At 41.7% G+C, this 136,971-nt stretch overlaps 6 protein-coding genes across 8 annotated transcripts; 4 read left to right on the forward strand and 2 right to left on the reverse strand.

Annotated features, from left to right (window-relative positions):
• Positions 1 to 4,381: 4,381 nt before the first annotated feature.
• LOC311288171 (cadherin-1-like) lies at positions 4,382 to 22,017 on the reverse strand. Its single transcript, XM_084405424.1, has 10 exons — positions 21,862 to 22,017; positions 20,459 to 20,573; positions 18,493 to 18,743; positions 9,027 to 9,170; positions 8,740 to 8,895; positions 7,165 to 7,309; positions 6,892 to 7,064; positions 6,700 to 6,809; positions 4,955 to 5,097; positions 4,382 to 4,881 (listed from the first exon to the last, which is right to left on the reverse strand). The coding sequence occupies exons 1-10, from the start codon at positions 21,901 to 21,903 to the stop codon at positions 4,763 to 4,765; spliced, it is 1,398 nt and encodes a 465-aa protein (XP_084261550.1). The 5' UTR covers positions 21,904 to 22,017; the 3' UTR covers positions 4,382 to 4,762.
• A 6,733-nt stretch (positions 22,018 to 28,750) lies between these two features.
• LOC311288165 (cadherin-1-like) lies at positions 28,751 to 44,766 on the forward strand. Of its 2 annotated transcripts, none has more exons than XM_084405413.1 (13): positions 28,751 to 28,817; positions 29,403 to 29,517; positions 34,456 to 34,706; positions 40,349 to 40,489; positions 40,621 to 40,776; positions 42,343 to 42,490; positions 42,587 to 42,759; positions 42,830 to 42,958; positions 43,048 to 43,233; positions 43,315 to 43,559; positions 43,956 to 44,101; positions 44,173 to 44,397; positions 44,513 to 44,766. In XM_084405413.1, the coding sequence occupies exons 1-13, from the start codon at positions 28,776 to 28,778 to the stop codon at positions 44,749 to 44,751; spliced, it is 2,196 nt and encodes a 731-aa protein (XP_084261539.1). In that variant the 5' UTR covers positions 28,751 to 28,775; the 3' UTR covers positions 44,752 to 44,766. The 2 variants fall into 2 exon arrangements, with proteins under 2 accessions (XP_084261539.1, XP_084261540.1); XM_084405414.1 differs by having other exon boundaries at positions 44,516 to 44,766.
• A 12,690-nt stretch (positions 44,767 to 57,456) lies between these two features.
• Positions 57,457 to 71,073, forward strand: LOC311288167 (cadherin-1-like). The gene is made up of 13 exons (XM_084405418.1): positions 57,457 to 57,579; positions 57,871 to 57,985; positions 59,805 to 60,055; positions 60,579 to 60,719; positions 60,852 to 61,007; positions 61,349 to 61,493; positions 61,600 to 61,772; positions 61,843 to 61,971; positions 62,059 to 62,244; positions 62,326 to 62,570; positions 63,059 to 63,204; positions 70,082 to 70,306; positions 70,422 to 71,073. The coding sequence occupies exons 1-13, from the start codon at positions 57,538 to 57,540 to the stop codon at positions 70,658 to 70,660; spliced, it is 2,193 nt and encodes a 730-aa protein (XP_084261544.1). The 5' UTR covers positions 57,457 to 57,537; the 3' UTR covers positions 70,661 to 71,073.
• An 18,473-nt stretch (positions 71,074 to 89,546) lies between these two features.
• LOC311288168 (paraneoplastic antigen Ma3 homolog) lies at positions 89,547 to 93,174 on the reverse strand. 2 transcript variants are annotated; one of them, XM_084405420.1, is made up of 3 exons: positions 93,132 to 93,174; positions 92,990 to 93,056; positions 89,547 to 92,591 (listed from the first exon to the last, which is right to left on the reverse strand). In XM_084405420.1, exon 3 carries the CDS (start codon positions 91,881 to 91,883, stop codon positions 90,222 to 90,224), a length of 1,662 nt encoding a protein of 553 aa, XP_084261546.1. In that variant the 5' UTR covers positions 91,884 to 92,591; positions 92,990 to 93,056; positions 93,132 to 93,174; the 3' UTR covers positions 89,547 to 90,221. The 2 variants fall into 2 exon arrangements, with proteins under 2 accessions (XP_084261546.1, XP_084261545.1); XM_084405419.1 differs by having other exon boundaries at positions 92,990 to 93,153.
• Positions 93,175 to 100,336: 7,162 nt separating this feature from the next.
• On the forward strand, positions 100,337 to 108,764 carry LOC311288164 (cadherin-1-like). Its single transcript, XM_084405412.1, has 13 exons — positions 100,337 to 100,393; positions 100,681 to 100,795; positions 103,057 to 103,313; positions 105,282 to 105,422; positions 105,517 to 105,672; positions 105,983 to 106,130; positions 106,236 to 106,408; positions 106,479 to 106,607; positions 106,695 to 106,880; positions 106,960 to 107,204; positions 107,698 to 107,843; positions 107,915 to 108,139; positions 108,255 to 108,764. The coding sequence occupies exons 1-13, from the start codon at positions 100,352 to 100,354 to the stop codon at positions 108,491 to 108,493; spliced, it is 2,202 nt and encodes a 733-aa protein (XP_084261538.1). The 5' UTR covers positions 100,337 to 100,351; the 3' UTR covers positions 108,494 to 108,764.
• A 3,194-nt stretch (positions 108,765 to 111,958) lies between these two features.
• LOC311287485 (cadherin-1-like) lies at positions 111,959 to 128,489 on the forward strand (the record flags this gene model as incomplete). Its single annotated transcript, XM_084404355.1, has 14 exons — positions 111,959 to 112,039; positions 115,038 to 115,152; positions 118,922 to 119,172; positions 119,427 to 119,567; positions 119,696 to 119,851; positions 120,206 to 120,350; positions 120,463 to 120,635; positions 120,718 to 120,846; positions 120,955 to 121,140; positions 121,219 to 121,463; positions 121,863 to 122,008; positions 122,080 to 122,304; positions 122,420 to 122,563; positions 128,368 to 128,489. 14 exons carry the CDS (start codon positions 111,959 to 111,961, stop codon positions 128,487 to 128,489), a joined length of 2,259 nt encoding a protein of 752 aa, XP_084260481.1.
• Between the last annotated feature and the right edge of the window lie 8,482 nt (positions 128,490 to 136,971).

A 136,971-nucleotide genomic window follows, 5' to 3' on the forward strand; every position in this document is an offset into this window, starting at 1 on the left:
AACTTACTCCGAAATTGTGTCCTCGGCGGAATTCGCTCTTCAATATGCTGCCGTTCGTCTTCTGTTACAATCTTCCTCTGAGGAAACAACCCGGCGCTGTCCAGAATCATCTGAAGGGCGTCTTTATTACCGGAGAAGCGTGCCATACTCAAAACGCGATGAACTATCAGTAAGTCTGATAGAAACTGTGTTTTTATGGCATTGATCGGGGGGCGTATGCGATGCATACTAGATCACCTAAACTATTTACATGTGAATCGCGCCGGGGGCGGGGCGGCCGCAGCTCATTTAGAGATAATGAAGGGAGAAGGAAAAACGGTAACTCTCCTTGCTTTCAAGCGGATTACATGAGTTGAAAACATTTGTGTTTTATATAAATTACTTCATTTAAAAGAAGAGATTTCAAGCTTCATAAAGACATAACTCACATGCCTGTGTGAGAAGTATTCGCTGAGTTATGATTCATTTTCGGACGCGTTTCAGAATGGACTACACGGACAGAGAGAAGGCAGAACCTAGCTTCGTGTTTATTTTTCTTTATTTGGCAAAAAGCACCACACTTTGTTTTTATTGTGAGTATACACAAAAATAATACACATTTAACAGAATCGATTGATGTATGAAACTCCTATGGAAAATCAAAGTCAACAGAGTATTTCTGAGTTTCTTTTACACTGATAAAAAAAAGCGAGCTGGTATCGCCGGCGATACCGCCGACCTCAGGGGGTTAAGAATGCTAACGTTAGCTTGAAACCTGTAAACTTAACACAAATGTAATATAAAATATCGTTCACATGTAACTTAGTATAATGAGACTCTTACCTCAGCCGGTGATCGGTTGGCATGATGTCCGCTGTGACGAACAAGGCTCACTGAAAAGGGCGTTATTTCCGAAGAATCCAAACGGACTGACTAAAGCTCCTGCTCACGGCTGTTCTTGATGAATACGATTGCTTTGAACCACTGTTGATCTCACAATCCACTTCACGAGAGTAGACTGAATTCAAATCTCCCGCTTGCCCAAACTCGACGGATCAGCTAACGTTAACCGTTGTGGGCGGGAGTAAACAGCGGAAATGAATTTGAATCTGCGTCATCGCGCGCGCGCACTCAAACCATGACTCAAACACACACACACACACACACACACACACACACACACACACACAAAGCCCTGAATGTGAAGCAACAGAGATTTGGAAAAATATTTATAAAATATACATGAAATTATGGGAGAATAAGACTGTTTATTATTATACTTTACTATACTAGATTATTATACTGAGAATAATAATGATCAAAATGAGTATAAAATAAAATGTGAAATAAAAAATAATTCAGGCCTACTGTAGTCTATGTAGGGTACTGTTTGTACAAATCACAGTCTATGGTACAAATACTTTTATTTAACCTTAAAAAAACCTCACTTTAACCCCCACATGCTTAATAATCTGTCTGTAAGGAAAACATATTGAATAGATGCTGATTTCCGCAGTTATACCTTCTTTTCTTTGTTTTCTAATTTCACAGAAAAAATCTGTAAAATATTACTTAATTTCTGTAAAATTACACAGAACTCTGTAAAAATACAGACAAGTTCCTTTTAAAAAACATAAAATTGCTGTAAAACTAAAATACAAGCAATTACCTGTAAATTTAACAATGGACCTTTAAATTACAGCAAATGCCTTTTATTTTACAGATATTTGCTGTATAATGACAAAACGGTAAAATTCTGTAAAAAAATACAGACAATTACCTGTAAAATTACACTTTTTTTTTACAGTGTAACATAATGATATCTTTGCAAATCATTAGCTATAATGATTCATTAAAACAAGCAACTGGAAGTTGAAATGCATGACTTCAACTCATTGGGTATTTCTGAATATTCAGATTGTCAATAATCCAGCTGTTCACTGTTTGTTCATGTTAGTTCACAGACACAGTACATTAACTAATGTTAACAAATACAACCTTTGATTTTAATAACCTATTAGTAAATGTTGAAATTAATATTAACTAATACTGAATGCTGTAGAAGGACCACACGAGGGGTCTGATGGCGAGAGATTTACAGTGCAAAAGCTCCAATCCCTGAGCCTCATATGACCATTACCGGAAGCCCGTTTATAAAGTTATAAATATGGATATTTTTCATTTTTGGGTGAACTAACCCTTTACATAGACATTTTGATTTGAACAGACATATAACAGACATTTTACAGTAATCTTGGTATATTGGTAAATGGGACTTGATTTAATAAAATATAATCATGCTCATGTATTTTGAACTCTGTTTTCTCCCTAAGAGAAGAATGAAAAAGATCTGCGCTGTGAGTATATCGGGCCCATAACACCGTTTCAACACAGATTTTTACTCTCATTGGCGCTTTGAACCCTGGCTAACAAGGCTGATCTTTTGCACCGCAAGCTTGTGCAGTGCTGTCAGAAGCATTCTGTGCATGATGAAATAAATGTATTAGAAACCTTGACATTTTGCATTTCATTTATTGTATAAATCACATATATCACATCACTGAGTAGTTTCCTGCGGTTTCCTGCATTATGTCCAGAAATTGCTTGTTTTTTTGTTGTTTTGTTTTTGTTTTTTTGCAAGAAGGACTTGCTGTATTAAAATAACTTGAACTGCTGTTGAAACCAGACGGTTGAAAAGAGGAATTTTAACAGTAAAACGATCGCTCAGATACAATGGTGGAGAGAATAAAAAAAAAAAACCCTGATTTATGTGGTTTTCTCAGTGTTTTAATTCTAGACAAACGGGAGCGAATAGGAAGTAGAAGTGGTTGAGGCTAAAAAGGAAGAAAAGAGGAAGTCGACACTTTTTCATGGAGAAATACTGATTTTATGTAAAACTCAGTTAAAACAAATGGTTACTTTAACATAATGGGAATTTCCTAAACTGGATTTTGAAATTAAACGCTAACCAGATTAGCAAGATTCAATTGTATTTGCTCTGTAAGGTTACCAAACCGTACAGTTAGTCCACATCATCAGTGGTGTGACGCAGTTTCTCAGCCTCAGTTATTGAGTACAGGCTCATAAGCAGTTGTTCTGTTGTTTAGAGAGAGAGATGCTTCACCACTGAGTTCCTGTGGCCTGTGGTGGTAGAAATTAGAATAACACACACAGAAATATGGATTTTATTATTTAAATCAGGGGTATTTTAACTACAGTTTCAAGAGGACCGATCTCTATATTTCCAGGTCCATACAACACTTTTTTGGAACAGTTTTACATTTCCATCGAACCAGCCGGAGTACTTGTAAGAAACATATTTGGCTGATAACAGAATATATCCTAAATTGTAACATTAAAACAAGCATTTTCTGTAAAGCTGCTTTGAAACATGTATTGTGAAAAGTGCTAAAAAAAAATTAACTTGAATTTTAAATATGTTGCTCTTGGTTTTGTTGTTTGGTGTTTTGCTATCCGTGCTTTTAAACCTCTGCTTGCATTTGCAGTTTTTTTTGCAGATGTTGTGTAATTTCACAATACACACACACACACACACACACTTTGAATATTGGTGTTATCATCTTGTTGTATTACAAATTTATTAAATGTTTAATTTAGGTTTCCACTACAATAGTATATAAACTGAGAAAGTGATTATTGAGTTTACAGCAAGAGACTCCTGCCAGACCTGTTTTTCCTTTGTAAGTTAAATGAGTCAGATCACGGAGACTCTAACCCAGGGATAGGCAACTCCGGTCCTGGAGGGCCACTGTCCTGCAGAGTTTAGCTTCAGCCCTGATAAAAACTCACCTGCCTGTATCTATCTAGTAATCCTGAAAACACTGATTGCCTTGTTCAGGTGTGTTTAATTAGGGTTGGAGCTAAACTCTGCAGGACAGTGGCCCTCCAGGACCGGAGTTGCCTATCCCTGCTCTAACCTTTTGTCTTTAATGGCTTTGGAGCCAGAGCCACAGTCCAGACTTTGAATCGTTAGGCTGATTGGATTAGCACATATGCGTTTGAATCGTTAGGCTGATTGGATTGGACTGGTAGCGCTCTCAGAGTAGTGTGTGTTCCTACTTCATTTGCATGCTTTGTTCAGAGTCTCCGCCTCTATGTAATCCCTCCCCCTTGGAATGTATATAACTACAATGCATACTGTATTAGATTTAGATTGTTAGACTGCAGCCACGCTCAATAAAGAAGAACTTCTGTTTGAACGCGATCCCAACATCTCCTGGTCTTTGCTTCGATGAAGGAATAAAAGTTCCCAACAATCTGTAATAAATTGCTTATACTCTATAAAAAATATATATTTTTAGTATTAAACAAATCACTGATTAAACATTGAGATCTACTGGATTAATTGATAGTCAAATGTATTCAAATGAACAACAACAGATGCAAAATAGAAAGTTTAATGTTCATAACATTATGAAAGGCAATTACTTTATAAGAAAAGTAAAGATTAAACATTAAAAGAAAGAAAAAGTTGTGATTTTGAATCTTGTAATAAATCAACAGAACAGATTCTGAAATGTTTGGAAAACAGTACATTTATGATGATCTTTTGTGAGATTAGAATTAAAAAGTTTTTAAAATAGCCAAATCAATTACTTGTGAATTTAAAAGTTACAATAAACCATCTCATTTATATAACAATGATTACAGCAATGTTAAGATGACGTTGATGTAATCAATGTAACATTTTAATGTGAAAAAAAGATTTAAATGATTAATGAACTATTAAGATGTAATGCCATGTTCACACATTTAGCCTTGTTTACTTCTTCACATCAGGACTGGGCAAAGGGTCGACAGATGAATTTTTGCAGACAGACTGAATACCCAAATCCTCCAAGTCAATGACCAGGGTTCCTGTGCCAGTTGCTGGAGGTTTACCTGCACACAAGCAGACATTAAAAAAGGGCTATGACAGCAATAATTATTCTCTTAAAAAAGAAACAACACTTACCATCATCCACGGTCAAAATGATAGCTGTGTATTTGCCATCTTTGACAAAGGGAGATTCTCTATCCGTAGGCCTCTTGACTTTAATCATTACAGTGTCTTGATCTACACTCAGCCAGCCGGCAGGATCACTGCCAACTTTATACCTGGAAGGAACCAAAACATACAGGTTAAAACTAGAAATGTTCAGCAAGAACATCTTAATGTTAGTTTAACAAAGTCTTATCTGGTAGTTTAAAATCATTTGCTGTTCAAAGGATATATAGGCATGCCGTAATTTGAATTCTGGGTAGAAAAGATTTGACATTGGAAGGTGTTACGTATTCCCTGGCTTTGTGGTTCGTGTGTTATGTGAAATTGGACTTTGGACTTTGCACCATGACCTCGAGCCAAATTCATAATTCGTCGTTACACAACATCCTTATGTATCGCTTTCTGCCAGGATTTTACATGCTTTTCTCAACTCAGTGAAGTGACGTCGGTGTCCGGGTTAGCGGTAGCATGAACCGTCAGGCAAGTGTTATTTAAATAAACTCCTGATGTACTTACAAACTTGCCGATGCCTCGTTTTATATGAGTACAGAACCTATTTGTACTACTGTATAAGTTTGGTGCCATTCTGGGCATTATTAGTGGGTTAATTTACCAGATCCATCATAGGATCCATTAGCGCCTGCACTAAACCATCCGGCTGATGTCTCTAAATAAGCTCTAACTTTAATAATGTTCGACCTTCTGGGGGGTGTTTGGCTCAAGGTCATGGTGCAAAGGACCCTAGGTTGATTTTACTCCGAACCATCCCTTTAATGAGCGTGTGCTAATGAGCTTGTGCTTAATAAGCGTGTGCTAATGAGCTTGTGCTTAATGAGCGTGTGCTAATGAGCGTGTGCTAATGAGTTGAAGATTTGCTATTATGTTTATTTTGTTATTAAACTCTTTGCATTTAGATCCAGCTCTCTGTTTGGTCAGCGTTAAAGAAGGAATATAGGCAGGGTGGCCAATGGCCGATGACTTGAGAATTGACCGTCCATAAATACTTTTTTTACTGGCTGTGAACAGGCCAAAACAGGCAGTTATGACACTAAAATATTAGATACCAGTGAAAAGTCTCTATTCAAATTTTGATACCACAGTTAAAACTACTAAACTAAATAATATAAATTTAAAATATTATTAAAGACAGGTAAACAGTCAAATTGCAAGCAATAGAACAAAGATACAAATGAAATAAACTGTGTTTTTCTTATAGGTCTAACAGTAGTAAGGTAAAGAGTAAAAAATCGAATGTAAAATAACACTGCATAGTCTTCTCTGTATAAATTAAATATAGATTCATCCATATTAAAGTTACAAAACTTATTTAGTCAAGAGCAGTGAGTGATTCTTTTTTTTCATTTGTTGATCATTTGTTTGATTAACATTATCAGGATTATTAGTGCACGGATCCAATATACTGATACTGACACACATGCATTTTCTTTCTTAACTTTTTACATTCACCTAAGACATAACCACTAAGACATTCACCTAAGACATGGACACTCGCAGAGACAGGCATTTTTTGACATAACGTTGTGGGAATTTGTCAGTTCAAGCGCAAGATGTGAAAGACAGATCAAATTAGTATTTGACAAGTTCATCAATGCAGATCTATAGGATTTTTATTGTTCGCTTTAAGATCTGGAAATCTCTAAAGAAAGTAGTCAGAATTTTCAAATGGGATGATGAAATTTTCTAATATTTCTTACATTATCTTCTCTGATTTTCCAGTCACAATAATAACAGCTGTGCCAGTGGTTGAATAACCGCCTCCATTCATGTCAGTAGCCGTAATTAACACAGTATATCTGGAATATGTCTGAAAAGAAAGATGTTTTCTGGTGAGTTTGTTTACATGAAATTATTCTTCACCAGTGTGAGATCTATACATCATTTCTCACCTCTTTGTCCAAGCCTAAAGCATTCACACGAATTCCTCCAGTAACAGAGTTGATTGTAAACAGGTCTGGTTTTGGCAATTCTGGATCTTGCTTGACGATTGAGTAACTGACAATACCATTGTTAGTATTTGGATCATCTGCATCAGTGGCTGTGACTGTCATAAACTCATGACCTTCAGTGAGAGAAGAAGAAAGACTGATTCTGTGAAACTGAAGAGGCATTTGGGGAAAAACTGCTAAACATTTCATTGAGAAACTGCATCATACACCTACCTATATCAGCAGCTTCAGGAACACTTCCATTGAATGGATTTTGTGTAAAAACAGGCTTATTATCATTTTGGTCCAGCACATTTACAATAATTTCCATTGGCTTTTCTACAAAATTCCCATCAACTGCAATCGCATGAGCTACAAGCTAAAGACAGGAGAAGAGATACAGGCATGTTAAAGGTGCATTGTGTAATATTTATGAGGATCTGTTGACAGAAATGCATTATAATATATATAAATAACTATGTTTTGAGTGGTCTATAAAGATCTTACAAAATTAACCGTTATGTTTTTATCACCTTAGAATGAGCCATTTCTATCTACATACACTGCGGAACCCCTTACACCAGGAGTCACCAACCCGTCGATCGCGATCGACAAGTCGATCTTGGAAGCATTTTAAGTCGATCGCGAAGAGTTTTCAAAATCAGAGGAAAAAAAATATATATTTTTTTTATTCATTATTATTTATTAATTTAAAATGCACCATGTGTGAGCCTATTGTGTGTAGTAAATGGTGTCTAGGGGAGGGAAAGGGGTATATCTGTCCAATCAAATAGCCTATAGTTTACATATAATGTCTGTAAAACAACCGCTGACTTAAGCCTTGTTTATACTTTCGCCTGGCACCGCAGCGCGAGCCTCCGCTGACTGCGCGCGCACCTCCCCAAACAGACGAGGCATTTATACTTGACGCAACTGTTTTAGACTGAAAACCAGACCATACAACTGATTTAGACGCGCAAACTGGGTGCCGGTGTGATGAGATGTACTAATATCCGTCTGCTCGGGCAGATTTGGCTGAAAGTCGTGCATCTTCGGATGCGGAGGCGCGCGCGCTGTTACAATGACATCATTTTTTGCCGCGCGCGCACCTCCGCAAATGTTGAATTATAGTTGACAGTTTGTATAGTTATATACTATTTGTATAGTTAAATAAATATTTTGCTAGTGACTAACAGGCAACAAAGAATGTCAAAGTAGAACTACATTGTGGCCTTGTTTTTTCATAATTTTATGCAAGTGGTAGATCTTGGTTTACATTTGGACTTTGGATGTGATCTTAGGCTTGAAAAGGTTGGTGACCACTGCCTTACACGTTAAGTCGCCATTTTGCGCCACCATATTTCTACAGTAGAAAACTTAAACGGACAAACTTCTCTACAGAGCGTCTTTCGTCACTCTTTTGTTTTTGTTTCTTCGTTGGTGTTTTTAGAGGCGAACAATTCACAACCGAACCGCTAGATGCTGCTAAAATCTACACACTGCACCTTTAAGAGACAAATATCTGAGGTTGTTTGAAAACACAAATAAATTAGAGTTGTAGTTTTTTATTTTCATGTCTGTTAGCTTTGTTTGATACGTCAATATGCAAGTGTAGTTATGACTTAAATTTTAGTAGGCATACTAATTACAATAAATGTACTGTATCTTCAAACATGAAAAGTAAATTGTGTGTCAAGCTATTTCACAAGGCCTTTTTTCAGATTCTTTATACTTTTTTATCTTAGCTTTCAAAGAACTAAGAACGAGCAGACAATCCAATGCTGAAATGCACTAAAAAAATCAACTTACTCTGTATGAAGCTTTTTTTTCTCTGTCGAGTGTCCGAGTCACATACAGATTCCCTGATGATCTGTCTATAGTAAAAGTCCCCTTAGGCTCCAGATCCGCTCCTTCACCTGTGAGCTTGTATTCCATCTGAGCTTCCTTAGAATAGTCAGACATTATCTGAATACAGAAAGCAATAAGATACAATAACAGAACATGTTAATAAGAGACAATAACAAAAGTTGTCAATAACAGACACATCTCTTTCTCGTTCATCTAATTTTATCATTTCCTTCATGACTTTCTCTCACCTTGACAAGTTTCTCTGGGAAAGGACCTCTGCCTTCCTCAAGTATATTGAATGGAGGAATAACCCAACCTCCTCTCTTTGCTCTCTTCAGACCCGTTGAAGACTTTGGAAACATCAGAACCAGATCATCAGCGGGAGATTCCATCTGAAAATGTTAGTAAAAGACAATGTGCAACAAAACATTTTTTGTTTACAATTAAACACAGCACACAATCCATCAAATATCTGGATAATTGCACCTTTAGAATCAGAAAGAACTTTATTGCCAAGTATGCTTACAACACAAGGAATGTGTCTTCATGACAGAAGCTTCCAGTGCACAGACAGAAAGACACAGATAACAAAAATAATATATATAAAAATTAGTGCTGTTAGAGATAACGCATGTGATTAATTTCAAAACCCTTAACACGTAAAAATAATTTAACACAAGTAACGAAAATAACTTACGTGAAGTACGTCATTAATGTAATTTTCGTCACACAGTTAGATCACACTGAGCATCTACAAGTGTCTGTAACCCTGGTAGGAGGAAATTTCCCCAATCCTGCATCTCTGTTTGCAATCAGATCATTTTAAACTGTTAAACTCTGTGAAAGTTTTCAGTGATCCAGTGATCAAATTCATTCAAACGATCAGTCCAAAACAGCGCTAATGTAAAGAAGGCCAGGCTGATTACATCAGAGATATCAGAGAGAATAGAGACTCACATTGTGTTTTTAGTGTATTCTAGTGTGAGCTTTGCTTTAAACCACGAGCTCTGTCATATTCTGTGATTGTTTCTGAAGAGCAGTTTTGGTGACGTACAGGAGTCGTACAGTAAGTGTGTGAGAGTCTGTTATATTAATGCACAAACAACAAACTGTGTGTGTGTGCTCTCGATCACCGATCGCATGCTGCATTTCTGTACAGACACATTTCAGTTTACACACACACTCAGGATAATGTTTGCTGTGTTTAGTAATTGTACGTTTATGCAGTCAGGTCAAGGTGGTTGATTTAGGAGTTTTTTTTTCCTCCATGTGGTCCTGTTCAGTATCGCAGTTTGGCTCATTTAAAATGTAAAAAAGCTCTCTGTTGTTGCTCTGTACACTTATAATACACTGCAGAATCTGAAAAGTTTTTTGTTTTTTCTGTAATGTTTTTTTGTTTTTTGTTCATGGGTGCTTTGGTGTGCATAATTTTATTATAGGCCTATAATAGTAATTATATGGAATCCTTATCATTTGGTTATTTGGTGTCCCTTTGGAGTCTCTGAGGGTCTTGAGGCTTGCAGAAAATAGTTTTGTGAGAATCACCCTTCAATCTGATTGTTTACTTTGCTGGATTTAGCAAATTATGATAAAATTAATGTTAAACAAGATAAATGGCATATGCTTCATTTCACGATAAGTGTGATTCATTTGATTAAAAATACAAAATAGACAATATGTGTACAGGTGTTATGTACAAATGCAAGAGAATGTGAATAAAAGGTATGATATGCTAAATAAATCTAAGTATAAATAGTGTTGTGTATTTGCACATGTTTATTGCCCAGTGGAGGCATTTAACTGTTCATGAACTGTTCACTGCCTGAGAAAACAACTTTTCTTGATTCTGGCTGTTCTGGTGCTCATTGGTCTGTAGCGCCGGCCAGACGGAAACAGTTCAAAGAGGAATTGGGGTAGATGTGAGGAATCCAGAGTGATTTTGCCAGCCCTTTTACTCACTCTGGATAAGTACAGTCCTTGGAGAGTGGGAAGGGGTGTACCGATGATTCTCTCGGCAGTCCGGACATTCCTCTGTAGTCTTCTGAGGTCTGATTTGGTAGCTGAGCTGAAGCAGACAGTAATAGAAGTGCAGAGGACAGACTCTATGGGCCCTATCATACACCCCGCTAGTTTCAGCCCGACGCAGTTTTCATTTTCTCCTCCTGCTCCACGTTGTTTAAATATCAAATGCATTTGTGCTCATCTATTCTCCCATGGGCTGCTGGTCTGAGAACGAGTGTGTGTTCAGGTGCATTGTTGGCGTGTTGCTATTTTGAGGAACTTAAATAGACTGTGCCATTGACCAACTGAAACCTGGTCTAAAGTCAATGGCGCAGTATTTTTTTGTTATTTCAAGAGCGCATTAGTTACATGAGCCTCTTACATGTAACACGAGACAACGCGCTTACACTCTGCTTATTACAAACACACTGTCACAAATACAGCCTCTGTGGTTCCCTCCAATCACCACCAGCGGGAACGTGGGATTGATCACCTTCACAGGTGTCACTCATTATCATGACTATTTTAACCAGCTTCTCCTACTTCTCCTCGCGAAGTCTTGTTTTGCCGTGCTGACATTTCTGAGCGTTTTCTCCATATTCTGTCTTGTTGATTATTTACCTGGACTGTTTATCGTCTCTGACCCATTTCTGCCTGCCTACCGACCTAGTGCTTTGTTTATCTGGATTACCCCTCTGTCTGCCTGCTGCCTGTCCTGATTACTTCTGTTCTACGACTACGAGTTACGATCTGTCTACGTTGTTGCATCTACTGTTGTTTGACCCACGCCTGTTTGACTATTCTTTTGGAGTATCTAATAAAGCTGCACATGGATTCCAATCAGCCTGAGTCTCCGTTACAGAAGACTTCGCCACACACAGATCCAGCGGCTTTCCAGCAACTCTCCACAGAGCTAAGTGCTCAAGCCTCTGTCTTGGCAGTACACCAACAACAGCTCGTTCGTCTCACCTCGCTCACGGAGGATCTGGGCAAAACGCTTCAAGCCATCCACCCGTTACTAGCTGAACGCAGTGTCCCTCCGCCCAGCCAGCCACCATCAGCCGCCGTTTCCACGCCACCGATCACCGCTGCCAGTCCACGCTTGGCGTTTCCCGAGAAGTTTGACGGCTCGCCCACCAAGTGTAAGGGTTTTTTACTCCAATGCAATATGTTTGTTAAACAACAACCATTGCTATATCCCACTGAGGACAGTCGCATAGCTTTTGTTTGCTCCTTGCTCACGGGAAAGGCTTTAGATTGGGCGACCGCAGTTTGGAGTGAGGATTATGCTACGTTTCCCTCCTTCACTAATTTTCTGCAACGCTTCAGGGAAGTGTTCGAACATCCGACAGGCGGTAAGGAGGTTGGTGAACAGTTATTAGCACTTCGTCAAGGAACGAGCTCTGTCGCTGAATATGCTTTAACGTTTCGGACATTTGCTGCTCAGACTGGCTGGCAAGAATCTCCTCTTAAACTGCTGTTTCGTAAGGGATTGAATACCGATTTGCAATCCGAACTGGCATGTCGGGATGAGGATAAAACTCTTGATCAATTCATTGAGCTGGCCATACGGGTGGATAATGTGGTGAGAGTTCGACGTCCCTTCCGTCAGTTTAATCCCACTGTTGCACAAACATCTGAGACCGAACCCATGCAGATCGGAGTTACACGAGTTACACATCTCAGCACGGAGGAGAGAGAGAGACGCATACAGCAAAATTTGTGTCTCTATTGCGGTCTTCCAGGCCACATGAGATCCAACTGTCCCACTCGACCCTCACGCAGATCCACTATGGTGAGTAAATCTGCCATTCAATCTACCAGTTTTAAAATACCTGTGTCAGTTGAAATTAGTGGTCTAACTATCCATACTGATGCACTCATAGACTCAGGAGCTGCTGGTAATTTTATGGACATGTCGTTCGCTAAAACTCATCATATTCCTCTTGTTCCCTGTGAATCTCATGTGGCAGTGGCAGCATTAGATGGACGTCCGTTGGGTTCCGGTCAGATACAATTCATCACACAGGCTATCTCACTCACCATCGGAGTCCTGCACACAGAAACCATACGCTTCTTCATTTTCCAGTCTCCACGCAATCCGATCATCCTGGGTCTCCCCTGGCTAGAATCACACAACCCCAGTATCTCCTGGACGGACAAACAAATTAAGCAGTGGTCAGATTTCTGCCATCAACATTGCCTGCCTCCATCACTTCAATCCACATCTCTGAAGGAACCACAATCTACACAACTTCCAGAGGTATACCGAGATTTGGCTGAAGCCTTCAGTCAGTCCAAAGCCACTCACCTACCACCTCATCGGTCCAGTGACTGTGCTATAGACCTGCTGCCAGGTACAGTTCCACCCAAGGGAAGGGTGTTTCCACTATCTCAACCCGAATCAGAGGCTATGCAGGCATATATTGATGAGGAATTAATCAAGGGGTTCATTCGTCCCTCTACTTCACCAGCATCCGCAGGATTCTTCTTCGTCAAGAAGAAGGATGGGGGTCTCCGTCCGTGCATCGACTACAGAGGTCTCAATGACATTACTGTCAAGTTCCGCTATCCGTTACCGCTGGTTCCAGCCGCTCTCGAGCAGCTCTGTAAGGCTAAAATCTTCACTAAACTTGATCTGCGCAGCGCTTATAATCTAATTCGCATCCGGGAGGATGATGAGTGGAAGACCGCCTTCTCCACGACGACTGGGCACTATGAATACCGGGTAATGCCCTTCGGCCTGGCCAACAGTCCCTCTGTCTTTCAGGCGTTTATCAACGACGTGTTCCGGGACATGCTGAACCGTTATCTCATAGTCTATATTGCCGATATCCTCATTTATTCTGACTCCCTGGAGGACCATCTGAACCACCTTCGTGCTGTATTGCAACGTCTGATCTCCCATCAGCTATACGCCAAAGCAGAGAAGTGTGAGTTTCATCAATCCACAATATCATTTCTGGGCTACATCATCAGTGCAGGCGGGATAGCTATGGATGATAAGAAGGTTCAGTCAGTCCTTAATTGGCCCCAACCAAGAACGCTTAAAGAGATGCAACGCTTCCTAGGATTTGCCAACTTTTACCGAAGGTTCATCCGAAATTTCAGTTCAGTTGCAGCCCCATTAACTTCCATGACCAAGAGGGGACAACAACGTCTATCTTGGACTCCTGAGGCCATCAAAGCTTTCCAAAACCTTAAGGAGAGATTTACCTCAGCCCCCATTCTACATCATCCGGACCCGGACCGTGAATTCGTTGTGGAGGTGGATGCGTCCAACACGGGTCTTGGCGCTGTCCTCTCCCAGCGTCATGGTGAGCCGCCCAAATTATATCCATGTGCTTTCTACTCACGTAAACTCAATGCAGCCGAGCAAAACTACGATGTAGGAAACCGTGAACTTCTGGCCATGAAGGCTGCTTTCGAAGAATGGCGTCATTGGCTAGAGGGCTCCAAATTTCCCTTTTCCGTACTCACCGATCATCGAAATCTCGAATACCTCAAATCTGCCAAAAGACTCAATTACAGACAGGCACGATGGGCTTTGTTTTTCACCCGCTTCAATTTCACCGTCACCTATCGACCTGGCTCACGCAACACCAAGGCGGATGCATTATCACGTTTACACGAACCTTCCACATCTCCGACTACCAAGGAATCCATCATTCCCACTTCCATAATTCTCGCACCAGTTCTATGGGACATCATGACCGAGATCTCGGAGGCCCACACCAGGGAACCACCACCAGCTGAATGCCCACCAGATCGCACCTATGTTCCGCAGGCATTCCGCAGTCTGAACCAAGAACTGATCCGCTTCCTTCGATCATACTGCCACCGCAACCAGTCTGATTGGAGCCGCTACCTGTTGTGGGCCGAGTACGCTCAAAACTCCCTTCGCAAGCCTGCCACTAACCTCACCCCATTCCAATGCGTGCTGGGATACCAACCACCACTCTTCCCGTGGTCCGGCGAGCCCTCCAACCTACCTGCAGTCAATGCATGGATCCAACGTAGCGAAGCAACCTGGGACGCAGCTCATGTCCATCTTCAAAGAGCTGTTCATCGAACCAAGGAACAAGCGGACCGCCATCGACGTCCCAATCCGGTCTACCAACCCGGCCAGTGGGTCTGGTTATCCACCCGTGACCTCCGCCTCAGACAATCTTGCAAGAAGCTCAGTCCCAGGTTCGTAGGTCCCTTTCAAATCACTAAACAAATCACACCAGTTTCATTCCGTCTATCTTTGCCTTCTGAATACCGTATCTCACCCACTTTTCATGTCTCTCTGCTCAAGCCCGCTGGTGGACCGAGAGGAGCGGAGATCCAGGAGGAGGCTGGTGACCAGAGGGCTCCCCCCATCATCAGCGACGGCGAGGAGGTTTATCGTGTCAGAGAGATCCTGGACTCTCGTCGCCGGGGTAGAATTCTGCAATACCTCGTGGATTGGGAGGGGTATGGTCCCGAGGAACGCTCCTGGGTCGACACCGTCGACATTCTGGACCCCTCACTCACCACTGACTTTCATAATGCTCATCCTGATCGACCTGGCCCAAGGCCCAGAGGTAGACCCAGGCGACGGTTACCTCCTCGTGTCAGGAGTCATTCGCAAGGGGGGGGGGCTCTGTCACAAATACAGCCTCTGTGGTTCCCTCCGATCACCACCAGCGGGAACCATCTCCCGAGTATTAACTCTTTTCGAACTCCATTTCCCATAATTCACGTGCTTGGGATTGATCACCTTCACAGGTGTCACTCATTATCATGACTATTTTAACCAGCTTCTCCTACTTCTCCTCGCGAAGTCTTGTTTTGCCGTGCTGACATTTCTGAGCGTTTTCTCCGTATTCTGTCTTGTTGATTATTTACCTGGACTGTTTATCGTCTCTGACCCATTTCTGCCTGCCTACCGACCTAGTGCTTTGTTTATCTGGATTACCCCTCTGTCTGCCTGCTGCCTGTCCTGATTATTATTTCTGTTCTACGACTACGAGTTACGATCTGTCTACGTTGTTGCATCTACTGTTGTTTGACCCACGCCTGTTTGACTATTCTTTTGGAGTATCTAATAAAGCTGCACATGGATTCCAATCAGCCTGAGTCTCCGTTACTCACACTCTGCTTATTACACACACAGGGATGCGCAGCAGCACATAAACATGCCAAATTATTATTGCGTACATAAAGATATGGAGCACGAGCAGATCCGTTTCCTCGCTAGAGAAGCGCTAAGTTTTTCCACTTGCAAACTTGTTCCACTTGTTTTTCCACTTTCCGCCATGTAAATAGCGAATCCGCCATGCTGGCTTTTAAAGGGAATGGGAGATGATACTCTGATTGGTTTATTGCACGTAAAGCCCAAAACACACCCATTACTCATTAAGAGAATAGAGACAACCCTTTTGGATCATGTGCCGGGCGCACCGACCATTTGTCCCGTCGTTAATTTAGCAAAAGTGGATTCAGACACGCCGTAAGTGCACTAGAGCTGCGTGCTTTAGACCATGTGATTAGATAGGTAAAATAGGGTCCAACGACTGCAGAGTAGACCTGCAGAATCAGGTTGAACTTCCTCAGGTCATCCGCAAACATCAGGAGCTTGACTGAAGGGTCTTTGGTGCTGCAGTCGTTAGTGTACAGGGAGAAGAGCAGAGGGGAGAGCACACACCCCTGGGGGGTGCCAGTACTGATTGCACAGGTGTTGGACAGGAATTTTCCCAGTCTCACTAGCTAGCTGTCAGAAAGCTGGTGATTCATTGACAGATGGAGCTAGGAACAGAGTACTGGGTTAGTTTGGTCTGGAGGATATCTGGGAGGATAGTGTTGATGGTGATGGTGAAGTCCGCAAATAGGATCCTCACATAACATCTTGACAGTCCCCAGTCTGTTGTGGGATGTAGTGCAGTCCCATGTTGAATGCATCATCCACAGACCCGTTTGCTCAATAAGAGAAAAACTGAAGGGGGTCCAGCAAAGGTCCTGTGATGTCCTTCAGGCAGGCCAACACCAGTCTTTAAAATGAATTCATGGCTGCAGACGTTAAACGTAGTCATTCAGTCCTGTGATTTTGGAATTTATTTGGGATGGGGATGATTGTGGGACAATTGAAGCCAGTGATCTGGTGAAGATCTTTGTAAAGATAGGGGCCAGCTGGTCAGCACAGGATTTTAGACAGGCTAGTGAAACACCTGTTCATCATATAAAGCAATTGTGTCGCTTCAGAAAATGTGGACTAATCTCTTCATGAACTTTTTGAAGCGATATATTGGTAGTTGCATGGACTGTCAATGGAGGGACAGAAAGCTCTCAGATTTAATTTAAAATATCTTCTCGTGTTTCGAATATGAACGAAAGTCTTACAGGTTTGGAACGACATGAGGGTGAGTAACTGACATTTCACATTCTTTTTTTGGGGGGGGGGGGGTGAACTAACCACTTACAAGTTGTCAGATTTTATCAAGACAATTTTCTTTCCACTTTCTATAACCAGAAAGAAGAAGAGGAGTGAAAGGGTGTATGGTATGGTATTGTCTTCAACGAGCACAAGAGGGCCCACATCACTCCTCTGTTCATCTCTCTGCACTGGCTACCACTCGCTGCTCGCATCAAGTTCAAGGCATTGACGCTTGCTTACAGATCTATCACAGGCTCAGCTCCTCCTACTTTCACTCACTCCTACGAGTCTACATTACATCCCTACCAGAAGCCTACGATTGATCAATGAGCGACGTCTCGTGGTTCCATCACAGAGAGCCACAAAATCACTTTCCAGAACATTCTCATTCACAGTTCCATGCTGGTGGAATGCTCTCCCCACCCTCATCCGGAATGCAGAATCCCTGACAACTTTCAAAAGACAGCTGAAAACCTATCTCTTAACCTCATAAAAAAAAAAAAAATAAAAAAAAAAAATTCTCTCCTTTTTCCTTCTTCCTTTAAATCCTCGCTTATCGGGCTTATGCTACTCTGAACAATGCCTGAACTTCGTATTTTGAGCACTTCTTGCATTGTTTCTTGCCTCTTCACGATGACTTGCTTAATTTAGTCCTAATTTGTAAGTCGCTTTGGACAAAAGCGTCTGCTAAATGACTAAATGTAAATGTAAATGTAAATGTATGGTGGTGTAAGGGTAGTGATGCAAAACAGAGGAAGAGATAGAAGAGGCCAATAACAGGCACATTTTTGATTAAATAAAGGCCACTATAATGGACCATGTTCTCAATCATGACCTTACTGTAATGTTGGGTGTACTCTTTGTGCGTTTTGGCCGTTCGTTTGCACGACAACGGTATTTTGGGTGCCTGAAAACGCAAAAGTTTGGAAAAAAGTTTCAAAGTGCACGTTATTGAAAACGGTCTCCTTGTAAACAACAAAAGCGCAAATCTCTGAAGACGATGACGTCATGCCACATGCGTATTACGGGTTCAGTCTAGAGTGTTTTATCGCCATATAATGGCCTGGCAGCAGAATACAGGGTTTTTAATCGTTTTAGCGGATCCATGTGAATGGGGAAAGGAAAACTTCTCTGTTTTAAACACATCGCTGTCATTTAAACATACCCTTATTTACACAAGATAACAAAGGGCTAAGGAGGAACAGGTGTGAGTAATAAATCACTATGGCAACAAACAAAGCAGCAATGTAAACAAAAGCAAACAGGACAGGCTTGTACTGTACTGACAGCAGTTTCTGGAAGGAACTTGTTTGTACCTGTGGAGAGGAGATGTTCATGACCGTGTCCATGTGATGGTCCTTATGATGATGATGGACACACTCAACTCTGACAGATACCGTGTGCTTCTTGCCACTGGAGTCCCAAGCGTCCACAGAAAACACCTTGTGGCCTTCATGAAGAGTCACTTGTCTCTTCAGCGTTACAGTCCCATCCGCGTTCACATCAAACCGCCTGTCAGAGGACTGAAAGATTGTTCTTGTTCTTCCATCGCATGCTTTAAAAATGACTGTCAGAAAAAGAGATTCAATTGGCTCAATAAAGCATCTTGTCAAGTATGTAAACCTGGAGTGGGGAACAAGACGCTGTGTCAGTAGCAGATGCTATGGGAACACCCTCCAGGTGTGATGATGATCTGAAATAGTATTGTCAAAAGCATAGTGTTGCTGGAAATTCTAACAAAACACAGGCGGATAGTTAAATTCCTGAATAAGAAAAATCTGAGGAGTGATCGCGTGTCCTTTTGAGGCATGACTCAGCGGGAGGGAGTCCTTTATAGCATCAACTACTGATGCAGCATCAAGTGAATCTATGAACATTTATTTATTGCATACATCATTAATCAACACTTATTTGTGAGATACAACACTTAAACTTGAGTGAGACCCTTAATGTTAACTCTGATGAAAGCAAATTTAGTGGATGTACAGTATAAAATGTGACTGAATGTTGCAGATTACAGTTAAACCAGTTTAATTAGAAGAACTAGTTCATTTAGATATCTGATTGCATTGGGTAAGGCATTAATTTGCCAAATACTAAAAATATGTAAACAAAAACTCAAAGGGCCCTATTTTAACGATCTGAAACGCAAGTGTCAAAGCGCAAAGCGCAAGTAACTTTGTGGGCGGGTCTCGGTGCTGTTGCTATTTTCCCGGCGGGATAAATGACTCTTGCGCCTGGCGCAAATCTAAAAGGGGTTGGTCTGAAGTAGCTTCATTATTCATAGGTGTGGTTTGGGCGTAACGTGAAATAAACCAATCAGAGCGACATCTCACATTCCCTTTAAGAGCAGGCGCGCTTTTTCTAAGCGGATTCCTATTATAACGGCGGATTTGCCAGGCGCGCGCCAGGAGCGGTTCACAGCCGAGGAGACCGACGTCCTTGTCACGGCCGTAAAACACAGAGAAGTGACATTGGGGATGGAGAAACAAACACACCCAAATTAGCTTCGGTTAAACAGGCGTATGATAATTTGGGCGTATGATTAAATGTGTAAGCTAGATTTATGCCTATTTTATTTTCACATCTTCATGGACACAACAATGATTTCCCTCGTGTATTAATATGAATAAATGAATGAAATCTTTATTTCGAACAATTAAAAAATAAATTAAACCAAAGACAGCAACACATTAAATATCCATCAATAAAAATAAAACAAAATCAAGAAAAACAAACCCTTTTTTTTTTTTTTTTGGCATAATAATCACACTGTTCGAAAAGGGATACGTAGAAGCCCTAGGCTTATCAAGACCTACAAGACCTAATATTTTTCCTAGTAATAATGTATGATTTGCAAAAATGAAAACGGCTGCTTCTGTGTAGATGAGAGCATCAAATTGTAATGCGCGTTGTGCACATGCTACATTGATTATGGCCAAGCATGCGCCCTTAAAATAGCATGAATAACATGCGCAACGCGCCACTGACTTTAGACTAGGTTTTTCCTGGTCACTGGCGGAATTGTTTTCTAAACCTGCAAAATAGCATGAGGGAACGTTTGCGCCGGAACACGCCTCCTCTTTGCGCTGAACCGCCCCGGGGAGCGCAAGTGTATTTGCTAGTTAACTGACGTGCGTCTGTGGAGGGAAAAGTCCGCTTTGCGCGGGTTCAAAATAGGAATGATACATGCGTCAGTGTACAAAGTCAATTGCGCTGGGTGCAAGATAGGGCCCAAAGTTCAGTTGCTTCAAGGTTTTATTTAAAGAGAACACAGCTTACCTCTTCCTAGTCTTTTTCCTTGGTGAAGGTCATCTCTGTGCACTTTAAAAACCAGCGACTCCGACTCAAAGCCTGGAGAACATGAAGACTCCTCCGCAAATCCACATACAAATACCTATTTTGAAACATATTGAATCCCTTTATGTAATACACTTGATATTTCCCATTTTTCAATTGCTAGCAAGCATCAGTCAATACTGACACCACTTTTTAAAAGTAAATCATTTTTTTATTTTTGTTCTGTTTAAAGCCACAGTCTGCTTTACCAACAGGAATCTTGTCCAATCGGTTCATCTCAAGTCTCCAAATTTTCTGAAACCACTGCACAGATGTCTTAAAAATATGAATAACACCTTTTCACTTTATTGACCTTACTACCTTTGCTAGTGTTTTGAAAGAATGAGTTGATTTGAGACATTTATGACGTATTTTGGTAGTTCCCATGAAGACTCTTCCGCAAATCCACATAAAAATACCTAATTTGAAACAGATTAAATCCCTTTATGCAATACACTTGATATTTCCAGGCTTAGGCCCAGAGAATGTGTAGTTGGGATATTCTAGTTATGGAGGCAATGATTCTTCCCCATTAGCATCCCTGTGGCATTAGCTGTTGTGCCAATTGGTAAGATGTTGAAAAAGTGAACTAACTATTGAGAAATGTGTCCTAGCAACTGTTAAAATTTTAATACTGCAATGTGCAAATACTTCGGTTTCGCTGACTGTGTGAAAAGTTTTGACAGTGTCACTTCACTTTTTACCAATGCATTATTAGCAATCAAAAAAAAAATAAAAAAAAACTGTATTACATGCTGCAGATAAAATCAAATAAGAAAACTAAAATAAATCAATAACATTAAATTAAAAATTGTGTTTCTTTTCACATAGGGGTACCCTTGTCCCAGTGGAACCTAATTTACAGACCAAGTGTGAATAACTACAAGCATATCACCCTGTTTGCACTCAGTTTGCAATTGTAAAGCAAACTTTTTTTTTTACAAAACACTTAATAAACACAATTAGACATAGCATTAGACAGATATAGCATTCAAAACTAACAGGTCTAGTTTTTCATTTGGAAAACACTGACATTAAAAATGCCACACTCTACTGTGTATATAATAAATATTTTTTAATTAGATTTTCATGATTTTAGATGGAAAGCACAAGGGGAAATCGGCATTTTTAAGGCATTTGAAAAGACTTATAAAAAATGTTCAGTTTTAATATTAAAATTAATTCATTTGTTTGTTTTTTTAATTTAATATAAAAACTATACAGAGGCAACAGCAACACATTTGATATTCATTTTTGGTTGTTGATGTAAAAATGTTCAGCGTTTTATTTCTCACTCTCACTCCTGATATATAAATCCTATATAACTCCAGTATATAAAATCCTACCTTGCAAAGGAAAACAACAACTGCCAATCGCACAGTTTTCATTGTCTCTCAAAAGTCCTTCAGGGATTCCTTTCTTGTTGGTTTTTAAGATTGTGCAGCTATTTCATCGCTTGCGTTCCCAAACACGCATGCAGATGGGGAGTTTGTTAACTTTATAGGGGAGTTTTCCTAAGGGTGTGGCATACAGAGTGATGCAATGTGGCAAGAAAAATAATATAACTTGACTGGAACCAATGAGGTGTAAGACTTGATTTTCCTGCTGAGACATAGGCTGAGATTAAACGCACTCCGCAATGAAAGGCACCCTGGAGAGAAGACCTCAAAGAAAGAGCACAGGACATTGTCTTGCCCAAACTCTTCTCCTTCCTTATCTCTGCATCCCCCTTTCCCTGATTCAAGTCACTAAAACTTCACTTAGAAGGTGTTAGAAGTCATAGTCTTCTCAGCCATGTCCAGAGAACAGTTCTGTAGGTTCAAGATTCCTTTGTAAGTATGTAATGCACATCTGTTATCTATTAAGTGGACTCGAGTGTTTGGCTGTAGAGAGAGACCTCTATGCTATTCTATTCTATGCATTGTGTGGAAGCCTTCGGACCGCAAGGCTCAGAAGGAAACTATACCGGATACTGACCATTTATAGATTTGTTATACAACATATATGATGTCATGTATGGTATCATTGGTTAGGATGGTCGAACTCCCCTTAGTCGTTCACTATATATTCCCGACATAGAGTTTTGTGAGTTTGAGCATTGTCTCCCCAGCTGGTTAGTTGTTCATTCATATGCCCGAATAAAGACGAAGGCTAAAGGCACTTTTCGTGTTGGAATTCTTCATTTCTAACAGAAGGTCTAGATACCACATATTATGTAGGCCTATCTTTTGAATCGATTGTTTGTTTTTTTCATTTTTATGTTAGGTATCATTTTAAATGTCTCAGTGCGATTAAAATGGTCTTAATTTCATTGCAGTCATTGGTATTATGAGAAAGATTGAAAAAAATTTTTGGGTGGAGTCTCTTCAAGATATCTGATCATTCTCCCCTCTCCCCCGAAACCAACATGAATAGACCCAAAACAACTCACAATATATTTATATAACAATATAATACAATACAATACAATATTATATACACAATATATTTGTACAAACCTTTTGTTCTGGTCTGTGTATATAAGGGTGAATGGCAGAGCAATTCACTGTCGTGCCGCACTCCACTTTATTCCTATGGGTGACGTCAAGCGACTTTAACGCGCCAACAAAGCATCCTGGGAAGGCGGCACAGCATTTGGAAAAATGCTGCGCGTCAAAAAGCTGGCCGATGCCCATCTTTATGCAAATGATTCCGTTGAACGCGACGCGACTATCCAATAGAAGCAGAGCACATGGAGACTGGGTGAATCATGAGCCGCTGGCTCAAAACAACGGCCATAGCGGTAAACTTGAGGAATGCCCATCAACGTACAAATGGAGGGGAGGTGTCGAGACACCACGCTTCAGTCGTGTCGCAAAAGTGGATCCGTACCGTGACTATCACTGAGAGTTGCAGCTCGCGACTATTAAAAAAAGTACACCTTTTGTTATGAGTAAGAAGAGAGCGGCCACTTAAGGGTAAAATAGTTCAACCCACTCACACTAAATGCGTCTCTATAGCCAGAGGTGGGTAGAGTAGCCAAAAACTGTACTCAAGTAAAAGTACAAGTACTTATAGAAATATTTACTCAAAATAAAAGTAATAATCTTAATAGTTACTTGAGTAAGAGTAAAAAAGTATCCAATGAAAAAACTACTCAAGTAGCGAGTTACTAGTTACTTTGGATCATATAGGCCTATATATATATATATATATATGTGTGTGTGTGAAGACTTCATGATGCAAAAGCCTCTGAGTGCCATCTGAAATTTTCCAAAGAGCATTTTTATCAAGCTCGTATATTTAAGTGCAGTAATTTCACTTTAATGACAATTAATTTAGGTAGGCTACTTTTCATTGCCATTTAAGTGAAATAACTGAACATAAACATACAAGCTTGATACAAATGCTCTTTTAGAAGAAAATTTCAGATGGTACTTAGAGGCTTTTGCCTCTTAAGTTGTCATATATATAAAATGATATTATTTAGATTTTTTATTTATTTAATAAAATGACCGCGGCTGCGGATGCCATATGCCCCAGAAGCCTCTGAAATTGCTTCAGTGGAACTGTTGTCTTCCGCCTGAACGTATTCAGGCAGTTCAGCACCGACTGTGCACGCTCACTGGAGAGACTTGCTGTCATGTTGACCGAGTCCCACTCCACACCGAGATAAGAGATGCTCTGCACAGAGGAGAGCTTGCTCTTCTCCCACTTGACCCGAAGCCCCAGAGGGGTGAGGTGACTGAGCACCAAGTCCCTGTGTTCGCATAACTGATCTCGGGACTGGGCCAGGATGAGCCAGTCGTCGAGAGAGTTGAGGATGTAAATGCCCACCTCCCTGAGTGGTGCAAGGTCAGCTTCCACAACCTTGGTAAAGACACGGGGAGACAAGGACAACCCAAAGGGTAGGACCTTGTACTGATATGCTCGACCTTCGAACGTAAAGCGTAGAAATGGTCTGTGTCGAGACATGAAAGTACGCATCCTTCAGGTCGATCACTGCAAACCAGTCCTGGGGGCGAACGCACATGAAGGATGCATTTCTGCGTGAGCATCTTGAACGGAAGCTTGTGCAGGGCCCGATTCAAGACACGCAGATCAAAAATAGGCCGTAACCCCCTCACTTTACTTGGGTAATATGAAGTACGGACTGTAAAATCATGGTGACTTGGTGACAGTGAAACGCCGGGGCAATATGTGCTTTATGGCCTCCGTCTCCGTCCTCGACAGTGTCGCCGAAGAGGCCGGCCTGGGAGATGGGGGTGTCGAGAAAGCAAACTTTGTCGGCGTCCTTCATCTCAGCCAGGTCTAACCAGAGATGACGCTCCTGGACCACCAGAGTGGACATCGTCTGGCTGAGGGACTGCGGTGTGACTTTCATTGCCGGGCAGATGGCAAGGTCAGTCGCCGTTCCCAGTTCCTGCAACAACCCCGGCTCAGAACTACCCTTCTGACTACCCACAACTACCCCCAGCTGTTTGAGATCTTTTGCCTGATGGACCTGCAGGATGGCCATGGCATGCAGGGTGGAGGCGGCCTGTCAGGTCGGCGGAGTAAACCTTAGGAGCCAGAGCTGCCGTCGTCTTACCCGCCTTGGACGGGAGGCGCGGATGATTCTGCCAGGTGGTGGCACTTTTCAATTTGCACCGCAATTGCACGGTGGAACGTCCACGTAACCCTTGGTGGCCCCACAATCGAGGGTAGTGAGAGTGGAGTAGGAAGAAGAACGGCTTTGGGCAGTAAAAGGTGCCTTCCACTTCTTCTGAACCTCCTCATGCGGGAAGAAAGGCACTGGGGCGGAGTGCGGCTGTGAATCGCGCCGCACCCAGGAACCAATCATCCAACCGCGAGCACTCAGGACACAATGCCCACAGCAGAACAGGAAAGCATGGCCGTCAGCTCTGAATCCGATTCAGAACGAGCTACAACCCCGGAGGGGAGCAGCTCGGCTTCCTCATCCTCTCCAGAGGACAAAAGCCCAATCCCCGATGCAGCAATCGACATCCAATCAAATGAGATACAGGGTGCCTCACAGAGGGACCTGCACCAACATTCGGCAACTCGACGGCACATGGCATGCTAGAGGAGTGGGAGGCTTGTGGAGGCGGACCCGATGAAGACGCTCCCACTGTAACCCTCAGGTCTCCCAGAGTGTGAACCAGAACTGCGGCACTACTACGAGAAGCGGTGGGGGGCTGGGTAGCAGCAGAGGGCACTCGTGCTTTTGTGAAGAAGGAGAGTGGCAACCGCAAGACCAACATGGACATGCCCTCGCAGTGAGTGTATACACCATCCACAAACGCTTTCTCAGCATGCTGTTTGCCCAGACATGTGCGACAACGATCATGGCCGTCAGACGAGGTCAGAAAACGACCAGATCCAGAAACACACGGAGGAAAAGACATCTTGAAAAAGATGCTGATCGCCCGTGCTTCTTTTTTAGGGAAACTGCTCTTGTAGCTGAAGCGCCCAGGGACGAATGCCGCGCTGTCTAATTGCAATAAAAACTGCAATAATGCCACTGGAATGCGCCTTCGAAGGTGAACTCCTAATAGCTATGAAAATTGCTGTTTTGTTCTCTTAATTTTCTTTAGAAAATGTGCACTCTTCTGTGAAGGTGATCTGGAAATGAGCGATCGCTTAAACACCCGCTTGGCTCTGAAGCAAAACATGAATGAAATCAAGCGTAGTGTCAGTTCTGGCAGGTCACGTTAGTCAAGCTTGCATCAGCTGACTCTCAGCTGATCCACGTCTACCTATAGGAATATGACGCCTATCACTGTATACATATATAAGCTCCTTCAGTATTATCAGCAGCTATCACGTTTCTCAGGAGCTAATTACCCTCCTCCCTCCCCAGCTCCTCCTGTCAGTCAGGATTTGGCATTCTGATTCCCCCTGAATCAGACTAAAATTCTCTAATTATGTTGTACATTAAAATGAATTATTAAAATAATAAAAATGTTATATAATTCATATAAAAATTTATACCCATATGTCCGGGTAGGTGTGACTCAGCATGCAAATCTCACTGGCCAATGTTCATTGGCTCATTTTGTTACCACTTTGAGGTGCTTGGGCTCCCAGATGAGACCCCAATACATCAGTATCGACATAACGTCAAACGTGACTGACTGAATGGGAACTAAGAGTCCGTGAAGGTGAAACTAAGACAACACAGACAGACCGGGGTGAATAATAGTAATTTATTTGTGGAAAAAAATCCTGAAATTCCAGGGCTGCAAAGATAAAAAACATTATGCTGTAGGCCATGTACAGTAATCTGAGGATTCTAGTTGTTGCACTTTCTGAAAAGGATGAGGAAACCGACAACCAGTTTTGTCTGTTTATTTCCCGCAGTTTTCTATTTTTTTTCTGTGACAAACTCAGGGACTTTTTTACTTTGAATTTTTTTACTGCGTCCAGCACAGTACGCATTCTTTTTGTCATTGGCTACATGCCTCTCATTCCATCCTGTTTACATAATATTGATGAAAAAATTGAAACAACCATACTACTACTAATAATAATAATAACAGTAATAATGACAATAAAAGATTGCTGGAGATTTCATCTCCCTTTTGCTCTATCAATTGCATTACTTATACGTCTACATTCCATCTCTGTTATCTCAAAACCCACAACAGACAACAAAAGCACAGCTCCAATCATAGTGTCCTCCAGCCTCCAGTTGTTGACTTTGTTGAATGCTGCGCTGTCACTTTCTGCCGGCTCATGTCACTTCAGTTCCTACTGGTGGTGTGAATGAAACCAGTGAAATGGCACTAGGGGGAATTTAGTTCTCAGACGACTGCCCTGGTGTTAATATAACTGAGTTCCTTTAACTATCCAGTGCAAAAGCCCCTGATGTGGACAATAAGGGCCTCGGTTTAATGTCTCATCCAAAGGACGGTGCTTTTTACAGCAGTGTCCCCATCACTATAACTGGGGCGTTAGGACCCTGACAGACCACAGGGTAAACAGCCTCTGCTGACCTCACTAACACCTCTTGTGTGCGTGTGAGACATCATTTGCTATTTGTGAACACAGAGCAGGATCGAGAGCAAGAGATAAGCATGAGGTTTTGAAAGAGTGACTATAGCAGTGTTATATATGTATATCAGTTTGGTTTTGTGTACTAAGAGAAAATGGTTCTTTAAAAAATAGTACCAAGGAGGGAAAAAAGTGGTAATAGAAGAAGACAAGACTAAAACAGGACAGTTTGAGTAGGCTATCAGCTGAAATTGCAAAGTGTTTGGAATGATTGTTCATTTTATTGTAAATATTTTACTGCAACGGTTTTATCTATATTTCAAGAAACTGCAGAAATGCAAAAAATGTGCTGTCATTCTGGTAGTGTGTTAACATTTGACAAATGTGCTGCACATATATAGGGATTTTTAGGGTTTATGGATTTTAGAAGATGCTGTCATTAAATGAAATGAAAAATGATTCACTGTTTAGTTCTCACAGACTTCTGTATCGCTGACTGTGTGAAGTGTTTTGACTGTGGCTTCGGTTTTGACCGATGTGTGTTAGCAATGGGGAAAAAAGAAGCTGAGAATAACAGTTTGGGCTAAGATTCATATCAAGATGGTAATGCAGACTGTACAAAGAGTTTTGAAAATATGGCAATAGTCAATGATACTTGTTAGCCATAAAAAAATAAAAAAAAATAAAAAAAAAGTCAAGTCACCTTTATTTGTCTAGCACTTTATACAATACAGACCGTTTCTAAGCAGCTTTACAGGAAAATGAAAAAAAAAAAGAGAGTAAATGCTGTTTTGACCAGGATCTTTTAATAACTTTAAATTATGTATAATAGTGTTACAGTTTTACTCTTCTAATATTCTTCTGTTTTCTGCTTTGTTGCCATTAGTACAACACTGTCAAAAGTACTTAAAAATCACTCTGTGGGAACATTTTTCACCAGGTTTCTAGCTAGAAAAGCCCATAAACTGCCCTTGATGTTATAATGTTAACAGATACAGCCTTATTAAGATATTACAGACCTCTTCGGCTCCAGTCATGTTATTAAAATACTGCACTAAATTGTGAAATACTTATATAATGAACTTTATATACACTGACAAATTCAAGTAGTTTACATTTTGAAATTAATAATTTTTTGAATCTGACACCATTCACACACAAACCAGGAAATATACCCACGACCAGCAAACACAATTAACACTCCAACCCCCTGTGAAAACTTAAAAGCCAACTAGGAAGTAGGACCTGAAGGACATTTCAAGACATTTTGTTTCGACTCGAGACAATGAAGATTGGGAGATTGGGAGTTATTATTTTCCTCTGTGAGGTAGGATTTTATAAGACAATTTCCAAAACCTTTGGACGTCTGAGTGATTGTCCTCATCATGTTTGGAGAATATGTATATATATATATTTTTTTATTTCTTGAGAAGCTGATTTTATTTGACATTATAAATGCACTTTCTTTATTATGTTTAATGAAGTTTAGAGCTATTAAAAAGCTAAACTTCTTAACATCCACCAAAAAGCACCAATAATGTGCAACTTTACATTTTACTAATGAAACATCTATAATTCATTTAAATTACATTGGAAAGTTTTTCTAGACATGACGCTTCATCTGTCAACAAAAGTTTATTTGTGAACTCTCCATGTACACTGTGCCTCGTTTACAAAACAAAATAATCCGCACAAACATATAATCCTCCAACACGGTCCGGGTTGTGTCTGACTGACAAAAGAATCCATGTAATTTGAAAGATGTAGTCATTTAATACATTTTGTGGCAAAATAATGGGAAATGATCCACGGTTTAGCCCACATGCTGCTGTTGTGCTGGAAGTGATTAAATCATCCAAATGTAAATTTAAAAATGTGTAAATGTTACAACATTTAATATGTTTCAAATTAGGTCCTTTTGTGTGGATTTGCGGAGGAGTCTTCATGTTCTCCAGGCTTTGAGTCGGAGTCGCTGGTTTTTAAAGTGCACAGAGATGACCTTCACCAAGGAAAAAGACTAGGAAGAGGTAAGCTGTGTTCTCTTTAAATAAAACCTTGAAGCAACTGAACTTTTGGAGTTTTTGTTTAAATATTTTTAGTATTAGGCTAAATAATCTCTCTACACAATGCAATCTTTTTAACTGAGGTTTAACAGTGAAATACAGCAATCGATTTAAATTGTATGCATGCACTGTATCTACTAAATTTGCTTTCATCAGTGTCGAGTGTTGAGAGGTCTCTTGAGTGTAAGCATTGTAGTTCACAGCAATTGTAAATTAAGGATGCATGCTTTTGATGCTTCGTCAGTAGCTGATGCTATGAGAACACCCTCCAAGTGCAATGAATGCTTGAAGCCTGAATAGAATCACACCAATTCATTGACTGATGGTGCTAGCGCCAACAGGACATGCCATCGCTCCTCAGATGTTTCTTATTCAGGAAGTAACACGAGTAAGGACACACGTAAAGAGTGTTAAGTGCTTGGGTGTTCGTCATGCTCAAGCCGCTCTTAACAGCTCTTTAAATTGCTCACATTGCAATGACTTTAAGGGCCTATCTTGCATCCAGCGCAATTGACTTGGTACCAGAGTCCTGCACGAGTTCGGTTACCCGCGGGTACGGAGACGCGGTATTAACATTAAGTGACATGGCATCTGACGCACAGAAGCCAAAGGCACATGTCACTATGCGTATTGGCACATCCGGTGGCACATCCGGTCTTCATTGGCATGTGCCAGTGGATAGTGGCATGTGTCACTGACATTATTGGCATGTGCCAGTGGTGGATAGTGGCATGTGTCACTGACATCGCGACACACTGACACTGACATGACACCTGACTGACACCGAGTCACGGAACATGTCACCGTGTTGCGACACCTCCAGTAGTGACTGACAGATTAATCGAACACCTATAGCCTACTGACGTAATTGTGGCACAAAATCCTAAATAAATAGCCTAATTTTGTGATATTTAAAATATCAATTAAACGAATTAAAGTGCATTAATATTTTTTCAAATGTGTTATTTGTGTCACGTCTGTATTTGATTGGTATGTGCCACTGAATGTTTTGTAATACCATTGCTACTTTATGTTGTTTATCTCGCAAAGTCACAAACTGCTCATTCTAGGAAAGACACGAAATAAATCTCTCACTATGAATAAACGTATTAACAGGCGCGTCCGTTACTGTAAACCTTTATTTTTGCGTGATGCTGCACAGACGCCATAATGTAGCGTGTGCACAGCGCACATACACTTTGCTTCTCTCATCTACACACAGACGCAGCAGTTGCCATTTTTGCAATCCATACATAATTACAAGGAAAAATATTCCACACGAGGGAAATCATTGTGGTGTCCATGAAGATGTGAAAAAATAGGCATAAATCTAGCTTACACATTTACCCAAATTCTCATACGCCTGTTTAACCGAAGCTAATTCGGGTGGGTTTCTCCATCCCCAATGTCACTTCTCTGTGTTTTACGGCCCGAACGTCGGTCTCCTCGGCTGTGAACCGCTCCTGGCGTGCGTCTGGCAAATCCGCCGTTATAATAGCAATCCACCATGGAACAAGCGCGCCTGCTCTTAAAGGGAATGTGAGATGATGCTCTGATTGGTTTATTTCACGTTACGCCCAAACCACACCTATGAGTAATGTAGCTACTTCAGACCAACACATTTTTAGATCCGCCCACAAAGTTACTTGCTTTTCGCGTTTGATACTTGCGTTTCAGGTCGTTAAAATAGAGCCCTAAAAGTGTTTTGTTCGAGACTCACCTTCTTTATGAGTAAACGAGGAAAATCAGCCATCCTTTGCCAGCAGCCATATCACCCTGTAGCCCAAGACTGGTTGCCCACTGAAGCTAAGCAGGGTTGAGTCTGGTCAGTACCTGGGTGGGAGACTCCTGGGAAAAACTAGGTTACTGCTGGAGGAGGTGTTAGTGAGGCCAGCAGGGGGTGCTCACCCTGTGGTCTGTGTGGGTCCTAACTCCCCTGTATACACTATACTGTCAAAGAGCACCATCCTTCGGATGAGACGTTAAACCGAGGTCCTGACTCTCTGTGGTCATTAAAAATCCCAGGATGTCCTTTGGAAAAAGAGTAGGGGGTCAAGTCAAGTCACCTTTATTTATATAGCGCTTTTAACAACACAGATTGTTTCAAAGCAGCTTTACAAAGATAACAGGAAAATAATGCAACAAAGTTTGTTTCCAGAAGAAAATAGCGCCACAGTCCAGCTTAAGTAAGCTCAGTGATGATTCATTTTTGTTGTAAAAATACTACTACTACTAATAATAATAATTTAACCCCGGCATCCTGGCCAAATTTGCCCATTGGCCTCTGTCCATCATGGCCTCCTAATCATCCCCATATATACTGATTGGCTTCATCACTCTGTCTCCTCTCCACCAATAAGCTGTTGTGTTGTGGGCGTTCTGGAGTAATATGGCTGCAGTCGCATCATCCTGTCGCATCATCAGGTGGATGCTGCACATTGGTGGTGGTTGAGGAGATTACACCTTCCATATGTAAAGTGCTTTGAGTAGGTAGCCTACCTAGAAAAGCGCTATATAAATGTAACAGTATAAATTTGTCACACTAGTTCACACTAGTGGGTGTGAGGCGTTACCCAGGATTCTGGGGATCTGATGTTGAGCTTGAGGCTATAGAGACTATAAAGAACGAGAAGATGGATTTCTCCCTTTCTTTCTTGTTTTCGCTGGACAGTGCAGTGTATTTCTCAGTGGAGTTTACACAAGGAACTATGCCAAAGACTGGAAGCTTGCTTGTCTTTTGGTTGGAAATTATGTTCTTTCTACTGATTGGTAAGTCATTTATGGTTGATAATCAGGCGGATGTGGCACTGCATGCTATAGCAGTATTACAGATGTACCAAGCTGATGTCATGAAGGATAAGGATGAAGGGGCTTGCTTGAATCCTGAGACAGTCAATGAGCTCAGATGAGCAAATGACTTGTTGCTCTGATTAACTAAGCTTGTGGCTCATGCCACTGGTCATTATGGCAGGGTTGGTGGTGTCTGAGAGACATTTGTGGTTGAACCTCACAGATACCTGAGAAAGAAATCCTTTCTGCTGGATTCTCCTGTTGCTCAGTTGGGGCTTTAAAGCGACGCAGTGAATGCTGACATCGATAAGTTTTCCGGACGGGCTCAAGAGTTTGCTGTGCCTGTGAGCCAATCCCGCTTCAGCTCTCAGGAGCATCCTTAAGGGGAGCAGAGAATGTGTCTGGACTCCCCCAAGAAGAACTGGGGTGACTGGCCTTACTGGATTGAGCATTCGCACCCTCTAAAGACCATATATCTGAAGATGGTAGCCAAGGCTTCCTGACCTGCATTGTTTTTATAAAACATTTTTTGTATTTTTTTTATAAAGAGGGCAGGTAAACAATACGCCTGGGTCCGGAGTTTTCGCCCCTCGAAAATGAAATGTGTAGACGGACAAAAATGTAGACTTTTGAAAATGAAGGCGTGGCTGCCCACATTCACTCCCTGATTGGGTCTTCTAGATCATTACATATCCTTCCCTGATTCGTTAAGCCCCTACCATATGACCATTACGCTACCAGAAGACAACAACAGACCAGCCTTGACGACAGTGTAGTCATTTGTTACTCTGAGAAAACAATTCCACCTCTCATCTGTCCACACAAAGGCATCCTTGCTTTTCCTCGCCATCATACTCATTGTTGTACCGGCTGGTCTGTGAATAGCAACCAACTGCAGAGTGAACAGCCTATTTCCTTTTTACACTTGTACGCGCAATCTCGCATGCCCAGTGTGCATGAATGGTTATGTGACATGCATATTCGGTCGTGTAGTGTGGACGGAGATCTGAAACACAGTGCGGTTGTGTTGTTGTCCAGGCCTTATCTGAGAATTCATTCTGAAAAGATTTTGCTCTTGTGAAGGTTTTCTTGCAACCAAAGCCAGGTTACATACCTAAGCTTCTTCCACTTAATTTCACAAGTTGTTGTGTTGCAGTCATTTTCTCCTCCGCCCTCTGAGTCACTGGAGAATGAGCTATTACGCAGTGGCGTAAATCTACCAAAATTTCAGTAATCAGTACAGTAGCGCGGGAAGGGGGGTGCTGCAGCCCCCCTCGTCATAGCATCAGCACCCCCTGGTGGGGGGCTGTGGACTAACATAATATTGTACTTAAAAACGTAAAAAAAAAAAAAAAAGGACAGTGTTAACTAACGCTCTTATGCCTAATGTAGTGAGTGTTCAAGCTACGGAGAAAATGAAATAAAGTTTGAATTTGTCATTCTTTGTTCCGATCAGAGCATGTGAGCGGAGATCGAGCGCATTTCTGAATATTCCGCTCCGCTCGCTCATTCCGCTCAGGGTCGCTCACTCAACCCAGAATGGCCTGCTGGTTCGAAAGTATGTGGAATAAGGGCTGCCTCCGACTAAAGTTTTTATTTCTAGTTGACTAGTAGTTGTTCATTTAAGCCATTAGTGGACAAATCACCCCTTTATATTAATTTAATTGCTTAAATAGGCTATATACAGGATAATGAGCGTTTACGTAATATAGCTGCACTCAGGCGCATGACCTTACGCATAAAGCTTACCACAATGAACCGGTAAAAGTATGAATGTGTCAAAAATAGCAAGGAGACATTTAATTGTTTATTAATAAATTGGTGTTTTCTGTGTCGCTGCAAAGATGAAGTTGACGAAGCGGACTCGCCATGAACGCCAGAGAGAAATGCACATTTCATATGGATTACATAATCAGAGAGTAGCCTATTTATTTTCGTTTCACTTAAAAGTAGACATTTCAAGCCTTCTATAATAGATAGCCTATATTTCTCAAATCTGTGAGGCACAAGCTGAGTTTCGGCGCCCTCCATTTCACGTGCAATGCAAGTGATCATGCCGGCGCCTTATTACATTGTCTGCTATATATTTGCTTCTTATTTATTTTCTGACAGTCACTTTTAATGCATGCGATGGAAGAACAAGAACAATCTTCCAGTCCTCTGACAAGTGTTTTGATGTGGACACGGATGGGACTGTAACGCTGAAGAGACAAGTGACTCTTCATGAAGGCCACAAGGTGTTTTCTGTGGACGCTTGGGACTCCAGTAGCAAGAAGCACACGGTATCTGTCAGAGTTGAGCGTGTCCATCATCATCATGAGGACCATCACATGGACACGGTCATGAACATCTCCTCTCCACAGGTACAAACAAGTTCCTACAAGAAACTGCTGTCAGTACAGTACAAGCCTGTCCTGTTTGCTTTTGTTTACATTGCTGCCTTGTTTGTTGCCATAGTGATTCATTACTCACACCTGTTCCTCCTTAGCCCTTTGTTATCTTATGTATATAAGGGTATGTTTAAACGACAACGATATGTTTAAAACGGATACGTTTTCCCTTCCCCATTCACATGGATCCGCTAAAACGATAAAAAACCCTGTATTCTGCTGCCAGGCCATTATATGGCGATAAAACACTCTAGACTGAACACGTAATACGCATGTGGCATGACGTCATCGTCTTCAGAGATTCGTGTTTTTGTTGTTTACATGGAGAACATTTTCAAAAACTTGCACTTTAAAACTTTTTTTTTTTCAAAACGTTTGCGTTTTCAGGCACCCAAAATGACTTTGTCGTGCAAACGAACGGCCAAAACACATAAAGAGTACACCCAGCACTACAGTAAGGCCATGATTGAGAACATGGTCCATTATAGTGGCCTTTATTTAATCGAAAATGTGCCTGTTATTGGCCTCTTCTATCTCTTCCTCTGTTTTGCATCCCTGCCCTTCCACCACCATTCATCCTTTCACTCCTCTTCTTCTTTCTGGTTATAGAAAATGGAAAGAAAATGTGCTTGATAAATTATGACAACTTGTAAATCTTAGTTCAAAAGTTAGTTTTGACTAGACCACTTTGGCAAGTTACTTGGGTTTATTAAACACAATTTATCTTTGGCGGGATGGTTCCTTATGAGGGTTCTTGCTCCATAATTAATGATATACAGAGCTTTAGCATTAACCCCCCATAGAACCATCAGCTTGAGTGATATACAGATGATTAAGACACTTTAGTAATGTCTTTAAAGTAAAACAGTTTTAACATGTAGACGTAGCAGTAAATCCCTGGACGTCTATACTGTAGCTTGGCTATGAGGATGTCTGTCTCTCGGCGATGCTGTCCGTGACAGCTAGGACTTGAAAGCCTTGGTAATCTGAAACAAAGAGACGACAGCCAAAAGGTGCACAGAAATATGCTTGATGCTTATAGTGGGGAGGGCGGGAGGGTTGCGAGCAGTTTGAGCATGCTTACCGAGCTGTAGTATCACGTATATATATCCTCCCGGTCTAATAGGAGAGTGGTAGTGGTTGGAGCGATTTGACGGCTGACCGCGTCAGCTGATCGCAGCCTATGTCTATGTGGCCTGTCTGAACTAACGCAGCGCTCGATTTCACCCAAAAATGAAAGACATTTTTTTTTCAGTTACTCACTCACTCATGTCGTTCCAAACCTGTAAGACTTTCGTTCATATTTGAAACACAAGAGAAGATATTTTACATTAAATCTGAGAGCTTTCTGTACCTCCATTGACAGTCCATGCAACTACCACTATATCGCTTCAAAAAGTTCATGAAGAGATTAGTCCACATTTTCTGAAGCGACACAATTGCTTTATATGATGAACAGGTGTTTCACTAGCCTATCTGAAATCCTGTGCTGACCAAATCCTGTGGCCCATATCTTTACAAAGATCTTCACCAGATCACTGGCTTCAACTGTCCCACAATCATCCCCATCCCAAATAATTTCCAAAATCACAGGACTGATTGACTACAGACCTGTTGTTTTAACGTCTGCGGTCATGAATTCATTTTAAAAACTGGTGTTGGCCCACCTGAAGAACATCACAGGACCCTTGCTGGACCCCCTTCAGTTTTTCTCTTATTGAGCAAACGGGTCTGTGGATGATGCATTCAACATGGGACTGCACTACATCCCACAACATCTTGACATGTTGGGACCAGGGATTTTATGTGAGTTTTGCTAAATTAACGACGGGAAAAATGGTCTGCGCGCCCGGCGTATGATCCAATTCTCTTAATGAGTAATGGGTGTGTTTTGGGCTTTTCGTGCAATAAACCAATCAGAGTCCCGCCATGGCAGATTCGATATTTACATGGCAGAATTTGCAAGCGGAAAAACTGAACGCTTCTCTAGCGAGGAAACGGATCTGCTCGTGCACAAGGTTAAAGCTGTGTTTGTGTGTGTGTGTGTGTGGTTAAAGCCCGCAAGCAGACCATCTACGGGACAAGTCGGATTCCACCATATCTTTATGTACACACTACACAATAATAATATTTTACATTGTAATCATTTTTTGTTTAATATTTGCCATGTTTGTGTGCTGCTGCGTGTCCCTGTGTGTGTAATAAGCAGAGTGTGTGTGTAATAAGCAGAGTGTGGGTGTGTGTGTGTAATAAGCAGAGTGTGTGTGTAATAAGCATAGTGTATCTGTAAGTGAGTTATAGGCTCATATTTCTAATGCGCTCTTTAAATAACAAAAAAATACTGCGCCATTGACTTTAGACCAGGTTTCAGTCGGTCAATGGCTCAGTCTATTTCAGTTCCTCAAAATAGCACCTGGTTCTCAGACCAGCAGCCCATGGGCGAACAGATGGGCACAAATGCATTTGCTCTTTAAACAACGTGGAGCAGGAGAAAAAAAAAAAATTACAGAAAAAAAATACACTTTAAAGATTCCACAGTGTATAATATGTGTAGAGAGCAACAACAAAGAGCTTGTTTTCATTTTAAATGAGCCGAGCTGCGATACCGAACAGGACCAAATGGAGAAGCCAAAAACGCCTAAATCAAACGCCTTGACTTGACTGCATAAACGTACAATTACTAAACACAGCAACGTAGACATGACAAATCAACCATTATCCTGAGTGTGTGTGTAAACTGAAATGTGTCTGTACAGAAATGCAGCATGCGATCAGTGATCGAGAGCAAACATACGCAGTTTGTTGTTTGTGCATTAATATAACAGACTCTCACACACTTACTGTACGACTCCTGTACGTCACCAAAACTGCTCTTCAGAAACAATCACAGAATATGACAGAGCTCGTGTTTTAAAGCAAAGCTCACACTAGAATACACTAAAAACACAATGTGAGTCTCTATTCTCTCTGATATCTCTGATGTAATCAGCCTGGCCTTCTTTACATTAGCGCTGTTTTGGACTGATTGTTTGAATGAATTTGATTACTGGATCACTGAAAACTTTCACAGAGTTTAACAGTTTAAAATGATCTGATTGCAAACAGAGATGCAGGATTGGGGAAATGTCCTCCTGCCAGGGTTACAGACACTTGTAGATGCTCAGTGTGATCTAACTGTGTGATGAAAATTACATTAAATTAGTTTACATTAAATAAACATAAATTAGTTATTTTCATTAACCCCTTAAACCCTGAGGCCATTTTTGGAGTTGTTTTGTCTGAGTGACACACAAAAAAGTAAAGACTCATAACTTCAAAACTATAACAAGGAGAGTCAAAAGGTAGGTATCGTTTGATAGAACTCTTTTCAAATTTTTTGAAAATATAAATTACATTACATTTGGATATTCTCCTGCCGAGAAACTGCTGATAAATACAAAAAAAAAAACATAATTTTTATTATGATTTTGCATATCTCTCTTGTTTGACATGCAATAACTTGGGAAGGAAATATGGTAGCAGATTAATTCTTTTTTGGGGAAGTACCCCTAAATGTGAGCTGCATCTGAATCAAATTTTGTGGTGATCGCATAAAGTACTCAAACATTACAGCATTTGGAACAAAGGTAGCCTTTTTGTTTAGTCCTCGCACATTTGGAAAACAATAAAAAAAATGAGTTTTCTGAGTGACATACACAAAACTACAGACTCATAACTTCAAAACTATAGCAAGGAGAGTCAAAAGGTAGGTATCGTTTGAAAGAACACTTTTCAAATTTTTTGAAAATATAAATTACATTACATTTGGACATTCTGCTGCCGAGAAACTGCTGATAAAAGACAAAAAAAAAATATATTTTTTATAATGATAATGCATATCTTTCTTGTTTGACATGGTATAACTCAGGAAGGAAATAAGGTAGGAGGAAAATTCTTTTTGGGGGAAGTCCCTCTACATATGAGCTGCATCTGGATAAAATTTTGTGTTAAATTATTTTAACGTGTTAAGGGTTTTTAATGGGAAATTAATCACAGGTGTTATCGCTAACAGCACTAATTTATATATATATATATATTATTTGTATTATCTGCACTGTAAAAAAGAATACATTCATTTTATTGATATCTAATCAATAAAACTGAGGCAACAGATTACAAGCAATATTATTAATTAAATGTAACAAATTAGAATTGAGTAATAATTAATCAAATTAATTCCTTAAAAGGTAACCATTTAAAATGAGTAAAATTTACAAAATATCTCTTATTGCCAACATTGAAGACACCTGGTGTTAACAAGCACAATCACTGAAGGAGAAAACCATAATTAAAGTCACCATTGTGGTGATCAGTGTGTGTTTTAGTTGGGCTCTTGACCCTTAAATTATTAACTTTAAGTTTGGTTTGGCTGCTGTACATGAGTTATAACAGCCAGATGAACAAAGAGAAAAGGTGATCTGATGGTGTTGGTTGTGTTTTAACATAATCATTATTTCACAATCATTTGACCTGAATCACTTAACTCATAGAGAGTCCAATATATGAGTTAGGTTAACTTTATTAATTATAGCAGCATAATATTTTTAGCCTTTTCAATGAAATCCAAATGATCAAAAAAAATAAATATATATATATACTTTTTTTTAGGCACACACACATCAAGATTTTGCGTATGAATCTCAGCAATGGTGACAAACAGATCAACCCTGATCATAAGCTCATTATTTATTCATGCAGCAATGCATGATGGGAGCCATGAATGAGTTTTGATTGGTGGGACCCAGAATGCACTGCAACATGCTTTATAAATGTCACCATTGTTGAGATTCACAGGCTGATTATTGATGACTGTGTGTCTCTTTTTTTGTATAAGAGAAACTTTTTAGAAATTATTTGGATTACATTATAAAAGTTAAAAATATTATGCCGTACAAGGCCAGTGTTGCTATAATTAATAGAGTTAATCTAACTAAATTGGACTCTATATGAGTTCAGTGATTCAGGTCAAATAATTGTGAAATAATGATTATGTTAAAACACAACCAACACCATCAGATCACCTTTTCTCTTTGTTCATCTGGCTGTTATAACTCATGTACAGCAGCCAAACCAAACTTAAAGTTAATAATTTAAGGGTCAAGAGCCCAACTAAAACACACACTGATCACCACAATGGTGACTTTAATTATGGTTTTCTCCTTCAGTGATTGTGCTTGTTAACACCAGGTGTCTTCAATGTTGGCAATAAAAGATATTTTGTAAATTTTACTCATTTTAAATGGTTACCTTTTAAGGAATTAATTTGATTAATTATTACTCAATTCTAATTTGTTACATTTATTTAATAATATTGCTTGTAATCTGTTGCCTCAGTTTTATTGATTAGATATCAATAAAATCAATGTATTCTTTTTTACAGTGTGTGTCTTTCTTTCTGTCTGTGCACTGGAAGCTTCTGTCATGAATACAAATTCCTTGTGTTGTAAGCATACTTGGCAATAAAGGTCATTCTGATTCTTAAGGTGCAATTATCCAGATATTTGATGGATTGTGTGCTGTGTTTAACTGTAAACAAACATGTTTTGTTGCTCACTTTCTTTTACTAACATTTTCAGATGGAATCTCCCGCTGATGATCTGGTTCTGACGTTTCCAAAGTCTTCAACGGGTCTGAAGAGAGCAAAGAGAGGTTGGGTTATTCCTCCATTCAATGTACCTGAGGATAGCAGAGGTCCTTTCCCAGAGAAACTGGTCAAGGTGAGAGAAAGTCATGAAGGGAAAGTTAAAATTAGATGGACGAGAAAGAGATTTGTCTGTTATTGACAACTTTTGTTATTGTCTCTTATTAACATGTTCTGTTATTGTATCTTATTGCTTTCTGTATTCAGGTAAAGTCGGACCATTCTAAGGAAGCTCAGATGGCATACAGCATCACAGGTGAAGGAGCGGATCTGGAGCCTAAGGGGACTTTTACTATAGACAGATCATCAGGGAATCTGTGTGTGACTCGGCCACTCGACAGAGAAAAAAAAGCTTCATACAGAGTAAGTTGATTTTTTTGTGCATTTCAGCATTGGATTGTCTGCTCGTTCTTTGTTCTTTGAAAGCTAAGATAAAAAAGTATAAAGAAAAAAGGCCGGTAACACTTTATAATAACTGCACGCTATTAATCATTAGTTAAGCATTAGTAAACAGTTAATTTGTCATTTGTAAACCATTAATAGACATTAATAAGCAGTTTATAAATACAGTTATAAATGCTTAATTCTTGATTTTATAAGCATATCTATAATGTGTTTAATAATTGTATTTTCAAACTTTATTAATGATCAATTTATCATTTCTAAATGAAGTATTGCATTATTTACAAACCGGTTATTTAGGAGTTGTCAGTGGTTCATAAGATCACTTAGAAAGTGTAAGTAAATGATTAATAAACTGTTTAAATACATATTGTTATTCAGACATATAGTAATAGTTACTTAGTGTGTTAATAAATGCTTTATTAACATGTATTTCTACTGTAATTCATGGTTAATTCAGGTAGTTATAAAGCATTTAGTAGAGGTCAGTTCACTATTTTTGTGAGCTCATCTAAAGTGAGGACTAGTTATGTCTTGTAAAGCATTTACAAAGGAGATTTAAAGGCTGATAAATATTTTTATGTTCTGTATCAGTGTGTGTGTGTGTTTCCTTTTTCTGTTTAGAAGATCAGTGAGTCTTTAAATCTCCTTTGTAAATGCTTTACAAGGCATAACTAGTCCACTTTAGATGAGCTCACAAAATAGTGAACTGACCACTATAATGCTATACTTCATTTAGAAATTATAAATTGATCATTAATAAAGTATGAAAGTACAATTATTAAACATATTATATGCTTATAAATCAAGAATAAAGCATTTATAATGCTTATTAATGTCTATTAATGCTTTATAAATGATGAATTAACTGTTTAGTAATGCTTAACTAATGATTAATAAGTGTTACCAAAAGGCCTTGTGAAATAGCTTGACACACAGTTTACTTTTCATGTTTGAAGATACTGTACATTTATTGTAATTAGTATACCTACTAAAATTTAAGTCATAACTACACTTGCATATTGACGTATCAAAGCTAACAGACATGAAAATAAAAAACTACAACTCTAATTTATTTGTGTTTTCAAACAACCTCAGATATTTGTCTCTTAAAGGTGCAGTGTGTAGATTTTACATCTAGCGGTTCGGTTGTGAATTGCAACCAATGGCTCAGCCCACCGCTCACCCTGATGGTGCAAGTTGCCTCTAAAACATCAACGAAGAACAAGCAAAAACAAAAGAGTGACGAAACGCGCTCTGTAGAGAAGTTTGTCCATTTAAGTTTTCTACAGTAGAAATATGGTGGCGCAAAATGGCGACTTAACGTGTAAGGGGTCCCGCAGTGTATGTAGATAGAAATGGCTCATTCTAAGGTGATAAAAACATAACGGTTAATTTTGTAAGATCTTTATAGACCACTCAAAACATAGTTATTTATGTATATTATAATGCATTTCTGTCAACAGATCCTCATAAATATTACACAATGCACCTTTAACATGCCTGTATCTCTTCTCCTGTCTTTAGCTTATAGCTCATGCGATTGCAGTTGATGTGGCTAATGTAGCAGAAGCGCCAATGGAAATTATTGTAAATGTGCTGGACCAAAATGATAATAAGCCTGTTTTTACACAAAATCCATTCAATGGAAGTGTTCCTGAAGCTTCTGATATAGGTAGGTGTATGATGCAGTTTCTCAATGAAATTTTTTTTTTTTTTTAAATGCCTCTTCAGTTTCACCGAATCAGTCTTTCTTCTTCTCTCACTGAAGGTCATGAGTTTATGACAGTCACAGCCACTGATGCAGATGATCCAAATACTAACAATGGTATTGTCAGTTACTCAATCGTCAAGCAAGATCCAGAATTGCCAAAACCAAACCTGTTTACAATCAACCCTGTTACTGGAGGAATTCGTGTGAATGCTTTAGGCTTGGAGAAAGAGGTGAGAAATGATGAATGGATCTCACACTGGTGAAGAATAATTTCATGTAAACAAACATCTTTCTTTTCAGAAATGGTCCAGATATACTGTGTTAATTACGGCTACTGACATGAATGGAGGCGGTTATTCAACCACTGGCACAGCTGTTATTACTGTGACTGACAGCAATGATAACGCACCTCAGTTTGACCAAACCACGGTAATGTATATTAATAAATTCAGAATGTTATAATATAAGTGTTACAACTTTATTTGTACTTATTTACACCATATTTCTCTTTGTTTTAGCACACTGTATCTGTCCCAGAGAATAAAGTAGGGGCTGAAGTGGCCAGACTTGCAGTTACTGATGGAGATGAGCCTGGATCTCCTGCCTGGTCAACCAAATATAAGATTATTAGCGGTGACAAGAGTGGGTTTTTCAATGTCAGTACTGGACCCAGCCAGCTAGAGGGCATCATCACCACTGTAAAGGTACTGTGTGTTGCTCATGTGTTTCCACAGGCAATACATGATCATGTTCCTTTAGTAAAAGATGCTTTCTTTTCCATTCAGCCCCTGGACTTTGAGGAGAACAAGCAATTCATTCTGTCTGTGATTGTTGAGAACGATGATCCATTTGTCGGTTCTTTGGCCACTTCCACTGCCACAGTCACGGTGAATGTAGAAGATGTGAATGAGCCTCCAGAGTTTAATCCAAAGGAGAAGGTTATCTTCAAACGTGAAGATTCACCAGTTGATAGTGAATTGGTTACTTATAAAGCCACTGATCCAGACACTGGAAAATCACAGAAGATAACGTAAGAGATTTTGCGAATAATTTTTCCCACTGAGATATTTTTTCAACCCACCAAATTATCATTATTTCATTTGAAAATTCTGACTGATTTCTGTAGAGATTCAGATCTTGTAGAACAATATAAATCCAATGATGGACTTTTAAGTTTTTTTTTTTTTTTTTTTTTTTTGTCAAACAGCCTCACTAGCACAATAGTAACCACTGAGAACCACCTTAGCAAATGTCTACCTATTAATGCCTATATCCCTTCCAATGTCAAATCTCTCATACGCAGAATTCAAATCATAGCATGCCTGTATATCCTTTGAACTTCAAATGTTTTTAAACCACCAGGCAAGACTAAAGTTGTTCTTGCTGAACATTTCTAGTTTTAACCTGTATGTTTGGTTCCTTCCAGGTATAAAATTGGCAGTGATCCTGCCGGCTGGCTGAGTGTTACTCCAGACACTGGAGTTATTAAAGTCAGGAGCCTCATGGATAGAGAATCTACCCATGTCAAAGATGGCAAATACAGAGCTGTCATTTTGGCCGTGGATAATGATGGTAATTTGTGTTTCCTTTTTTAAGAGGAGAATTATGGCTGGCCTTTTTCTGATGTCTGTGCTTGTGTGCAGGTGATGCTCCAGCAACTGGCACAGGAACCCTGGTAATTGAATTGGAGGATGTAAATGACAACGCTCCTGTCATCAGTGAAAGGAGTATAAGAATGTGCAATCGTGGTTCAGCCCCAGTGCTTCTCTCTATAACGGACAAAGATGGACCTCCTTTCGCTGGTCCCTTTAGAGTTGAGCCCTACGGAGAAACCAGTAAATATTGGTCCACCTCGATGAATGGCACATGTGAGCAATTACTAATGTTTTAAAGAGATATTAATCTTATTTTTCATATGTTACACATTGAAATATCTGTCTGGCTTGGTATACATGTCTAACTATTATAATGTGCCCATTTTAGCAGCCGGTGTCTTTCTGACCCCAAAGTCTGCATTGGAGAAGGGTGACTACAATGTTGTCCTGAAAGTTATTGATCAGGGTGGGATGGATCAGGAAAACACCATTCAAGCAACTGTGTGTGACTGTGAAGGAGAACCAGTGCAATTTAGTGACCGTGACAACGCTTCTTGCCTAGCAAGCAATACATTCTGTCTATTGCTAGCATCGCTCATGTTGTGTTTGTCTTTTACATATTTATAATTCATTAATCATTTATTCATAATTAATTTTTATATTTGCTGACCATTATTTTACATTATATCTCTGTAATCTCTCTTAACGTTGCTGTAATCATTGTTATCTAAAGGATGTTGTACAGCCATATGGTTTATTATATATATATATATATTTTTTTTCACAATTGGTTTTCACATTATAAAAACTTAAACCAGATCATCATAAATGTACAGTTTTTTTAAAACATTTCACAATATTTTCTGTTGATTTATTTCAAGCTCCAAAATGTCAATGTAACTTTTTAACTCTTTTTCATAGGTTTATTCTTTATTTACTTTTCTTATAAAGCAATAACCTTTCATAATGTTATGAACATTAAACTTTCTAATTTACATCAGGTTTTGTTTATTTGAATACATCTATCAATTAATCCAACAGATTGAATGATTAATCATAGAATGTTGAATCAGTGATTTGTTTAGTACATCTATACTGAAAATATAGATTTTATAGAACTGATTTGCAATTTCCGGATTGATAACCAACAGATAACAGATAACCAAATATAATAAATCTTTGTTAGAGTTTAAGCAATTTGGTAATTACACCAATGTTTAAAGTGTGTGTGTGTGTGACTGTGGGTGTGTGTGCATGCGTGCGTGTGTGTGTGTCTGTGTGTGAGTGTGTGTGTGTGTGTGCGTGTGTGTGTGTGTGTGTGTGTGTGTGTGTGTGTGTGTGTGTGCGTGTGTGTGTGTGCGTTTGTGCGTGTGTGTGTGTGTGCGTGTGTGTGTGTGTGTGTGTGCGTGTGTGTGTGTGCGTTTGTGTGTGTGTGTGTTTCACAAAAACTCACAGTAACTTCAAATGTCCTGTAGAAAATCACAGTAACCAATTATGGATTATATAGAGAAGGAAAACACAGTACACTGGCCAATTGCAGCACTTAAACTGACCCAGTTGTAATTTAATTATTTTTTTTTTTACTGTGAATAGAGAATACAGGACACTAATGTATTCTTTAATAAAAACTTAAAAAGATGTCAAAAATCACCAGAAGTTCACAGAGGGTTTTCAACATAGCAATATGTGATGAAACTTCCAATAAAGTTCACCATTCACCATGTCGACAGACACGCCCCCCCCCCCCTTTTGACGAAACTCGAGGCACAACAATTAAACTTGAGGTGAGACCAGATTTAACGAAGACGCTAGCATAGACCAGACCACACATAGCATTTTTGAATTAGCGTACTTCGCGTTATATTTGAATATTTAATAACATTTTGAAAACGCTTCAGTGTTGTAAAGAGATTTGTATTGACCTACCTCTTCCTAGTCTTTTCCCCCTGTGAAGGTGATCTCTGTGCACTTTTAAAACTACTGTTTCCGACACAAACCCAGGTGTACATGTCAAATCCTCCGTATATCCACACGAAAATACCTAGTTACAAAAATAAGATCAACAAATAAAACATTTTACAAAAAACCAAGCCGTTAGTGTCTGAAGGCGCGCGACCGTTTAGGTCCACAACTCGACGCCAGACCAAAAAATAAAATAAAACTTACCTGAAAGAGAAAAAGTATAACTCCTAATCGCACAATCCCCACACAAGCCATTCGACACGCCAAAATCCACACAAAATCCTTCAGCTTTTTATTCTTTCGAGGCTTTTAATTAAAGAGCTGCTGCTTTTTCCAACCTCTCAACAGCAGCAAATTGAGGAAATGGTTTCCAGCAGGTATTTCTGCTCTGATGTCAGCAGCCAGGTGACCTCGCCCATCCGGTAATTACCATGTCCAAATATGTCCAATATATAATATTGAGGCAAACACACAGGTAAAAATAAAAAGACAGCTCGAAAATCCCCGGATTAGTGAACTTCGTGTGAAATATCGAAACGCTGCGCTTCTCAAACATCCTGCATATCATCCCACACAATTAACTCTTTAAAAGACTATTTTGTCGCTCCCGCTCCCGCCGTATGTCGCAACTCGCCCGCCACCTCCTCCTATGGAGTCAGAAGCATCTGAGGTCGCTTCGAGCCATTTATATCCCAGGAGACCTGAACCGTGGAGCCGACGAGCTCTCACGGTTTCAGTCTCTTCCTGGAGAATGGAGACTCCATCCCCAGACAGTTCAGCTGATTTGGGAACAGTTCGGCGACACAGATAGATCTGTATGCCTCCTACGACTCTTCCCATTGCAGCCTGTTTTACTCCCTAACCGAGGGCATGCTCGGTACGGACGCACTGGCGCACAGCTGGCCGCGGGGCCTCCGCAAGTATGTGCTTCCCCCAGTGAGCCTTCTTGCACAGACCCTGTGCAAGATCAGGGAGGACGAGGAGCAGGTAATTTTGGTTGCGCCTCATTGGCCCACCCGGACCTGGTTCTCCGAACTAGTACTCCTCGCGACAGCACCTCCCTGGCCAATTCCTCTGAGGAAGGACCTCCTTTCTGGGGGACCTCCTGAAGTGGAACCTCTTCATCACCTGGTGCTCTTCTCGCCGAGAAGACCCACCATAACTAGTGGCGTGATTAGACTGGGAACCCCATTCGTCATCACGACGTAACTCGAATGTTACGTCTCCCTGCCACTTCCGTTGTACCGCTGGAATGCCTGAGTTTAGTCTCGGCTCCTCAGCGAAGAAACATACCTGCATGTTGCCAGCGTACTTCCTTATATACCCAAAAGTTGGCGCAGAGTTACGCTGTGCAAATTCCACAGACCCATGGCATTTCCTTGCCATTGGCTCGTAATACTCGAAGGTGTGAAGCGAAACCCCATTCGTCATCACAACGTAACGTCTCTGTTCCCTACTCAGGGAACAAGGGCTACATACGTAACCGAGACGCTTTCATATCTCCCTCTGTTTCCAGCCACTGACAAATGACACTCCCAACTTGGGGGGCAAGTGAAGGGGGCAGGATGTCCTTAGACATATGCCAAACCTCCAACCTTATCGGAAAGTATCTTTGCCGAATACACAAACGTGCCGGCATACATAAATTAGTCAAGCACTGCTCTGAGCGCGATATTTGACACAGGTGACAGCAAGAACAGTTCTACCAGAAGGACTCGGGAGAATAAATACTGTGACAATTAGACATTTATTAACAGCCCAGCAAGCAATAAAGTTCTTTGGCGTATACCCCATCCGTAGCTCGCAATCCGAGGGTCCGGACTCTGCATATCCTGCCTGAAGACAAAGGCAGGGGCGCAGCCGACCCCCTGTGAGGTATGGGAAGGGACCATCCTGGTGGTGGTGGTGGGGAGGATGGAGGGAAGGATCCGTCTTGGAGGTGGTGGGGAGGATGGAGGTGAATGGAAGTGTCAGCATCTGCAAACTCAAACGTGTGTAAGTACCAATCTTTTATACCACGAGTATTAGAATTTGATTGGACAGATGAGAAGGTAAAGTGACGTAACAATTGAGTCTTCCCGGCAGAACTTATGTGGTCCCCTGTGGAGAGGGGACCACAACTCACAATGTAGAAATCATATAACACGGTCCCTTACATTCTATCAGTCTAAGTCTGCATTGTATTTCTGCTCTGACGTCAGCAGCCAGGTGACCTCGCCCATCCGGTAATTACCATGTCCAAATATGGGTAACTATTCGAGGCAAACACACAGGTAAAAATAAAAAAACAGCTTGAAAATCCCCGGATTAGTGAACTTCGTGTGAAATATCGAAACGCTGCGCTTCTCAAACATCCTGCATATCATCCCACACAATTAACTCTTTAAAAGACTATTTGTTCAACTGCTCACTCATGTTGCTGAACTGAAGAACTTTTACACTGAAAAATCCCCTTAGACACATCCTCTATCTGCTGATGATGAAATTGATAACGATGATGAAACTACTGGTGGACTGAAAGAACTAGCCTCGATTTACTGAAACTAATAGCCCACATTAATCAAAATATACTATGTTTCTGTTAACAAATACATGAAAATGTAGGTTTTGGAAAGAGAAACTGTTTATAGACCATATAAAATGAAAACTTAATACACCATGTAAGGCAAGGCAAGGCAAGGCATTATTTCCGCAATGAACTTTATTGGAAGTTTCATGTTTATTGGAAGGGGGAGGGGGAGGGGGAGGGGGGGGGGGGGGGGTTGGGGGTTGACTCATGTATATTAAATATGATATAAACTTTGCGAATAATCACAGTGATTTTAAGGAGTTTGTAATTTCACCAGTTATGTTTCCTAAACTAAGCAATTTGGCTACCTTTGCATATGATAGTTACTCTGATTAAAAAAAAACTATTTCAGAGCAAATACTGAACATATATTAAAGCAACAACATGGAACTTTTCCTCTGCGGTCGCCCTACAGGTTGGAAGCGGAATTGTCCATTACCGCTGTCGTAAAATGATTTACAGTTACTGTCAACGCATTCTCATCCCCAAATCGTCACTTTCAAACATTCTTCAATATCCGACGCACAAAGCACCCTTATGAGACACGTCAATATGAGACGCTTCGGTTAAGGGTAGGTTTAGGTCTGTGGTAGGGTTATGCGTCTCATATGGACGCTAAAGGGTGCTTTGTGCGTCAGATATTGAAGAAATTTTGAAAGCGTCAGTATATGACGACTTGGGATGAGAACGGGCTGTTACTGTATATGAAGCATGCAGGTTTTTTTCATATGGGCAATGGTAATAGTATTAATCTTCCTCCTTTCATAATTTATACATGTTTAGTAGACTAAACATTTTAACTCAAACATTTGCGATTTGCATGTCGATTGCAATGCTCAAATTTGAACGAGAATGATAGCGATAGCATCCTAACCATCTAAAACTAGCATGTTAGTGTTTACTAGCTACCAGATTGATAATTCGCTCATCTACTAACGTTAGCTGATTCATGAAGATAAATGGAGGACCAGATAGTTTCCGTAACGTAGCCAGGCAGACACCAGATTAGAAAAACTAAAGATAGTATGCAAGCAATTTACTTACTAGTTCAACAGCATGACGGCCAAGTCTGCATCGGTCTGACGATAAGCTCACGCCAGCGAGCAAACGCTCGACCAATATTGATCCTCGTCCTGCCTTTCAGTTTATCTACTCCGACAAAACCTTGGACTTCTTACGTTTCGCTGCTGCTTCAGCCATGACGAAAACAGACGCGCTGGTTGGCCTGTCGTCACGGCCGAATTTGAGGAAGTGGTGGGGGAAGTGACGTATGCCGTAAAGCAGTCGAATTTTGTAGTTCTTTTTGAGCTCTGGTTACTACCCGCACCCCGAAGTTACATAGTGCCAGTAAAAGCGATACAGACCCCGTCAGGCTCTGGCAGACGTGTCATTCAACCTACTGTAAGTCGATGTACCATCACAAGGGTCTTGGAAATATATTATGAAGGTTGAAAAACTACATGTTGTTACTTTAAGATATAGTAGTGAATATCATTAAAGGTCCCATGACATGAAAATGTCACTTGATGAGGTTTTTTAACATTAATATGAGTTCCCCTAGCCTGCCTATGGTCCCCCAGTGGCTAGACATTTTGATAGGTGTAAACCAAGCCCTGGGTATTTTTGAGAAAATGAAAGCTCAGACGGGCAAATCTTCCCTTTATGCAAGCGTGTCTCGTAGATGGTACTCGCACCGAAGTGATGGTGGTAAGTACCTCAGGGGTTATGTCACCTAGACAATAGACAACTAGCAAGACCTGCTCCTCATCCTCCCTGAAATAGCACAGTGTCTGTGCAAGTAGGCTTGCTGGGGGAAAAGCATATTTGCGAAGGCCCCGGAGCCAGCTGTGTGCCAATGCATCGGTGCTGAGTATTCCCTCGTTTAGGGAGTACAGGTCTACCTGTGCAGCAATGAAAAGACACCAGATCAGTTGGACCATTAGGGGATGGAGTCACCATTCTCGTGGGAGCACAGCTCATGATAGCTCGTCGGCCACATGGTTGAGCAGTCCGTGGAAGCCAGTGCTGAAGCGGTCTTATATGAAGCAAGCCGAGTGGCGTCACAGCTGCTGCGGCTGCTACATGCCCCAGGAGCCTCTGAAAGAATTTCATTGGGACCGCTGTCCTGCCCTTGAACGTTTTCAAACACTCTCGTCCCCCTCTGTCGCCAGACCCCTGGCAGAGCAGACCCCCGTGGAATGCTGGTCCTTCCCTGGCCTGACTGTGCCCCCACACCGGGACGCTATACCTCCCATGTCCGGGCCGGTCATTCCACCTTGCTGCCCCATTGAGGGTACGTCAGTGGTTCGCATGACCCTGCTGGTACAGTTCTTGGGAGCTCGAAAGTTCTTGGGAACCTGTCCTGCTGGGTTGCGAGAACCATCAGGCTCGGCTACGCGATTCAGTTTGCGCAGTCTCCTCCCCGCTTCCGAGGAGTCCGCTACACCATAGTCGGTGGCAATGCCCCTGTCATGCGAGCGGAGGTCGCCACCCCACTGGCGAAGGGTGAGATCGAGACTGTCCCTCCAGCCAAAATGAAGTCCGGCTTCTACAGCCCCTACTTCATTGTACCCAAGAAAACCGGTGGGTTACGGCCAAACCTGGACCTGCGTGACCAGCTTACGAGCAAGCACACGCAGTCACTGCTGACTTGCCTGAGACAGTTCGAAGGCAAGAGTGCGGTTCCACTGAAGTTATTTCAGAGGCTCCTGGGGCATATGGCATCCGCAGCTACACCGCTCGAATTGCTTCATATGAGACCGCTTCAGCTCTGCCTTCGCAATCGAGTCTCGAGGTGGGCATGGCAACAAGGCACGCTATGAGTACCAGTTACTCCGACCTGCCGTCAGACCTTCACCCCGTGGACGAACCTCAGCTTTCTATAGGCCGGAGTGCCGTTAGAACGAGTTTCCAGGCATGTTGTTGTCTCAACAGATGCCTCCACCACGGGTTGGGGTGCCATGTGCAATTGACATGCTGCCGCGGGCTCCTGGACAGGACCCCAGCACCTTTGGCACGTTAATTGCCTCGAGTTGCTGGCGGTACGTTTGGCTCTGCACCGCTTCCGTGCATTGCTCAAGAACCAGCACGTAGTAGTCCGCTCAGACAATACCACGACAGTAACGTACATCAACCGACAAGGTGGTCTACGCTCCCGCCGTATGTCGCATCTCGCCCGCCACCTCCTCCTATGGAGTCAGAAGCATCTGAGGTCGCTTCGAGCCATTTATATCCCAGGAGACCTGAACCGTGGAGCCGACGAGCTCTCACGGTTTCAGTCTCTTCCTGGAGAATGGAGACTCCATCCCCAGACAGTTCAGCTGATTTGGGAACAGTTCGGCGACACAGATAGATCTGTATGCCTCCTACGACTCTTCCCATTGCAGCCTGTTTTACTCCCTAACCGAGGGCACGCTTGGCACAGACGCACTGGCGCACAGCTGGCCGCGGGGCCTCCGCAAGTATGTGCTTCCCCCAGTGAGCCTTCTTGCACAGACCCTGTGCAAGATCAGGGAAGACGAGGAGCAGGTAATTTTGGTTGCGCCTCATTGGCCCACCCGGACCTGGTTCTCCGAACTAGTACTCCTCGCGACAGCACCTCCCTTGCCAATTCCTCTGAGGAAGGACCTCCTTTCTGGAGGACCTCCTGAAGTGGAACCTCTTCATCACCTGGTGCTTTTCTCGCCGAGAAGACCCACCATAACTAGTGGCGTGATTAGACTGGGAACCCCATTCGTCATCACGACGTAACTCGAATGTTACGTCTCCCTGCCACTTCCGTTGTACCGCTGGAATGCCTGAGTTTAGTCTCGGCTCCTCAGCGAAGAAACATATCTGCATGTTGCCAGCGTACTTCCTTATATACCCAAGAGGTGGGGCGGAGTTACGCTATGCAAATTCCACAGACCCATGGCATTTCCTTGCCATTGGCTCGTAATACTCGAAGGTGTGAACCGAAACCCCATTCGTCGTCACAACGTAACGTCTCTGTTCCCTACTCAGGGAACAAGGGCTACATACGTAACCGAGACGCTTTCATATCTCCCTCTGTTTCCAGCCACTGACAAATGACACTCCCAACTTGGGGGGCAAGTGAAGGGGGCAGGATGTCCTTAGACATATGCCAAACCTCCAACCTTATCGGAAAGTATCTTTGCCGAATACACAAACGTGCCGGCATACATAAATTAGTCAAGCACTGCTCTGAGCGCGATATTTGACACAGGTGACAGCAAGAACAGTTCTACCAGAAGGACTCGGGAGAATAAATACTGTGACAATTAGACATTTATTAACAGCCCAGCAAGCAATAAAGTTCTTTGGCGTATACCCCATCCGTAGCTCGCAATCCGAGGGTCCGGACTCTGCATATCCTGCCTGAAGACAAAGGTAGGGGCGCAGCCGACCCCCTGTGAGGTATGGGAAGGGACCACCCTGGTGGTGGTGGGGAGGATGGAGGGAAGGATCCGTCTTGGAGGTGGTGGGGAGGATGGAGGTGAATGGAAGCGTCAGCATCTGCAAACTCAAACGTGTGTAAGTACCAATCTTTTATACCACGAGTATTAGAATTTGATTGGACAGATGAGAAGGTAAAGTGACGTAACAATTGAGTCTTCCCGGCAAAACTTATGCTAAAGCTTTCATTTTACGATTACTGCTACCACAAGCCAACAAAGAAGTGTCAAAATTTTCAAAACCTGTGGAGAGGGGACCACAACTCACAATGTAGAAATCATATAACACGGTCCCTTACATTCTATCAGTCTGCCCATCCTCACATGATAGCCAGGCAGTCAGTAAAATGGAGAGAAAATGATGAGAAATGATAATTTTCTTTCTTTCTACATTGTCTCACCAATCTCTCATGCCCTCTAGAAGTACTGGAGAGAGTTTCAAAAAGAGCTAAAAATAAATGTTATCTTTATTTTTCACAACAAACCATTTCAGACAGCTATATGAAGTGAAAATAAGACAAAGGGGTTGCATGATTTAACTACAATCACTCATCTAGATAAAGACTGCTAGCTACTTTCAGGTATATTGGACAAATATTATCTGTAATCATAGCTGTTGAAACCTCCAGTTTTAAATAATGAAGACAACTGAACAGGAGGAGGTCGCATCATCACAGTGAGCATTCTGAGCACTCCTGTTTTTTTCTCTAACCGCTTTTTATAAACCACCTCAGGTTGGGTAATGTCACCTATCTTGATGTCCTAGAGGTTCAACCACAGATGCCTCTCCATATCCACCATCACTGCCATCGAAACACTGATAGTGGCAGCCGTCTGAAAACCAGGTCTGTGAAACCAATTTAGCGACCGCTTCAGGAGAAAATCCCTAGCCCTGACCTAAATCTGACCATTGTGTGCAAGGCACCTGCAGCCTGACCAGCTGCCACATACGCCTTTACAATCATCTGCGAGGTGGTCTGTAACGGCTTAGATGGCAAAACCGGAGCCTCCAAAGTGTGTGCCTCACTCTGCGAGAGATAGCTAGCCAGCAAATCCCTACTCGCACAATCCCTCCACATTCGTGTAACTCAAATGTGGGACTTTTTTTTTTTGGACAAGATCATGAAGAAACAGAAGGCTCATGTGACTAGAAATCACTTGTCGAGTCTGTTTCTCACGTGACCAGGTTAAGTTTAGCTTGGCCATGGCATGACGATTACACCCAATAATTTCCTGGATGTGGGGCTGACAGAAGGAGAGGGCTCAACTGATTCTCTCTTTGTCCTCTCCAACTACATCCCCTGAGCTAGACGCCGCAAACAACATGCTCTCCTCTGGATCGGAAGAGGGCTCTTCGTGCTGATCTGAGGAACCCAGAATGATGCATTCTAAAAAATGCTGGGTTGTTTTAACCCAATGTTGGGTCAAATATGGACTAACCCAACGTTGGGTTAAAAATGCAATTTAAAAATGGACAAACCCAGCCGTTGGGTAACATTTTTAATGTAACCAATGCAATTTGCCCATTTTTTAATTGCATTTTTGTCCATTTTTGATTTTGTCCAAAATGCAATTTGTCCATTTTTAAACTGCATTTTTTAACCCAACGTTGGGTTAGTCCATATTTGACCCAACATTGGGTTAAAACAACCCAGCATTTTTTAGAGTGTGCCTGAAATTTTTTGTCATTTTTACAGTAAGTAGTAAACTTTGACTTCTCCCTCACATTTGATTAGCATTTTATTTGGTTAAGACATAATTTCTTCACCTCTCTCAGTGTTAAGTGTGCAGAAGCTGTTGTACATGCCTTTGTGTACTTACGCACCATTGAAATTCACTTGATCTTCTTGCTAAAATACTTGCAAGTCTTAAAAAAATCAGTCCTTATGTCCTCAGAGCGCAGTCTTCATTGCATTCCATTTTAACTGTTTAATACCTGGAAATTCTGCTTTGATGCCTGAGATATGTTTGTAAAATAATCAATATTTATTAAAATTGGATGGACAGAAATTCTATATACATTTTCTGCTAATTGTATGGCAATTTTAATTTTATGGTCAATGGTTTACTGGAACTGCTCCACCACTATTTGAATTTATTTTGCTCATGCTGATCTATTTTAGATTACACCACAGAGCATGTGAAAACATAACTGTGGTCGATCGTCCGACATGGTGATTAGCCAGTCTCTTCCTGTCTACAGTTTTGCTTTGGTAATGTTTTCACAAGCAAGTGTTTTTTTTTTTTTTTTACTCTTTAAAGGCTACTAATATCTCAACATTTCACACTGAGAACATCTGTATAGCATAAAACCCAATGGCTATGTTGCATCTTCATAAAACATTTGCTAACACACTGCAACGTCACATTTATAATGAATGAATTGTATATCTCTTAGAATGTGACTTAGGTAATGTATATTTTCCAATGTGACAACTGTATCTGAATTACTGTAACATCTTTAACTCACCAACATGGGTCATTTGAAACATCTTGCATTGTAATGTGCATTGCATGTATTTTTATTGTTTTTCAAAGTTGAACTTTAATTCAGTATACATAATCTTGATGTCATTTTTTGTCAATGTCATAAAAAGTAAAAATTTGTGTGTGTATATATAATTGAACTCTGTTTGCATCATTTAATCGTTATTTTCCTGTTTATCCATTTAAAGCTGCTTTGAAACAATCTGTATTGTATAAAGCGCTATATAAGTACCTTTGTACCTTTGTACCTATTATGTTCCCTGTGAAGTAATTGTTATTTACTTATTACTTAATTGTTATGATTATGTAAAGCACATTGGGCTACCGTTCTGTGTATAAAATGGGCTATATCAATAAACCTGAACCTGAACCTGAACAAGATGTTTTTATCGTTTTGCTACTGATAGAATTACATGGAAAAATTATATCTCTGCTTCCTTTAGAATCATAGTTTAACGTGCGTAACTGCTTGGACAGAAAGTGTAACGAACGTTAGTAAATGTTTCCATTGCATCGTGGTGGATTAAGGGAATTATACTTTCAGTGTTAGTAGTAGTATTTTGTAGAAGACACACCTAAATAAATGTTATGCGCCAAAATTCAGGATTTTATTAAAGGAAATGAAAGAAATGACTTAGGAAAAATCCAGATGCACTGAATGTCCCACCCTGACATCTGCAATTTCTGGGGACGGAAAAATAAAATAAAGTCTCATTACACGATAATGCCAAGGCTTAGTGGGATAAAAGTAACTTTATTATTTCTTACATCTATCTTTAACAAAATAGTGAACTAAAAATAAAAAAATGACAACAACTGGGTATTTATTCAATCTATATTGTTCATTACACCCCTTGTGGACAGAAACTGTGGAATCGCCCCTATATAATCCAAAATGCTGAATAAACATAATCATTTTTTTTATTGTTCATGTAAAAAAAGAAAAGAAAAAAAAGAAAAAAAGAATTGTTGTTGAATGTAACCTCATGTGTCAAGTCAAGTCAAGTCAAGTCAAGTCTCTTGTTTTCCCCCTCGGGGTAGTCTTCGTTTGAGTTTTGTATTTTTTTTATTATTAACAAAAGCCCTTCATTCTTCTGCGACAGTTTTACACTTTACTTTAAAAAATAGTACCAAGGCGAAATAACTACAAACTGCATAGAAGATGGTGGAGTATGAATAACTAAAGAGTTTATGGTTTTTGGAAGATGCAGTCCGTCTTCTGTTTCGCTGACTGTGAGAAGAGTTGTGACTGTGGCTTCAGGTTTGACCGATGCGTGTTAGCAATGGAAAAAAAAAAAAGATGAGAATAACAGTTTGGGCTAATATTTATATCATGATAGTAATGCAGACTGTATAAAGATTTTTGTACGAAGTGACTTTTTTGCAAATAAAAAGATAAAAAATAAACTGCTGTTTTGGCCAGAATGTTTTGTGTAGGCAAATAATGGTAAATAATGTTCAATTGTGTAAAAGTTGTACTTCTCCTACAGTACTTTTAAACTTGTTCTGTACTTTTTATGCACTCTGTGGAAATCCTTGTTGTGTTCCCAAACACTTGTTTCACCAGGTTTCTGAAAAACATGTGAGTCCAGAAACGGTCCTTGAGGTTATTTAAAATGCTAACAGATACAGCTTTCGATATCATAGACCCCCTTAGATCCAGTCAAGTCATAAAAATACTGTCCTAAATTGTGAAATGATGATATACTGTAGTCTTCATTCACTGAAAAATGCAGGTATTTAAAATTTTGAGTTGAATCATTTTATTTTTTTTATTTTCTATCAAATTTACATCACTTCATGCCCCTCCTTTATGCGACCCCGCCCCCCTAAAAAGATAATAAATGTGCAACTCAAGCATTTAAACAGCTTTATCTTAAAGACCAACAAGGAAGTATTACCTAAAGGACCTTTCGAGACATTTAGTTTCGAATTGAGACAATGCAGATTGTGCGATTGGGAGTTCTTATTTTCCTCTGTAAGGTAGGATTTTATTCAGGGCACTTTCCAAAAACTTTGGATCTCTTTAGTGTTTGATTGTGCTCATCATGTTCAGAGAATTGTTTTATTTTTTGAGAATCTGATTTTATTTGACATTTTAAATGTGTGTGTTTTTCAGAGGTTTAATGAAGTTGAGAGCTAGTAGTTGAATGCATTTTGTGCCAAAGCAATGATAAATGATCCGCAGTTTAGCTCACATGGACTGCTGTTGTGCTGGAAATACCTTCAATTTTAAGTGTATATGTGTTACATACAGAGATTGCTTCAATTTAGGTCATTTTGTGTGAATTTGCGGAGGAGTCTTCATGTTCTCCAGGCTTTGAGTCGGAGTTGCTGGTTTTTAAAGTGCACAGAGATGACCTTCACCAAGGAGAAATACTAGGAAGAGGTAGGCTGATCTCTTTATACAAAACACTGAAGCATCTGAAAATAATAGGTGTTTCTGGGTGTTTCTCCTTCATTTCTGCTTCGAGGTCTTGATTGTGGCATTAATTTGAGGTTTAGAATCCATTATTCGGTAACACTTTATAATAACTGCACACTATTAATCATTAATTAAGCATTGGTAAACAGTTAATTCATCATTTATAAAGCATTAATAAACATTAATAAGCAGTATATAAATACAGCTCTAAATGCTTTATTCTTGATTTAAAAGCGTATCTATAATGTGTTTAATAATTGTATTGTCATACTTTATTAATGATCAATTTATCATTTCTAAATGAAGTATAGCATTATTTACAAAGCAGTTATTTAGGAGTTGCCAGCTGATTCATAAGATCCCTTAGAAATTGTAAGTAAATGTAGTAAATTCAGGTAGTTATAAAGCATTTAGTAGAGGTCAGTTAACTATTTTGGTGAGCTCATCTAAAGTGAGGACTATTTATGCCTTGTAAAGCATTTATAAAGGATATTTAAAGACTCAGTTATCTTCTAAACAGAAAAAGGAAACAAACACAACACAGTGATATAGAACATATAAATATTAACATCCTTTAAATCTCCCTTGTAAATGCTTTACAAGGCATAACTAGTCCTCACTTTAGATTAGCTCACAAAAATAGTTAACTAACAACTACTAAATGTTTTATAACTACCTGAATTAACCCTGAATTACAGTAGAAATACATGTTACTAAAGCATTTATTAACACACTAAGTAACTATTACTATATGTCTGAATAATAAGATATATGAATGTACATTTAAATAGTTTATTAATCATTTACTTACAATTTCTAAGTGATCTTATGAACCACTGACAACTCTTAAATAACTGGTGTGTAAATAATGCAATACTTCATTTAGAAATGATAAATTGATCATTAATAAAGTATGAAAATACAATTATTAAACACATTATAGATATGCTTTTAAATCAAGTATAAAGCATTTATAGCTGTATTTATATACTGCTTATTAATGTTTATTAATGCTTTATAAATGATGAATTAACTGTTTTCTAATGATTAATAGTGTGTAGTTATTATAAAGTGTTACCCATTATTCTTTTGTCTTGTATTAATTTAATAAAGAACTCTGTCTCGAATTCTGTCCAAACACACCGCGTCATCTACGTCAGCTGACCTGGTTTCCTGAATTGCCTGAAAAACCTCCTCATGCGAGCGTAAAAACTTGTTTGCGATAAATGGGAGATTTGCGAAATTGACGTGTTTCTATTGGGCGTATTTTCAATTCACAATTTCAATTTGCGCACTTTGAAGAGTAATGGAAACGCGGCTAGTGTTGTGTGCCACAACACCAGGAGATTGCAGAAGTTGTTGTCCAGGGACATTAGCTGTAGCACAATGTTTTTATTGGGATGGGCTCTCTCTCCAGCTTCTCTCAAAGAAAGACTGTATTATAAATTATAATTTATGACATGGTCAATTAGGACGGCTCTGATTTAATATGAAACCCGTCTGTTCCCTATCCTTCTACCTCTCCTTCCTCGTCTTACACCTTGCTCCTCCCTTCCCCTCTGTCAATGTCTTATTATATTTGCTTATCTTGCTCTTTCCACTAATACCATTGCCTTCCACTCTGAACACAGACATGTGTAAAATTGATTGAGATTTTTATTTATTTTATATTTATAAGTAAATAATAAATGAGAAGATTAGCATGTAGCCTTAAAACTCAGGGAACCAGGTTTACATGTGACAAGATGTTTTAATGAGCCAGTTGAATCTCTTTTTCTGACAGTCATTTTTAATGCATGCGATGGAAGAACAAGAACGCTCTTCCAGTCCTCTGACAAGGGTTTTGGTGTGGACACGGATGGGACTGTAACGCTGAAGAGACAAGTGACTCTTCATGAAGGCCACAAGGTGTTTTCTGTGGACGCTTGGGACTCCAGTGGCAAGAAGCACACGGTATCTGTCAGAGTTGAGCGTGTCCATCATCATCATGAGGACCATCACATGGACACGGTCATGAACATCTCCTCTCCACAGGTACAAACAAGTTCCTTCCAGAAACTGCTGTCAGTACAGTACAAGCCTGACCTCTATTGGACACTTCTGTTTTTATGTGTGGTTTATGGAGCTGTAAATGCACAATTCAATTTCTGTACGTTTAGGACTAATTATTGGAGGTCTGTGTTAAACTGATGATGTTTCCAAGCCCTGCTGATGAATGTAATTTGTCTCAGCTCTCTCTGATCAGTCTCATATACAAAATTCAGATGTTTTATTTATGCAGAGCTAAAGCCTAAAACCTAAGATTACCTAAACTTTACACTGTTTTATATTGTACTCCATTTATTATAAGGAAATAATGTTCAGCCAGAGACGAAGTGAAGAGGTCTAGAATAACCTTAAATTGTTTTATTGAAAAGGGACCCAACAATTTTATCCTCCTCATACTGTATATTAATACTGTAACAGACTGAATACAGTCGCTGTAGTAAACATTATTCATTATTTAACTGTAAACAAAAATGTTTTGTTGCTCACTTTCTTTTACTAACATTTTCAGATGGAATCTCCCTCTGATGATCTGGTTCTGATGTTTCCAAAGTCTTCAACGGGTCTGAAGAGAGCAAAGAGAGGTTGGATTATTCCTCCATTCAATGTACCTGAGGATAGCAGAGGTCCTTTCCCAGAGAAACTGCACCAGGTGAGAGAAAGTAATGAAGGGAAAGTTCAAAATTAGATGGACAAGAAAGAGTTTTGTCTGTTATCTACATGTTTTGTTATTGTTTCTTTGTAACATATTCTTTTATTGTATCTTGTTCTTTTCTGTATTTAGATAAGGTCGGACTATTATAAGGAACTTCAGATGGAATACAGCATCACAGGTGAAGGAGCGGATCAGGAGCCTAAGGGGACTTTTACTATAGAAAGATTATCAGGGAATCTGTTTGTGACTCGGACACTCGACAGAGAAAAAAAAGCTTCATACAGAGTAAGTTGATTTTTTTATATTCTCTAACTTTTAAAATCAACTTTTAGTTCTTGGTGTATTTCAGCGTCGGATTTTCGGATCATTCTTAATTCTATGAAACCTGTCATCAGTTAATCAGATAAAACGTTTTCTTTTCATGTGTTTGCTGTGAGCATACATTTTTTTTGTTATGTGTATATTTACTAAAAATAAAGTCTGCACTGCAAAACTGCACTTTTATATTGACTTCTCAAAGCTAACAGACAATAGCCTAAAATATATCACTCTTAATTTATTTGTGTTTTCAAACAACCTCAGATATTTGTCTCTTAACATGCCTGTATCTCTTCTCCTGTCTTTAGCTTGTAGCTCATGCGAATGTAGTTGATGAGAATATTGTAGAGAATCCATTTGAATTTATTGTAAATGTGCAGGATCAAAATGATAATAAGCCTGTTTTTACACAAAATCCATTCAATGGAAATGTTCCTGAAGCTGCTGATATAGGTAGGTGTATGATGAAGTTTCTTAATAAAATGTTTTTTAGCAGTTTTTTTCCCCCAAATGCCTCTTCAGTTTCACCGAATCAGTCTTTCTTCTTCTCTCACTGAAGGTCATGAGTTTATGACAGTCACAGCCACTGATGCAGATGATCCAAATACTAACAATGGTATTGTCACTTACTCAATCGTCAAGCAAGATCCAGAATTGCCAAAACCAAACCTGTTTACAATCAACTCTGTTACTGGAGGAATTCGTGTGAATGCTTTAGGCTTGGACAGAGAGGTGAGAAATGATGAATGGATCTCACATTGGTGAAGAATAATTTCATGTAAACAAACATCTTTCTTTTCAGAAATGGTCCAGATATACTGTGTTAATTACGGCTACTGACATGAATGGAGGCGGTTATTCAACCACTGGTACAGCTGTTATTACTGTGACTGACAGCAATGATAACGCACCTCAGTTTGAGCAAACCACGGTAATATATTTTAATAAATTCAGAATATTATAATATGTGTTACATCTTTATTTGTACTTATATACACCATATTTCTCTTTGTTTTAGCACACTGTATCTGTCCCAGAGAATAAAGTAGGGGCTGAAGTGGCCAGACTTGCAGTTACTGATGGAGATGAACCTGGATCTCCTGCCTGGTCAACCAAATATAAGATTATTAGCGGTGACAAGAGTGGGTTTTTCAGTGTCAGTACTGGACCCAGCCAGCTAGAGGGCATCATCACCACTGTAAAGGTACTGTGTGTTGCTCATGTGTTTCCACAGGCAATTGGTTATCATGTTCCTTTAGTAAAATATGCTTTCTTTTCCATTCAGCCCCTGGACTTTGAGGAGAACAAGCAATTAATTCTGTCTGTGATTGTTGAGAACGATGATCCATTTGTCGGTTCTTTGGCCACTTCCACTGCCACAGTCACGGTGAATGTAGAAGATGTTAATGAGCCTCCGGAGTTTAATCCAGAGGAGAAGGTTATCTTCAAACGTGAAGATTCACCAGTTGATAGTGAATTAGTTACTTATAAAGCCACTGATCCAGACAACGCAAAATCACAGAAGATAACGTAAGAAATATTTTTTCCCTTCCAAGACAATAAAACCATTTTAATTATTCCATTTGAAAATTCTCACTGATTTCTCTAGAGATTTAGATCTTGTAAAACAATAACAATCCCATAGTCTTCCATTGATGGACTTCATTAATTTATTATTTTTTTTTTCTTGTCAAACAGCCTCTTTAGCACTAGTAGCCACTAAGAATCCAGACAGCAAGATAGTGTCTGCCCCGATCCGGCCCTCATCTAGGACATGAGGATTCCACAGATGTGAGCCGGGTCTGTGCCCACACTGTGCTGTCTGAGAACCACCTTAGCAACTGTCTACCTATTAATGCCTATATCCCTTTCAATGTCAAATCTCTCATACGCAGAATTCAAATCATAGCATGCCTGTATATCCTTGGAACTTCAAAAGATTTTAAACCACCAGGCAAGACTAAAGTTGTTCTTCCTGAACATATCTAGTTTTAACCTGTATGTTTGGTTCCTTCCAGGTATAAAATTGGCACTGATCCTGCCGGCTGGCTGAGTGTTACTCCAGACACTGGAGTTATTAAAGTCAGGAGCCTTATGGATAGAGAATCTTCCTTTGTCAAAGATGGCAAATACAGAGCTATCATTTTGGCATTGGATAATGATGGTAATTTGTGTTCTCTTACGAGAGGTTCTCTCGTATTGCGTAAGTTGCTTACGCTACGGGAAAGTCATCTTTTCTCGAGATATGAAGCCAGAAAATTATCCTTAATTTTTGTATTTATTGTCAACGCAAGTGCAGCAGCCAACCACTGAGCCACGCGTGACGTCATGCCCAATTGAGGGCGCGCACGCCCTTACACGTCAGAGCCCACCAGAATGGGCGTGGCTTTAGTGTATATAAGGACGGGTTCGGGTGCTGCTTCCCTGATTTTCATTCTCTTCAGCGAAGCTCTACGCATCCTGAATTCTGAGAAGAAGCCGCCGCCATGGAAACAAGCTACTAGCAAGCAGAGGAAAGCGTCTGAAGAAGCCGGTCGTCTTTGCCGCCTTCAGCCATCCGTGCCTGCCACGCTATCCGGCGACAATATCCTTTTCACTGCTGTGTGTGTTCGCCACCGCGTTTTTGTAAAAATGCCTCACAGTTCCTGTGGCTAGTGCCGAGCCCCGCTCAGCGCTGGAGACCGCCATGTGATCTGCACTCTCTGCCTGGGTAGAGATCACGCAGCTCTCGCTCTCTCTTCGGGAGGCTGCATCCACTGCGAAGAACTTTCAATGTCGACCCTGCGGGCTCGACTTGAAGTGTTTGACACCGAAGCTGTCACTCCGCCCGTCACAGCTGGACCGCACAGGAAGAAGCGCCGCTACCACAGGAGTCTGTAGCGGCAGTCAAGAGCTCACCGGAACCTTGCACGTGAGTCTCTCTCTCTCCTTCTCCGCCCACCCTCCGGGACGCGCAGCTGCCGGCTTCTGCCCTCACTGCCGCCGCCTCAGGGGACGAAGCGGAAGGAGATGCCGCTGGTGACAGCTGCTCTATCCTGGCCTCAGACAGCGAGGAATGGTCCGGTTCACACCATTCTGCCTCCTCTTCGGTCCAGGAATCCAGCCGGACGCGCTCCGGCGTGGAAGCGGAACTTATGCGCCACCTTTCCAAGGCCTCCTCCTCCGCGAGATAGATGAAAAGGGCCTGGACCCGGCCGCCATCACAGATTTGAGAAGCGCGACGGATTTCTCCCTCCGCGCTACTAAGTCTGCGGCCCAGGCGATTGGAAGGTGCATGTCGTCGCTCACCGTCACAGAGAGGCACCTCTGGTTGACGCTCGCCGACATGAGGGAATCTGAGCACGCCACATTTCTCAACGCGCCGCTCTCCCCCACTGGCCTCTTCGGCCCAGCGGTAAACGGGATCGTTGACCGCTTCTCGGAGGTGCAAAAGACCACGCAGGCAATGAACCTTTTTCTGCCTCAACGCTCTAGCTCTGCTGCAGGCCGCTCTCGAGATCAGCCTCCTGCGCGAAGCTCTAACCAGCGTCCAGCACAGCCTCCGTCTTCGCAGCGACGACAGGGCGGCCGCCCTAGATCGCGCTCAGCCAGCCGTCACAGACCGCCTCCCCCGTGGGGACCCCGGCCCAAGATCGCGCTGAAGCCCGAGTACGCAAAGTCCTCCTAGCTGCTGCAGGGAGGAAGAGGCGGTTAAGTCCCGCTGCGGCTGGACCACCGTCAAAACTACCCGTTTTGTCTATCCCCTTAAGCAAGGCTACTGCAGAAGTGTATTTGGCAGCCAACTAGCCGGTAAAATTACCCGCTCGCCTGCACACAAATGCCGTTTTCACGGCTAACCAGAGAAATCTCAATATCTGGAGTGTAATATCTGGTTATCCGGCTCAAGCCGCTGGCATTTTAAGTGTAGAAAATGTGCCCACATCTCAGTGTTCACCCCTACACACATGCACGATAACCCCCGTGTCTCTCACAGAGCCCACTCTCATAAAGCTGACAAATGCCGCTCAAGTACTAAAAGTTGAAGATGTGTCCACGAGCCCGTGCCCACACCTACTCACTGCCCGCTCTGTCACACGGCCAAAATTACCTGTCATGTCACCGGTCATGTTATAAATGTAAGTCCTGTGCCCGCTCACGAGCACTCACACTTACTGACAAACACTTCACCCCCGGCGCTGGTCGTGCGTCCCAGTTTTCCCACAAAATGTTCCCCGTCCAAGAAAACCGGGACGTCGTGTGTAAAACAACCAGCCATTGCTGTCAACGAGCCGCCGTATCCAAGCACCGAGAGCGTGCGCGCCGCGCTCATACTTCTGAGTCAGGTTATCGAGCCCACGAAGTGCGGCAATCAAACCCGGAGGTCATTCTGCCCTTAGCTGTACATGCAGAAGCATGGGAAGCTATTCCAGGTGTGTCAGAATGGGTGCTGAGCACAGTAAAACAGGCCTATTCGCTGCAGTTCGCTCGCCGTCCCCCGCGCTTTCAAGCACGGACCGTGAATTCAGAAGTAGCACACCTACTTCGTGCAGAAGTAATGAAGCTACTGTGCAAAGGGGTCATAGAACCGGTACCTCCTTCTCTTAGCGAGGCAGGCTTTTACAGCCGTTACTTCCGTGTACCCAAGAAGGCCGGAGCTCTAAGACCTATCTTAGACCTGAGATATTTGAACAAAGCTCTTATGAGAAGACCGTTCAAAATGCTCACAACCAGACAGATACTCGTGCAAATTCGCCCGAGGGACTGGTTTATTTCTCTCGATCTGAAAGACGCGTACGTTCAGATACAGATACTGTAACACCCCGTCACAGGCCATTCTTGAGATTAGCCTTCGAGGGTCAAAGTTATCAATACACCGTCCTTCCGTTCGGCCTGTCTTTAGCACCCCGTACATTCACGAAGTGCATGAACGCGGCTCTCGCTCCCCTGAGAAATCGGCGTTTGCGAATTCTGAACTATCTGGACGATTGGCTGATTTTGGCACAGTCAGAGATGGAACTTATATCTCAAAGGACAGTGCTTCTCAGCCATCTGGAAAGCCTGGGCCTCACGGTCAACTGGACCAAGAGCTCATTACTGCCCAGTTAGTCAGTTTCTTTTCTGGGAATAGAACTGGACTCTGTGGCAATGACGGCCCGTTTGTCAACACAGCGTGCGCGCCATGTTCAACACCTAGCCGCGTCTTTCCAGAAGGGCAGCACCGCTCCTCTGAAGAAATTTCAGAGAATGCTGGGCTGTATGGTGTCAGCAGCGCTTCAGCTGGATTTATTGCATATGCGCCCGCTGCAACGCTGGCTGAATGCTCGAGTGCCTCACCGAGCTTGGGCTTCCGGCGGCAGATGAATCAGAGTGACTCAGAGCTGCGTTTCAGCACTAGAGCCCTGGTTAGCGGCCGACTGGTACCAACGAGGAGTGGTGATGGGAGCTGTCTCGTACCGAAAGGTCATCTCGACGGACGCCTCCAACTTAGGTTGGGGCGCTCTCTTCGAGGGCAGACCGGTCTTTGGCCTGTGGTCAGACCAAGAGAAACGCCTTCATATAAACTGTCTGGAGATGATAGCGGTCGAGAACGCGCTGAAGCGCTTCCTCCCATACATACGGGGCCACCACGTTCTAGTCCGATCGGACAACATGTCTGTGGTGTCCAACGTGAACTGCCAGGGCGGTGTCAGATCCAGGAATCTCTGCGATCTAACAAAATGCCTCCTCGTGTGGGCTCAGCACTCACTATGCTCCCTAGAGAGTCTAGAGCATGTGCCGGGCCACCTGAACGATGGCCCAGACAGACTGTCCAGGGACAACATTTCCCCGGGAGAATGGTCCCTGCATCCTCAGACAGTCCAGCTACTATGGCGCCTATTCGGCAGGGCGGAGGTCGACCTTTTCGCGTCAAAAGACAACACTCACTGCCCAAAGTTCTTTTCAAAGAACGAGGACGCGCTGGCCCAAACCAGGCCCAGCCTCCCACTGTATGCTTTCCCTCCGATCTCGCTGTTACCACAGGTAATCAAGAGAATCAGGGAAGCGCGCCACTCGGTGCTCCTCATAGCCCCGCGATGGGAGAATCAGACGTGGTTCCCAGAGCTGATGCGGCTGTCACAGGTAGCCCCATGGCCGATCCCGGCGAGAAGTGATCTCCTGTCTCAGGCCGGCGGCTCAATCTGGCATCCCCACCCAGAGCGCTGGTCTCTGCATGCGTGGATAATCAACGAATACCCGTTGCTTTGCCAGAAGGGGTCGTGAACACGATCACGCAGTCTAGGGGCCCTATTTTAACGATCTGAAACGCAAGTGTCAAAGCGCAAAGCGCAAGTAACTTTGTGGGCGGGTCTCAGCGCTGTTGCTATTTTCCCGGCGGGATAAATGACTCTTGCGCCTGGCGCAAATCTAAAAGGGGTTGGTCTGAAGTAGCTTCATTATTCATAGGTGTGGTTTGGGCGTAACGTGAAATAACCCAATCAGAGCATCATCTCACATTCCCTTTAAGAGCAGACGCGCTTTTTCCTTGGCGTATTGCTATTATAACGGCGGATTTGCCAGGCGCGCGCCAGGAGCGGTTCACAGCCGAGGAGAGCAACGCTCTCGTCACGGCCGTAAAAGAGAGAGAAGTCAAGTCAAGTCAAGTCAAGTATATTTGTATAGCGCTTTTCACAATACAGATTGTATCAAAGCAGCTTCACAGTATTAAATTAAAATAATGCAACAAGGTTTGTTTCTAGTGGAATTTATTGATTGATAAAATCAAATTAAATATCCCCAGAATATCCCCAGTGACATTGGGGATCGAGAAACACACCCAAATTAGCTTCGGTTAAACAGGTATATAATAATGTGGGTAAATGTGTAAGCTAGATGTATGATTTTATAATAAATTATCTATCTATCTATCTATCTATCTATCTATCTATCTATCTATCTATCTATCTATCGTTTGTAATAATATGATTTGCAAAAATGAAAACGGCTGCTTCTGTGTAGATTAGAGAAAGTGTATGCGCGTTGTGCACGCTATACATTATGGTCAAGCATGCGCCCTTAAAATAGCCTAATGAACAACGCGCAACGCGCCACTGACTTTAGACTAGGTTTTTTCTGGCCAGTGGCGCAATTGTTTTATGGAACAGTAAAATAGCACCAGGGATTGTTTGCGCCGGAACACGCCTCCTTTTTTGCGCTGAACCGCCCAGGGAGCGCAAGTTCATTCCCTAGTTTAGCGACGTGCTTCTGTGGAGGGAAAAGCACGCTTTGCGCGGGTGCAAAATAGGAATGAAACATGCGTCGGTGTACAAAGTCAATTGCGCTGGGTGCAAGATAGGGCCCTAGAGCTCCTTCTACGAGAAGGCTATATGCGTCTAAATGGTCTGTGTTCTCCTTATGGTGCACCGACAAGAATCTAGACCCATGTACGTGTGGGGTTTCGTGGGTGCTCTGCTTCCTTCAGGAGCTGTTGGACAAGGGCAGGTCCCCCTCCACGCTCAAAGTGTATGTGGCGGCTATTGCAGCGTTCGCTATGCCAACGCGCGGCCAGTCAATAGGAAGGAACGAGCTCATCATCCGCTTCCTCAGAGGAGCCAGGAGGATGAATCCCCCGCGGCCCTCTTCGGTTCCTATTTGGGATCTTTCTTTGGTCCTAGAGGCCCTGAAGACGCATCCCTTTGAACCATTAGATTCCGTGGATCTGAAATATCTGTCGCTCAAAACCGCGTTTCTGATAGCTCTGTCATCAGTCAAACGCGTGGGAGATTTACACGCGCTGTCTGTCAGCGTCATGTGTCTTGAGTTTGGACCGAATGACTCTAAAGTCATACTCAGACCAAGACATGGCTATGTCCCCAAGGTGATTGGCACTCCCTTCAGAGCGCAGGTTATCTCCCTATCGGCTCTGCCAGCATCCGGTAGCGAGGGCGATGTTAAACTCCTATGCCCTGTCAGGGCGCTGAGAGTTTACATTACGCGCTCCGCCGCCTTCAGGCGCTCGGAGCAGCTCTTTGTTTCGTTTGGTGGGCGCACCAAGGGTCTCGCCGCCTCGAAACATAGCCTGTCCAGATGGATAGTGGACGCTATCGCAGCAGCATACGCGTCTAAACACCTGCAGTGCCCGTTGGGCATCAGGGCTCATTCCACTAGAGGCATGGCCTCGTCGTGGGCTTGGTCCAGCGGGATTTCTATTCATGACATTTGTATGGCAGCAGGCTGGGCCTCCCCCTCTACATTTGTCAGGTTCTATAACCTGGAAGTTCCCGCCTTGCAGGCTAAAGTTTTGTCAGTCTAACGGGATGTATGCTCTGTATGCACGTGACTTAGCTCTCCTGGTTGAACTGCACTATTAGGGTTGATGTTCTATAATAGACTGGCAGCGCCGCTCTGTATTCCCCTACAGTGTGCTTATGTACTTGTGTTGGCCCGCGTTGCTGGCCACCTGATTCCCACTATTTATGTTCCCCGGGCTCCCCTGGGACTCATATAGTGGATGCTCGGCGTGCACGGCGTTGACAAGGGGTTCCCGTAGTGTAAGCAACTTACGCAATACGAGAGAACCTCTCGTAAGAGAACGTACTCATTTACGAGGGAACGAGTATTGCGTAATACTCGTATTCAGTGCGTGCTCGCGCCTCGAGCTGATTTCGCTCAGTCCAGGGAACCAGGGAAGCAGCACCCGAGCCCGTCCTTATATACACTAAAGCCATGCCCATTCTGGGGGGCTCTGACATGTAAGGACGCGCGCGCCCTAAATTGGGCGTGACGTCACGCGGGGCTCAGTGGTTGGCAGCTGCAGTTGCCGCACGGCAGCCAATGAGCGTGCTAGACAGCCGCTTTAGGTCTGCTAGCTGCTGCACTGCGTTGACAATAAATACAAAAATTAAGGATAATTTTCTGGCTTCATATCTCGAGAAAAGATGACTTTCCCGTAGCGTAAGCAACTTACGCAATACTCGTTCCCTCTTCTAGAGAGAACCGAGGTTACATTAGGTAACCGAGTACGTTTTCTTTTTTAAGAGGAGAATTATTGCTGGCCTTTTTCTGATGTCTGTGCTTGTGTGCAGGTGAAGCTCCAGCAACTGGCACAGGAACCCTGGTTATTGAATTGGAGGATGTAAATGACAACGCTCCTGTCATTAGTGAAAGGAATATAAGAATGTGCAATCGTGGTTCAGCCCCAGTGCTTCTCTCTATAACGGACAAAGATGGACCTCCTTTCGCTGGTCCCTTTAGAGTTGAGACCTACGGAGAAACCAGTAAATATTGGTCCACCTCGATGAATGGCACATGTGAGCAATTACTAATGTTTTAAAGAGATATTAATCTTATTTTTCATATGTTACACATTGAAATATCTGGCTGGCTTGGTATACATGTCTGACTATTATAATGTGCCCATTTTAGCAGCCGGTGTCTTTCTGACCCCAAAGTCTGCATTGGAGAAGGGTGACTACAATGTTGTCCTGAAAGTTATTGATCAGGGTGGGATGGATCAGGAAAACACCATTCAAGCAACTGTGTGTGACTGTGAAGGAGAACCAGTGCAATGTAGTGACCGTGACAACACTTCTTGCCTAGCAAGCAATACATTCTGTCTGTTGCTAGCATCGCTCATGTTGTGTTTGTCTTTCACATCTTTATAATTAATCATTTATTCATAAGTAATCATTCTTTTTTTTTTCTTTTTTTTTACATTTGCTGACCATTATTTTACATTTATTATATAATCGTAATATTGCTGTAGGCTAATCATTGTTATCTAAAGGATAATGTACAGCCAGATGGTTTATTATGTATACATTTTTTTATTGTTTTTGTACTATTTTCACAATTGGTTTTCACATTTTAAAAACTTTTTTTGTATTAATCGCACAACAGATTATCATAAATGTACTGTGTTTTTAAACATTTCATAATATTTTCTGTTGACTTATTACAAGATCCAAAATCTCAAAGTAACTTTTTACCTCCGTTTTCATAAGTTTATTCTTTATTTACCTTTCTTATAAAGCAATTACCTTTCGTTATGTAATGAACATTAAACTTTCTAATTTGCATCTGTTGTTGTTCATTTGAATACATTTGACTATCAATTAATGCTACAGATTGTGTGTGTGTGTGTGTGTGTGTGTGTGTGTGTGTGTGTGTGTGTGTGTGTGTGTGTGTGTGTGTGTGCAGCAATGTCCTGTAAAAAATCACAGTAACTTCAAAAAATCACAGTAACCAATTATGGACTATAGAAGGAAAACACAGTACACTGGCAGCTGGGTTGCCAGCCAATTGCAACACTTAAACTGACCCTATTGTAATTCAATTATTATTATTTTTACAGTGAATAGAGAATTCAGGACACTAATGTATTCTTTAATAAAACTTAAAAATATGTAAAAATCACCAGAAGTTTCACAGATGGTTTTCAACACATCTAGGAATATGTGAGGAAACTTTTAATAGAGTTCACCATTGTTACGCGATTCTCCCGTGGCCTCATGGAATATATCGTATATCGTATATCGTATATCGTACATCATATACACACTTCAGAATCTCAATGGAAGAAGAAGATCATCCGGGTAAGGTTATCCGTTGCTTACTCTTTTATGATGTTGAGAGTGACCGACTGAAAGGGAACGTCTCAGTTACGTATATAACCCCCATTGCCTGAAGGAGGGAACGGAGATGTCACGTCAGTGACCAACGAATAGGAATCTCGCTAGCGAGGGCAATCTACTTTGAGTGTAACTAAAACGATAATTGCATCAGATGCGCTGCATTGCGGCACGCGCATATAATGAGCAGCAAGTTCATCACATCTTCAGGTTTTCACTGAGGAGCCGAGCCAGTGACCTGGCTTCCCCAGCAGATGTGGCGACGTGACATCTCCGTTCCCTCCTTGGGAATGGAGCATGTTCTGTGAGGTCTGCTGACTGTTCGACCGAACCCAACTCCATACTGAGAATAGAGATTCTCTGCATGGGGGAGAGTTTGTTCTTTTCCCAGTTGACCTGAAGTCCCAACTGACTGAATTGACTGAGCACCAGGTCCCTGTGTTCCCACAACTGGTCCCGAGACTGTGCAAGGATCAGCCAGTCGTTGAGATACTTGAGAATGCGAATGGCGTGTTCCTCCATGGGAACAAGGGCCGCCTCCACAACTTTCGTGAAGCCATGAGGAGAGAGGGACTACCCGAAGGATAGGACTTTGTATTGATAAGCTCAACCCTCGAACACAAAGCGCAGAAAAGGCCTGTGTCGAGGGAGAATCGAGACATTAAAGTACGCATCCTTCAGGTCAATCGCTGCAAACCATTCTCGGGGACGGATGCTTCCGAAAATGCGTTTCTGCGCTACAATCTTGAATGGTATCCATCGTGATGGGCTGGGGAACGCTAGCCAGGCTCTCAGAGACCATGCAAGCGGGACCAAAAGGACTATAGGTGTACCTGCAATGAGTGAGGCTGGGAAAGAGTGGTGCGGTCACCATCTCTCGAAGAACAATCCCCTCCATCTCCGGGTCGCCCGTCCTAGAGTCTCTTACCCTTGCGCTTCACGGCTGGTTGTGGCCCTGTCTGTGGCCGGCGCCTCTACGCTGCTTAGGTGGAGGCTGCTGCTGCTTGGCGCCGAGCAGTCTGCTTCTGGGAGGCTGAGGACTGCTGGGCAAAGCTCTCAACTGCATCACCGAAGAGGCCGTCTGGAACAAGGAGGAATTAAGAAACCTTTACTTACAAAACTAATACATTTAACCATCCACATAATGGCATTAAATACAAGATAAAAGAGATAATCACATGCTCTACTATGAATGTAATTTATATGTTGACATGCCCTTGTGGACTATCATACATAGGTAAGACCACTAGAGCATTAAAAACTAGAATCTCAGAACATCGTAGTGCGATTAGAAATGGTGTGACATCTAGCCCTGTGGCTGTACACTTCATGAATGCCAAACACAATGTATCTAGTTTAAAATATGTGGGAATTGAGAATATCAAATGTCCTAGAAGGGGTGGTAATGTGGATAATTTGCTTTTAAAAAGGGAACTTTTCTGGATTTACACATTAAACACTTTAGCTCCCAGAGGCCTCAATGAGGATTTTGATATTAGACCTTTTCTAAATTAATGGATGATTTAAATAACAATATGGTTTTTTGATTCTCTACTTTGCTATTTTCTCTACAGTCTCTTGATTTATAGGTATAGTCTCTTTGAATAACTTGGTCCTCTGTATATAAATAATGAAATGCTGTGTTTATAACAGATGCTTTTTTACTTGTCTAATCAAATTTGAAAATTGTCCGAATCCCCATCTGACTTTTATCTTAATAGGGATTTTTCAATAATGCTTGTTGATTCTCTATGTTTTTTGTCTTGACGTACGGATAGTCTTTATGAATGGTAATACATATAGTCTCTTTGAATTTCTTAGTTTTTTCTGTACAAATAATGTATTAAGTGTGATGTACCATCTGATATGTTTACACTGGAATATGAAAAAATATATGTTAGACAATTAAACAGTGGGAATCAATATGTAAATATGTTAATATATAATTCTTAATCCTTGCTGGACACGATGTATAAATATGTAAATATCAATGTATGGTGATGGATGTATCCAATTTGTGTGATGGTGGGGTCACGTGATACAGACTTTAAAAAGGGGTAACTGTTTGTACACTTCCTGTTAGTCTGAGGAAGGGCCATGTGAGGCCCGAAACGTCACTAATAATAAAAAAAATTCTTTGAATGGGAGCTTATTCGGTGTGCGGATCTGTTACTTACTACTACATGAATTAAGAAACCTGACCTCGTCGGTTTCCCTCATGTCAGCCAGACACAGACCGCACCATTACCCTTTGTCACATGAAGCGCGATATCCGGGTGCGAAGTTCTTGCAGAACTTCTGTGTCATGACCACCTTTGTGCAGGTCCTTCAGTGCCTTGGCTTTATGGACGTGTATGGCAGAGGCGGCTTCCCCATAGGCCTGGTAAGCCTTGTAGGTTAAATCCGACGAGTGCTTACAGACCCGGGAAGGGAGACACGGATTCCCCCGCCAGGTGGAGTTAGTGCAGAGTTGCATAGCAACCCTTACCCACCCTGCCATCAAGGGTGGCGAGGGGGGAGGAACCACCAAGACGGTTTCGGGCAGTAAAAGGTTGTGTCCACGACCTAGTGAGCTCCTCATGCACCTCTGGAAAGAAAGGTACCGGGGTGGGATGCTGAGAACCAGCACGAGCCACCCCTAGAAACCAATCGTCCAGCCTTGAGGGCTCAGGACACTGGGTTCCACTCGAGCCCGATCCTCTCAGCAGCCTCAGAAAGCATAGCCATCATCTCTAGATCTGACTTGGGCAATACTACGGTTCCTCAAGGAGGCAACAAAGCCGAATCGTGATCTCCAAAGAAGTCTGGCTCACCCTCCGATGTAGCGATCGACATCCAGTCTTCGGGGGAGTCCAAAGGATACGGCTGGTACAGCGCCTTCACAGGCAGATTTACCATACAGCCACAAGTGCAAGTGTCCAGGGTCACCACGTCCAGGTGGGCACCACACAAATATTTTTTCTCTGGTAAAACAAGCGATGCATTCTCAAACATCTTTCTAGCCATGGCCTATACATACCCTTTCATCAGAAAGTTCTAAATTTCCAGAGTGTTTAGTTGAAAGTTTTTTTTTATTTTCCCCTGTGTCTGGACACGCAATCTACCGCCAGATTCACACATACTGCGTGTCACACGCGTGTTTCATTTCAACGCCCGTTTATGGATGTGTGAGTATGTGTGTGCATGAGAGGGTGGGGTGTATGAGTGGCCACACTTCCCTTCTGACCCTGTCTCCAGTTATCTGTTGACGGGTCAGGATGATTGTAGGTTGAAGGAGGAAGAATTGGATTGGACCGGGGTGTATCTCTTGAACACTGCCAACTGCCCCTTCACATCTCCAAACCTTCCAACGACGGAGGTCTCAACGGTCTCAACGGAGGTGCCGAGGAGTCCAGAGGGCAAAATAGGAGCATAAAGAAGGACTCGAATGTGGGAAAGGAAAGATGCAGACTGAATACGGCTTCCTTCTGACTTTTTTTTGGACAAGATCACAAAGAAACAGAAGGCTCATGGGACGGTCATGGCACACCAGAAATCACTTGTCGAGTCTGTTTCTCACGTGACCATGTTTAGCTTGGCCATGACATGACCATTACACCCAATCATTTCCTGGATGTGGGGCTGATAGAAGGAGAGGGCTCAACTGATTCTCTCTTTGTCCTCTCCAACTACATCCCCTGAGCTAGACGCCGCAAACAACATGCTCTCCTCTGGATCGGAAGAGGGCTCTTCGTGCTGATCTGAGGAACCCAGAATGATGCTTGAAAAATTTTGTCATTTTTACAGTAAGTAGTAAATTTTTGATTTGATTCACATTTGATTTGCATTTTATTTGGTTAAGACATCATTTCTTCACCTCTCTCAGTGTTAAGTGTGCAGAAGCTGTTGTACATGCCTTTGTGTACTTACGCACCATTGAAATTCACTCGTCATTGATCTTCTTGCTAAAATACTTGCAAGTCTTAAAAAATCAGTCCTTATGTCCTCAGAGCGCAGTCTTCATTGCATTCCATTTTAACTGATTCATACCTGGAAATTCTGCTTTGATGCCTGAGATATGTTTGTAAAATAATCAATATTTATTAAAATTGGATGGACAGAAATTCTATACACATTTTCTGCTAATTGTATGGCGATTTAAATTTTATGGTCAATGGTTTACTGGAACTGCTCCACCACTATTTGAATTTATTTTTCTCATGCTGATCTATTTTAGATTACACCACAGAGCATGTGAAAACATAACTGTGGTCGATCGTCCGACATGGTGATTAGCCAGTCTCTTCCTGTCTACAGTTTCGCTTTGGTAATGTTTTCACAAGCAAGTGGAATTTTTTTTCCACTCTTTAAAGGCTACTAATATCTCAACATTTCACACTGAGAACATCTGTTCTAGCATAAAACCCAATGGCTATGTTACATCTTCATAAAACATTTGCTAACACACTGCAACGACACATTTATAATGAATGAATTGTATTTCTCTCAGAATGTGACTTAGGTAATGTATATTTTCCAATGTGACAACTGTATCTGAATTACTGTAACATCTTTAATTCACCAACAACAAATTGAAATGTTTAATTTGAAACATCTTGCATTGTAATGTGCATTGCATGTATTTTTATTGTTTTTCAAAGTTGAACTTTAATTCAGTATACATAATCTTGATGTCATTTTTTGTCAATGTCATAAAAAGCAAAAATTTGTGTGTGTGTATATATATATAATTGAATGAATGAATGAATGAGGCATTTATATAGCGCTTTCATATGTACTACTGTACACCCAAAGCGCTTTACAATCATATCAGGGAATCTCTCCTCAACCACCCCTAATTGAACTCTGTTTGCATCATTTAATCATTATTTTCGTGTTTATCCATGTAAAGCTGCTTTGAAACAATCTGTATTGTATAAAGCGCTATATAAGTAAAGGTGACATGACTTGACATTGTTTGCTGTTGAATAAATGTTTTGTTAAAAGTACTAAATTGAAAGAAAATCATACTGTTGTGTTCTAGTGATTGAACCAAATGTACTCATCATATGTTACAATCAGAGATGGGGGGAAAAGTACATCAAGTACATCATGTCTTGTTACAAATTACAACTACTTGCTCATCAAATGTTTCAAAATAAAATACAAAACACAAGAAAATTGTGTGGTGTGAATTTAGGTTTTAGGCCACATCCCCTACATTATGAGACATGTCCATGTCTATATAATCCAAAATGCTGAATAAACACTTTTTTGTTTGTTTTATTGTAAATGTTTAGTGTGTGTTTAGTGTGTGTTTATTGTATATGTCCCCGAAGGGCAATTGGTTTTACAGCAAGACAGCATACAAAGGAACAATTTACAATACATTAAAAATCTGTAAAAGTTAAATTACATTTAAAATTAAAAAATTAACACGAAAATAAGTACATACACAGAACCCAAACAACTACTTCCTTCCACCTAATCCCCCCATACCCGAATTTAACAGAGAGATGGAAGTAGGAATAAATGAATGTTTATACCTGTTACTTCTAACTAAGGGAAATCTCAATCGAGATCCTGAGGGTAGAAACTGAAACTCAGAATAGAGAGGATGTGAAGTAACCATTAAAATGGATCGGGCTTTCCTAACTACCTGCCGGTTATACAAGTCGGTAGGGTGACTCTGCTGAACTCCTAATATCCTACTGCTAGTATTTACTATTTTCACCAAAGCAGTCTTTGCCTTCACACCAAGAATTCCATACCAGCATAACATAGTAAATGTTAGAACCGACTCAATATAAGATTTGTAAAACAAAATCATTAACGACCTATCAACTTTAAATTTGGACAGTCTACGTAGACAGTACAAACGTTGCTGGCCCCTTTTACAAATCGTCTCCACATTTACATTAAATTTCAGCTTGTTGTCAATCACACACCCCAGATACTTATATGATTCCACAACATCAACCTCCTGCTCTTTGATAGTTGTTCTCTTAAGATCAATTTGATTACGCCTAAAATCAATAATCATGTCTTTCGTTTTTAACACATTTATTTGCAGGAACGCATCGTTGCACCAATGAACAAAATCATCTACCACAGGGCCATGGTCACATTCACCAACACCAAGAAGGCTGACAATCGCTGAATCATCTGCAAATTTTACAATAAATCTATTGTCATGCCTGCTTCTACAATCATCAGTGTATAGAATATACAGGAGTGGAGAAAGGACACATCCCTGAGGGGACCCTGTGGATGAAACCAATACCTCTGACAAACAACCATTAACCCTTACTCTCTGAATGCGATCAGTTAGAAAGTCAAGGATCCAACCAACAATACTAAAATCAAAACCAAAACTTAAAAGCTTCTCTACTAAAATATGAGGTTGTATCGTGTTAAAAGCGGATGAGAAATCAACAAATAAAATCCTAGCATGAGTCTTAGTTCCCTCTAGATGCTTAAGTACCAAATTCAACAAAGTGGCCGTAGCATCCTCAACCCCACGCCTGGCCCTATAAGCAAACTGAAGAGGGTCAAGGGAATGTCCCACCTTTGTAAGAATCTCTTTTTTAAGCAATCTTTCAAAACTCTTCGCAACTAATGAGGTCAAAGCAACTGGCCTAAAATCATTTAGTACCACTGAATGATTATTTTTCGCCACTGGAATGACTGTGGAAGTTTTCCATAATCTCGGCACCTTCTGTTGAGTAAGGGACAGTTGAAAAATATAATAAAAAATAGGTCCCAATTGCTCTGCACAGGAAATAAGCAGCCGACCCTCAATATTATCAGGGCCTGCGCCTTTGCTGGCTTTTAAATGTTTAAACCCATTAATTACATCCTGTTCTGCAAAGGGGATAGATCCATTTACAGTTAAATTGTTTTTCTGCTCACTACGAATATTCTCAAAGTCACAAGTATCAAACCTTACATAAAACTCATTAAATGCATTTGCAAGCTGAAAATCATCACTACACCCTTCCAATACCACCCTAGAATCTTTCTTAGACTTTGTCCCAACGATGGTTTTCATGCCATCCCATGCTGAGCCCAAATTACTGTTTTTTAACTGCCATTCTATCTTTTCTTTATAATGCACCTTTGCCATATTTATTTCCAATTTCACCTCCTTTTTTAACCGATTCAACTCAAAAAGATTTCCTTCCCGAAATGCAAGCTGTCTTTCCTTAAACAGCACCCTAAGTGATTTAGTTATCCATGGTTTATTATTTGGATATACTTTTACAGACCTTACAGGAATAATGTTATCCACACAATATGACACATAACAGCTGACAACATCAGTAAGTTCATCTATGTCAGCACATGACTCTTTAAACATTTCCCAATCAGTGCATTCATAACACCCTTGAAGGATCGAGATGGAATCTTCAGTCCAGTTCTTAGACTGTCTGATTAAAGTTTTTCCCCTTCTTAGGGCTGTACGATACAATGGGACAAGTTGTATACAATTATGGTCAGCCCCACCTAACGGGGGAAGAGGGAGAGATTTATATGCACCCTTTATAGAACCATAACATAAATCTAGAGTCCTGTTATGTCTGGTTGGACATGTGACATATTGGTAAAGGTCTCTCAAGGTCTTATCCATCAAACAATGGTTAAAATCACCCATGATTAACATTGGTGCATCGGGAGAAATCAGTTGCAATCTTTGAGTTACTTGAAGAATACTTTCTGAGGCTCTATCTGCATTAGCTCTCGGATGGATATAGACAACCGTAACAAATATTTGAGGAAACTCACGTGGCAGGTATGGTGGACGTAACGATACCGACAGCACCTCAACGTCTTTAGTACACAGTTTTTCTCTAACAATGACGTTCTTACAGTACCTTTGGTTCACATACAGGCAAACTCCTCCTCCCCGCGACATGCCCGTAGCACCAGCATCTCTGTCCAAACGCACAGGAGTACCAAACCCGTCCATAGTAATGTCTGTGTCCGAGTCACTGTCGGAGAGCCATGTCTCAGTGATGGCCAATAGACATGAGTCTCTGAATTCCCTTTGGAATCGAACATGAGCTTGCAGCTCATCCGTTTTATTACGAAGAGACTGCGCATTAGTCAGAATAATGGACGGTAAGGGAATACGGGAAAGAGACTGTTTCTTCAGCCTTACACGAACTCCTCCCCGCTTACCGCGTTTCCTGGGTCTCCGTGGACGATCACCAGTGGCTTTACTTTCTCCACACCGTAGATCTTTGTAACAGTTCAAGTCAGGTAAAACTAGATCCGGTGGTTTGATGATCTGAGGGATATTCCACTGTAGCAGAAAGTCTCTACTATATCTGATTACCGGTGGATTTGACAACACACCTAGAGAGTCCGCGAAATAAAACGCCAGCCACAAAAACAATAGAGCCATCAGCTCCATGTTAGTTGCTCAGGCACCAAGGCCAGCAGTTAAGCAGGTTGACAACCAATCCGTTAATATTCCTTGAGTATAACTGTTGAAGCTTCGTTAAAAACAAACAAAAAACAAACAAATAAAACATAAAACAATACACAACGCTGTCTCGCCGCCGGTCGCCGCTCACGCATGTGCCCAAAAAGTTGTATAAGTACAATATTTTATTGTAAATGTAAAAATGTCAAATTAATTGTTGGTGAATTGTTGTTGACCTCATGTATCAAGTCAAGTCAAGTCAAGTCAAGTCAAGTCAAGTCTCTTGTTTTCCCCCTCGGGGTAGTCTTTGTTTGAGTTTTGTATTTTTTTTATTATTAACAAAAGCCCTTCATTCTTCTGCGACAGTTTTACACTTTACTTTAAAAAATAGTACCAAGGCGAATTAACTACAAACTGCATAGAAGATGGTGGAGTATGAATGACTAAAGAGTTTATGGTTTTTGGAAGATTGTCATGAACCTGGGTTGATCTCTCTCTCTCTCTCTCTGTTATCACTGACAGAATAATCTGGCCAACATGGACCCAGCAGAGGAAACACCTTTTCGTGCAGCAGTCGAGATTCAGGGAGCCATGCTGGGCAGACACGAGGATGAGATTTCTAATGCCAGACATGCTGTGGAAAGCTTGGCGGCACAAGTGACGGACTTATCCATGCGCTTTCACCATTTTCGTCTGGAAACACCCACTTCCCAGAGAGTCCACAGTTCCTCCGAACCCAGGATCAACAACCCACTGTGTTACGCTGGTGAGCCCACAGAATATCGCTCCTTCTTAACTCAATGTGAGGTTGTATTTTTCCTTCGTGGTTTCTTTACTAACCGGACGAGCGTGCGAGTGGGGAACAGCTGTCTGGGAGATGCAGAAAGACTGTTGCGATCAATATGCTCTGTTCAAGGAGGAGCTGATCAAGGTATTTGACCGTTCCGTTTATGGCCAAGAAGCATCCCGCCTACTCGCCGTGTTACGTCAGGGGATGCGATCCGTGGCCGACTTCGCCATTGAGTTCCGCTCTCTGGCAACCACATACAGCTGGAATGAACCTGCCTTGGTCGCACACTTTCTGGAGGGGCTCAACACGTACCTCAAGGATGAGATCTATGCTCGTGAGACCCCTGTCCATTTTGACCAGCTGGTTGAGTTGGCTATTCGCCTTGATAAGCGCTTTGAACTGCGCCGTCGCGCTCAGGGCATGGTTACTGAGCAACAAGCTGCTCCACCCACTGTTTCCTCTCCTCCTATGGGCGGAGTCTGAACCCATGCAGCTAGGAGGTATCCGCATCTCCGCTGCTGAACGCCAACAGCGGATACTGAATCGACTCTGTCTTTACTGCGGCTCCGTGAGTCATTTTGTCTCATCGTGCCCACTAAAAGCCAGAGCTCGCCAGTAGACAGGGGAGTACTGGCGAGCGCTACTGCTTTTTCCCCATCGCCGAAGACTCGCACCACTTTTTCTGCCGTCCTCCGCTGGCCCGGTTCTTCAGCTTCCTGCATGGCCCTTATCGATTCAGGAGCCGAGGGAAGCTTCATCGATGAGAAATGGGCGCTCGAACAGGGCATTCCATTAATGGACCATGAAGATTCCACCACTGTTTTTGCCTTGGACGGCAGTGTTCTTTCTAAGGTCCGCCGCACCACCATTCCGGTGAGTCTCATCATATCCGGCAACCATCAAGAGACTATTTATTTTATTCTTTTTCAATCATCCTTTACTCCTGTTGTTTTGGGTCATCCTTGGTTAGCGCAGCATAACCCACAGATTAACTGGGCGAAGGGAATTATCCTTTCTTGGAATTTGTCTTATCATGTTGAATGTCTTGTATCTGCTGTTCCTGCCGTTTCCTCTGCGGCGCATCCACCCCGTGTTCCATGTGTCTTGTATAAAACCTGTTATTCGGATGCCCTCCCGCCCCCTTCCCCACTCCCCTGTTCTTGTCGCAGGGTCACCTGTCTATACTGTTCATAGATTACAAGACGTCCGCCCCCGGGGTCGTGGGCATCAGTTTCTGGTCGATTGGGAGGGGTACGGTCCTGAGGAGAGAAGCTGGATTCCGTCCCGGGACGTCCCGGACCGCTCGCTCATCGAGGATTTCTATCGCACCCATCAGATTCCATCCTCAGGAGCGCCTGGGGCCGCTCGTCGAGGGAGGGGTACTGTCATGAACCTTGATCTCTCTCTCTCTCACTTTTCCACCTCTCTCCTCCAGCTGATCATTATCACAATCAGTGCGCTCCCGCCTAGTGCCACCTCACCTGTTTTCTCTTTGGCCTAATTTTCAGCTACTTCTAGTTACTGTTCCCCCTGCTTCTTTGCCAGATTATTATTTGCAAAGGATTTGCTCTCGTACCTTCTACGTTGACCATCCTCTCGCTATCGCCTTCGGGAACCTCCTGTCTTGTCTTGTCCTGTCCTGTCTCGCTACATCCTCTGGTACGTTAATTCTGTTCTCTGCCCAGCTATCCTGCTGCCCATGATTAGATTAGATTAGATTCAACTTTATTGTCATTACACAAGTACAGGTACAAGGCAACGAAATGCAGTTTAGGTCTAACCAGAAGTGCAATAGCAGCAAGTGCAGGATATACAATGGTTGCATAAGTGCAGGACATGGATATGTAGAGATGACTATTACTATAAACAGGATTTTACAGATAGATTTGTACTATGAATATAATATACAAATGGCTATTACTATAAACAGGATTTTTACAGATAGATATGTACAGTGAACATAGTATACAGATGGCTATTACTATAAACAGAATTTTACAGATAGATATACGCAATAAGTTAGGCTAAGATGAGCAGTATAACAATGGATTTAAAATAGTGCATTTAAAGTATGGACAGAAGCTATCCAAGTAAAAGTGCAGTGGAAAGTGATTGCATATTGCAGTTAAAGTACGGTATTACAAAATGCATATATAAACAGTTGGTACTGTAAATAAACAGTCGCAGTGCAATTGAGCATATTCCAGTTAAGGTAAAGTAGTGCAAGATGCATATGTAAACAGTTGTTACTGTAATAAACAGCAGTGCAAATGAACATTCCAGTATTGCAAAATAACAAATGAAGGCAGATGTGAGGAGGGAGAGGAGAGTCTAGCAGTATATGAGGGGAGTGGGATCAACGAGGGTTAGAGTTCAATAAAGAGACAGCTCTGGGAAAAAAACAGTTCGGTAACCCTTCCTTTTACAGTCCCCTAATTACTAGGTATTTACCTGGTAAATATATGGTAAGTTATAGTTGGTTATTGGTAATTACCACAGGTAACAAGTATGTAAATGCAGAGAAACTACAAACTAATTACTAAGTATTTACCTGGTAAGCATATGGTAAATTATAGTATTTTAGTGTGTAATTACTTAAGGTGATTAGTATGCAATTACAGAGAAACTACCAGAGAAAAAAAACACCACTGTTAAATATCAACTCAACAAAGTACTGTGTACTTGTTACCTGTTTAGGTTGGTAATAACTCAAATTTAATTGTGTACTTCCTCAGAATGTAGGCAGCCAATTTTTAGAAATACCTCCAGTATTACCCATCAATTCAAGTTAGGTTTGTAGTTATCCTAGGGTTATGTTGGTAACAGTCCATGTTTATTTATTACTATCTTGAAAATAAGACGGTAGTTTCCAATAAAGTACCTTGTTTTACATAGTTGTTGTTCATTGCTACACCTATTTATAGAGGGTTTATCAAATAATTGACCTTACACTTACCTGGTAACTACCCCGCAGGAACAGTTTTCCCTAATGTCATGGCACATCTTAAATACTGGGTATATGTTCTTGCAAATGGTTTTACAATTTACTCAGTAAGTAAAGTGTAACTGTACTGTAAAATGAAGCCTTGTTTATTTCCATGGAATTACTGGGATCTTACCCTATAATCTGATCATTCCCTTTTCCATAGTCACATTTTTTGTACAGTTACACTTTACTTACTGAGTAAATTGTCATGTTTTTCTTGGTAACGCTGCAGGACATACGAGGTAAAAAAAAAAATGTGACTATGGAAAAGGGAATGATCAGATTATAGGGTAAGATCCCAGTAATTCCATGGAAATAAACAAGGCTTCATTTTACAGTACAGCTGCACTTTACTTACTGAGTAAATTGTAAAAACATCTGCAAGAACATACCCAGTATTTAAGATGTGCCATGTGTAACGGGTGTTTGAGACGGTTAACAGATATTAATATGTCTTAGGCTAGTAAAATAACAGAAGTCTAAATTCGTCTACAGGAGCTGGTGGTCAGTAACAACACAGAAACATAAGTTTAAATTTAGTGCAGGTACCATATATTGCAAAATAATTAAACAAAATATTTACAAATAGAAATAATGAAAGAAAAGAAAAAGAAAAGAATCCCAAAATATTTACAGACTGCAGTTGAACCGGTTTGTAGTTAAGTGCACTTGATAGTTGTTGTTCAAGTATATACTAATATAAATTACAGCAAATACACACACACAAAAACCAAAAAGAAAAAGAACTGTCCCAGCAATAGATGGTATACAAGACCAGCGCGACAACCCACAAGGGTTTTATGGAAGTTTGTAGTGATAAGTCCGTAAGTTATTGTTCATCATGTGAAGGATGTGTATGTGGGGTTGAAGCACTAGTCTATGGAGAAGTGTGTGGGGGACAGGCTGTGGACAACCTTCCTACCAGACCAGTAGGATGGCTATTCAGTGGATGCTACACGGATGGTAGGCTCCCAGCAATAGAAATTCGGCTCGCCATCATTCATCTCCAGACAGAGAGAAAAAACCTGGCCTGTAGTACAACAACAGGACCAGTAAATAACAGGGCAAAGTTGAAACTAAGCATCAGCTCATTCCACACTCAGATATCATTTTCATGTGCACACAATTCTAAATTATTACAAAATGAATCAATAAATGTACAAACTACAAATAATAAACATTAAGGGCATGACAACACAATAAACAGTACAATGTTAAAGTTGTATTGGCTGCACAAAGTTCAAATAAATTCAACAGTACTATAATCAGATTTCCTTACTACATATAAACACACTTACTGAAAACAAATATATTTGTAACCCACAAATGCAAATGTCACAAAAGCATAAAATTAATCAAAACCAGTTGGTGAATATTTGGCTAATATGTTAGCTTTCAGCATGTAGTTCATTCATTCAGAGTACTCACCAGTTCCTCTAAGTAAACATATGGCAATCTGGTGACGGTGGCAATCCCCTGCAGCCACTAAGTTATTCTAAAAGTTACAATGATGTGTTTAACTTAAAAGAATAAATCAAGTAAAAGAGTGAATTGTTTGTTGAACACAAACCTGTCCACAGCTGCCGATCAGCTTCCCCACACCTCTGAATGAGGAAGAAGCTGCAGCCTAATTAAACTCGTGCTCTACTGCGCGATTGGCCAAGCACAGTCACATGACTGGGGTGGCATGAGATCACTTCTTAAAGGGGCAGCAGAACTAATAATATATTACCAGATTTCAACCTGGGTTACACCCTCCCCCTTTAAACCCATGCACGTCCCGTTGCATGTTAAACCACGTGAATAACTGAACTGGTGGTAGAAGCAGGATTTAATGCCTCAGATATACTATGTAAAAGGGTTTGAACCACAGATATCAGGGGATTACCAAGCGAACTGTACTGCAACCTTTTAGGTGGTAATCGTTGACGCACAGAACGTCTTGGACCGGGTTCTGGTTCTACAGAATCATGAGTTAAATCAAAGTTTAGGGGCTCAAAGACACTAGAAACTGACGTCTCAGGATCGACAGATTCTTCAGAGTCTTCAGTGAGTGGAATTTCAACAAATTCGGGACTGACACTTCCAGAGTTTCTTTCCACAGGTAGTTCGACAGACTCTTCTTCTTCCTCGGCTTCAGACTCAAATAGGTGTTCAGGTAAGTCAGCTTCAACAGGTGCTACCGATTCTTCAGCTTCAGATAAATGGTCAGGTGTTACAGGTAACGTCTCTTCTTCAGGTAAGTGCTCACTCTCTGATCCTTCATCAACAACAGCTGGTTCACTCGCAGGTGTCATTGGTGGAGAAAGATAGTCATTGGCAACACTTGGGGATGAAGCCTTTTTATAAAAGTTCTCCGCAGTGAACTTCATTGGACTTGAGTCCAGACCAAGAACTGTTGGTTCAGGTGGAGAGTCTTCCTCTTCAGAGACCTCAGAGTCAGGAGGGATCTCACGCTGCTGCCGCGTTCTTGGCCTTGAGACTGAACTGGCCTCAATGAACGGCTCTTCAACAGCAGGGAGGAAACCACATGGTAAAAGAAGATCTCTGTGAAGAGTACGTTTAGGACCATCACAACGCTCTGGCTTCACTGTATAGACTGGTAGGTCTCCAGCTTGATCCACCACAACGTAGATGTCCTGCTCCCACTTATCACTGAGCTTGTGTTTACCTCTCAATCGAACACTGCGCACAAGCACTCGGTCTCCAGGCTCCAACTTCGAAGGGATGACTCTTTGATCAAAGCGGACCTTGTTCTTTTCAGATGCTTTAACAGCATTCTTCGAGGCAATATCGTAGCTTTCTTTCAACCGGGACTTCAGATTTTGGACATACTGTGAATGAGGTTGGTGTTTTTCCCCACTCAGAGGTAACCCAAAAGCCAGGTCGACCGGAAGACGGGGAGAACGTCCAAACATCAGCTCGTATGGTGTATATCCTGTGGTCTCATTCCTTGTACAATTGTAAGCGTGTACCAAGGGTTTGACGAAGTCTTTCCATTTCATTTTCTGTTTTGCTTCCAGAGTCCCCAACATGTTGAGCAGAGTGCGATTGAACCTTTCTACCGGATTCCCTCGAGGATGGTATGGTGTCGTCCGACACTTCTTGATTCCAGCCACTTCACATAACTCCTTGATCAGTTTGGACTCAAAGTCCCGCCCTTGGTCTGTATGTAGTCGTTCTGGTATCCCATAATAGACTATAAAGTTGTCCCACAGACATTTGGCCACTGTCCTAGCCTTCTGATTTGGGGTGGGAAAGGCTAAGGCGAATTTAGTGAAGTGGTCTGTTAACACAAGGATGTCTTTGGTGTTGCTGGTGTCTGGTTCAAGACTGAGAAAATCCATGCAGATGAGTTCAAGTGGTCTAAAAGTTTGAATACTGATGAGAGGAGCGGCTCTCTCAGGAAGAGCTTTGCGACGAATGCACCGTCCACAAGTCTTTATCTTGTGCTCTATGTCAGCAGACATTTTGGGCCAATAGAAGCGGGTACGAGCGAGGTCTAACGTGCGCTCTATCCCCATATGACCCATATCATTATGGAGACTCTGCAAAACAGGGGAACGAAGTTCTTCAGGCAGGACAAGTTGATATGAAGTCTGTTCATTGTCTTGTCGCTTTCTGTAGAGAATGCCTTCGACTAGTTCGAGCTTGTTGAGCTCCCTCAGCAACAAGGAGATCTCAGGCAGCCCCTCCCTGGCAGTAGGAGGAACTTTCTCACCTGTCTCCATCTGGTGAATGACTTCCCGAAGATTTGGGTCAGCCCGCTGTTTGTCCCGGAGCTCAAGATGGGACAGAGTCGGAACCACAGGCAGCCCAGGATCTTCTATATAACTCTCAGGAAGAACGTCTGCCTTGATGGACAGGGACTCAATCAAAGGGCTGGCTGCTTCCGCTCGGAAGAGGCAACTCTCACAAATGGCAGTGACAACCTCAGATGAAATTGAGGGGTCACCAGGATAAGAAAGATGTTGTCTGGTGAACTGATCGAGGAGTTCTTGATCAGATTCGCAACAGGACGGGTCCTCCTGTGGTCGGCGGGAAAGTGCATCCGCATCCAGATTCTGTCGTCCAGCTCTATATTGCAACTTAAAGGAAAACGTGGAAAGTGCAGCCAACCACCGATGGCTCGTTGCATCCAGCTTGGCTGATGTCAGGATGTAGGTAAGAGAGTTATTATCAGTAACCACAGTAAAATGGGCACCATACAGATAGTCCTGAAATTTTTCTGTCACACTCCACTTTAGTGCTAAAAACTCAAGTTTATGAGCCGGATAACGAGTTTCGCTTGATGTGAGTCCTCGGCTTGCGAAAGCAATAGGTCGAAGGTTGGAGTCTTGCTCTTGATAGAGCGCTGCACCCAGCCCAATGGTGCTTGCATCTGTATGCAGAATATAAGGGCGCTTTGGATCAGCAAAGCCCAGGACTGGTGCACTGGTAAGTTTTTCAATCAAGGAAGTGAAAGCAAGTTGACAGTCAGGACTCCACCGAGAACCGAAGGGTTGCTTTGGATCGAACTGGTGGACCTTTGAGTCAAGGGGTTTTAAGTTCTTTCTTGTGGAAGAATATCCGCGGGTAAGGTCGTTGAGAGGCTTTGCAATGGCTGAATACCCCTTAATAAAACGGCGGTAATAGCCTGCGAATCCCAGGAAGGATCTTAAGGTCTTGAGATTAGTGGGAACTGGCCAGGATTTTAGTGCAGATACCTTCTCTGGGTCGGTCTCAACACCATTTTCAGAAACAATGTGTCCTAGATATTTGACTGATGTCTGACAGAATTTACACTTTTCAGGCGATAGTTTCAATCCGTACTCTCGTAGACGGCTCAGCACTCTAAGCAGACGGCTCTCGTGCTCCTCAAGCGTGTTGGAAAAAATGATCAGGTCATCCAAAAACACCAGGACCTCTTCCAAGTGGAGATCTCCCATACACTTTTCCATTAACCTTTGGAAGGTTGAAGGTGCATTGGTTACTCCCTGGGGCATACGGTTAAATTCCCAGAATCCAAGAGGTGCAACAAAGGCTGTTTTTGGTTTATCTGTTTCATTCATTTCGATTTGATAATAACCTGACTTGAGATCTAGCACCGAAAACCACTTGGATCCAGTGAGTGCAGAAAACGATTCCTCCAAGTTTGGCAATGCATATGCATCCTTTACAGTCTGCAAATTGAGCTTGCGGTAATCAATACATAATCGAATATCTCCATTTTTCTTCTTGACAACAACTATAGGCGACGAGAATGGTGACTCGGATTCTCTGATAACACCAGCATCTAGAAGCTCTCTCAGATGTTTGCGAACAGCTTCTATATCCTGAGGATGAATTGGTCTTGCTCGGTGCTTGAACGGAGTGTTGTCATGGAGATTAATATGATGTTTCACATGACTAGCGCAGCCAACATCCATGTCATGCTGGGAAAAGACATTGGACATTGCATTCAACTTGCTGGTTATTCTTTCCTTCCATTCCGGGGGTAATGGCGATTCCCCAAAGTTGAAAACTAGTGGAGTGCCGTTGGGCCCATGTGCTGAGGAACTGGTCACATGCTGCTCTGAGACGATGCACTCATACACTCCCAGTTCTGCTATGATGGTCGAAGATGGTATGTAGATGCCTTGCTCCGATTCGTTTCTCACCATGACAGGTACTTGGTGAGGAAAACGCGTTGGCATAGAGACAAGACAGCTGCTAACGCACAAACCACCCGGTAGACCTGAATCCGGATGTTGGACGACAGCATACTGACTTGCTGGAGCAGAGACTTTAGCGGAGCCTTTCAGCAATACGGTGTGGCCAGCAGGAACGAGCACAGAGGATTTACTGAGCAGAGTTACAACTCCAAGATGGTCGCTGCAGCTTTGTTGGTAGGTCACTTGGAGAGTTTGTAGTACAGCTCGGTAACCTAATGCATTTGGTTGGAAGGAAGAATTGTCGCTTTGCCGAAACTTGTCATAGAGCGTCTCGAGAGTGTTCATGCCAATCAAGATTGAGGTGGGAAATCCTGGTCTGACATCAGGAACAATGAGTGCAAGAGTTGGAACAGTAATGATGCTTCCAACAAAGTCTTTAGGAAAAGTCACTGTAGTTTCAACGTAGCCAAGATATGGAACAGTTTGGCCTGCTGCTCCTTCAACGTGGAGTAGCTCATGCAGGGGTTGAACTGGTTGATTGGAGAGACGTTCATTGTAAAAGGAAACCGGAATGGTCGTAACTTGGGACCCGGTATCCAAAAGACAGGAACCTTGGTGACCGGCGACTTTGACATCAGCAGTACATCTGGATCCTATAAGTCCTTTTGGTACTCTCCTTGATGTAGACTGCAGCTCAGAACAGTTGACAGGAAGCTTACTCTTGGCGGGACAAATTTGGTCCTGCTCAGCCCCTGGGTGTCCCACACCAGGAACTGAAGCTAGTTTAAATGCTTCTTTGCAGATGGATTTTGTCCCTGCCACTTCTGCTGCCTGTCTTGAAACTGCTTTCGCTTGGCGCTAACCAGTGCTGGGTTCGGATCAGAATCACACTGAGGCTTAATGTGGCCATCCTCCCCACAGCGAAAGCAAAACCCAGGTTTTGGATAGGAAGAAGCTAGTTTGGCATTTCTCCCCGTCTTCCCGGTTTCAGACTGCTTTGAGGCAGAATACATAGCTGCTGGCTGATGTCTGTTGGTTTGACCGGCGTTGAGAGCGGCAAGCTGTTGTTGAATGGCTGTCATCTGGTGTGAAAGCTCCTTGGTGAACTTTGTTATCGCAGTGCACAGATTTGATTCTTCATCCGGCCTGTTTACAAATTGAGCATGAGTGGTTACCTTTTGTTTGGTTCCTCCAAGGTGCTGTTTCATTCTTCGCTCCTTTGCTGCTTCTCTGTCCTCCTCTGTTCGCAGGAGTAGTAAAAGTTCAGCAAAAGATGGTGGACTGGATTTCCTTTGTTTGAGTTGGAGTTCTGAAATCAGTCCATTGTCCCAACACCCTCTGCAGAATTGAGCCAATAAACGTTTATCCATATCTCTCTCAGATACTCCTCCTCTCCTCACAGCATGTTGCAGTGCCACCTGGAGTCTCTGCAGGTACTCAGACGGCTTCTCTCCATGATTTTGGTAAGTGTCCATGAACTTGGCGTAAAGTTCTTCACCATCCTGGACAGTGCCATACGCTGACTCCAGCTGCTGCAGATACACATCAGGCAGCGCATCATGGCTTAGATGTTTCACCATGTCACAGGCAGGGGGCAGCAGGCTGTCACGAATTAGTCTGGCGCGTTGGAGATCAGATATGGCTGGATCACGCAGCACTAATTCGACGCCAGACCGCCAGGTGTCGTAGTCCATTTCATGGTTTGGCCTGGGCACTTTACCAGAGAACGGTCTCAGCCGGTGGGTGGCATGCATGGATGTATCACCGCTCCGAACCACATGCTCCACGACGTAACGCTGCACCTCAGGAGGGTTAAGGTCACCAGGTGCAATCGGTCGTCCCCCGGCGCTGTTCATACCGGCACTGTTAAAAGCAGAAGCAGGTGGAGTGAGAGAGGTTTGTAAGGGAGCATACACTGGACCAAAAGTTCGACTTGGTACAGAAGGAGGTACAAATGGCTCTGGAGGGTTTTTTGGTTGGTCAGCTATCTTTTGTTCAATTTTAGGGACATTTACAGCAGCGGGAGGAAGTTGTGCTATAGCTTGTTGTATCTGGGACATCATTTCACCAAGAACCATCGAATAATCTTTTCCAGACATTTTAGCAATTCCTTTCAAGTCAGATAAATAAGTGTCAGTCTTTGAACCACCCAACTTTGAAGTGTAAATTTGGGATAAATTCCTAATATGGAATTCGTTATTTTCATCAGAAATAAATGTATACGGCAGTCGTGAAGACAGTTTTGCTACGGACACTCCTGACACAAATTCAACAATGAGCATATGATGAAATTCGGATTCGCTATCATCAATAATGTCATCGCGATTAATGTCGCCATATTGATCAAGAAAATCTATAACTTCAGAGGAACTCTCTTCAACCGGCCCATCCACTAAGACGGCATTAGGAATTTTTATCCCGAGTGTTTCGAAAACTTCCATCGCAAAAACGAACTGGTGAGTCTGAATAAACGGTTTCTGTAAAAAAAAATGTTAATTACTGTACAAACCAGCTCCTGGCTGGCTCGCCAAGATGTAACGGGTGTTTGAGACGGTTAACAGATATTAATATGTCTTAGGCTAGTAAAATAACAGAAGTCTAAATTCGTCTACAGGAGCTGGTGGTCAGTAACAACACAGAAACATAAGTTTAAATTTAGTGCAGGTACCATATATTGCAAAATAATTAAACAAAATATTTACAAATAGAAATAATGAAAGAAAAGAAAAAGAAAAGAATCCCAAAATATTTACAGACTGCAGTTGAACCGGTTTGTAGTTAAGTGCACTTGATAGTTGTTGTTCAAGTATATACTAATATAAATTACAGCAAATACACACACACAAAAACCAAAAAGAAAAAGAACTGTCCCAGCAATAGATGGTATACAAGACCAGCGCGACAACCCACAAGGGTTTTATGGAAGTTTGTAGTGATAAGTCCGTAAGTTATTGTTCATCATGTGAAGGATGTGTATGTGGGGTTGAAGCACTAGTCTATGGAGAAGTGTGTGGGGGACAGGCTGTGGACAACCTTCCTACCAGACCAGTAGGATGGCTATTCAGTGGATGCTACACGGATGGTAGGCTCCCAGCAATAGAAATTCGGCTCGCCATCATTCATCTCCAGACAGAGAGAAAAAACCTGGCCTGTAGTACAACAACAGGACCAGTAAATAACAGGGCAAAGTTGAAACTAAGCATCAGCTCATTCCACACTCAGATATCATTTTCATGTGCACACAATTCTAAATTATTACAAAATGAATCAATAAATGTACAAACTACAAATAATAAACATTAAGGGCATGACAACACAATAAACAGTACAATGTTAAAGTTGTATTGGCTGCACAAAGTTCAAATAAATTCAACAGTACTATAATCAGATTTCCTTACTACATATAAACACACTTACTGAAAACAAATATATTTGTAACCCACAAATGCAAATGTCACAAAAGCATAAAATTAATCAAAACCAGTTGGTGAATATTTGGCTAATATGTTAGCTTTCAGCATGTAGTTCATTCATTCAGAGTACTCACCAGTTCCTCTAAGTAAACATATGGCAATCTGGTGACGGTGGCAATCCCCTGCAGCCACTAAGTTATTCTAAAAGTTACAATGATGTGTTTAACTTAAAAGAATAAATCAAGTAAAAGAGTGAATTGTTTGTTGAACACAAACCTGTCCACAGCTGCCGATCAGCTTCCCCACACCTCTGAATGAGGAAGAAGCTGCAGCCTAATTAAACTCGTGCTCTACTGCGCGATTGGCCAAGCACAGTCACACGACTGGGGTGGCATGAGATCACTTCTTAAAGGGGCAGCAGAACTAATAATATATTACCAGATTTCAACCTGGGTTACACATGACATTATGAAAAACTGTTCCTGCGGGGTAGTTACCAGGTAAGTGTAAGGTCAATTATTTGATAAACCCTCTATAAATGGGTGTAGCAATGAACAACAACTATGTAAAACAAGGTACTTTATTGGAAACTACCGTCTTATTTTCAAGATAGTAATAAATAAACATGGACTGTTACCAACATAACCCTAGGATAACTACAAACCTAACTTGAATTGATGGGTAATACTGGAGGTGTTTCTAAAAATAGTCTGCCTACATTCTGAGGAAGTACACAATTAAATCGGAGTTATTACAAACCTAAACAGGTAACAAGTACACAGTACTTTGTTGAGTTGATATTTAACAGTGGTGTTTTTTTCCCTGGTAGTTTCTCTGTAATTGCATACTAATCACCTTAAGTAATTACACACTAAAATACTATAATTTACCATATGCTTACCCGGTAAATACCTAGTAATTAGTTTGTAGTTTCTCTGCATTTACATTCTTGTTACCTGTGGTAATTACCAATAACCAACTATAACTTACCATATATTTACCAGGTAATACCTAGTAATTAGGGGACTGTAAAAGGAAGGGTTACCAACTGTTCTTTAGTCTGCTGGTCCTGGTCCAGAGGCACCTGAAACGCCTGCCGGAGGGCAGGAGAGAAAACAGTCTGTGGGCTGGGTGAGAGGAGTCCTTAAGGATGCTGCGAGCTCGATGCAGACAGCGTTTCCTCTGGATGTGCTCGATGGCAGGTAGTGGAGTCCCAGTGATGCGCTGGGCGGTTTTCATCACCCGCTGCAGTGCCTTGCGCTCTGCAACAGAGCAGCTCCCATTCCACACTGTAGCACAGTTGGTCAGGATGCTTTCTATTGCGCAGCGATAGAAGTTCACCAGGATAGTCGAGCAGAGCTGATTCTTCCTCAGTGTCCTCAGGAAGAAAAGGCGCTGGTGAGCCTTCTTGACCAGGCAGGAGGTGTTGGTTGTCCAGGACATGTCCGCCGAGATGTGGATCCCCAGGAACTTGAAACTAGAGACAGGCTCAACAGCCATTCCATTGATGTGGATGGTGTCGTGTGTGCCTCTTGACTCTTTCCTGAAGTCCACGATGAGCTCCTTCGTTTTGGTGGTGTTGAGGAGCTGGTTATTTTCAGTGCACCATGTGGCCAGGTGCTTGATCTCCTCCCTATAGGCAGTCTCATCATTGTTGCCGATGAGACCAATCACCGTAATGTCGTCCGCAAACTTGACGATGGAATTAGATCCGTACACAGGCTTGCAGTCGGAGGTGAAGAGGGAGTAGAGAAACGGCTTAGCACACAGCCCTGTGGTACACCAGTGTTGAGTGTGATGGACGTGGAGCAGGTGGAGCCAGATCGAACATTCTGGTTTCTGTTGGTCAGGAAAATCCAGTTGCACATGGAGGTGTTGATACCTAGGTCTACAAGTTTGGCTACTAATTTGGTTGGGATGACAGTGCTGAATGCTGAGCTGAAGTCAACAAACAGCATACGTGCATAAGTGTTCTTATTGTCCAGATGTGTGAGTACAGAGTGCAGTGCCATGGAGACTGCATCCTCTGTGCTCCTATTGCTATGGTAGGCAAACTGGTGTGAGTCCAATGTGGATGGTAGAGAGTATTTTAGGTGTGCCAGGACCAGCCGCTCAAAGCACTTCATTACGATGGGTGTGAGTGCTACAGGGCGGTAGTCGTTAAGGCACATCGGGCTGGAGTGTTTTGGCACTGGCACAATGGAAGTGCATTTAAAGCATGTTGGTACAGCTGCTTGGGCAAGAGACAGGTTGAAAATGTCTGTAAAAACCCCAGCGAGCTGCTCCGCACATGCCCTGAGTACGCGTCCAGGGATGTTGTCTGGTCCAGCAGCCTTGTGCGCGCTGATCCGGCTCAGTGCATTGCAGACATCTGTGGAGGAGAGTGTGATTGGCGGGTGGTCAGCTGAGGGTTTGAGCTTGGTGGCAGTTTCTCTGTTGTCTCTTTCAAAGCGAGCATAAAAGTCATTTAGCTCGTTCAGGAAGTTGACATCAGTGGCTGCGGGGGTGGAGTGAGGGGGTTTGTAGTCACCGATGGCCTGAATGCCCTGCCACATGCGTCGAGGATCAGAGTTGGAAAAGTGTCCCTCTATCTTTAGCTTGTAGCCAGGCACGTGCACACATAGACATCAAAGGGGGCTTGAGCACCTGCCCTTTTTATTCCTGGAGAGAAAGTGCCCTTTTTTCTGGAGTGCTTTTTTTTTATTTTTGAAAAATAATATATATTCCTGTTTGCGCACAGCTTCCCTGTCAAACAAATATATGTATTGAAGAATAGTATATCTAAATATCAGGTCAGGAGTTCTGAAGCGCTCCCTCTCTCTCTCTCTCTCTCTCTCTCTCTCTCTCTCTCTCTCTCTCTCTCTCTCTCTTCCCCCCCCCCGCGTCTCTGCGCAGCGGCGCACATCGGCACACATCATACACACACACACCTGAAGGCAGCAGCAGCCCCTCCCAGCAGTGTTTTTCTTGGCTTGTGCTGAGGTGAGTGGCGCTGGCGATGAACAAAAGATTAAACTACCCGAGGCACTGGTCGAGGCTCGAATTTACTGCTGATTAGCCAAAGACAAATATAGTTAACCTGTGTTTTGCTAGCATGCATGCCTCATGAGCTACTAGACTAGCTAATGTGTAAGGGACAGTGTTGGGAACGTTACTTTAAAAAAGTAATTAGTTATAGTTACTCACTACTTGTTCCAAAAAGTAACTGAGTTAGTAACTGAATTACTCTATAATAAAAGTAACTCGTTACCAGGGAAAGTAACTATTTGCGTTACTGTTAAAAAGTTGCTATATGTCAAAGAATTTGGAAACACTTTGCAGTTTGAATGTCCTGTATAAACAAAATTACTGAGTAGCCTATGTTTTATGTTTTCACTGTTCGATCGCTTCCGCGCTTCACACACACACACACGCGCACACACAAATCGCGCCCGCACCTCTCACACACACACGCGCGCACACACAAATCGCGCCCGCGCCTCTCTCCCTCTCCCTCTCTCTCTCTCTCTCTCTCTCTCTCTCTCTCTCTCTCTCTCTCTCTCTCTCTCTCTCTCTCACACACACACACACCACATTCCAGCATTCCAATCTTTAAATCGCAGTCTGCTCCAGAGCCATGTTCAGGCGGGGCTACAGATAAAGAACCCGCGTATCTAACAGTAGTTCCGCATTACATTAAATAATTTGCACGCGAGTTTTATTTATTTTTATACCGTGTATTCTCCGTGTAAATGTATGCACCGAACCGTGACGCCCGTACCGTTTCGGTTCAATACGAATACATGTAGGCTACCGTTCCACCCCTAGTTCTTGCCTTTGTTTGACATCAATGAATTTGAAGTAGTATCTCCACCTTGAAAATGCCAACTTTTCATCGGATTTCTCCTGACTCGCCATCCCTGCTGCTTCATCAAATCTCTGTTTAGCTTGTGTGTGTGTGGCGCGTGTGCTGGCATGTGTGTAAAAACACTGGCTCTGATTGGCTACCATGAAAGACATGACTCTGCCTTAGCCAATCATAATCGCTTACCTCGTTATTAACCCACCTCCTCACTAGCTGTGCGAGCCAGGGAGGGGTGCGTTCGGATTACACAGTTTATCAGAGAATGTCTATAGAGTTTATTCAATCAATGCATAGTAACGCACCGCATTTAACGTCCAGTAATGTTAACGGCGTTGTAACGATGGGAAAAGTAATTAGTTAGATTACCCCGTTACTGAAAAAATAACGTCGTTCTTTTAAACGGCGTTATTCCAAACACTGGTAAGGGATAATCGCTATACATTATCCCGCTTATTACATGGCTACCTACCAAATAAATCATTAATTTGACACAAAATATTGATTTAAAAGGGAGTTTATTGATTTAAACCCAATTGTATTGCTTCCGCTAAAGAAAATAGTACGCTCCGTCTCTACGGTTAGAATCCTGTGAGTCCATAGCAACGCTCTGTTTTTCATGGCAACGGTCTGTTATACGCTGATATAACAGATTTTATTTTGAAGTAGAAGACCTTTTTTTTGTAATAATTTTATTAAGTTGCTGTATTTTTGTATTTTATCAATCATTTTTGCAGTGATTTTTTCAGTAAAATTAACAAAATAGCAGCAACAACCCTCTTCAGTTTAGAGTGAATATTTGTGTTGATTTTAAAGTGTTATGTATTCTGATAACACCAAAATAATTAGAATGATGTAGTGCCTTGTGCAAAAATAAACAAATTATTAGTAAAACACGCCCCTCTGCTTGATGCAGTTATTTAGGTTATTCTAAATATATACTTGAAACTAGTAGTATAGAAAATGTTTTCAAAACGCGCACATTGTGGAATGGTTTCCTTTGCTGCTCTATAAACCTAGTGAATACTAAGGAGACCATGGTTTCTGTGTGAACTGATTATTTTGTAGACAACTTTTGAAAATGAAACAATTGCGTGAGTTTGAGGAAGATAAAATTAATTAACTTTTTAAATTAATTTTTTTTAAAGGAAGTCAGAGTTGCGTTAATATATATACTTTTTTGTTTAAAAAAAGAAAAAAAAATACGTAATTATGAGAAGTGCCCTTTATTTCACTTGAGCCCCTGACCCTCAAAATGTCTGTGCACGTCCCTGCTTGTAGCAGTGCTTGGCCTCTTTGATGCCCCTCTTCAGATTTGCTCTGGATGTGCTATAGGCTTGTGCATCTCCTGATCTGAAGGCATTATTAGATTAGATTAGATTAGATTCAACTTTATTGTCATTACACAAGTACAGGTACAAGGCAACGAAATGCAGTTTAGGTCTAACCAGAAGTGCAATAGCAGCAAGTGCAGGATATACAGTGGTTCATAAGTGCAGAACATGGATATGTACTGAATAAATATAGAGTTGAATACTATTATAAACAAAAATTTACAGATAGATTGTCCTATGAATATAATATACAGATAACTATTACTGTGAACAGAATTTACAGCTAGATATGTACTGAATATAATAATATACAGATGGCTATTACTATAAACAGAATGTTTACAGATAGATATGTACTGAATATAATATACAGATGGCTGTTACTATAAACATAATTTTACAGATAGATATGTACTATGAATATATATACAGATGGCTGTTACTATAAACAGAATGTGAGCATAATATACAGATGGATATTACTATAAACAGAATTTTACAAATAGATATATGTATAAGTTAGGCTAATGAGCAGTATAACAATGGATTTAAAGTAGTGCAAATAAAGTTTGGACAGAAGCTATCCGAGTGAGTGCAGTGGAAAGTAATTGCATATTACAGTTAAGGTACGATATTGCAATGTATATATAACAGTCGGTACTGTAAATAAACAGTCGGCAGTGCAAATGAGCATATTCCAGTCAAGGTAGTAGTGCAAGATGCATATGTAAACAGTTGTTACTGTAATAACAGTCAGCAGTGCAAATGAACATTATAGTATTGCAAATAACAAAATGGAGGCAGGTGTGAGGAGGGAGAGGAGAGTCAATCAGTATATGAGGGGAGTGGGATCAATGAGGGTTAGAGTTTAATAAAGAGACAGCTCTGGGGAAAAAACTGTTCTTTAGTCTGCTGGTCCTGGTCCGGAGGCACCTGAAACGCCTGCCGGAAGGCAGGAGAGAAAACAGTCTGTGGGCTGGGTGAGAGGAGTCCTTAAGGATGCTGCGAGCTCGATGCAGACAGCGTTTCCTCTGGATGTGCTCGATGGCAGGTAGTGGAGTCCCAGTGATGCGCTGGGCGGTTTTCGTGTATTGCGTGTCTTCAGCAGGAGTCGCACTTCCCTGTTCATCCATGGCTTCTGATTTGGGTATGTGGTGATCTGCTTCTGGGTTGTAACACTGTCAATGGTGGTATTGATATAATCCAGTACAGAGGAGGAGTAGCAGTCAATGTCCGTGTGAGAGCCACTGGTGGCTTGAGAAGCAAACATACTCCAGTCTGTGTGTAGAAACCTTTCCTGGAGTGTGAAATCTGCCCCCACAGGCCACACCTTGATGATCTTCGCCTTATCACACCTGTGAGTCTCCGCTACTGGTCTGGGGATTGAGTCTCCCTCACTGCCTACCATTTCCTACCCTGGGACCACCGCTGTTGACCAGCCAAGTTTTTGACTTTTGTTTTCTCCAGTACTGCGTCCGCGTGATGGCAGACTCCTGTGTTACCTTTTCAATAAACTTTGTTTCTCTATCAGCCTCTGCCCTTGGGTCCTCTGTTATCACTGACAAAGATGCAGTCATTCAATGAAATGAAAAATGATTCACTGTTTAGTGCCAGTGAAGTGACAGACACTGTTTCTGTTTCGCTGACTGTGAGAAGAGTTGTGACTGTGGTTTCAGGTTTGACCGATGCGTGTTAGCAAAGATTCATATCATGATGGTAATGCAGACTGTATAAAGATTTTTGTACGAAGTGACTTCAGTATTGAAATATTGTTTGCAAATAAAAAAATAAAAAAATAAACTGCTGTTTTGGCCAGAATGTTTTGTGTAGGCAAATAATGGTAAATAATATATAATTGTGTAAAAGTTGTACTTCTACTGTACACTTAAACTTTTCCTGGACTTCATTTCTCTGTGGAAATCCTTGTTGTGTTCCCAAACACTTGTTTCACCAGGTTTCTGAAAAACATGTGAGTCCAGAAACGGCCCTTGAGGTTATTTAAAATGCTAACAGATACAGCTTTCGATATCATAGACCCCCTTAGATCCAGTCAAGTCATAAAAATACTGTCCTAAATTGTGAAATGCTGATATACTGTAGTCTTCATTCACTGAAAAATGCAGGTATTTAGTTGAATCATTTTATTTTTTATTTTCTATCAAATTTACATCACTTCATGCCCCTCCTTTAGGCGACCCCGCCCCGCTTAAAAGATAATAAATGTGCAACTCAAGAAATTAAACAGCTGTACAATCTTAAAGACCAACAAGGAAGTATGACCTAAAACACTTTTTTAAGACATTTAGCTTCGAATTGAGACAATGCAGATTGTGCGATTGGGAGTTCTTATTTTCCTCTGTAAGGTAGGATTTTATTCAGGGCACTTTCCAAAAACTTTGAATCTCTTTAGTGTTTGATTGTACTCATCATGTTCAGAGAATTGTTTTATTTTTTTGAGAATCAGAATTTATTTGACATTATTAATGTGTGTTTTTAAGAGTTTAATGAAGTTGAGAGCTAGTAGTTTAATGCATTTTGTGCCAAAGCAATGATAAATGATCCGCAGTTTAGCTCACATGGACTGCTGTTGTGCTGGAAATACGTAATTTTAAGTGTATATGTGTTACATACAGAGATTGCTTCAATTTAGGTCCTTTTGTGTGAATTTGCGGAGGAGTCTTCATGTTCTCCAGGCTTTGAGTCGGAGTTGCTGGTTTTTAAAGTGCAAAGAGATGACCTTCACCAAGGAGAAAGACTAGGAAGAGGTAAGCTGATCTCTTTATACAAAACACTGAAGCATCTGAAAATAGTAAAATATTTTTAGTATTTGGCTAAATAATCTCTCTACGAAATGCAATCTTTTTAACCATTGTTTAACTGAGTACTATAAAAAAAATGTAGCTCACAAATACTGTAAGTGTTGATTAATGATGTATGCTATCTGTAGGCGCGTTTCCATTACAGATTTGCGCAAAACTTTCGCGAATTTTCTTTTTTTCTTTTCTAAATTTCCATTAAACGATGTTATGCGACTAAAACTTAATTTTTTCCTCTCGCGATAAGTAAAATCATTCAAAAAACCATGACAATGAACTTTGGTAGGTTTATGTACTATATCCCAGCCACTGCACTGGCCATTATTATTAATTGAAGGAGATGTATGTGTGTTTTCCAAGCATTAATGATAAGGAACGACCCTTTTATTATTATGATAAACAATATTTTTTTTACCATTATACTTGTGAGCGGCACATATGAGGTGTTTCTGGGTGTTTCTCCCTCATTTCTGCTTTAAGGTCTTGATTGTGGCATTTATTTGAGGTTTAGAATCCATTATTCCTGTAATTCTTATATGAATTTAATAAAGAACTCTGTCTCGTATTCTGTCCAAACACACCGCCTCGTCTACGTCAGGTGACTGTAAATGCGCAAAAACTGTTTCCATTGCAGTTTTGCGAAATATTTCTTTTGCGAATTGCCTGAAAAACCCCCTCATGCAAGCATAATTTTTTTTTTTACGATAAATGGGAGTTTTTGTGCAATAGACGTGTTTCCATTGGGCGTATTTTCAATTCGCAATTTCAATTTGCGCAATTTGAAGGGTAATGGAAACGCGGCTAATGTCTCATCAAACAGCCTGCAGGTGCGACAATTGTCTGAAGTCTGTATAGAATCACACCAATTCATTGGCTGATGGTGCAAACACCACTCTCCGAGGGCATCACCCGTGCCTCAACAGGACATGCCATTGCTCCTCATATGTTTCTTATTCTGGAAGCAATTTATCTGCCCATATTTTGTTAAAATTTCCAGCGACATAGTGTTCTCATAATTTTCTCAGTTTTTTCATAAAGTGTGTGTCTCTGTGTCTCTGTGAGGACACACATGAAAAAAGTGTAATTGTGCTCGAGAATCTGTCATGCTTGTGAGCCGATTCCTCTTCAGCTCTCATCAGCACCCATCAGGGGAGCAGAGAAGCAGTGAAGTAGTCCTGACTCCCCCAAGAAGTGCTGGGGTCACCGGTCTCACTCGATTAAGCATTTGCACCCTCTAAAGTGCACAGATCTGAGGCTGATAACTAAAGCTGTGTTATACTTTCCACGTGCGCGAGTGCAGGAGGGTCCGCGTGATGTCAAAATCTTCTCTCAAGGTAAGGGCTGAGACATTTGGCAGAGGTGGATCTGATCGCTTTGAGCGAGACAGCCCAGTGCGCCCCTTGTCCACTCTGCCTCTTCCATTGCCTCTGACGATAGATGCTGTTGTGAGATTGTCTTTTGTCCATGTTAAGCTACCGTAGTTTGGGTATGCTAACCACTAGGGGACTGTTTTACTGTTATTGTTTGAGTCCAACGCATGGCTTAAGCTACTCCGTGCTGTAGCCAAATAAACCCTCTTTAATGAAGACCACGACCCGTGTCTTGCCTCATATCATGACAGATGCTTTGGCTCATGCGTGGCCAATGGGCAATTTTTCTGTCAGTTCTTTTGAAAGTGCTCGAGAAAATTCACAATTTCAATTTGCGCAGTTTGAAGGGTAATGGAAACGCGGCTAGTGTTGTGTGCCACAACACCAGGAGATTGCAGAAGTTGTTGTCCAGGGACATTAGCTGTGGCACAATGTTTTTATTGGGATGGGCTCTCTCTCCAGCTTCTCTCAAGGAGAGAGTATTATAAATTATAATTTATGACATGGTCAATTAGGGCGGCTCTGATTTAATATGAAACCCGTCTGTTCCCTATCCTTCTACCTCTCCTCCCTCGTCTTACACCTTGCTCCTCCCTTCCCCTCCGTCCATGTCTTATTATATTTGCTTATCTTGCTCTTTCCACTAATACCATTGCCTTCCACTCTGAACACAGACGTGTGTAAAATCGATTGAGAATTTTTAAAGTAAATAATAATAAATTTAAAGTAAAAAAGTCAATAATAAATGAGAAGATTAGCATGTAGCCTTAAAACTCAGGGAACCAGGTTTACATGTGACAAGATGTTTTAATGAGCCAGTTGAATCTCTTTTTCTGACAGTCATTTTTAATGCATGCGATGGAAGAACAAGAACGCTCTTCCAGTCCTCTGACAAGGGTTTTGATGTGGACACGGATGGGACTGTAACGCTGAAGAGACAAGTGACTCTTCATGAAGGCCACAAGGTGTTTTCTGTGGACGCTTGGGACTCCAGTGGCAAGAAGCACACGGTATCTGTCAGAGTTGAGCGTGTCCATCATCATCATCATCATGAGGACCATCACATGGACACGGTCATGAACATCTCCTCTCCACAGGTACAAACAAGTTCCTTCCAGAAACCGCTGTCAGTACAGTACAAGCCTGACCTCTATTGGACACTTCTGTTTTTATGTGTGCTACTTTACTATCACACTTTAAATGGGCATATTCAACTACCAAATTATGTGTTTTTACAAATTATTATTGGAGGCCTGTGTTAAATTCATGATTTTCCAAGACAATCATTAAAGATTGAATATAGTTCTATATTCTTAATCTTAAAGGAAATTTAATCACAAAATTACTATTGTTTTGCATCAAGTGCGGTTTACTAATAATAATGCATGTTTATTTCTTGGAGTTAAACATTTCTGTTAAAATCCAGTTAAAATGTACTTTTATTAACAACAGTAACATGCAAAAAGCAAAAAAAAAAAAATGAACAGGGTTAAACGCTTTGGTGATTATATAAGGAGCAGGTATACAAGTTTTACTTGTTTTCTGCGCAATTCAGTTGCAGTGTAAAGGGGTCATGAATTGAGAGCGATAATTTTTTCATCTTTTGACATGAGAGGGCATTATACTATAAAATATCCTGTAAGTTGCAGAACTCAACTTCCTCATTAGTCCAAAAACAGCTTTTATTGAAACCAAGCTCAGAAAATGACTCTTTCTGATTTTGTCATTATAGTGTGACGAAAGACTGTAGTGCTGCAGCCATCCTTTGCCAACTAAAACGAAGGAAACTCAGTTCTTAAACTTTGTTTGCCACAGACAAGACTTATAAAAGCATATGCTAACAATGTGAAACATTTATGTGCATTACATATGTTTCAACTATGTAAGGAGATTCCAACATCGGGAGTTTTTAAAACCAATTCACATGTGAAATGGCGGGGACATTGAACATTTTAATATGCACGCAAATTTTAATATGATAGGCAATCATGGCAGTGGGCGTTTACCTCAAGTCTTTAATGTGACTCCTATAAAAAGTGTTCAAAAGATGGTCAAACACAGGATAGAAAATGGATTTACATCTAAATTAGGATGTTTTTTGATGTAGTAATCTTGATATGTGGACTTTAAAAACACATCTTTAAAGGGGCCATGAGCTGCATTTATATTTTTATTTTAGTTTTTATTTATAGAGACTACAGTACAAAAAAAGTAGTGCCAAACATATGACCTTTATTTCTTGATTTGATATGTTAAAGTAGTTATTTCGTAATGTCTAAATATAAATTCAAAAGCAAAACATGAGAATTTGCCATCGAGTGTTAGTTTTCCTACATCTTGAAACTTTTAGTGTTATAAATGGGGACGATCGTCAAAGGATGAAGAAATGATGTTTTTAGTGATCTCATTAAAAATAACATTTAAATCGGATGATATTTAGAGCTTTGACGTGCTGGAAAAAGTTGTGAAGCACTTTAAGTGCTTCAAGTTCACTCTCAAACAGTAGTAAGAACCCTCAGATTAAAAACATTTGACTATTTCTGCCACAATACCATGGTTACAGTTAGCGTTACTACAATAGTGAATCCATGGTGATTCGTGGATTGAAAAGCCATCTATAACTTGTTCATTCATGGCACAATGTTTCTCCTGCTTTCCATGTCCACACTTTTTGATCTGGTATGATTTATAAAATCATATATTGATACTGTGGTGAATTCAAGCACTTTCTCACTGGATCTCCCAGCGCTGTGTACTAACGGTGTCACATGATCGAGATCGGCCCACGAGTAAACCTGTTTAGCAATTTTGTCTATTATTGGTCTGAGTTGATAACCGGTTTCTTTCTGGTTTCATTTGTTTCTCATATGCAACATAAACTGCAGCTTTTATTAGTTGGGCAACATGGTGGTGGTACCAGTGCGACCTCTAACAAAACTGAGTCGAACTGGTGGGGAAAAAAGGTCGCAAAATACCACCATTTAGTCGCAGCCTGGAGCCCTGAAATATACAATCTACAGCGAGCCAAGAAACAATGTCGCTCATTGTCATTTACTAAATTTCAGATGGAATCTCCCGCTGATGATCTGGTTCTGATGTTTCCAAAGTCTTCAACGGGTCTGAAGAGACAAAAGAGAGGTTGGGTTATTCCTCCATTCAATGTACCCGAGGATAGCAGAGGTCCTTTCCCAGAGAGACTGGTCCAGGTGAGAGAAAGTCATGAAGGGAAAGTTCAAAACAAGAAAAAGGTTTGTCTGTTATTGACTTAGTTTTTTTTTTTTTTTTGCTTTCTGTGTTTAGATAAAGTCGGACCTTTCTAAGGAAGCTCAGTTGGCATACAGCATCACAGGTGAAGGAGCGGATCAGGAGCCTAAGGGGACTTTTACTATAGAAAGATTATCAGGGAATCTGTTTTTGACTCGGCCACTCGACAGAGAGAAAAAAGCTTCATACAGAGTAAGTTGATTTTAGGTCTAACTTTTAAAATCAGCAGATAGTTTTTGGTGTATTTTTAATGTTAGATCTTTTGCTCATTCTTAATTGTTTTGAAGCTGTCATCAGTTAATATTAAAAAGGCCCCTTGAAATGACTTTTCGTGTGTTTTGCAGAGCATACTTTTTTTATTTTTTTTATTTGTATATTTACTAAAATGTTTTCTTAAACTACACTTGCATATTGATGTGTCAAAGCTAACAGACATGGACTAAAAGAGACAAACTCAGATATTTGTCTCTTAACATGCCTGTATCTCTTCTCCTGTCTTTAGCTTATAGCTCATGCGATTGCAGTTGATGTTCCTAATGTAGCAGAAGTGCCAATGGAAATTATTGTAAATGTGCTGGATCAAAATGATAATAAGCCTGTTTTTACTCAAAATCCATTCAATGGAAATGTTCCTGAAGCTGCTGATATAGGTAGGTGTATGATGCAGTTTCTCAATGAAATGGTTTTTAGCAGTTTTTTCCCCCAAATGCCTCTTCAGTTTCACCAAATCAGTCTTTCTTCTTCTCTCACTGAAGGTCATGAGTTTATGACAGTCACAGCCACTGATGCAGATGATCCAAATACTAACAATGGTATTGTCAGTTACTCAATCGTCAAGCAAGATCCAGAAGTGCCAAAACCAAACCTGTTTACAATCAACCCTGTTACTGGAGGAATTCGTGTGAATGCTTTAGGCTTGGACAGAGAGGTGAGAAATGATGAATGGATCTCACATTGTGGAAGAATAATTTCATGTAAACAAACATCTTTCTTTTCAGACATATTCCAGATATACTGTGTTAATTACGGCTACTGACATGAATGGAGGCGGTTATTCAACCACTGGCACAGCTGTTATTACTGTGACTGACAGCAATGATAACGCACCTCAGTTTGAGCAAACCACGGTAATATATATTAATAAATTCAGAATATTATAATATGTGTTACATCTTTATTAATACTTATTTACACCATACATCTCTTTGTTTTAGCACACTGTATCTGTCCCAGAGAATAAAGTAGGGGCTGAAGTGGCCAGACTTACAGTTACTGATGGAGATGAACCTGGATCTCCTGCTTGGTCAACCAAATATAAGATTATTAGCGGTGACAAGAGTGGGTTTTTCAGTGTCAGTACTGGACCCAGCCAGCTAGAGGGCATCATCACCACTGTAAAGGTACTGTGTGTTGCTCATGTGTTTCCACAATGGTTGTTCTGATTACCTTTAGTAAAAGACGCTTTCTTTTCTAATTCAGCCCCTGGACTTTGAGAAGAACAAGCAATTCATTCTGTCTGTGATTGTTGAGAACGATGATCCATTTGTCGGTTCTTTGGCCACTTCCACTGCCACAGTCACGGTGAATGTAGAAGATGTTGATGAGCCTCCGGAGTTTAATCCAAAGGAGAAGGTTATCTTCAAACCTGAAGATTCACCAGTTGATAGTGAATTAGTTACTTATAAAGCCACTGATCCAGACACTGGAAAAGCACAGAAGATAACGTAAGAAATATTTTTTCCCCTCCAAGACAATCAAACCATTTTAATTATTCCATTTGAAAATTTTCACTGATTTCTCTAGAGATTTAGATCTTGTAAAACAATAACAATCCCATAGTCTTCCATTGATGGACTTTATAAAATTATTATTTTATTTTTTTTCTTGTCAAACAGCCTCTCTAGCACTAGTAGCCACTAAGAATCCAGACAGCAAGATAGTGTCTGCCCCGATCCGGCCCTCATCTAGTACATGAGGATTCCACAGATGTGAGCCGGGTCTGTGCCGACACTGTGTTGCTGTCTGAGAACCACCTTAGCAAATGTCTACCTATTAATGCCTATTTCCCTTCCAATGTCAAATCTCTATACGCAGAATTCAAGTCATAGCATGCCTGCATATCCTTTGAACTTCAAATGTTTTTAAACCACCAGGCAAGACTCAAGTTGTTCTTGCTGAACATTTCTAGTTTTAACCTGTATGTTTGGTTCCTTCCAGGTATAAAATTGGCAGTGATCCTGCCGGCTGGCTGAGTGTTACTCCAGACACTGGAGTTATTAAAGTCAGGAGCCTCATGGATAGAGAATCTTCCTTTGTCAAAGATGGCAAATACAGAGCTATCATTTGGGCGTTGGATGATGATGGTAATTTGTGTTTCCTTTTTTAAGAGGAGAATTATGGCTGGCCTTTTTCTGATGTCTGTGCTTGTGTGCAGGTGAAGCTCCAGCAACTGGCACAGGAACCCTGGTAATTGAATTGGAGGATGTAAATGACAACGCTCCTGTCATTAGTGAAAGGAATATAAGAATATGCAATCGTGGTTCAGTCCCAGTGCTTCTCTCTATAACGGACAAAGATGGACCTCCTTTCGCTGGTCCCTTTAGAGTTGAGACCTACAGAGAAACCAGTAAATATTGGTCCACCTCGATGAATGGCACATGTGAGCAATTACTAATGTTTTAAAGAGATATTAATCTTATTTTTCATATGTTACACATTGAAATATCTGTCTGGCTTGGTATACATGTCTAACTATTATAATGTGCCCATTTTAGCAGCCGGTGTCTTTCTGACCCCAAAGTCTGCATTGGAGAAGGGTGACTACAGTGTTGTCCTGAAAGTTATTGATCAGGGTGGGATGGATCAGGAAAACACCATTCAAGCAACTGTGTGTGACTGTGAAGGAGAACCAGTGCAATTTAGTGACCGTGACAACGCTTCTGACCTAGCAAGCAATACATTCTGTCTGTTGCTAGCATCGCTCATGTTGTGTTTGTCTTTCACATCTTTATAATTAATCATTTATTCATAAGTAATCATTCTTTTTTTTCTTTTTTTTTTACATTTGCTGACCATTACTTTACATTTATTATATCATCTTAATATTGCTTTAGGCTAATCATTGTTATCTAAAGGATAATGTACAGCCAGATGGTTTATGTATAAATTTTTTTATTGTTTTTGTACTATTTTCACAATTGGTTTTCACATTTTAAAAACTTTTTTCTATTAATCGCACAACAAATTATCATAAATGTACTGTTTTTTAAACATTTCATAATATTTTCTTTAATGTATTCATTTTCTTTCTGTAACTTTTTACCTCCGTTTTCATAAGTTTATTCTTTATTTACCTTTCTTATAAAGCAATTACCTTTCGTTATGTTATGAACATTAAACTTTCTAATTTGCATCTGTTGTTGTTCATTTGAATACATTTGACTATCAATAGCCGCGTTTCCACTGTCGGGCCAGGGCCGGGCCAGGGCTTTAAACGGGCCGTGCCGGGCTAATAGCCTCGGGCCAATAGCACCGGGCATGCGTTTCCACTGTCGGGCCAGAAGCTCCACAGCGCTTCACTAAAACACGCCCGTAACACGCCTCTCTGGGACAACGTCACACTAAACCATCATTTCACCAACAAATGGAAGTTTTATCAGAAAACTAATCAGATTTCACTGAAAACAGCGTTGAAAACAAACACAATAAAAGCGGCCGTTTGCTAGCTTTTTTTTATTTTATTTATTTATTAATTTTTTTGCAGCTAACGTTACTTGAATATTTAAAAACCCAAGCATCGATGTTTTACCACAGGTTTACAATAAAAAGTGATACATTGATCATAATGAATTAATTTATGTAAAAATTGCACATTAGTCACTCAGAAATAAATTACCGTTAGGTCTATTTCACAAAAGAAAGAGGACACACTTACTTTTTCAGTCGCGTCTGTTTCTTTGTCTGGTAACTTAGTTACAGGACATATTTACATCACATTTAGAAAAAAATGATAATTTCTACAAATATATGCCATACGACCTGAGGAGCTTTAGCACTCTCTCGACTCCCATACAGATATTTTCAGTCAGAGAAACAGAGGAAGCTCCCGAAAAAAAAGTTACTTTATTTTTTGATAGTCCGTTTTAAAGAGACGAGACGTAGGCTATGACAGATCAAATAAAAACATGACTGTGATAGCCTTTAAGATTGGTCTGATTTCTTCAAGCGTTCGCTATGTTTTTTTTTTTTTTACTATGCGTATCTTCAAGCGTTTACTATGTTTACTATGGTAACGGCTAGCGCGCATAGTCTTTTGCATCACAAACAGAAGGCTTTCAAACATGAACGCGATTTAAATTATTTTATTTTTAAGTCTTAAATGCTGACAGAATCATCCGGCGCTGCCGTCTCCCAATGGTAAACTCCTCCTCTGTTGGTAACCACTCCTCTAGCCCGAGCTGGCCCGCTTTGGCCTAAGGTATTCGACGGGCCAGAAATCCTGGCCGTTGGCCCCGAGTAAGCCCCGATCAAGCCCCGGAAGTGACAGTGGAAATGCGACTGGCCCTGGCACGCACTAGCACGGCCCGGCCCTGGCCCGACAGTGGAAACGCGGCTAATTATTGCTACAGATTGTGTGTGTGTGTGTGTGTGTGTGTGTGTGTGTGTGTGTGTGTGTGTGTGTGTGTGTGTGTGAGCAGCAATGTCCTGTAAAAAATCACAGTAACCAATTATGGACTATAGAAGGAAAACACAGTACACTGGCAGCTGGGTTGCCAGCCAATTGCAGCACTTAAACTGACCCTATTATAATTCAATTATTATTATTTTTACAGTGAATAGAGAATTCAGGACACTAATGTATTCTTTAATAAAACTTAAAAAGATGTAAAAATCACCAGAAGTTTCACAGAGGGTTTTCAACACATCTAGGAATATGTGAGGAAACTTCTAATTGACTTCACCATTGTTACGCGATTCTCCCGTGGCCCCATGGGACAGTAAAGTGTCCATCGTATACACACTTCAGAATCTCAACGGAAGAAGAAGGTCATCCGGGTACTTTTTTGCCTACTCTTTTATGATGTTGATGTTGAGAGTGACCGACTTGGGAATGGAGCATGTTCTGTGAGGTCTGCTGACTGTTGGACCGAACCCAACTCCATACCGAGAAAAGAGATTCTCTGCATGCGGGAGAGCATGCTCTTTTCCCAGTTGACCTGAAGCCCCAACTGACTGAGGTGACTGAGCACCAGGTCCCTGTGTTCCCACAACTCTCTCTTTGAGGCGGGGTCTGATTATGCTGTGCAACACTTCCCTGGTCCCATGGTTGGGCAGAGGGTACGAGGGAAGGCTTGGTGGCATCCTCGAACTGCCTTCTGCTGCCCCTTCCACTGCCCTCCGAGCCCTCCGGGGACCCGGAGATAGAGGAATTTGTATTAAACATTTGGGTGCTGCTGACTGTGGGGCCAGCGGCGGAACAGAAACAAAATGGAACACAGGATTCTCCACCCGGACCTCCTCTGGGGGAAAGTGCGGTGCGGTCACCATCTTCCGAAGAGCAATCCCCTCCATCTCTGGGTCGCCCGTCCTAGAGTCTCTTACCCTTGCGCTTCACGGCTGGTTGAGGCCCTGTCTGTGGCCGGCGCCTCTACGCTGCTTAGGTGGAGGCTGTTGCTGCTTGGCGCCGAGCAGACTGAGGTACGGCCGGATGACGGGGAAGTAGCAGCGGACCGCCGGGGCAGGATGTGTGAGATCAGAACTGCTGGGCAAAGCTCTCAACTGGGTCACCGAAGAGGCCACTGGAACAAGGAGGAATTAAGAAACCTGACCTTGTCAGTTTCCCTCATGTCAGCCAGACACAGACCGCACAATTACCTTTGTCGCATGAAGCGTGATGTCCGTCACGGTGCGAAGTTCTTGCAGAACTTCTGTGTCATGACCACCCTTGTGCAGGCCTTATGGACCTGCAACAACACCATGGCGTGTATGGCAGAGGCGGCTTCCCCATAGGCCTGGTAAGCCTTGTAGGTTAAATCCGACGAGTGCTTACAGATCTGGGAAGGGAGACAGGGATTCCCCCGCCAGGTGGAGTTAGTGCAGAGTTGCATAGCAACCCTTACCCACCCTGCCATCAAGGGTGGCGAGGGGGGAGGAACCACCAAGACAGTTTCGGGCAGTAAAAGGTTGTGTCCACGACCTAGTGAGCTCCTCATGCACCTCTGGAAAGAAAGGTACCGGGGTGGGACGCTGAGAACCAGCACGAGCCACCCCGAGAAACCAATCGTCCAGCCTTGAGGGCTCAGGACACGGTGGTGGGTTCTACTCGAGCCCGATCCTCTCAGCAGCCCGGGAAAGCATAGCATAGCGAGGGGGTGGGGTGTATGAGTGGCCACACTTCCCTTCTGACCCTGTCTCCAGTTATCTGTTGACGGGTCAGGATGATTGTAGGTTGAAGGAGGAAGAATTGGATTGGACCGGGATGTATCTCTTGAATGCCGCCAACTGCCCCTTCACATCTCCAAACCTTCCCATGACGGAGGTCTCAACGGTCTCAACGGAGGTACTGAGGAGTCCAGAGGGCAAAACAGGAGCATAAAGAAGGACTCGAATGTGGGAAAGGAAAGATGCAGGCTGAATACGGCTTTCTTCAGGACTTTTTTTTGGACTAGATCACAAAGAAACAGAAGGCTCATGGGATGGTCATGGCACACCAGAAATCACTTGTCGAGTCTGTTTCTCACGTGACCAGGTTAAGTTTAGCTTGGCCATGGCATGACCATTACACCCAATAATTTCCTGGATGTGGGGCTGACAGAAGGAGAGCGCTCAACTGATTCTCTCTTTGTCCTCTCCAACTACATCCCCTGAGCTAGACGCCGCAAACAACATGCTCTCCTCTGGATCAGAAGAGGGCTCTTCGTGCTGACCTGAGGAACCCAGAATGATGCCTGATTTTTTTTGTCATTTTTACAGTAAGTAGTAAACTTTGACTTCTCCCTCACATTTGATTTGCATTTTAATTTGTTAAGGCAGAAATTCTTCACCTCTCTCAGCGTTAAGTGTGCAGAAGCTGTTGTACATGCCTTTGTGTACTTACGCACCATTGCAATTCAGTCTTCATTGATCTTCTTGCTAAAATATTAGTCTTCAAAAATTCAGAGCTTATGTCCTCAGAGCGCAGTCTTCATTACCTTCTCTTTTAACTGTTTCATACCTGGAAATTCTGCTTTGGTGCCTGAGATATGTTTGTAAAATAATTAGTGTTTATTATTATTGGATGGACAGAAATTCTATATACATTTTCTGCTAATTTTATGGTGCAAGTCAGTGGTTTACTGCGACTGCTGCATCACTATTTGACTTCATGCTGATCTATTTTAGATAACACCACAGAGCATGTGGTCGATCGTCTGACATGATGTTCAGCCACTTTCTTCCTGTCTACAGTTTTTAATCGCTTTGCTAAGCAAGTGGAACAATCTCAAACTCTTTAAAGGCTACTAATCTCACAACAGATCATCAAAATATACTTTTTCATTTCTGATTTGAACATTTCTCATTAAGAACATCTGTTATAGCATAAAAGCCCATGGTTACAGTATATCTTAAAACATTTGCTAACACACTGGAACGACACATTTATAATCAATTAATTTTATATCACTTCATATCAAGTCTTGCATTGTAATGTGCATTGCATGTATTTTTATAGTTTTTCAAAAGTTTTGAAACAGTCAATTTTGTCAATATCATAAAAGTATATATGAATATATATATATATATATATATATATATATATATATATATATATTAGTTGAACAGTGACACTATTTACTTTTTACATAATTGAACTGTGTTTGCCTCGAATCATTATTTTCCTGTTTATCCATGTAAAGTTTTTTTTTGAAACACGTTGTAATGTATAAAGCGCTATATAAGTAAAGGTGACATGACTTGACATTGTTTGCTGTTGAATAAACGTTTTGTTAAAAGTACTGATTTGAAAGAAGATCATATTTGTGTTCTAGTGATTAAACCAAATGTTCTCATTATATGTTACAATGAAACATAAGGGAAAAAGTAAATCAAAAACTTCTTGTTACAAATTACCACTACTTGCTCATCAAATTAATCAAAATAAAATACTCTAGTGTAATTTTTTTCTGTTAAAATAAAATAAAATGTCATCAGCTTAGTATAAAACCATTATGTCTACATAATGAAATAAAGTATGTGTGTTTGTATGTGTGAGACATTTGCATTTTGTGAACACAGAGCTGGATCGAGTAAAAGAGTGACTAGCTCTTTGTATTTGTTTTTGTACACTTTACTTAAAAATAGTACCAAAGTGAATTAAAAACAAACTGCATAGAAGATGATGGAGAAAAGAGTTTGTGGATTTTGAAAGACGCAGTATTTAAATAAAAATGTTAAATGATTCACTGTTTAGTGACAGTCTTCTGTTTGCTGACTGTGAGAAGAGTTGAGACTGTGGCTTCAGGTTTGACCGATGCGTGTTAGCAATGGAAAAAAAGATGAGAATAACAGTTTGGGCTAAGATTCATATCATGATGGTAATGCAGACTGTATAAAGATTTTTGTGCAAAGTGACTTCAGTATTGAAAGATAAAGGCAAAAAAAATAAAATAATAATAATAATAATAATTTGACCAGAATGTTTTGTGTAGGCAAATAATGGTAAATAATGTATAAAAGTGTAAAAGTTTTACTTCTGCCCCACTTTGTTACCATTAGTACAACACTGTTAAAAAGTACTTTTAAACTTTTTCTGGTTGTGTTACTTGTTGTGTTCCCAAACACTTGTTTCACCAGGTTTCTGAAAAACATGTGAGTCCAGAAACGGCCCTTGAGGTTATTTAAAATGCTAACAGATACAGCTTCCGATATCATAGACCCCCTTAGATCCAGTCAAGTCATAAAAATACTGTCCTAAATTGTGAAATGCTGATATACTGTTGTCTTCATTTTGAGTTAATTTGAGAATAATTTTATTTATTTATTTTCTTGCAAATTTACATCTCTAATGCCACTCCCTTAGGCGACCCCCCCCCCCCCCCCCCCCCCCAAAAAAAGATAATAAATGTCCAACTCAGGAAATTAAACAGCTGTGCAATCTTAAAGACCAACAAGAAAGTATTACCTAAAGGACCTTTCGAGACATTTAGCTTCAAATTGAGACAATGCAGATTGTGCGATTGGGAGTTCTTATTTTCCTCTGTAAGGTAGGATTTTATTCAGGGCACTTTCCAAAAACTTTGGATCTCTTTAGAGTTTGATTGTACTCATCATGTTCAGAGAATTGTTTTATTTTTTGAGAATCTGATTTTATTTGACATTTTAAATGTGTGTGTTTTTAAGAGGTTTAATGAAGTTGAGAGCTAGTAGTTGAATGAATTTTTTTGCCAAAGCAATGATAAATGATCCACAGTTTTGCTCACATGGACTGCTGTTGTGCTGGAAGTGATTACATAATCAAAATAGCATACATTTTAAGTGTATATGTGTTACATAAAGAGATTTAATATTCGTCAAATTAGGTCCTCTTGTGTGAATTTGCGGAGGAGTCTTCATGTTCTCCAGGCTTTGAGTCGGAGTTGCTGGTTTTTAAAGTGCAAAGAGATGACCTTCACCAAGGAGAAAGACTAGGAAGAGGTAAGCTGATCTCTTTATACAAAACACTGAAGCATCTGAAAATAGTAAAATATTTTTAGTGTTTGGCTAAATAATCTCTCTTTACGAAATGCAATCTTTTTAACCATGGTTAAACTGAGGACTATAAAAAAATATTGTAGCTCACAAATACTGTAAGTGTTGATTAATGATGTATTAATCAGTATCAATGTCTCATCAGTAGCTGATGCTATGAAAACATAGAATCCTGTATAGAATCACACCAATTCATTGGCTGATGGTGCTAACACCACTCTCCGAGGGCCATCACCCGTGCCTCAACAGGACATGCCATTGCTCTTCATGTGTTTCTTATTCTGGAAGCAATTTATCTGCCCATATTTTGTTAGAATTTCCAGCGACATAGTGTTCTCATAGTGTTCTCATTTTCTCAGTTTTTTCATAAAGTGTGTGTCTCTGTGTCTCTGTGAGGACACATGAAAAAAGTGTAATTGTGCTCGAGAATCTGTCATGCTTGTGAGCCGATCCCTCTTCAGCTCTCATCAGCACCCATCAGGGGAGCAGAGAAGCAGTGAAGTAGTCCTGACTCCCCCAAGAAGTGCTGGGGTCACCGGCCTCACTCGATTAAGCATTTGCACCCTCTAAAGTGCACAGACCTGAGGCTGATAAATGATGTTTTATAAACAAAGTTTGGGAGGAGCACGTTCAAATAATCAATCCAATCAACTCGTCATCAAACAATTACCATGTCTACCCTATCAGCATGAGAGGAAGCATATATTTATTCACTCTGTCAACTCACCTAACATTCCTTGACAGTTTTCCAGCATCCCTCCACCACCCCGAGTCCTCACTCTTGGCTTATTCTTTCACAGCCAGGAATACGGGGGAGTACTCTGGGTTCGGGCCGAATACCGAGCCCGGAGCATCTCCTCGGACAGCACGCCAAATACGCTTTTATTCTGACTTATTTGTAAGTGTGAACTCGTGAACTAAAGGTTGTGTTATACTTTCCACGTGCGCAAGTGCAGGAGGGTCCGCAAAATTCAACATCAATGTTGTTTTTCCAGTGTATTGCGCAGTAAGTGCTTTCGTGCAATTCTCTTAAGAGAATTGGTGATGTCCATGAGCTCAGGTGCATCCTGTTTTCAGTGATCATCCAGGAGATGTTTCTACAACTTGATTGGAGTCCACCTGTGGTAAATTCAGTTGATAGGACATGATTTAGAAAGGCACACACCTGTCTATATAAGGTCCCACAGTTAACAGTGCATGTCAGAGCACAAACCAAGCCATGAAGTCCAAGGAATTGTTTGTAGGCCTCCGAGACAGGATTGTATAGATGCACAGATCTGGGGAAGGGTACAGAAAAATTTCTGCAGCATTGAAGGTCCCAATGAGCACAGTGGCCTCCATCATCCGTAAATAAAAGAAGTTAGGAACCACCAGGACTCTTCCTAGAGCTGGCCGCCCGGCCAAACTGGGCGATCAGTGGAGAAGGGCCTAATTTAGGGAGGTGACCAAGAACCCGGTGGTCACTCTGACAGAGCTCCAGCGTTTCTCTGTGGAGAGAGGAGAACCTTCCAGGAGAACAACCATCTCTGCAGCACTCCACCAATCAGGCCTGCATGGTAGAGTGGCCAGATGGAAGCCACTCCTCAGTAAAAGGCACATGACAGCCCGCCTGGAGTTTGCCAAAAGCCACCTGAAGGACTCTCAGACCATGAGAAACAAAGATTGAACTCTTTGGCCTGAATGGCAAGCGTCATGTCTGGAGGAAACCAGGCACCGCTCATCACCTGGCCAATACCATCCCTACAGAGAGATCTGAAAATGGCTGTGCTGAGCACTGATGCTCCCCATCCAACCTGGTGGAGCTCAAAGGGTTAGTTCACCCCCCCCAAAAAAAATTCTTTCAGTAATTACTCTCCCTCATGTTGTTCCAACCCCGTAAGACTTTCGTTCATCATCGGAATACAAATTAAGATATTTTTGATGAAATCTGAGAGCTGTCTCACTCCTCCATAGGCTGCAAGGTAATTGCATCTGCCGGCCCAGAAAGTTAGTAAAGACATCGTTAAAATAGTCCAAGTGACTACAGTGGCTCAACCTTAAGTTTATCAAGCGACGAAAATACTTTTTGTACGCAAAAAACAAACAAAAATAAAAACTATTCATTTTCTTCCGTGTGGGCCTCTGACGTGAGTTCATGAAAGCAACACGACGCTTGCGTGAGAACTGAGAAGATGACACTAACGATCATTTAATGGGAAAGTGTGAAAGGTAAGCCATTCATTTTGCGGCATTGGTAAGGCACTTTTACATTTTCTTGTTGGTTTCTCACGATTCGGACATCCAGGAAATGCACATTTTAGAAACATTTTAAACATCGAGACCCATCTGCGTCATCTTCTCAGTTCTCACGCAAGCGTCGTGTTGCTTTCATGAACTCACGTCAGAGGCCCACACAGAAGAAAATGAATAGTTGAATAAAGCTGTTATTTTTGTTTGTTTGTTGTGCTCAAAAAGTATTTTCGTCGCTTGATAAACTTAAGGTTGAGCCACTGCAGTCACTTGGACTATTTTAACGATGTCTTTACTAACTTTTTAATAAATTTGCAAAGATTTCAAACAAACTTCTTTCACGATGTCATGGGGTACTGTTTGTAGAATTTTGAGGAAAATAATTAATTTAATCCATTTTGGAATAAAGCTGTAACATAACAAAATGTGGAAAAAGTGAAGCGCTGTGAATACCTTCAGAATGCACTGTATCTTCCATCTCCATGAGGAGAATATGCTGGAAGGAACGCCATTCTGAAATGTGAGTGATGCTCAAACCACTCTTGCACTTGTGCTGAATGGTGAAATTGGAAATTGGAAATTGTCCCAAATAACTACACAATTTCCCTCAATTTTCTCCTTATCACCCTGAGGAAAGTGGATTTCATTGAGGGAGTTTAAAAAAATTAGAAGCCTTTCTGTGTTGTGCAGACCCAAGACAGTAGGCGCGTTTCCATTACAGATTTGCGCAAAACTCTTGCGATTATTTTTATTTTATTTTTTCTAAATGTCGACAAAAAACTATTGTGAAATGTTGGCGTTTCCATTAACCGATGTTATGCGACTAAAACTTTTTTTTTTTTTTTTTCGCGCGATAAGTCATTCCAAAAATCGTTGGCAGGTTTATGTATCTCAGCCACCGCACTGGCCATTATTATAAATCAAAGGAGACGTATATGTGTTATCCAAGCATTAATGGCAAGGAAAGACCCTTATACTTGTGAGCGGCACATATGAGGTGTTTCTGGGTGTTTCTCACTCATTTCTGCTTCGAGGTCTTGATTGTGGCATTTATTTGAGGTTTAGAATCCATTATTCCTGTAATTCTTCTGTCTTTTATGAATTTAATAAAGAACTCTGTCTCGTATTCTGTCCAAACACACCGCGTCTTCTACGTCAGGCGACTGTAAATGCGCAAAAACTGTTTGCATCCCAGTTTTGCGAAATATTTCTTTTTCGAATTTCCTGAAAACCCCCCTCGTCTTACACCTTGCTCCTCCCTTCCCCTCTGTCCATGTCTTATTATATTTGCTTATCTTGCTCTTTCCACTAATACCATTGCCTTCCACTCTGAACACAGACGTGTGTAAAATCGATTGAGAATTTTAAAAATATTTATAAGTAAATAATAAATGAGAAGATTAGCATGTAGCCTTAAAACTCAGGGAACCAGGTTTACATGTGACAAGATGTTTTAATGAGCCAGTTGAATCTCTTTTTCTGACAGTCATTTTTAATGCATGCGATGGAAGAACAAGAACGCTCTTCCAGTCCTCTGACAGGCGGTTTGATGTGGACACGGATGGGACTGTAACGCTGAAGAGACAAGTGACTCTTCATGAAGGCCACAAGGTGTTTTCTGTGGACGCTTGGGACTCCAGTGGCAAGAAGCACACGGTATCTGTCAGAGTTGAGTGTGTCCATCATCATCATGAGGACCATCACATGGACACGGTCATGAACATCTCCTCTCCACAGGTACAAACAAGTTCCTTCCAGAAACTGCTGTCAGTACAGTACAAGCCTGACCTCTATTGGACACTTCAGTTTTTATGTGTGGTTTATGGTAAATGCACAATTCAATTTCTGTACATGTTTAGGACTAATTATTGGAGGTCTGTGTTAAACTGATGATGTTTCCAATCCCTGCTGATGAATGTAATTTGTCTCAGCTCTCTCTGATCAGTCTCAAACATGTTTTGTTGCTCACTTTCTTTTACTAACATTTTCAGATGGAATCTCCCTCTGATGATCTGGTTCTGATGTTTCCAAAGTCTTCAACGGGTCTGAAGAGAGCAAAGAGAGGTTGGATTATTCCTCCATTAAATATACCTGAGGATAGCAGAGGTCCTTTCCCAGAGAAACTGCACCAGGTGAGAGAAAGTCATGAAGGGAAAGTTAAAAATTAGATGGACAAGAAAGAGTTTTGTCTGTTATCTACATCTTTTGTTATTGTTTCTTATTAACATATTATTTTATTGTATCTTGTTGTTGTATTTAGATACAGTCGGACTTTTCTAAGGAACTTCAGATGGAATACAGGATCACAGGTGAAGGAGCGGATCTGGAGCCTAAGGGGACTTTTACTATAGAAAGATTATCAGGGAATCTGTTTGTGACTCGACCACTCGACAGAGAAAAAAAAGCTTCATACAGAGTACGTTTTTTTTTTTTTTTTTTTTTTTTTATTCTCTAACTTTTAAAATCAGCTTTTAGTTCTTTGTGTATTTTAGCGTTGGATTTTCTGATCATTCTTAATTCTATGAAACCTGTCATCAGTTAATCAGATAAAACGTTTTCTTTTAATTTGTTTGCTGATAGCACAGCAAATTTTTTGTTATTTGTATATCTATTAAAAATTAAGTCAGTTTTCTTCAACTGCACTTTTATATTGACTTCTCAAAGCTAACAGACAATGGACTAAAATATATTACTCTTAATTTTTTGGTGTTTTCAAACAACCTCAGATATTTGTCTCTTAACATGCCTGTATCTCTTCTCCTGTCTTTAGCTTGTAGCTCATGCGACTGGAGTTGATGGAAATATTGTAGAAGCGCCAATGGAAATTATTGTATATGTGCTGGACCAAAATGATAATAAGCCTGTTTTTACACAAAATCCATTCAATGGAAATGTTCCTGAAGCTGCTGATATAGGTAGGTGTATGATGCAGTTTCTTAATAAAATGGTTTTTAGCAGTTTTTTTTTTTCTTTTACAAATGCCTCTTCAGTTTCACCACATCAGTCTTTCTTCTTCTCTCACTGAAGGTCATGAGTTTATGACAGTCACAGCCACTGATGCAGATGATCCAAATACTAACAATGGTTTTGTCAGTTACTCAATCGTCAAGCAAGATCCAGAATTGCCAAAACCAAACCTGTTTACAATCAACCCTGTTACTGGAGGAATTCGTGTGAATGCTTTAGGCTTGGACAAAGAGGTGAGAAATGATGAATGGATCTCACATTGTGGAAGAATAATTTCATGTAGACAAACTCACCAGAAAACATTTTTCTTTTCAGACATTTTCCAGATATACTGTGTTAATTACGGCTACTGACATGAATGGAGGCGGTTATTCAACCACTGGCACAGCTGTTATTACTGTGACTGACAGCAATGATAACGCACCTCAGTTTGAGCAAACCACGGTAATGTATATTAATAAATTCAGAAAGCTATAATAAGCATTTTATAAACAAATTATTTCATTTTAACTTTATTAATACTTATGTACGCCATACATCTCTTTGTTTTAGCACACTGTATCTGTCCCAGAGAATAAAGTAGGGGCTGAAGTGGCCAGACTTGCAGTTACTGATGGAGATGAGCCTGGATCTCCTGCCTGGTCAACCAAATATAAGATTATTAGCGGTGACAAGAGTGGGTTTTTCAGTGTCAGTACTGGACCCAGCCAGCTAGAGGGCATCATCACCACTGTAAAGGTACTGTGTGTTGCTCATGTGTTTCCACAATGGCTGTTCGGATTACCTTTAATAAAAGACACTTTCTTTTCCATTCAGCCCCTGGACTTTGAGAAGAACAAGCAATTCATTCTGTCTGTGATTGTTGAGAACGATGATCCATTTGTCGGTTCTTTGGCCACTTCCACTGCCACAGTCACTGTGAATGTAGAAGATGTGAATGATTCTCCGGAGTTTAATCCAAAGGAGAAGGTTATCTTCAAACCTGAAGATTCACCAGTTGATAGTGAATTAGTTACTTATAAAGCCACTGATCCAGACACTGGAAAATCACAGAAGATAACGTAAGAAATTTTGCAAATCATTTTCCCCTCTGAGACAATCAAATCAAACCACTAAAATATCATTATTTCATTTGAAAATCCTGACTGATTTCTCTAGAGATTCAGATCTTGTAGAACAATAAAAATCACATAGTCTTCCAGTGATAGACTTTTTAAGGTCTTTTTTTTGTGGTCAAACAGCCTCACTAGCACAATAGTAACCACTGAGAACCACCTTAGCAACTGTCTACCTGTCAAGGCCTATATCCCTTCCAATGTCAAATCTCTCATATGCAGAATTCAAATCATAGCATGCCTGTATATCCTTTGAACTTCAAATGTTTTTAAACCACCAGGCAAGACTTAAGTTGTTCTTGCTGAACATTTCTAGTTTTAACCTGTATGTTTGGTTCCTTCCAGGTATAAAATTGGCACTGATCCTGCCGGCTGGCTGAGTGTTACTCCAGACACTGGAGTTATTAAAGTCAGGAGCCTCATGGATAGAGAATCTACCCATGTCAAAGATGGCAAATACAGAGCTGTCATTTTGGCGTTGGATAATGATGGTAATTTGTGTTTCCTTTTTTAAGAGGAGAATTATGGCTGGCCTTTTTCTGATGTCTGTGCTTGTGTGCAGGTGAAGCTCCAGCAACTGGCACAGGAACCCTGGTTATTGAATTGGAGGATGTAAATGACAACGCTCCTGTCATCAGTGAAAGGAATATAAGAATATGCAATCGTGGTTCAGTCCCAGTGCTTCTCTCTATAACGGACAAAGATGGACCTCCTTTCGCTGGTCCCTTTAGAGTTGAGACCTACAGAGAAACCAGTAAATATTGGTCCACCTCGATGAATGGCACATGTGAGCAATTACTAATGTTTTAAAGAGATATTAACCTTATTTTTCATATGTTACACATTGAAATATCTGTCTGGCTTGGTATACATGTCTAACTATTATAATGTGTCCATTTTAGCAGCCGGTGTCTTTCTGACCCCAAAGTCTGCATTGGAGCAGGGTGACTACAATGTTGTCCTGAAAGTTATTGATCAGGGTGGGATGGATCAGGAAAGCACCATTCAAGCAACTGTGTGTGACTGCGAAGGAGAAGAAGTGCAATGTACTGACTGTGACAACACTTCTTGCCTAATAAGCAATACATTCTGTCTGCAATGATACATTCATAAACCCTTCGCCCATTTCTACTGTGAAGAAGTAAACAAGGTTTAATCCAAAAGAGAAGTTTATTTTATAATTGAATTAGAGGACATAAATGACAGGACTCCCTGATGATGTTTATCAATAATTCATTCATTCATTACATTTATAATGTAATATAAATGTAATTAATGAATGAATGAATATAATTACTTTATAAGTCATTAATCATTTATTCATAAATAATTATTTATTTTTTTACATTTGCTTAACATCATTTTACATGTATTATATCTGTCGTCTTAATATTGCTGTAATCATTGTTATCTAAAGGATAATACAGCCAGATGGTTTATAATATAGTTTTCTTAATGGCTTTTCTACTGTTTTACAATTGGTTTTCAAACATTTAAGAATATTTTCTGTTGACGTATTACCAGATTTAAAATGACAACGTAACTCTTTAACTATTTTTTACAAGATTAATCTTTATTTACCTTTCTTATAAAGCAATTGCAATTGCTTTCATAATATTATGAACATTAAACTTTCAAATTTGCATCTGTTGTTTATCATTTGAATATATTTGACCAACAATTAAAGGTAGGGTAGGTAATCCTGTTCAGAAACACTTTTTTTTATACTGGGTGAAATGGTCCTTCCATCCTGATAGTAGTCAATACATTATGTGTTCAGAAAAAGGAATGAAAACAATCAGACCTCTGTAGCAGCTGCAGGACAGTAAAAACTCTGACCAATCACTGCCACTCGGTCCGAGTGTAAAGAACCAATCAGATGCCTTCATGTCTCGTGCCCGAGCCCCACTGCGCGCGCTGCCCGGCGTGCACTCATCACATGTCACCGTTCCCGGAAATATTCAGCTCAAAGCACCTGCATATGCAGTCAGCGAGGGCAAACAAGGCAAAAACTACTTCCTCGGACCCTGCCCGCACTCTTGAACGACCTCCTCTAGTTCGCCCTCAACCCCGGACCTGTCCTCGAACCGACGATGCGGTACTTGTCTCCGGACTCGGAGTGTACGTTAGTCTTCATTAGAGTCAACAATGTTTTCATCATGGAAACTCTTACATGCAAAACACCGTATATGTTATGAATCTTACACGAAATTCACCTTCATCACAGTGTAACTGATGGTAATGGAAAAACGTGTATCAATGCAACCTGTTTTTAGTTTTGCCTTATATAGCTCCTTACCTATAAATATAGCTCGTTACCGAATCAAACTTTACCAGTATCGATATGCTTGCTTGATAGTGAGTACTAAAAGAAATCTTATTTGTTTATATTCATAGTGATAAAGTTAGGTATTTTATTACATGTGATTCTGACATGATGTCACTGTATGTACTGCGCTCCTTCCTCTCCACTCGTCTCAGGTAATAAATGCGTCTTCCAGCTGAGCCTGAGCGTTTGGCGTTTCGCGCGTTCATGTGTTTTGGGGGCGTGGCTTTGGAAGGAGCTCAGAAGGGAGGGGGTGGAGTGAATGGAAATAATGAGCTGTGTTTATTGCAGATTAAAAGGTCTACAGTCACTCGATTTTTATATTCTCTTTTTCAGAGTACTTATATTTTAATTGTGTATTGGTATATAAAGACAGTTTAAACAAATTTGGAATTTTTTTTTTTTAGAAAAATATTACCTACCCTAGCTTTAATCCAAGTGATCTTAACATTTAATCAGTAACTCATTTAGTATATTTAGTAGTAGTAGTAGTAGTAGTAGTAGTTTATTTCTTGAATTGTATTTGTAATACTGAATTGAATACTGAATTGTAATTTCTGAAACAGATAACCAAATTTCTGTCATGACAACTCTCTGAGTGTTTGGCATGTAATGGACATGACAATGTTGATATATTTGGTCTGGCAGAATAAATCTACTACTGCTGTTATTGCTGCTGCTGTTATTGCTGCTGCTGACACTGTTATTGCTGCTGCTGTTATTGCTGCTGCTGCTGACACTGTTATTGCTGCTGCTGTTATTGCTGATGCTGCTGCTGCTGCTATTGTCGCTGCTGCTGACACTGTTATTGTTGCTGCTGTTACTGTTGCTGCTGCTGTTATTACTGTTGCTGCTGCTGTTATTACTGTTGCTGCTGCTGACACTGATATTGCTGCTGTTATTGTTGCTGCTGACACTGATATTGCTGCTGCTGCTGACATTGTTATTATTGATGCTGCTGCTGCTGACATTGTTATTGTTGCTGCTGCTGACACTGTTATTGCTGCTGCTGTTATTGTTGCTGCTGTTATTGCTGCTGCTGCTGCTGCTGCTGCTGCTGACACTGATATTTCTGCTGCTGCTGTTATTGCTGCTGCTGCTGACATTGTTATTGTTGCTGCTGCTGCTGCTGACACTGTTATTGCTGCTGCTGTTATTGCTGATGCTGCTGCTGCTGCTATTGTCGCTGCTGCTGACACTGTTATTGTTGCTGCTGTTACTGTTGCTGCTGCTGTTATTACTGTTGCTGCTGCTGTTATTACTGTTGCTGCTGCTGACACTGATATTGCTGCTGTTATTGTTGCTGCTGACACTGATATTGCTGCTGCTGCTGACATTGTTATTATTGATGCTGCTGCTGCTGACATTGTTATTGTTGCTGCTGCTGACACTGTTATTGCTGCTGCTGTTATTGTTGCTGCTGTTATTGCTGCTGCTGCTGCTGCTGCTGACACTGATATTTCTGCTGCTGCTGTTATTGCTGCTGCTGCTGACATTGTTATTGTTGCTGCTGCTGCTGCTGACACTGTTATTGTTGCTTCTGCTGCTGCTGCTGCTGCTGCTGCTGACACTGTTATTGTTGTTGCTGCTGCTGACACTTTTACTGTTGCTTCTGCTGCTGCTGCTGACACTGTTATTGTTGCTGCTGCTGCTGACACTGTTATTGTTGCTTCTGCTGCTGCTGCTGCTGCTGCTTACACTGTTATTGTTGCTGCTGCTGACACTGTTATTGTTGTTTCTGCTGCTGCTGCTGCTGCTGCTGCTGACACTGTTATTGTTGTTGCTGCTGCTGACACTGTTATTGTTGCTTCTGCTGCTGCTGCTGCTGCTGCTGCTGCTGACACTGTTATTGTTGCTGCTGCTGACACTGTTATTGTTGTTGCTGCTGCTGACTCTGTTATTGTTGCTGCTGCTGCTGACACTGTTATTGTTGCTGCTGCTGACACAGTTATTGTTGCTGCTGCTGACACTGTTATTGTTGCTGCTGCTGCTGACACAGTTATTGCTGCTGCTGCTGCTGCTATTGTTGCTGCTGCTGACATTGTTATTGTTGCTGCTGCTGCTGCTGCCACTGTTATTATTGCTGATGCTGCTGCCACTGTTATTGTTGCTGCTGCTGCTGCTGCTGCTGACACTGTTATTGCTGCTGCTGCTGCTGTTATTGTTGCTGCTGCTGACATTGTTATTGCTGCTGCTGCTGCTGTTATTGTTGCTGCTGCTGACATTGTTATTGTTGCTGCTGCTGCTGCTGCTGCCACTGTTATTATTGCTGCTGCTGCTGCCACTGTTATTGTTGCTGCTGTTATTGTTGCTGCTGCTGCTGCTGACACTGTTATTATTGCCGCTGCTGCTGCTGATACTGTTATTGTTGCTGCTGACACTGTTATTGCTGCTGCTGCTGCTGCTGACACTGTTATTGCTGCTGCTGCTGTTATTGTTGCTGACACTGTTATTGTTGCTGCTGCTGATGTTATTGTTGCTGCTGTTATTGCTGCTGATGCTGTTTTGCTGCTGCTTTTATTGCTGCTGCTGTTATTGTTGCTGCTACTGACACTGTTATTGCTGCTGCTGTTATTGTTGCTGCTGCTGCTGTTATTGCTACTGTTGCTGACATTGTTATTGTTGCTGCTGCTGTTATTGTTGCTGCTGCTGCTGCTGCCACTGTTGTTGTTACTGTTACACAGTTATTGCTGCTGCTGCTGCTGCTGTTATTGTTGCTGCTGCTGACATTGTTATTGTTGCTGCTGCTGTTATTGTTGCTGCTGCTGCCACTGTTATTATTGCTGCTGCTGATGTTATTGTTGCTGCTGTTATTGATGCTAATGCTGTTTTGCTGCTGCTGTTATTGATAGGAATACCAATGTGTGTTTGGTATAATTCTACAAAACTACCAGAAGAGGGCAGACTTAACTTTAAATACAACACCCAGCAGCCTACATTTGACTGAGTCAGTCATAGGGCCCTATCTTGCACCCAGCGCAATTGACTTTGTACACCGATGCATGTATCATTCCTATTTTGCACCCGCGCAAAGCTGACTTTTCCCTCCACAGACGCATGTCGGTTAACTAAGAAATACACTTGCGCTCCCCGGGGCGGTTCAGCGCAAAGAGGAGGCGTGTTCCGGCGCAAACGTTCCCTCGTGCTATTTTACAGGTTTAGAAAACAATTGCGCCACTGACCGAAAAAAAACTGCTTAAAGTCAGTGGCGCGTTGCGCATGTTATTCATATGCTATTTTAAGGGCGCATGCTTGGCCTTAATCAATGTAGCGTGTGCACAACGCGCATACACTTTGATTCTCTCATCTACACAGAAGCAGCAGTTTTCATTTTTGCAAATCATACATTATTACGATAGATAGATAGATAGATAGACATTTTATTATAAAAGCATACATCTAGCTTACACATTTACCCAAATTATCATATGCCTGTTTAACCGAAGTTAATTTGGGTGTGTTTCTCCATCCCCAACATCCCTGATGAGAACATCGGTCTCCTCGGCTGTTAACCGCTCCTGGCGTGCGCCTGGCAAATCCACCGTTATAATAGGAATCCGCTTTAGAACAAGCGCGCCTGCTCTTAAAGGGAATGTGAGATGTCGCTCTTTCACGTTACGCCCAAACCACACCTATGATTAATGAAGCTACTTCAGACCAACCCCTTTTAGATTTGCGCCGGGCGCAAGAGTCATTTATCCTGCTGGGAAAATAGCAACAGCGCCCAAGACCCGCCCACAAAGTTACTTGAGCTTTGCGCTTGACACTTGTGTTTCAGATCCTTAAAATAGGGCCCTTAGTGTTTTTCATTCTAAAGGTTATACAATTATATGTGTAAATTCAGGTTTATTTCAAATATCTTATATTCAGAAAGCTTGTTTAGGGAAGTTCTGAAAAAGCCATTACACTTAATATGATTTCATACCATAAATAGAAGACACTTTTACTTCTTCAGCACAGCTGATATTTCTCATTAGCCTGGATGCCAGCCGAACTTAGCCCCGCCCACAACATTTTTAGGTCGGGAAGTTCGGTCTGGACTTGATCTGTTGTGGAGCTATTATGGCCGAACCAAAGCTGTTCGGATCAATCAAATTGTCAGGGCGGCTTTATACGATGATGGACAGATGATCAACAGTAACGTAATCATCCACGTCACCAACGAGCGCTTGGGTTGACTTCGTTTACAACAAAGATGACTGCTGCTGGAGAATTTAGATTTCACACTTGCAAATAAGTCAGATAGAATAAATGCATATTTGGTGTGCTGTCCGAGGAGTGTAACTGATGACAGAACAGGATGTAATTGCAATAACGCTCTTTATTAGAATAAGCACCCTGGTCAGAACACAGAACACAGATGTTCTTCAACACAGCGGGACAGGCGGGCGGACACAAACGCTGGTGGAACAGTGACGCAGGGACCTCGGTGGACAACAGGCGCTGGTGCTCAAGTCCGATGATCCCTCGTGATGGTGCTCAGGTCCAGTGAGTAATCCCTCGTGACGGTGCTCGGTAAACCAGTGCAGAGTGCAGAGAATCTGACGACGAACACGACGAAGACACGGGGAATCCAAACCAACACGAAGAACACAGGAACAGGCACGGGAAACACACCGGGAAACCACAACGATCTGACAACATGAGACACCAGTTACTGAGCATATAAAAGGACAAACAATTGAAACCAGATGGCGCTACTGATCACCGATAATCAGTGACCACGCACAGAGATACACATACACACACACAACAGCACGCTAGACGAGAGAGAGACAGTGAATTCGTAAACCGTGACAGTACCCCCTCCCCTAGGAACGCCTCCTGGCGTTCCCCGACAGACTTACCTGTCGATTGTAATCATCGATAAGGGAGTGATCCAGAATGTCTCTAGCAGGAACCCAACTTCTCTCCTCCAGACTGTAACCTTCCCAGTCCACCAGGTACTGAAATCCGCGTCCCCTCCTTCTCGAGTCCATAATACGGTTAACCGAATAAGTAGGTTCCCCATCTACAAGGCGCGACGGGGGGGGGGAACCGGGACTGGCGGATTAATGCGTGCATAAAACACAGGTTTAATTTTAGACACATGGAAGGCGGGATGAATTCTCCTGTACGCAGGAGGAAGTTTGAGTCGGACTGCCACCGGACTAATGATCTTGGTGACAGAAAACGGGCCGATGAATTTGGGAGCAAGCTTGTTAGATACGGATCGGAGAGGAATATTCTTGGTAGAAAGCCACACTTTTTGACCAACGACGTATACGGGAGGCTTCGACCGGTGACGATCGGCCTTAGCCTTGGTGCGCGCCCCCACTTGGAGAAGAGTCTCACGGGCTCTACTCCAAGTGTGGCGACACCTCTGGACGAAGGCGTGAGCGGAGGAGACCGGGACTTCGGATTCCGTACTGGCAAAAACTGGTGGCTGGTAACCTAAACTAAATTCAAACGGAGTGGATGACACTGGTAACGAATTGTGGGCGTACTCCACCATAGAAAGTTGTTGACTCCAGGAGGAAGGATTCTTGGAAACCAAACATCGCAACACTCTCTCCTGATCTTGGTTGGCTCTCTCCATTTGACCATTGCTTTGGGGATGAAACCCCGAAGAGAGACTGACAGTTGCCCCCAGTAACTTACAAAACTCTTGCCAAAATTTGGACACAAATTGGGGTCCCCTGTCGGAAACCACGTCCGTCGGGAGGCCATGTAAGCGAAAGACGTGATCTACGACAGTTACCGCTGTCGCCTTGGCAGAGGGTAATTTGGGCAAGGGAATAAAATGAGCCACCTTCGAGAACCGGCCCATGACGGTCAAAACGACCGTCTTGCCCTGGGAGGGCGGGAGGGCGGTAATAAAATCTAGCGCAATGTGGGACCAGGGTCTCGAAGGGACAGACAGCGGTTGAAGTAACCCATCTGGGGGTCGATTGGAAGTCTTACCAGTGGCACAAACCGAGCAAGCCAAAACAAAACTGCGGATGTCGCGAGCCATTAATGGCCACCAGAATCGTTGCTTCACCAAAAAACTGGTGCGATTAACTCCTGGATGACACGCTATGCTGGAACAATGCCCCCACTGAATGACGTTGGACCGATACTCCTCTGGCACAAACAAACGATTCGGTGGGCAATAGGGCGGAGGCGTTACCCCTTCTAAGGCCTTCGATTCGACCTCCCATCTGAGAGTGGAGACCACTAATGTCGCACTAATGGCGTTCGGATTGGTCAAAAATACGAGATAAAGAATCGGGTTTGATGTTCTTGGAACCCGGGCGGTACGAAAGAGAAAAGTCAAAACGTCCGAAAAAAAGTGCCCACCGAGCTTGCCTAGAGTTGAGTCTTTTGGCGGTTCTGATATATTCTAGATTCTTATGATCGGTCCATACAATAAAAGGTACCCCTGACCCTTCTAACCAGTGACGCCATTCCTCCAGCGCTAACTTGACTGCCAAAAATTCTCTGTTACCAATGTCATAATTACGCCGGCAGGTGATAAACGATGAGACAAAAACGCGCAAGGATGCATCTTGTCGTCTGTGGAAGAACGTTGAGAAAGAACTGCTCCTACCCCAACCTCTGACGCATCGACCTCCACCACGAACTGACGTGATGGATCAGGGGCAACGAGGATGGGAGCCGAAACGAAGCGGCTTTTGAGTTTGGCAAATACAGCCTCCGCTGTATCGGACCACCTGAACGTCGTTCTGGTGGAGGTCAAGGCAGTCAGAGGTGCAGCTAGTTGGCTGAAGTTGCGAATAAAACGCAGATGAAAATTGGCAAACCCCAGAAACCTCTGTAGGGCCTTACGGGAATCCGGACTTGGCCAATCTATCACAGCCTTAACCCTTGTCAGGATCCATACGCACTCCCTCAGACGAGATGATGTACCCTAGAAAAGGAACAGACTGTGCATGAAAAACGCATTTCTCCGCCTTGACAAAAATCCCATTCTCTAGCAACCTCTGAAGCACTCGTCTGACGTGCTGCACGTGTTCCTGGAGAGAAGATGAAAAAATCAATATGTCATCCAGGTAGACATATATGAATTGGTCAACCATATCTCTCAGCACGTCATTGACGAGTGCCTGGAAGACCGCTGGGGAGTTGGACAGCCCGAACGGCATGACCAAGTATTCAAAGTGCCCCCTAGAGGTATTGAACGCGGTCTTCCATTCATCACCCTTCCTTATGCAAACCAAATGATAAGCGTTACGTAAATCCAATTTTGTGAAGATGGATGCTCCCTGTAATCGCTCGAAGGCTGAAGACATCAACGGCAAAGGATAAGTATTCTTTACCGTGATGTTGTTCAACCCTCGGTAATCAATACACGGTCGCAGAGACCCATCCTTCTTCCCCACAAAAAAGAACCCCGCCCCCGCTGGAGATGAGAAAGGTCTGATGAATTTGGATGCTAGAGAATCAGAAATATATTTCTCCATAGCCTCCCTCTCTGGAACAGAAAGTAAATATAATTTGCCTTTAGGTGGAGACTCACCTGGCACTAAGTCTATGGCACAGTCATAGGGACGATGTGGAGGAAGAGAAGCAGCACGAGACTTACTGAACACTTCTCTCAGGTCCTGGTACTCCTCGGGCACGTTAGACAAATTCACCGCCTCCTCCTGGAACACAGACACAGGTACAGACGAACACGCAGACACTAGACATGACTCATGACACGTATTACTCCACATCAGCGGCGGTTTCTTCATTAGGGCGATTGGGCGACGCACCACCAAAGTGTGAAAGGGACTTTTTCAATCACAATCTCATTCAACCACAGAGTTACGCTAGCAGTCACTCACTGTTGTTCTGCCTCTGGATATAGTCCAATCAGCGCCAAGTCACGTTCTGTGGAGAACCGCCTCTTTTTGGGCGATTTCACTATGACCGAAAATCGCCAAGAGTGTTCCCATAGACTTACATTCAAAGATTTTTTTTTTCCAAACTGCAGGCAGCAGTGCAGCGATTGGTTGAAACAAATATACCTCTAATAATATTTAGCCATAAGCTGAAGTGACATCCAATAATTTCCACAGTGCATAACTTACATTTCACGGACATATTCTCCATCTGTAAATGTTAGAAAGTCAATATTTCCAGCTTGCTGTCGTGAGCTAAACGTCCGTGAACGAGCGCCGCCGCGTGCATGCGCGCCGAACAGACGGAGCGCAATAGAATAGGAGCGCAATTATTCTGACTAAAATATACATTAGCACTAAATTATAAATATATTTAGCTAAAATATTTGTTGTTGAATATTTGTTGTTGTTGGTGAACAAAAATGTGCTAGAGAATTTCAAACCTACATGTGTATTTTTATGATATTAGCTTTGTTTTTATTTTTTTTTATTTTTTTTAAGTTTAGTAAATTCAACTACTTCTTTAAAAAGCATTATTTTGTTTTTAGATTGTAATGTTGAAATGTTAGAATGTAATGTGATTTGACCCCTTTTTTGGATAGACTGCAGACAGCAAGGGTTCACTATGTTTGTTTTTATAACCTTCAATATGAACATTGTTTGTAGGACAATATTGATCAGGATATTAAATATATAAAAAAATAAAATAAATACAGTTTTTTTTTTATTCAAATAGAAAAATAAGAATTAAATACTCAGATTATACCATACATCGCCATTTAGCCCAAAAATTCAGATTTATTTGGCAATTGGCTATTTCCCAACCCTACCGGCTGAAGTTTTAGCTAAACTTTAGGCTAATGATAGCTACATTATCACTGTTAAATTGTTATTTAACAATTAGCCTACATTCAGTCCTGGATTAATAATTCAGTTTGTTGCGCCCCCCCAAATTTTTTTAGCACCAGCCACATGGATACTGAATTGTGACCCCAATCGACTCTGGGATTATGTTGTGTAAGCCAAGGATGACCGAGTACGACAGGTGCGAGGGGTGAGTTCATGAGGAGGAATGTTAATGTCTCTGTGTGGTTGCCAGAAGTGATGAGAGTGATGGGTTCAATAGTGTGTGAAATGTTAGGAAGTTGTTGTCCATTTAGAGCCTTGACAGAAATCTTGTACGAGAGAGGGGAAACAGGGATGTGAAGACGGTGAGCCAACTTCTGAGTCCATAAAATTACCTTCTGCCCCCAAATCTAGTAAAGCCTTGGTGTCGTGTGTGTGGGTTGCCCACCTTAGTCTTACCGGAAGGAGAGTAGATGATGATGGTGATGATGAGGTCTTCTCGGCGGAGATCCCACCCGATAGTAGCCTCATTGTTACTACCGGTCTTGATCTTTTAACGGGCATGAGTGGATGAAGTGGCCCGCCTTCCCGCAGTATAGGCACAGTCCTAGGGATCTCCGCCGTTCTCTCTCCTCCCGGAAAAGCCGAGCTCTACCCACCTGCATGGGCTCGGGATCGCAAACGGGACTGACCGTGTCCAGGTTGTCGGAGCGCAGGGTCTCCGTGTCGCGAAACGGAAAGTTCTGTTGGAAGCGACCCATTCTGCTCAGCCGAGCATCAACTCGTAACGCCAGCTCAATAAGTCCATTCAGATTGCGAGGAAGGTCCAGCATATAAATCTCCCTCTGGACACGGTCAGCCAACCCATGCAGGAATCTATCCCACTGCGCCTCCTCGTTCCATCGGCACTCTGCAGCCAGGGTGCGGAACTGGATAGAATATTCCGACACCGAGCCGTTACCTTGGCGGAGATCGGCGAGTAGTCTGGCCGCCTCCCTACCCGCCACCGCACGATTGAAAACCCTTCTCATCTCCTCGGAGAGTGCCTGGAACAAGGCGCAGCATGGGTTTTGATTCTCCCACACCGCCGTTCCCCAGAGAGCCGCTTTGCCTGACAGCAGCGTCAGAACAAATGCCACCTTGGTCTGTTCTTGATTGAACGTCAGTGGCTGTAATGAAAAGTGCATAGAACATCGGGTCAAAAATGCTCTGCAAAACTCCGGTTCACCTGCATATCCCTCTGGTGTCGGCAGTCTCGGTTCACGCTGCTGGTGCGACTCTGGTGGAGTGGGCTGAACGGGCGGTGTGGGCGGCGCAGTGGGAACTCTTAGCTGTTGAAGTTGTTGGGTGAGCTCGGACACCTGCGTCACAAGCGCTTGAACCGCCCGTCCTGTGTTGGAGATGCTCTCCTCTTGGGTGTCCATTCTCGCGATGCTTCGAGTCGCAAACTCTTCCCAAGTCGTGGCGCCTGCTACATCCATAATGTGGTCAGATCGTTCTGTAACAGATGACAGAACAGGATGTAATTGCAACAACGCTCTTTATTAGAATAAGCACCCTGGTCAGAACACAGAACACAGATGGTCTTCAACACAGCAGGACAGGCGGGCGGACACAAACGCTGGTGGAACAGTGATGCAGGGACCTCGGTGGACAACAGGTGCTGGTGCTCAAGTCCAATGATGATCCCTCGTGATGGTGCTCAGGTCCAGTGAGTAATCCCTCGTGATGGTGCTCGGTGATCCAGTGCAGAGTGCAGAGAATCCGACGACGAACACTGATAATCAGTGACCACGCCCACAGACACACATACACACACACACAACAGCACGCTAGACGAGAGAGAGACAGTGAATTCGTAAACCGTGACAAGGAGAGGCTCCGGGCTCGGTATTCGGCCCGAACCCAAAGTACTCCCCCCGTATTCCAGGCTGTGGAAGAACAGGCCAAGAGTGAGTGGAGGGATGCTGACAACTGTCAAGGAATGTTAGGTGAGTTGACAGAGTGAATAAATATATGCTTCCTCTCATGCTGATAGGGTAGACATGGTAATTGTTTGATGACAAGTTGATTGGATTGATTATTTGAACGTGCTCCTCCCGAACTTTGTTTATGAAACATCATGTGTAGATATACACATAACGTCTGTTATAGAAGATATCGACAGCGCATTAATTTGAACAGAGGAACAGAGAACCGCGATCAAGGCATTTGTCGATCGGAAATATGAATGAAGAACATACGTCACTTACTCCGTTGCTCTGATTGGTTGTAGGTCTATCCGATTGAGTGCAGAGGCATTTTCCGTCCTGGTTCGGTTGAAACACGCTCCTTAATCACAGAATCTGACTAGAATATGAGTATGACTTTTTTTGGTGACATAATTCCCAGTTTCCCCGTATCTCCAGAATACCCACCCAACCTCCCTCTCCCACCTTCTCAATCAGCCAGTTCCTCAGCCCTTCCTCTGCTGCTGTCCTTCATCCCCTTGGCATCTCCTACATATTGTGAAGACCTGCCCAGTGTCTTCAGGCCACCAGCTCCATCCAGCACAGGGGGATCCCCTGTCTCCGCCTCCAGTCTCCGGGCCCATCGCTCCACCTCGGCCTGTCAACCCAACCGGCTCCACCCTGGCTCCTCCCTCCCTCGGCTCCATCGGAAACCATTGGCCATACGGCTTCTCTAGGCTCCCTCGTCCCTCCAGCTCTGCCTTGATCAGCCTTCGACCTGCCTGCACCTTCGGCTTAGTTTGGCTTTTTGTTTTTTGCCTGCTCCATGCCCTCCTCCAGAGCCCCCTCCCTCCCTTCTCAGTTGGACTATTTACGGTGCGAGGACCCGCCTTATTTGGAGGGGGCGTACTGTAACATGTATGCTCTGTGTCGTGTTTCCTTGTGACCTAATTTTCCCCAATCTGTTTGATTAGCCATTTCTTTCACCTGTGTCCTGTTCATTATCTAATTAAGTTCCTTTGTATGCTCTGTGTATTTAGACCCAGTGTTCTCCCTCAGGGGCTGTTTACATGACACCATTTTTTCACCAACTAAAACGTAAAACTTTTTATGCGTTTCGGTCGACGTTTTGGGTACCTGAAAATGCCAAGTTTTGAAAACGGGTTTCAAAGTGCGTGTTTGGGTTTCAAAGTTTTTGAAAACAGTCTCCGTGTAAACAACAAAAACATGAATCTCTGAAGACGATGATGTCATGCACATGCGTATAAGGTGTTCAGTCTATAGTGTTTCATTGCCATCTAGTGGACTGGCAGCAGAATACAGCATTTTAAGTCGTTTTTACAGATCCGTGTGAATGGGGATCATTTTGACAATGGCGTCGTCTGTACATGAAAAACTCAAAGGTTGAACTTCTCCCTTTTATATTGTTATCGTTGTCTTGTAAACGTGCCCTCAGTCTTCGTCCGTTCTCGTTAATGTCTGATGTGTTAGTGTAAGTTTCCTGTTCCCGATTCCGAGTGTATTCATTAGACACTATTATAATTGTTCTCCTTCGTCTTCATGCTGTTTTTACTACACGTTACGTAACAAGTATAAGCAATTTATCTCAGATGATAACCACAGTGTTAAAATGAAATGTTAGAAAGATGAAATTATAAACATTAGCCTGTATTACTGTACCAACTTTATTTCAAACACAAGGCTGATTTAAAGCATGTACTGTCTCTTGCACTGTTTGAGTTGCAATTCTTTCAGATTAGTACTTTTAGCAATGAGTTAATTAAAATTCAAATGATGCAAGTGTTGAGCGCATGTGTTGAGTGTTCATTCACTCATCATGGGCTCTTTTCTTGTGTTTTTTTTTTTTTTTTTTGAGCACCTTATTTATGTTTTCATTGGCCAGGCGTTCTTGTGTTGTCGTGTTCTGTGTAGCACGCCGTTCATGTTTGTCATCGGCTGCATGCTTTTGCATTGTCATATTTTCTGTGGACACACAATCTGTGAGAACACTCATTGGATTCATGTTTTGTGTGTGTGAGCACATTGCTTTGTTTTGTTTGTTTCTGTGTGCCATGCGCTCCGCTGTTATCTTAACTCGCCCTTCTTGTTTCCTGATTATTGATTTATTCGTCCCACCTGTTCTCCCTTGTTTCCCTCCTCATTCTCCTATTAATGGCTCGTTTCCACCATGCGGTATGGTACGGTACAGTACACAGTAACAGTAGTATTATATTTCAACTGTATAGTAAAAAAGGGCGCTTCTTATGTTGTCATTCCCCTTGTAGCACGTGCAAGTGATGATACTCTGTCAACCAATCAACGGTTCTGTCTAGCGGTGACTCAACGATGAGTCTAGCTCCACCCTTTAGGTACCAGACTACTTTGCTAGGTACCCCAACGGAAGGGTACCAAAAAAGTGGTACGGTACGGTTTGGTATATTGGTACCATTCACAACTTTTGACAG

This window comes from Rutilus rutilus, assembly GCF_951802725.1.
Source record: "Rutilus rutilus genome assembly, chromosome: 3".
Taxonomy (NCBI): Eukaryota; Metazoa; Chordata; class Actinopteri; order Cypriniformes; family Leuciscidae; genus Rutilus; species Rutilus rutilus.

Bases quoted from the DNA above. Each gene is read 5' to 3' on its own strand.
- LOC311288165 (XM_084405413.1), top strand. From the start codon at position 28,776: ATGAAGATTGGGAGATTGGGAGTTATTATTTTCCTCTGTGAG. The intron at 40,777-42,342 runs GTAAGTTGATTT...TCCTGTCTTTAG, and splicing joins AAAAAAAAGCTTCATACAGA to CTTATAGCTCATGCGATTGC. The intron at 43,234-43,314 runs GTACTGTGTGTT...TTTTCCATTCAG, and splicing joins GCATCATCACCACTGTAAAG to CCCCTGGACTTTGAGGAGAA.
- LOC311288167 (XM_084405418.1), top strand. From the start codon at position 57,538: ATGCAGATTGTGCGATTGGGAGTTCTTATTTTCCTCTGTAAG. The intron at 61,008-61,348 runs GTAAGTTGATTT...TCCTGTCTTTAG, and splicing joins AAAAAAAAGCTTCATACAGA to CTTGTAGCTCATGCGAATGT. The intron at 61,494-61,599 runs GTAGGTGTATGA...CTCTCACTGAAG, and splicing joins TCCTGAAGCTGCTGATATAG to GTCATGAGTTTATGACAGTC.
- LOC311288171 (XM_084405424.1), bottom strand. From the start codon at position 21,903: ATGAAAACTGTGCGATTGGCAGTTGTTGTTTTCCTTTGCAAG. The intron at 18,744-20,458 runs GTAAGCTGTGTT...TTTTTCTGACAG, and splicing joins AGGAAAAAGACTAGGAAGAG to TCATTTTTAAAGCATGCGAT. The intron at 7,065-7,164 runs GTAGGTGTATGA...CTCTCACTGAAG, and splicing joins TCCTGAAGCTGCTGATATAG to GTCATGAGTTTATGACAGTC.
- LOC311288164 (XM_084405412.1), top strand. From the start codon at position 100,352: ATGCAGATTGTGCGATTGGGAGTTCTTATTTTCCTCTGTAAG. The intron at 106,131-106,235 runs GTAGGTGTATGA...CTCTCACTGAAG, and splicing joins TCCTGAAGCTGCTGATATAG to GTCATGAGTTTATGACAGTC. The intron at 107,844-107,914 runs GTAATTTGTGTT...GCTTGTGTGCAG, and splicing joins TTGGGCGTTGGATGATGATG to GTGAAGCTCCAGCAACTGGC.
- LOC311288168 (XM_084405420.1), bottom strand. From the start codon at position 91,883: ATGGAAGTTTTCGAAACACTCGGGATAAAAATTCCTAATGCCGTCTTA.